Raw genomic sequence first — 122,285 nt, forward strand, 5'->3', positions numbered from 1 at the left:
ATGCATTGCAAATGTCCTTCATCTTCTGTGTTTGTAGAGAGGATGACTCATGCAGGAATGAAGGCTTTTGTATGTGCAGAGAGGAATGATTTCTGAAATCACTTTACGCTTATTCTATTTCTTTTTAAGAGATAACAACATCATAATTGCTGTGATTCTTCTTTCATGGTTATTCAGACGTCCTCTCCGTATGTTGATGAGAACAATCTGCTCAAGAAGTTTCATTACAGCTTGAATGCTGTAATGAAATCAGACAAGCCATGACAAATGTGTAATCAGTATTATGTTTGTCTGCTTAACTTCTGATTGCACGTTGAGAACTGAACATTTTCAATAGGGGTTCATGATGACTGCAAGAAACCAAGCTTTTCTCTTGTAATTCCTTTGTTACCCAGGCAACCAGGAGCTGCAATATTGATGGATTTCAAAATTCCAGAATCTTTTCAAATCCCCACAAATATTGGAAGGCATATCTATAAGGGTAGGACTGTGGAGACAACTTTTGGTGATGTAAATATGCAGATGCACCCATGAGGAGGATGTACAGTTCTGCGATATTTTGCATTAGTTAAAAACAAAAATGCCTCAGTCACTCTAGATGTCTGCCAATGTTTCACAAAAATAATGCCTCAGGAACATTCCAGGAAGAGTGATCTGAGTCTCTTACTGCCATTGGGTTCAACAATAGATACTCTAGCCTAAACCTTGGAACTCTTTATTTTAAATGAGCATCTGTTTAACAGAAGGGGATGGGGCTGTTTAACAGGGAGCGGCACCATTTGGCTGAAACCACGTTTCAGTGAAAAGACGCTTACTTGTAGCTTGGAGAAGCAGAATGTACTGAGCCCATTAAAAATGTTCAGACTCAAGAGGGGCATCACTGAGAATGACGTTAAAAAATGATGCTGTTACATAACTCACAGATGATGAGTTATCATGAAACATTTGTTTAAATTTTAGCTTTCATTCACAACAGCTTCCAGTGGGTTGCTAGTGAATGTATAGCTGCATTCATCCATGAGGACATTTCAGTCTTCATTATTTCAGAAGCACTACACTGGCCAGACACAGTGGAGTCAACTCCTGTGCATGTGGAAGACAGCACAGGTCATTAAAATGCCTTGCACTGAGCTGTCTTACTGTAAAGCTTCAGTCCTCCTTGTTATGAAGTTGATTGAATAGGTTCATCTTGGTATATGTTTGTGCGTGTGTGTGTGTGCGCGTGTGTGCGTGTGTGTGCGTGTGTGTGTGCATCTTTGAATCATACGACTGATGATACCAGTCATGTGCATATAAATGTATTGCTCATTTCCACATTGGTTTGCATTGGTTCCATTTACTGCCACAGATGCTGATGTCTGTTTCACACTGTTTATATGATTCTGTTACCCATCAGTATAGGCCTTATTCACCACTGAGATGCCTTATTACCCTCTGGTTCTGTGCAGCTTGGACAGTGTGTGAGGTCCCCTTGACATCTTCCTTGACATTTCCACTATGTCTTCAGGGATAAACTGCTCTTACTGTGAAATTCTTCCCTTGTCTCTCCTCTCCTTGACTTTAACCCCTAAATGGAAATGGGATTTGCTCTACCCCATGGTCTGAAAGTATGCCAATAGAAAAATAGATGCACCAATACACACGAGCACGTTAATAAACACGTGGGGCTCACAAGGTGGCTGTATACTATAGCATGCAGGTCCATAGGTGACAAAAACCTACTGTGCTTTTACAGGGAAAAAAAATAAATCTATGAATGCCAACACAGGGTAACTCCCTACTATTAAGACTCACAAGCTCACAAGAGAGTTTGTGTGTTCAATGGTAATATTGACTTATCCAGTGGATGCCTATTTTAATATACCCCTGTTCTGGTGCACAAATACATATGAGTTTCATTTCTTTAATTCAGAATACTTCATTTTCAGTGAACAAATTTCTTCTGTTTTCCATCTGATCTTTTTTTTAAATAATGGATTAAACAAGGGTACATCATCATATTAGATACATCCTCCTGATAAAAAGATGTCTTAATGGAAGAAACTACCATATATCCCAGTCACCTGATTGCAATCTGCATAGCAATTAGTTCCAGGATGAAATTTCACGTTTCGCTACTGACCTACAGTTTGAATCGAGCCTCCGTACATCACATGTGTACAGATTATGAAATAAAATCCATGAGAATCTCACAGCAATTTAGATAGCGAGACAGTCTGGAAAACACACTTCCTGGTTGCTTTATCTACCAGTCAGATAGAGCAGGTAAATGGAAAAAACATTTCTGTGGCTGGCAAGCATATCGCAAAGGACATCACAGGCATCCCCAGGCACATATTGAAAGTGACGGATGCCAATATTAATACAACATTCACCGCTGACGTTTTTATATTCTGGCCGTTGGGCAGAAACGTCTATTGGAAATCAGGAGAAACACAACAGAGAGCAAGCGAATCTATTGAAAAGGTGTATATGTATTTTGGTGTTTAGTGAATTGATGATGTCTGTGTAAATATGGCAGCTGGGAGTTAACATAGCATTGCTTGTGACCATGACAGACAGTAGTATCCCTTAAATGAACCACCAGTTCATAATGTTAGGAAGCAGAGCATTTATATGTTTTCAATTTGAAACTTATTAGTAAACATATGTACACAGTGACTTAATACCTAAAAATGACCTTTTCTTCATACTGTAGAATCAGCTAGAAACTATTGTCTGAAAGTACTGTATGTGAAGATTTAATATATGCCTTAATAGTAAGTGTGGTCATAAATATTTTGAAATAGAAATTCCAACATTAACAAAGATAACCTTTGGTCAAGGTCAAAGGTTTGTGTTCATTGTGTTTGTTGACATTAACGTAGTACTGCATTTTGCATTTCTTACAAATCATTATGAATCACACGGCACTAATTACAGTGCTGAAATTAACAGGATTACATTATCAGAACGTGACAGTAACAAATGACGTTCACAAAAATGGTTTAGTAACACAAAATTAACACTTAGTTTGATCATATTATCCAACATTAAATGTACAAATGTTTTTATGTCAGGTTCTGCAGTCTGCTGCTTTATCTGTAAGATTGCAATAGCATGTTAATGGAATGGCATCAAAGATGTCTCTCATCAGTCCCCAGAATCTCCTGGAGTGAAATTTTTTTCAGCGCTCCCACGCTAACATTCATTTATCAATATGATAATAGGTCATACACATTCTAAAGAACTAAGCCAGGTCAAATAAACGTATACTGTTTATGCAGAAAAAATTGCACCATTGTAACTGAGATTTCCAGTTGACTTGCTAGAAGTAGTGTGATCATTCATACCACACACTGCGCAGGTATACAGTCCTAAAGTTAGAGTCAGTCTACAAGGTCTAATTGCAGCCTTTGATAAAGGCAAGAACAAATTACTGACTAACCGCTGGTTAACACAAAGCTTCCACAGGACATGATTCAATTAATCATGGCATACAAATATTAAAATCTTATCTAACTTGGAAAGGCCCTGTAATGAAACTGCTATCCTCAGGAACATCTCATTTTAAGTGTTCAAATGAGCATGTATTCATAGAATGTTCCATTTCCATCATCTTAATGATTTTCTGAAAACACAGTAGTATGTAAGATGTTTTCTATGTTAATTATTGATTTCCTTCTACAGGCATACCATGCATTGAGTATTTATTGTTTACAGTGTTGCTATAGACAGTGTTTTGGCCAATGCCATGTGTGTGTCCACGTATATGATATAGAAATATTGATTTAAAGATTGCAAGAGAGGAAAACCTGGTTTGTGTGAGGAACTTCCAGCATTATTAATGCCACATGAATGGATTAGGGTTGCAGACCTTATGTCCAATAGCAGTGATTGCAGGCTGATCTCACATCTAAGAGATGGATGAGCATCATTTGATATACACAGTACATACGACACCAGTCTATATAAAACCGCTTTAGTTTCTGAGGGCAAATGGGAAGATCAAATGTAATAACTGAAATTTCATAAAGCACAATCATTAAGGTTAGGTACTACAAGATAAACTTCATTTATTTCATGAGGGCACTCAAAGTTCTGACTTTTTATGTTACTATCAATAACAATAACTGCATCACTCCTAAAAAATCCTTTGGAAAAGGCTTACACCATAATATTGTCACAGCTCTGGCAGGGACTCAGGCGCAGACAGGAATGCAGGATGCACAAACGAGTTTAATAAAGCCAAAACGCAGTCCAGGAATCAGGGTCAAAAAACAGGCTAAGTCACAATCCAGAAGAGCACAGCAAACAAAACCAAAAACAGATCCAAAGTCAGAGTCAAGAAAACAGGCTAAAATTCAGCAAAACAGGCAGAACAGGGAAACCGGCTCATACCATAACAACTGAGACAAACTCACAACAAGACAAGAAACAAGCAGGGAATAAATAGGGCAAGGCTAATAAGGAGATGGGATGCAGGTGTGCCGGCAGGCAGGTGGAGCCGGTCAGGTAATCAGGTGAGCAGAGACAGGGCGGAGAGCAGAGCAGGGCTGGAACACAGGGAAAAACAAAAGCACATGGACGGGGAAAACAAAAACAAACCAGGCTAAGAAGCCGCAGTCCTGACAAATATACAGTTGCTACATTTGTTTTAAAACAAGGTCAACTCAAATACAAATGGAGATTTAATTTGTTACTAGTTTTTTGTGTTTGGTGTAGACAACTTTACAAGTGACAAGAAGTTGATCAAACTAATAGTGGAGGCCAACTGAATTCCCAGAGAATTTCAGTCTTTCAGCTCTTTCACTGGGGTCCAGTGCTGCTGAGTCTCCCAGATCAGATGATTCATTTTCTCCTTCACAGAGCAGCCTGAACTCGCCAAATTAATCACAGTACCCAAAATATCCACTGTATATTTCCTGAACTATTTCCAACCAGTCTAAATAAAACACCTTCCTGCTCAATGCCACCTTTTCTGAATGTCTTCAGCACATCGCCATCAGGTACATTGCTGTATCTCTGAAATTAGATAAACTACATGAGTCATTTTAGATCAAAATTACATGGCCTGACATCCTCTCTCATTTAATTTGTATAACATTCACTGAGTTTTTTCATCATATTTGACATGTGGTAGCATGCAGATCATTCCTGTCAAAGTAATACATTACAGATATTTCACTGACTTTTCCTTCTCCTTTCAATCCCCAAAAAGAACATATATGATCAAACACCACAACCCCTGGTCCTAAACTACCACATTTTTCTGGTGTCTGCATGTTTCAAGTTCTTAGTCAGCAGTTGTGCATGGTGTCCAGGTATTGGGTAACCAGTTAAACTCTTGGGGAAGTCACTTTGTAATAAAAATGTTTGCCAACCATTTCCACGATTCATAGGCTTTTATTGAATGACAGAGATACAGCTGAACCAGTCCAAGTCCATATGCTCAGTCTTCAAAGGCTGGGGAGAAAGAAGCCACTGATATACTTGTATGTGGAATGTGATTCATTATTTAGTTAATTAAAACAGTGCATGCTGAGCCAAATTATATTTTAAAGGAATCTATGCTCTGCCTTTCTACCTAATTGCCAAATCTGCACAAGGGGACAGGGTAGGAAGGCTATTTGGGGACACAAGCTAAGTTAAGTGAAACTTTCGCAGCTCCAAGACAAATTCACATTTGACCACAGCCGTCTTAGCTGGATGTAGAGAATGTTAATGAATTTAATGGAAGTGAAGGTCGTACGTTTACCATTTCAGATTTATATTCAACTCATTGCACACCACTTGGAGTGCAAGCAATGATCCTGCTTAGGTATGCCATTGTATTATTCCTTATCAAGGTCCCAGAAGGACAAAGTTCAACACCCTCTCTAAACTTCTTTAAATTGTTCGCATTTACTGACCTAGGAGACATAATTACTGTATACTAGTATAACAGATATTGTAAACAGTGACAATGCTGCATGTGTTGTTGGATGGGTACCCCTATGGAAGACATTTTTTGGGTTGTTTCACACAATATTTCAAAACTGAATTGTATGGTTCTGTGTGCAGCATGCATTTATGAACCCATCTATATATTAAATCCCTTTCCCTGGGATTGTGAGGTTTTAAAGATTTTCTGGCTTTTTCTGAAAAATTTAATTAACTTCATGTTCAGGTGAAATTATATCAAAAATATAACCGTAAGGGAAACTACTGATCTTTTAGAGGAAAGCAAAGCTGCCTCTCTCTAATGAGCAGCTGACCAATGGCTCCACCAGTCACTTGCCTGAGTCTGCTGTTTCTAACAGCTTCTTCGAGAGACACGCTGTCAGGCCTGATGTGCACATAATCACTCAGTGCGGCCGCATGACTCCAGAATAGATTGCCCTGTCATAGCTGATAGCGCAAACTTGACTTCCATCTTGCCTTTGTGTTTTCAAACAACACCAGGTAACAAAAGCGCTCTCAAATAGATTACATATAGGGTAAGGGTGGTACCCTACCCCCTCTCTTCTTCTCTCCCTTCCTCCCTTTCTCTATAACTTGCGCTCTGTCTTACACCTATCAGCCCCTCTGTCTTTATTGACATTTCATATTAAAGTATGCACAGTGAAGCACAGCATTTACCATTGAAAAATCTATTGCATAACCATTGTATAACCAGTCTGCACCAAGCATTCATAGAAATGTAAGGAAAGCTGTTCAATGTAACTGCAAACATAAGCAGTTATTGTTTTAGCTGTGATAACATAGATATATTATAATTATGGTTCTTATTCTCTTAGAACATATTTTATCTGATCATTCCAGCTCAATCCTATGTTCATTTTCACGTAGTCTGTAGGGATTGTAATGCATACTGTATGAATATCCAGGGATGCATTATTTATCACAAGCTGTCCATGATCTGCGTATTCAAAAGAAAGCTATCCCAAGAGACCATCACACGTGTCAAGAATGGTCCATACCACTTTCTGTAGTGTGATTCCTTTTTGGTATAATTGATCTAACTTGCAGAAGCTGGTATAAGGCTATTATAGTTCTAACATTTTTGGTATGAACCATTGATAGATATTCCAATGCACTTTTAGTTACACTATAATTCAATCACATCCATGTTTCCTAAATTTTTACCACATTGTGCATACTGATTTATCATATTTGTTCATGTTTTGATTGGGTAGTGGTAGTGCCTTTCAACATATCCTAAAGAAGTGAAATATATTAAGTCCCACTCCTACATCTGGGAGTTCTGTGCTAAGAGAATGAAACATGAGTGTTAAGAACTGTAAAGTGAGAGAGGGAATCTTAGACATGCTGTATATTGATGAAAGGGGCACTTTCTGTAGTTTTTGCCTAGTGCAACAATTGGCTTATCCAAATGTATGATGTGGTCTCCATTTTGGTTCACAATAACTTCTAACTTGACCCTTGTTTAAGGAATTCTGCATGTTTCCAGACTAACACAGTGATGTGACTCCCAGAATCTCTGGAAATCATAATTGTAATCTAGCTTCACCAGCAATAATATTTGATTTTGCTTCTGATTGCTTTTTCCATGAGCTGTATATTGAACAAATGAGATTAAATGCTGCTATTCGTGGCCATTACCATCCTCCAGGTTAAGTAACATTAGACTATAACACTTAATTTAATTGAATTTATCTGGGGGTGTGGCTTTAGATACCTGACCATCACTATTAAACCCTTATTGTGGCACAAAGCAAAAAATAGCGCTGTCCATGGCTTGATGTCCATATGGATATTTCAACGTAAGAAAGCAACCTGTGGCTGAAAGGTCTCCGAGTCAAGAGTGATTGACATCCTTTGTATTTACGAGATGTCGATGAAAGGTCCATTGTGGGTTCAAAATGATATAGCGAAAATACTTGCTTGCTGCAAGGAGTCTGAAATCCAGTGTTCATTCACAACTAATTATCTGTGGAGGGGCAAGTGACGTTCTGACGTCAAAGCTCTTCGCCTTCGCAGAATGAAAGGCAGAGGTCTCTACGAGTCCCTGAAACGGTTTGCTACACTTCGTTTGGATCGCCACTAAATTGTAAGTTATTAAAAACTATTTGAAAATACGTTCGTTTTGGGCTTTTGGAGCCTAAGTCTGGTACGTTTGGTTTGGTTTGTTCCGCTCCTCCCCTGCTTTCACCGTCAGTAATGGTAGTTTCTACTGTATCATCAGAGGGTCAAATGACCGAGAATGCCTCGTACACAATGATAAGATGCACCTGCAGACGGGATGAACAAGAGCAACTTGGGTTTGCAGCACACTGATGTTGTACGTTAATGACTGAAGTGGAGCATGGCGTAACATTGGTTTAAAGTAAGTAAAGAACACCGCGTGTGTAGTTTTGTGGGGCTTGCTTGTCATGCCATCCTCGTACCGTCTTGTCTGTGAAGCGCTGGCTTGTAACTCAGCGTTCAAGTCCAGTGTTTGAAGGCAAACATGAATGCGCCTTTGGGTCTCTCAGCGCGGCAAAACCCTCAGACACTTGTAGTCGTTAGGACACCGGCGCTTTGCTTCCCGGGGCAGGTGTGAGCGTGAGAAGAGCGTGACAGGACGCGGCTCTATCAGACAGGTTTGCGTGTAGCGTCTGCACACGCTCATATTTTCTTTAACAGATGGCTTGTTTGCCCGACAGTGTCATCTGGAAAAGTAATTTCTTTTTTGCCCCTGTTATTGATAAAGCCTAACACTGGGCGCACTGTAACAAATTTGATATACAAGACCGTTTAACCGATAGTTTACACGTTTTCGTAACAGTAAATGTTTTGCATGTACAGTACAGTAGGCGCGCTATTGAAGGTACCGTTGATCAGCTATCAGATAGCCTCCGAACCAGTCTTAGCTACACATGCCACCTCTCAAGTTATCGAAAATTGTGACATATATTGTGTCAACGATATGCTTGTAAATTTTGTTAGTACTGCATTTCACATAGCTCACGTGTAATTTTACTCTTCAACCGAAATGGAACAACAGAAGAAAAAGGAGCTGCATGATTCTATCTACTCTATGCATTTCTGTATTTACACATAAATCTTGAATAGGAGTGTGTTAGCGATTTAGTAAAAGCCTGGGTGTACAGAGCTGCGTAAACAGGGGATGGCTCCATTGTCAGCCGCACATGTTCAATCTAGGGTTACCTTTCTAATGCGCTATTAATGAGATGATGCGAGACTAAGGGAAGAGATTCAGTCCGATGTCGTGAAGTCGTTCCAGCCTTTTAGATCGCAGCGTTACCTTCAAAGAGCTGAGGATCTCCGTGTGTATTGTCATGTGATAGGCACACGCTCACGCAGTTAACTATGGTAGTGGATAGTTACCACGTATCCGAAATGGAGATGCCAGTCGAGTTTTATCACACGTACTTAAGGTGAAGAACTGAGGACGTTGAGGGGTGTAGTTTGGAATTTGCAATTTGGAAATGCAGATTGATTTGTGAATTGGTATTTTGCCTTTGTTGTACAGCCCTCTGAAGCCTTTTGGTTCAGACAAATAAGAAATTTATTTGTTCTGCCTTAGTTCAATATTCTGATGGTGAATTGTATTTTTCTCCAAGAAATGACAACTTGTGTGGATATTTCATATTATTTCATATTATTCATATTCAACATACAACGAATACAGTATAGTGGGAACTGTGTAGTAGTGTGTCTGAGAATGGGTATGTGTTTTTGTGAGTAGTATTATCTGTATTAACTGTCCATATAAACAAAAGAAATACATTAAAAGTGTGAATATTTTTATACTAGATGTGTTGTCTCCAAATACTGGTAAATAGTTTCAATATACATATGGGAAGCAATACAGATATCACATGTCATATTTAATATGATTTACTGTCCTGACTCTATGACAATCCAGTCATGAACTGCTGAAAGCACATGGTGTCACATCTTGATTCATTGGGGTAAACAAGATTTGCCACTTCTTTCAGTGGAATGACAGTAAACCCTTCTCTTTTGCAAAAATAGACTAGACTGCAGCACAATTTATGTTTTCAAAAAGCACTGTCAGGAGGCTGGAGTCTGTCTTTTAGTGTCATGCATCAAAACATTTGTTAATGGATTTGACTGGTCACATTTTTATAGATGATCTAAGACAGAGGCACCTAACCCTGATCTGTGTGTTCCCCTTTTCAGAGAGTTTGCTTGACTCAATTGCTTACTTGAATTACTGCTTTAATTGAAAAAATTACAACACTTCTCTCAGTTCTGTGATTGGTGGTCATTTACCAGGAGCCATCATGTTAGAGGGTCCCCTTTCAATGCCAGGATTGCGCACCCCTGATATCAGAGACCTGACAGCATATCTGTTACAGTTCAATCAGTTTGAAATCAAAACCAATTTTCAACAGACTTTTTTAGGAAATGAATCTAGTGTTTCCAAGCCTCTGCTATATTTAGCATTCTGCAATGTTCAGCTCCACACAGAAGACAGAATTCTCACCTTAATAGAATTCTCATAACCCCTGGATTCCCCAGGTAGGCCCAATGCTGCTGTATCCCTGTGTAAAGTACATAGCCTGACTTTCCTCAGTTGTATTAATGGATAACATGTAAATTATGATAAAACCATCAAAGTAAGGAAAAAGCAAAGTAAAACATAATGTAATGTTTTCAGTCAATGTTGTTTCAGTTGCTTTGTCATGGGTAGTTTTCACGTGCCTAGCTGGTACATGGGTCTCTACGGTATTGAATATGGGCTTTAATGGTTTTTAATAGGCACTTAAAACAAATCACCTGTAATTGAAGATGTTGTGTAATATGCTTGGAACATTACCATAGCTTGATGACTGAACAATCTCTCCAAAGCAAAATAGAACAAACTGTTATCATGAATCAATGGAAAAGTTACTCTATGGGCAGGTGTCTGTCAGGTGTCTTAACTGCATAAAGGGCTCTGATTGCTTAAAGACACCCTGCAGGCAATAAAGCCTATAGATGTGGGCTTTGTGCATGGTTAATATTTACCTGATAGTTGTCTGAAACATGTCTTTCTGCTGATTTCTTCCTGCCTCTATCTACAGCGACCAACTTTTCCCTGGACTCAGAGTTTAAGTAAAAGTAAGTTTTTATTCTTAACCAGTGGGGCAGCAGTGTGGAGCAGTGGTAAGGAGCAAAGCATGTTGCTGATTGTAATCCCAGGAGGGCCAGTGTTATACTCTACCTTGGCAGAGAGCTACAAAAGGCCCATTCTACAACATCTGTAGTTCCATGCCAAGAACAGTTGTGTACATGAAGCTCATGTATTTTAATGACAACAATTAATACACTTTTATATATTAATAATACATATTATTGATGTATATGGCTGTTATGATTGCAGATTTGGTCTTGCAAGTGCAGGTTTGCAACACAGTGATAATTAGAATGAAATCTAAATTCAGGGTATGTTTTTATTCAGAATTGGCAACAAATATATGTATATAGTTGTGGGCTACAGACTACAGAGGGCTGCAGAGTGTTACCCTGCTTGAAAGCATCCCTATAGGAAAGTTTAATTTAACATTGTACTTTCATGGCAAAGATACAAGTGGCTAACATCATGATGTCAGTTCCTTCAACAAGAGTAACAGTGGCAACCACAAGGTCACTGTTAATAAAGTACATTGTGAGGCAAATGGAAGGCTTCATTGGCTGTATATGTATTCCACTTTAATCTGCTTGTAACCATTCATCATACTTTATGAGAATTCAATGAAAAGCTGGGTACCTCAGAAACAGGGAAAGGGAGAAGAGCAACCAATTCATTACGTTTAATGATGGAGATGTCAACCTGTGATGTATGTCTTTTGTGTAGGTCAAAGAGTAGCCTTCTTTGTGAGGAGATGTGGGTTTTTTGGAGGACAGTAGCACTTTTGATCCCCTGAGCACAGTAAAGGAGAGGTATTTAATTCCCTATTTCCGAAGATGGTACCTTCCCCAGTGGACTTCCACTTAAATCAAAGACCCTGCCTTCAGAAAAGCTTTTGAGAAATTCATTCAGTAATGAGGTTAGCTGTCCTTTAGCTGAAATGAAAAGAGGTCTTAAATCAGAGAGTGCAGCTCTCCCCAGAAGAACAAGCAGGCGATTGAATAATTGAAAGGGCAGAGACAAAACTATGCTTTTGCTCTCATCAGCCTCAATATGCATGCCATCGCTGCAGATGGATGACCTCATTATAACTGCGTAATGAGCTTACTGCTAAATAATTGGTCAATTAAACAGACTTAAATTAGATAGAAGAAAGAATCCAATAAGGCATATTCCAGCAGTGCATTCAGTTTTCATCCTGTTTATTATTTTTTTTCACAGTTTCCATTCCCAACAGGATATATGGGTTTGTATCTTATTTTGACCACTCGCATCATTTGTAGCCAGCTGAATGTTTCCCATCCCTGTGGGTCATTTGTGAATAGCTCTTCCACCAGCATGCTAGTGTTGTTGTTCCTGGGATTCTCCACAGCCCCCACCCCCCCCACCTGCTTTTGCTCAGCTGACTCCATCAGTCGATGTCTTTTCATGAGAAAGAACATCCCTGGGGTGTCAGCAGCCAAAAACAGGCCCAGTAATAGGTGGGCTATAAGCATACGGTAAACAGACTGGCATATGCCGGTCCTGGATTACAAAGGATTTGTCATGTTAAATCCTAGTAGCCCAAGCCATTCACCCCACAGTTACTCCACTTAACTTGACCCGTCGTTCACCATTTCCTCAACCAATGTCTGGTCTCATTGTTGAGTTAGAAGCTGCTCCAGCTGACACAGTAGAAGCTCTTAAAAACTATATTTATGTGTTTATTGTAGGCACAACTTATTGTTTAAGCCTCGGTTCTTCAGCTGTGCCAGGAAAAGGAACTTCAGTCTCTGCCCCTTGAAATTTATTGGACCCAAAAATAAAAACTTTAATCAACAGACTCAAACATGTCTCTGCACATCAGCTAAAAAAAACAGTTACTGATGTTCCACTTTGCCAAACCAAGTGATAGATATAGCAATTAAATGACATATGTCACACAGTATTGGCAAATTCTTCAATGTCATAGTAATTGCTTGATTCTTGGCAATATGATTGTGCATTGTCTTCTTGTGTATTATTATTACACTTTGTTGGAAACAAGTCAGTTATTCGCCTCAGTCAACATGTTATTTTGTGAAATGAGTCACCAGGATAAAATGAGACGAATTGTTGATGGACCTTAGCAGTAGGGTCTGGGTAATGCTTTTCTGTTCAATTTTCCAAAATCGCCCAGAAGTAGAAAATTCTGAAAATAACACCTCTTTTCAACTTCCCATTTTTTGATTGCTCTGTGGAGTTCAGGAATGTAATTACTTTGACCACTCAACAATTTAGCTTGAGAAAAAAGATCTGAAATATAAGTATGCTTATGGCAGGAGACTTTACATCATTCTGATAAAAGATATCACTATCAAATTATAACTATTAAAAAGTGAAGTTAGGAATGTTGGTATACGAAGGTTAAGTGTTATTTTGTATTTTGGTGATGGACACTACCTTGAGCCTGTTTGATGTTGTTTATAATGTTAATATATTATGAACTTGCAGTGTCCTTCATAGGTCTGTGCTACTTAATATGCACAGTTTACTTTTCTTTTCTCACTCCAGACATGTCAGATGGGTCAGATGACAGATGGGTCCAGACATGTCACACTGTTATTTAAGACTAATTAAATTTGATTTGTTGGAGCTGAAAAGCAGCACTTCTGAAATGCATCCTTGAATGAATGCAAAAACCTAAAATGCCTCTAGGTTCAGAACAAAAACAAAAGTTCTTAGAACAAAATAATCATTCAGGGAAACATCTATTGACTTGTAGGCATAATTTGAATATTTCTGTATTTCTTATGTATTGTACTCTGTCATGTATTGTACTCTTTAATACCAGCCCATTGAACGAGGCTATGATATAACCGAGGTTTTCTGCAGAGCAGGCAAAGGGATAAAATACAGAATATCATAGCAGTATTTGACAGGATATGCAGACCATGAGGCAGAGAAGCCCTTCATTTACCAAAATCTACATGGGGTGAGTGGTTGGGAGTTTGAAGGAAGCATGTCATTTCACAGAATAAACATGATCCATTACTGACGGAGCAGGCAGAAAAATCACTGAAGTTCAAATGTCAGTGACATTACAATTTGAATGATGTGAAGAGGCACTTATTTTTCATCCACTCTATGTGTGACAGACTAATTGTCGTACTACTAATATATATTAGTTGCCATGCATCATCAGCTGTGAACTGGGTAAATTGGATCCAGGAGGGACTCTGCAAGAAGTGCTAGATATGTCCAGCTATATGTTTATGGAGATGGGCTGAGTGGAGTAAGGCTATTGTTTAAGTAACAGGTCAGTTAAGGCACCTTACCATTGCAAGAGAAAATTCTGTTCACAATTATGCTTATGTAGAAAGTATGGTACATTTGTACCAAAAACAGAGCGATAAGGGTATCTGGGTTCTAAAGAGGACCACGTAACAGAGTAGTCCTCACAGAAACTCTGGTCTCTGATCTGGAAATAAACACATGCTAGGCAAGCACTTCAACTTACCTAGTGAGAATTGATTGAGACCAGCGTTGCGGAGTAGCAAGTGATTCAGAGTGGCACTCCAGCATTGACATTTAGATTCCGCACTCTGTTGGCTGTGCAGTCTGCAGCCAGCTGATAACTGGTGGATTTCCACAGCTCCATGTACATTGGCAGTTGCTACTCCACTCACCTAACAATCCTGGCCTTGCTGTCTCATTTGTGCTGCGTATTGTTGGAACAGTAGTTTCTCTCTGTACAACAGTGCTAATTTATCAGTACCAATGACAAATTGACAATTTCAGGACTGTTTTTTTTTTTTAATTTGAACTCTCAGGAGTGAAAGGGACCCAAGAGGTGGTGGTGGGGTTGGTGTGTGGCAACTGGTCTTTCGATTCAAATCACATGTAGGGTAGTGTTCTTGTGTCCCTAAGCAAGAACCTTAACCAAACTACCCTACTCTACAGTAAATATAATTAACATTCGGTAGTGAGTGATTGATGTAAGCAATTAACTTTGATTTTATAATCAATGACAATAGGCATAATCACAGTCCAGTACTATTTGTTTTCTAAGGTGGTAGTGGGGCTGGAGGGGTCATTGTTCTCATCAGAAGTCAAGTACTAGTGAAAACATGTTGAAATTGTTGCCAACCAATAAATGCTTTATAACTGTTTTTCAGGGATAGCATGGATTGCAGAATAGTTTTCTGTTGATTCAATTTACCTAATCAGGATAGTACATAATTAAGTATTCATTGGGCATAAATCATGCTGTGACATTACCTTAGGCCAGTCAAAGTGAGTGATTTACGACTTCAGAAAACAAAGCCGGTTCAGAATGATTCAAAGATATCAGGTTCCTCACAACAAAATTAAATGGCAGTCTTCCCAACCAGTGACGGTATGTATGTTTTTGTTTTCAAGTTTCCCAAGCAGATTGAGTTATTGTCGCCAATACCCTACCTGATAGCATTTCAGAGACATAATGGAATTGGCGTTACTTATGCTGCAGAATTCAGAATGTTTTATATGGCCCTGTGTGCAGCTGTTTTACTTCAGTTTTAACCGGAAATGTGTGTTTTTTAGTCCTTACTTCTGCCAGTCTTCCAGTTGATCCAAGGTCCAACTCACAGTTTATCATGAAAGTCATTGTTAATCATGAAAGTGCAATGAAGGCAGCTAACCATGTTGAAGTATTTGAAATATGTGATGAAGTGTCGATCATATAATTTGATTATAGTTGCAGGTTATTAAATCATATATTCCAGGCATAACAGTTTGTGATGTACTGCCCTCTACTGTAAGCCTAACAATGATGTGACTTAAACATGTCATTTTGCAACTTTAAGTTGAATTTTTCATTTGTTTAGATTTGTTGTCTTTCAACAGCACATGATCGATTTCATGTATATGTATATATCCGTACATACATTTTCAGAAGAAAATGAAAACCTCCTTGTTTAAATTATTCTATTTTTTTCTTAAAATAAAGCAAATAAATAAAGTTATGATTCACATGGAGTACCAGCCTGATGCAGTAACACTTGCTACCTGCAGGGGTTCTCAGAACTGCTGCTTAGGGGTTTGCATCAGTTCATTACGTGCCTGGCCGCTAATTTTGTTTGTCAGGGAGACAAAGACTGCAGAGACAATAAAGCTGAAACAGAGGACACTGCTAATAAATCCTGACAGGGAAGAGCAAACTGCGCAAGGGTCCTTCTGCCTCCACTCTCGCGAAAGCCCCGCCAGACTGGAGACAAGCGGTAACTGTCGTTATCGGTGTATGTCCATTAAACGCACCATTTAGTTGCGGACGTGTAATGTACCCTTTAAAAGCTTGCTTTTATTGCGTGCCTCCCTGGCTCTTGTGTTCCGATATTCTGAGGTTGCAGGCCTGTATGTGTTTGTGCTGTTGGTGTAGTATGCGAGAATCTGCTTCTGGATCTGACCGATTATTTATTTATGAAGCAGGAGCATCAAGTGTCATCAACCCTGTGAGAAAAACACACCTGTTTTGAAGTTGATTACTGTGCTGTTCCGGTCAATTGATATATTATGGCAAAACCAAACAGGGTAATTAATGGCTAGTCATTGTGTTTTAAAGGTAGCTTCCCCTCAGGAGAGCTTAACAGAACACCCAGTAATAGTTTAAATGTCACCGGGTGTCTGTAAATTAAAAGGAATAAAAACAGGTGCTAGAAATCCCATTAATATTTTACCATTGGTTTACTATGTTCTCCCAGTGATCCCAGTGTCTATTTAACTTTCCCTTTGAGAAGTGGACGTGTGCCCCGCAGGCCACCACGCGGAGGTCGAGGTGGACTCTGTCCAATGGGAGTGCGGCTAAAAGCCAGCGCAGTCACAGGATCTGCCTCGTTAAATGCAGCGAAGCACTCTAATCTGTGACTTTTGGTGCACAGCGCTACAGAGGACCGCACCGCGGAGTTCACAGGGCTTTTAGAGTCGCCGTTGTTTCTCGGGACGGCGCATGCAAGCCAGCGAGAGAGACTTCACGCATGTATGCTCGGCTGCACTTCTCACCTCTTTATCTGGGGCCCCTCAGACCGGAGGCCGCCGCCATCGAAAGGCCAGCGCCTCCCCTGTCGCTTTTCATCGCGTTTCATTAAAACTAAGAGAAAGGAAAGGGGAGTCTCATTGCCGGAACGTTCCCATGCATGAGTTGTGTAATGTGAATTGAGCAAAGAATTCATTGCAAACAAGTCGAACATTCCCACAGACAAGCATTCATCTGTCCAGAGAATACATGTTTCAGTAAATGCAATGTGTTCCAGTATTTAAGTGATACTGCAATGTAGTCTGTCCTTGTGGGGAAGTGCACCATTGCAGTTGATTTACCTCCTTCTAGGACAGGCAGTGGCAAAATCAGAGATCTGTTCAGTGAAATTTACAACATTTGAGCATTCAACTTGGTTTATTGATGCAAATGAATGGGTTTGAGCTTGGATGTCAAACACTGAGTCATGTCATTTGTTCTTGTTATTCAGAGAGTAAAAGCATGTCCTTTTATTGAGTCCTTAGACTCACATTTCATATATTTCGGAATAGCTTTGAATATTAAAAAATATGATTGGTGGCTGTCAATGGCAGTCTTACCCAGCTCAGATTGGGATAAAGTTTCTGGTGACCTCCATTAGGTTTACGTAAGAACATAAGAAGTTTAATGAGAAGAGGCCATTCACCCCAGCCAAGCAAGTCATTTCAACAAATGACTCTGAGCTTGCAATTGTTGTCAGTCTACAAGAACCCATGACAACAGGCAGTGTAACATTGAATGGTGGAAGAATTTTATTCTAAAGCCCATTGTCTATACCTATTGCAGCAGAACTGCTATATTTCATTGTCTCAGGATTGTTCATCTTTATTTTTCCCCACCAATATATCTTGAAGCTTTTAAGGTTTTTGCTTGGCTTGTAGGACAGCACTGCACCATAAAAACCTAGGTATAGTCCCTGTTCTGGCAATATAGTGATGCCAAAAACATCCTCCTTGTCTGTTGTGGGAGATGCACAGAATAACACAGAAAGTGAATCACAAAATGTATTCAACACAATCACTGTATCATACATCATGAGAACATCCACAAAGCATGCATTAATCATTGTCTTTGGTTGTATAAATGAGCAGTGTACAACTATGGCTATTGGTACAGATTCATACTCATTTGATTTCTCGAGGTTATCACTGACAGGGAAGCATAAGACATCATAACACCACTGTTTCACTGCCATTCATTTTCCCGTCTTGTCTGTGCCAGAAAGGCAAGCAACCAGGACAGCAGGAGCTGCAGCTGCAGATTGAATCTGTATTTACCCCTGGGAGAAAGGGAGAAGGTGAACGGTCAGCCAGTCGAATCACCAGGCCCTCTTCTCCTTCCCTTCATTACGGACGCAGTGTGAGCCAGGCCTGCGTGGACAGCCACATTAATTATTGATTTCCCCTGCTCTACAATGACAACCTTTCCATGAGAGAGGTCTTGCATTCTGAGCAGGTTTACTCACCGCTCAACACAGACATCGTGTACACATTCCTGCTGTGATTCTGTGTGAACAGGCATTGTCTCAGATACATTCTGTAGTTCGGTAACAATTTATTCCGATGGGCAGAGGCTGTCCATTGCCATCCTAAAAACGCACTGCTGACTTTCTCTGGATCTGAGTTGAGATATGGTAAGGTGAAAATATTGACTTTCTATAACCCATGTCTGATGGGTTATGGGTCCATGTTTTGAACATTACTGCCAAATGTCCTCAGTTAGAGGCGCCATTGTTTGGCAGTGAGCACTGCCTGCTGTTTATATCTACCAGTGCACTTGATTTTACATGAATGAGGTCAGTGCAGGTGTTCCTTTTTCCTGGGAGAGGCTATACACTTTACATTTCTCATGTACAGCTGTTATTTCAAAAAGCAGTGCAGATTCAGTGCCTGGGACTCAATCCTACAGTCTTCTGGTTGTAAGCCCCATTCCCTAACCACCACACAGCACTACACTGAACAGCCACCCTGTTTTGTGCTGTATGTGGGTTTGGGTTTGTGGGGGCTCTTCACCACCGGACCAGGCTATCATGGTAGCTTTATAGTAGACTGTAGTCTGTTTCCCAATAAAGCTTTCCAGAAGCTGTGTTACCCTCTCAGCAGTAAGCTTTCATCTTCAATTTTCAGACCCCAGGGGTACATATTGTGCAGTACAAATAAGATGAAAGTGTACATCATCCTTTCTTCAAGACAGTCCTCACTTACAATGCAACATTTATGTTTTTTTGCAGGTAATTTCAGAAAAAGACTGAAGTGGTCAATTCAGTAAACAAAAATTACTTTCATATTCAAACACCATCAAAGAGAATGGGGATGTGGCTCAGCTAAACCCGGATTGGAATTGAGGTGCTGGATTTACCCCATCCCCTAAGCTCCCCCGAATCTTCCTCCTCTCTCTCCTCCACAGCTCCTGCCTCACCAGTATAAATCCGTCCGCTTGAGAGGGGTAGATTGAGGTTGCGGGGGCCACGCGGGGCTGCGCTGGCTGACATCATGCGGCTGACACTGCGACGCTGAAGCGCTCACTGCGCGTTTGCATCTCCCTCTCTCCGCTCTCAGGTCCCAGAAGAGTTGCCCACGCCTGCTGTCCTGTCCCCGAGTCGCCTCTGAGCAGGGAGAAGCGAGACGCTGCCAAGATGTTCAGCACCAAAAGGTCAGTGCGGCATTACATTTTCGTCTATTTTGCGCTCTCCCCTGAAACAAGACGGCCATATCCGTGGGCAGTGTTAATGACGAGGCTGACATGACAGCTTTTGCCTGGTTTTTATGTTAAAAATGGCGGCACGTTGATCTGAGAATAATTGTGATTTTTGACTTTTGTTTGCTATGCAATTTGTATGTTTTCAGCTCTCATTAGTCCAAAGGCTGTTTTTTCCATTTGAGAAGCTTTTTTAAAACTAACTAAAGCTACTCAACTCTCATTTACAATGGAAACAATTAAGCCATCAAACCAGTATTAATTCATGATTTTTTGTAACAATGAACTTGATGGACATTTCACTTTCATTTTTGAATGGCCTAGAGTGCTAAGCGTTGAACAGATTTTCTTGTCATTGATTGTAGTTCATATTATTGTGTGGTGGTATGGTATGCTAGTGTTATTTCATATACAGATGGTGAAAATGGCCATAATGACACAATCAAATGCTGTATTATCCCAGATTCAAACCTTTGTGCTGTTACTGTATGTGTAGTGAACAGCAGTCTCATATGATGACCATTTTTGCTTTGGTGGCTTTTTAAATGCTGTTGTTTTCTCTTTCTTTACTTTTCATAGACACCTCTATTCCATATTTGTATTAAAAAAACAGCTTATGGCATTTTCCATAAGCGATTTTGCATGCTTTTCAGATTATGTTCCATTCTGCTCCCCCACCAAATAACGTGCACAAACACAAAAAACACACACACACACACACACACACAAGCACAAGCAGGTTGGCAGCCTATAGGGATGTTGTATGCTTCCAGGATAGCACCATGTTCATTCATACATATACACCGACTATCCTAAAGTTGTAGAGAAGTTATAAGAAATAACAAGAAATTACATCAGACCTCTGTCTCCCTTAGCTGGAGCTGAGTGATTTTAAGATACAAAGCACAGTGCAAAGTAAGTCCAAGTACGGCTAATACTGGAGGACACTGCTCTTGAAATCCACCAAATACATACTGCACACCACTAAAATATACATGGGACCCCACTGTCACAAACAATTGCAACAAGCTTTTGGGAAAGATATCTCCACAGATGATGTCTGAAATGCGAAGGTGCTTTTAAGACGAGTCTGTCAATTCTCACAGGACACTTCAAAAAGGGTTATTTTTAGTGTGTTTTCTTCAGCCTTGTCAGAAAGCCTATTAACAATGAGTTCCACCAGGACTTGCATTTTTCATTGTGGTTGCCTCAAACTGAAGGTTTACTTTGACTACTGACTATGTAGGTGCATTTTTAATTGGAGCTGCATTTAGGTTAAGAGATATGAAGAATGTAGCCTGCTTACTAAACATTTTATTCAGCGATAAGCATTTTAAAATGATTGCTCCTCAAAACCTTTAAACATTAACTCCAAATGTTGCAATTTTACCTATTGGAGGGGCACTATGTGACACATGGATTTGCTTATTGGACTGTTAATGAAATGGATTATTATTGTTGCTTCCTGTCCAGTATTAAACTGCAAAGGAAGATGGAACATATTTGATACCTTCTTAGCTACCAATTGCATTTTCTGTGGAAATTGCTCTGTTATAACATTTTTTCAGTGCAGTGGATTAGATTGAGCCTATTAAGGCTCTCTTAGTTCACATGAGACAATTACTTTACAATTAAATTAATGAAACAATAAATTACATGAAAGGCAGAGGTATTGGCCTACATAAAACACTTTAATTTCAAAAAATTAGAAATTAGTGGCTGCACTGTGCTGTTGAACTTGGATGAAGGGGTAATGTAACAGTATGGGTAAAAAATGTGGTGGCATTGCAGTGTTAAGTTCAAATGACCTGAACTTCCTCTAGAGAAACTGGGTAAGAAGAATCTCAGCAATAAGATGAGGGATCCTGTGAGGAGCAGGGTAAAGCCTGCCATTGCCTCAGTGAGATTGCTTGCTTATTGAAACCTCAGCTGATCAACACCAATCCTTTAGATCTCTGTTGTGGATCTCTTTAGATCTTGATGAAAGAATCTTTCCCTCGGTTCAGATCCCTGGTGACTTGCCAAGTCACGTCCCCGACTATGGCAGACAGCCAAAACGACAAACAAATGACATTACTTCCTGCAGACATGTGTCATCGTGTCTGTCAGTGGTGACATTTACTATTTTCTAATGCATGCCTGACGTGCTAAGACAAATGTGTGTATTTAATGACAATCATGTCAAACTCAAGAATATCAGTCATCAGAGAGAGGGATATTTCCAACCTCTTTTTACTGACAAGCTCATGCATTTGCCCCTACTTTTCTCTGGTCAGATGTTATGTACTAGACTAGATCATTGCTTTTTACTGGCAATTATTCACATTAATTGAGTCACACTGTAACATTCTATACCCTCTTAGCCTAAGGAAGTCTGCTAGCTAATTCAATTAGCAGCAGACATTGATATTCAAAAAAACTGCCTCTCAGGTTTGATGCAAAGGCCCTCTGCAATAAGAATGTGGTATTTACACATTTTAGCGGGCCAAGAGGGGCTTTTTAAATATGTTTAAGGCCCTGCTGCCTCTGCTTGTTTTTAATATTAGTTTACTTGCATTCCTCTCAGGTTCCCAAAGCTACTGCCTGGATACACAGCAAGATTTTTAATTATGAGTCGTTCATCAAAATTTAATCAATCCAGCAGCAGACATACCACTTTTGCTGTGGTAAAAATGGAAGCAGGTGTCAAACACTTAATAAAGTGATACTTACTAAATCAATACCTCCAGAGTGAGATAGAGAGCTGAACCAAGCCTGTAAGTTGCCTTAGTTACAAGCCTTTACTTTTTCTATCTGTACACAATAAGCACAACTGTACACAATTACTACAGTTTTGTTAGTATTTGATTAAATTCTTGCAGGCTATTGATATTTATTTATAAGTGTTCATGTTTGTATGTTTAGCATGTATTATTGCCATAGACAGTGTTGGGAAGGTTACTTTTGAAATGTAATAGGTTACAGATTACTAGTTACCGTGTTAAAAATGTAATAACTAATGTAACTATTTTAATTACTTCATCAACGTATTATACCTTATTACATTTGGTAACTTTTTGATTACTTTTCTAACAAATGTTTTAAACTGGGCAAAAAAGCTGAAAAGTCCTAAAAACATAGATTTGAACCAAGCACAGCCACTAAAACAAATCACAAAGTAGATCACAAACAAAGTGGCAACAACTATCGTTGTGTGCCCAACAAAAAGCACAGTATGCATAGTTAGGAACATTAATTTAGTTTTTTTTTAATATTTAATGAAAACACCACACTGAATTAAGTTAGTGAGTGTCATTAGATCTCACATAGGCTACCTACTTACAGTGCGCTTCCCTTTTTCTTAAATGCTATTAAAAATGAAAAATGCAACTTCAATAAAAGTTGGTTGAGTAGCAAAATGCTGTGTTACAACTTTGTCCAAGTTAGTATCATAGAATCGGACCGAGACATTGAGAATTCTGTCCATGTTGCGGTTTGTCCACTCATAAACATTCAGTGAAAACATCTGTTTTGACAGCTTGTGCGATAAACATTGCTTCATGTGAGAGGCAATGCCGTGATTGGATAGGTAGCTGCATGTTAGCCTATTGTGTAGTAATCAACTGATACAGCCCCCACAAATACTTCCTGGCACCGCCTCACAGAAAGTTGAAACTAGTTGCCGATTGGATAAGAACACTGCTCTCGTGCCAGTACGTTACCTAAACAGGCTTGGTTAAAGCTCATCTGAAAAAACACTGCGTCAGTGATAGTTTTTAATAGAATTGCGTTCCGGTCTGGTATACGCTAGTAATAATTCATTGCCTGATCTAAAATCTCTGCACGCTGGATTTCCGGCGTGGGGCCAGAGATCTTTAACCCATGTCAGATGTAACCCCTTTGTAATCACCAATATTTTTATTAGTAACTGTAATTTAATTACATATTTTTTTCTTAGTAATAGATTACGATTACATTTATTTTGTAATTTAATTACGTAACGCCGTTACATGTAACTAGTTACTCCCCAACACTGGCCATAGACTATGATGTACATTGACGGAAGTTGTCTCCAATGCACCCTAGTAGAGGTAGTGGTAGCAACAGTAATAGAAAGTGTAGAAGTAGTTGGAGGAGTTGCTCTGTTGTTGATCCTGAATTAAAATTACACAGTCAGGACCACACCTGGAAGAGCACTGCGTTTAATCAGTTATGTTGGACAAATTGCTAATATAATTGTTGATAAAAATGGCCTGTGACAATTCAGGCACAATAAAAATAATAGCCAATATCAGGTTAGTTGGGTTTTATTTCAGCTTTCCTGCCCATAAAGATTACCCTTACTGCCACAGTTACTTAATGTCCCTCTATGCTTCATTATAAGCCTTATTCTTCCCGACCGGTGGCAAACCTGATCCTTTTTGTCACCTGGGTATCTTGAAATCAGAATTAAGGTGATTACCTAAAGCAAATGAAAAACAGTAACAGCTGCAGTGTGTTCTGTTTTCTGATGTCCTGGTGATGTGGAGTCTAGCTATCAAGATTGGAGACATAATTGCTCTCTGCGGGGACTGTAATGACATCACAGCATTATGAGTCATGATTTGTGAAGCAAATGGATCAAACTGCTGTATTGTTAGAATCCATAGAATGGTCCATATGCAGATACTGAGGAGATGAGGATTTAAAAGAGCCACCAAGAGCAGAATATTTCAGGTATACTTTAACGGGGTTTCTCTTTGTATTAAAATGAAGGAAAGATTGTGGTACAGTGAGGTTATTTTTGCAGAAAGACCTTGAGAATTTAGTCTGGATCAAAACTTTGGGCACCTTAAAAAAATGAAAAAAATGATTTTTTTTCCAATTCCAATAAAGAATTTGTTATGAGAGCAATGCTGTGTTGACCTTATATTTGATGTGATTGTCTGCTTATTCTTTGTAGACCTTTCCCTTGTGCTTGTCAATAATATGACTGTTTTTAACTATGACACACACTATGAGCGATACATATTCCTATGTATATGTTATGCCCCATTTTGTATTGGCTTATGCGTTTGTTCTTGCAATGATTTTATGATTTTCTAATGAAGCTCTTGCTTCATACTGCATTTTGGTATACTGTACTGTGTAGTGTGTAGTGTATTTTGTGGGACTTTTGGCCTTAGGTGATTGGTTCCTATTCATAAGCTTCACTATTGATTGTGCACAGATGGACTCTGCCTCTGACAATGGTTGATTAACCAAAAAGCTCAGCTATATAAATGAGATTTGGTAAGACAAAGGTGTGTGTAAGTTTTATTTTCATTACGTACGCGAGTATATATTTTATTGCACTGTTTTCACTTTCCAGATACAGTATATTTCCTCATTGTGATGGGCAATTGCAACATTCGTCATACTGCTGTGAGGTTCGTAAATTGTTGTGAATCAGCTGACTTTTGAACCCTGCCACAGTGGTACCACATTTGGACAAGGAGGGAAAGTGGTAAGAGGAGGCGTTAAATCCCTCTTCCTGCATTTCACAGCTTGTGACCTTGGCCTTGGGAGATCAATGGTTTATTGTCCATATTGCCTCAGCAGGGCTCCTCTGCTGTCATAAAGGCCTCCAATTACCAATAGGGCTGGGAGTGAGGCTCGCACTGCAATGGGCCTCTCATAGAAACCACCTGGCTTGAAAGACATCCAGGAATTGAGCTGAACTGTGAAAAGAATTAATAACGGTTTGCCTCTGTTACCCTGCTGATAGAGTGTCCTTGTTCTTTGTATTTTGCAGAACATCAGGGCTTTGTCTGTCCATTAAGGCTCCTACCGTGCTGTGCGACACTAGAGTCAGAAGCACTGCATTTTGTGCACCTGCTTATTGTCTATGGAGGCATTGTGGGATAATTAGTCCTCCTACTTTACAGTTTAAAGTCAACTTGTGAAACACATTGATAAACACATGTTTTATAGTTATTAAGTTGAGAGTGCCAAATTTATTCTGTTAAACTGTGGGACATAAGTAACAGAAATTCAAGTCAAGTCAAGAAGAGATGGCATAGGAAGACTGATCACTGGATCAAATTAGGAACCATCTGAAAATTAGTTGGCTAAGCAGTATAATGCAATTCACACAGAAATTGTTATGTATGAAAGCTCCACTCTCATGCTCCTTGCAAATTTAATGAATTAAATGAGAGATGTGCAGCATAATTAGGATGTAAATATATCAAAGATAACATTGAACTGTTACTGAGCATTAGGTGCAATTAGCATCCAGATACCTGCTCATTTGCACTGCAAAGCTGGCAACTGACATTAAGGGCCCTGCAATTGATTAGTTGTGTACGCTCTGAGAAGTGATCTGAATGCTCTCTCAGAGTAATGAGAGACCTGCTGAGACTTTTAACCCCCTGCAAAGAGAAGGGAGTCAGATCAGAGGAGAGACGGCAACGCTTTTTTCTGTGGAAACACCTGCTGACCTTGATGTCTACGCAACAAAGTGGAAGAGTCATTTAGGGTTGAGCTTAAATGACTGCACGCTGCCCATCACAATTTGGAGGCTTTGAAATAGTTCTACTTCTTCCCGCCTAGAACTAAATGCACCTGTCTTATTCAATACATTTGAAAGATGACTGGTATGATGAAAAAAAATAAGTAGGATTGCATACTGTTCTTCTAGTACTAAGTCTCCAAGTGACACACAGTGGTACCAGCCTTGGGGTATCTTGTGTTCTGTCTGTTTTTGGCTTGAGGGAGCTGACTCACTGCACAGGATAAGATCCAAGGACATTCTCCGAGCTGCCCCCTATTGCTCTGAAATGTCTCACGTTTATGATTTTACAGAGTAAATAATATACATTGAGTAGATACTTTTTCCTTTTGTGGCTGTGTTTGAATGAAAAAAAAACAAAACTATTTACTATAGTGGGCGACTAGTCAGACGAACTTAAACAGGCAAGCTTACTGTACATGTTGAAATGTTATATCAGATGAGACCAGATGTGTAGGTTGGCCAGATGTCCCATTATGCCAGCCTGTCTGGCTGAGCACAGAGGCGTGATTTGTGGAGACTCAAGAGCCGAATCTTGATAAGATTTTGGGTGCGTGGGCCCAGCAGCACCTTCGCTGTCAGAAGCACAGCGGCACGCCAGACAGAGCGTGGACCACACACACGGCGGCAGCGTCTCGCAGGGAGGCAGTCGAGATGGAAGCAACGGCTTGCTGCTCCCGGATTGCGTGAGAGGTGTGATGTTCCATGTGGGGTGACTCTTTTATGTCTTTTATCCCATAATGGCTGTGTGCTAAAGTGAGAGAGGCCTCGCTTTCCCTTATAAAACAAACCTCACCCCTGATGTGTTCATGCAGCTAACAGGGGACTTTGATAAATGCTTTGCTTATTTCCTTCCTTCTCACCATTTGCTGTTAAGAGTGGGGAATGTTTTTAAGCTAGAAATGGTGGCAGACTGAATATACACTACATAGTATATAGCTATATATACTCTTTAGTCTATGCATTTACTGTAAGTAACGGGCAGTTCTACTGCATGTGTCCGACACTGGCCCTCACCGCACACACAGTGCTACAAGAGGTACAGTTAGCTCATCAGTTTGATAACCAACAGCCCCAGCCAAGGGAACTAAATGTGTTCTTTTTTGGGCTCTAGGGTGTGATATCACCTTCTATAGCAGATATTCAAATGCTTAGTTGTGTTACTGAACTCTGCTGCATACAGCTTGAATTTGCTGATTGGACACAGGTGACATTGCAGTTTTGTTTGTGGGGGGAACACCTTATAGGATAACTTGAGAATGATCCGACATAGATCATTCATTCTGAAGAAGTCATTCCAGGGCTACTGTGGAAGTAGCATCATGTTGGCTCTGTTAAACTTTGTAAATCTCACTGTGGTGTGGGAAAAACATGTGTTGAGTTTAGTTAATGCAAAAAGAACAGAAGTGTAGAAGATGGACTGGACCAAATCAAGGGCATCCTTATTGGTTGGAGTCTGAGTTTGCATCTGTTGTTCTACCAGTCATCTCTACACCTGCCTCAGACACCTGCCTTCTGATCTGGTGTAGAGACGTGCGTCAACAGCGTAAACATGCAGATCTTTGAAACATTGCATAACTGGCATAATACACACAGATGTCTTCAGTACAGACTAATGCCTCTTAACAGATACTCTGAGATTTTCATACAATGCCACAGGCCAGAAGGAAGCTATACTTCGCCAATGGCCAAGTTTAATAACAGCTACTTGATTTTCTCTTTAACTCTCACTTTAACTCTCACATCTATGTAGGGCTGCAATTTAAGGAGAAGTAATTTCTTAATTCAAAACATATTTTGTAATGACTCAAGATATTGTATTCCATTGTAAATAAAATAGAGAACATTTAGTTAAAATCACAAATCCACAAATTGCAATTGTCTCCCGTATTATACTTCATGTCTTTTATGGCCAAGCCATTACATCTCAACCCAGACGTGAATTAGCAGGACAAATCATGTCCTTGAATGTGAGCAGAAACTTCAGACTGTTCATGTGGGTGTGTTTGAGAATGGGTAAATGAAATGTTCACTGTTCCTTTCCATTGTTAAGTGGCCTGTATTCTGTTCTTGGATACTTATCCCTGGGAAGGTGAAGTGCCGCTGGTGTTTGTGTTTGCAACCAGGGTGACTGAAACAGAGCCCGTCATCAACAGCCGATGCAACTTTTATGCAGGAGCATTTAGGTATCACTTTTTCACAGTATTCCTTTTCACACTTAGTCTCTGGCCTCAGAGAGTAGCCTTAGCCAATCTGGAGAAACATCCAAAGTTGCAGTGTATATTAAAAATGGTGTCTATTGGAAGTGAACTGTCTATTATTCTAGAGGACTATTCTATTCTAAATTACATTACATTAAATTACATTCATTTAGCAGAGGCTATTATCCAAAGCGACTTCGAGCACAAAAGAACAGAAGTGTATCCATTCAAGCTGAATGAGCAACCGTGTCAGATCAGGCTAACCAGACTCCCAGACCAGTGAGTGTGAGCATAACACTATTCAAGCTCTTCCACAGGTTAACTTGTGCAACCTGACTAGACAAGGGAAGTCAAGTATACTACCATACATGACAGTCACTAGATTGTAGATGGTCATTCTGTATTATGTGATATGTGATGCCATACAATTTATACTATTGTGAATGCTGCAAATTGGCATGTTAAGTCTTATAATAGCTCTTATCATTCAGTCATATCATATCAAGTTATTTTCCCGGCTATTGTGCTGTGTAGTTTGCTTAAGCCTTGTCCACTGCTTATGTGATATTGATTGCATGCTCATTATTTCCTCTAATTATTCTATAAATAGAGAGTAATGAGACTGTACAGTTCCACGTTCAAATCACAAGGTTCAGCCCTTTTAAGTTCGGTGCAGTGAGGTTGTTATTTCCAGGGCTAATTATTGGTGTAACTGCTTGTATTATCCTGAGGGGATTCAGAATGTTGAATGGAAATGCGGTCTGACAACTACAGGTGGCCATTGGCTACAGCCATATTGACTTTTTGAAAAAATATTAGTAATCCGTTACCCCGAAGAATCGAACGAGACAAGCAGTCAGCCAACAGAGTGTCTTATCACCGTAGTTAAACGTACAGCAGTCTCCATGAAGAGCTGGGTGTGTGTGACGTGGTACTAGAGAAAGCAACTCAGTGGTCATTATGTGTATGTTCCCAGAGAGGTCACTGCATGTATGAGCTAAGCTGTGTGTGTCTCAGGGGCAAGCACGTGCCCTGTGCAGTGATGGGAAGTGACAAGAGACATGGCTCAGATGAAGGGCCCAGTGGCGTGGAATCAGGTGGCATCCTGTGGGCTGCGTGTCACCTCCAGCTGCCCCTGTCCCCCAACTACCCCTCACCTCCTTCCACCTGTCACCTCCCTTCCACCCCGCCACCTCCATGCTCTAGATCGTCTTGCCTGGACGTGCAGCCAGAGCATTGACAGATGTGAATCTGACGTGAAGCTCTGCTGTTGGACCAGCGATCAGATTGCTTCACCTGAATTGTTCCTCTAAATTTCCCTGCAGTATATGTGTGTAGTGTATACAGCGTGTGCTGTATTAGCCACCCTTCACAAGGGCATGCGCAAATAGAAAATGGTCCTGAGATGTGCCAGGAGTCAGAGCAGTGTAGCAGCCGGTCCCTGGGCGACCAGACCTCCCAGGTTCAGCACCTGGGAAGATTGAAATTGCTGCTTGATTTCATTAATCTCCCCCCAGTGCTGGCAAAACTCCAGCAGCTTTCTCAAGTATGTCTGGAGGTGAAAGAGTATCAGTAAAAGAACTTTTTACCATATCGTGGGAGCAAAACAAATGTTAAAAATGACAAGGTTAAGGTGACATCCCTTTTTCAAATGTCTGATTTTTTTCAAAATTAATCGACATGGTGTTTTTGTTGCTGTCATTTTCTTTTTTGTTATGCACATTTCATGTACCAGACTGTAATGTGGGGGAAAATGGTTCTACATACTGATCACCCCTGTGTGTGAAAGTGGATTTTGAACTGGATGTGTGATTGATGAGGCAAAGGATCTAAAGAGATGGGAGATGCAGCTCAAAATGGGACATGCTTTTTCCCTGTCCTGTACTCGGTAGGATCAAATCTATTCCCATTTTATATGAGTTACAGAGATTAGAAACACCTGCTTTATAGCGAAGGTCTTGCACTTTCTGTTGATTTGTGGTCTGCCGTGACATTTTGTAATAAAGGACAATGTAAATGATGGAATCCTGCATATTGCACAGATTTTTCCACTTTGAATAGATTAAGGGGCCCTTTTTTCAATCTGATACTAATCTGAATCTTTTGAGATCTTTATGATCTTTATGATGCTATCCAAAGCAAAAATGCTTTGACATTTACTTTTGGTGACATCAGACCACTGAGGAAGGTAAAGTAATCAAAACATAATAAAATGCTTGGCAGAATGGCAATGTGTGTGTGTGTGTGTGTGTGTGTGTGTGTGTGTGTGTGCAGCTTGACTGAAATACGTATACATTACTACATTCTGGGACCTTCTCTTCAAGATATTTAAAGGTCAGTTTTTATGCCCTTTGACAGCAAAAATGCACATAATTTTCCCCCAGTCAAGAGACGTAACTCCTCACACAAATAAATGCAGATAAACACAAAGCAAAACCTTGATACTTTAACTGACAAAAATATACAAAATACACCATTCAAGAACTTAAATTAAGAAATCTCTCAACTATTGTAATACAGTGCAGATTACATTTGTCTAAATCCCCTTTCCTTGGTATTAAATGTGTATGCTGTTATGCTTTATAGCATTGTTTCACATTATTTAGACGCCCAGACGACATCAAGAAATGTTTTTTTTTTCATTTATTTTTGAAGTAATGATCAGTAATTCAGGCACAGCAGGTTTATAAATATTTACTGCTGTTATTCAGCATTGTGTCAGCCCATTAGCCACATATTACAGACAGTGCCAATGTTTTACTATTAGATACTTGGATGTTTTAAAACATGCGTTGATTTTCTTTTTTTTAATTTTTATAATAATGTTTGTTTTCATTGCCTGTAATCTTCAGTTGAAATGCATCCAATACCTATAAATAGATCCTGACCCGTACTTTGAGAAGTGCTTCAATAACCTCCTCTGCGCTATTATAAAATTGTTTTATTTCACTGTAAATGCATTTTAATGTTTAACAGGTCACAAAAATGAGGTTCACTCAGTGGTCTCTTCTCTGATGAATGTGGCGAAGTTCAGTCAGCCACGGGTTCAAAATGAAACCTAAAGATTAAACTGAACTGCGTTAGGCTGGAAATACGAACATTCAGCCATCTGTGGAGGGCTCCGGTGTTCAGAAAGAGCTGCTGCAGATGAGGCTGGAGATTGGAGCGCGTTGTCAACAGCACAGAGTTGTCTTCTATTTTTACACAGGAACACCCAGAGAGAGAGGACAGTGAGACAAAGTGATTTAATAGGTTTCCAGTTGGATGGTCTTCATTCCTGTTTTAACAATGGGCTCTCATGGGGCAGAAAACTTAGAGTGTAAACGCATGTACAGTGAATTCCTGGCAGGGAGCTTATACTCATTTATGCTGTCCAGGCATTTTTAGCAATTATTTTGTCCAGGCAATTTAGCAGTTATCAGTTTATATTGTGTATACAATTTCTATTTAACATCGCAGTAATTTCAGAGGCCCTTGTAAAATTAGATTAGCATGAGAATGGCTGTGCCTGTCAGGTGTTTATTTAGAGGAAAGCATACAATTTGCAGAATGCCTGTTCCAGACCCATGTTTCTCTGACAAGCAATGAAGAAACTTCCTGTCAGCCAATTGTCTGGTCCCTCTTCTCTCCCCCTCCCCGTTTTAAAGAACACTCTCAAATGCAGTCTACATTTGTTGTTACCCCATTATACAGCTCCCTATCCCCCTATCAGGCTGGGTTGATCTTGTTCATTTCAGACATTTCAGACTCAGCTCATGAGGCTTCTTGAAAGAAGTACGTATTAATTTCTCAGACGGACTTAGTATACGTTGACCTTTTCACCATCCACATTATTCTTAAATTGCAGCTGTGATTGAAATCCCAAAATGCTGTGAAGGAGCTGACTGGGGTCTTGAGAAGTCGTGTTCCCATCACTGTTGCCACTCAGTGCATTGTCGAGGAAAGTGACGTACCTCTTCCCGTCACCGTGGTTACCACCAGGGAAGAATGTGCATGCAGGCTGGGGGAACCTGCTCACAGAGCAGCACAATCAAACCCCAGGTCTGTAGGGAGACAGTCTCAAAAAAAGGGGATAGGCCACTAACCTCCTGTCCTTCCCAGAGCCCTCGCTGCTACACGTCTGTATTTATAACCATGCTTTGTGATTCATTCCATGACTTCTTTACAACCAGCACCCTCAGCAACCCAATGCTCAAATTAATGCTTCTGAAGCATCTTCTGCTGAAGAGGCAGTGGTGCATAAACCAGAGATGAACATGCACAGTATGTGTGCATGTTAAGGAAGAAGACATTAATCATATTCAAATTGCATGCACAGTAATTGAACATGGACTGCAGCGAGGCTAAATGAAGCATTAAACTGGCTATGTTACTTTACAAATCATCCAGAGAGTGCTTATGCACACACAAAATACATAGAAACATTCCCTGCATAAATGAGGTCTGGTTTTCTAACACTGTATCAGTATTTCACCGCTAAAGAGGAAGGGGAAATTGCATTACCAGTGCAGGTATTTGCTATGAGCAAGTACTGTGATCTATGCACTCAGGCAACTATGCATTTTCTTGATGATGGTTACATACAGATATGAATCAGTGTGTTGAATCTAGGTGGGGCTCACCTGACTTCACACTTGATTTGTAGTGGTAAAAGATGGCAAAAGAGCTTGGAGAAAAACTGTTTTATCAATTTAAAATTATTAAATGGTATTAAACTCTTTGCTATTTGGATATGTCACTTTTTGTATCTACTCCAAGAGGCCAAACAGGAGCAAAGGCAGGCACATTTGAGGATTATTGTTTCTTATTTATTGATCTTCATTTCTTATTGCTGTGATAGTTGCTGTGATTCTCTCTCTGCAGACAGTAGGTGACAGTTGCTTTAAACAAGGCCTGATAAATGTCCATGTAGCTCAGTGCAGAGCGTACTGCCAGGAGCAGCACTGTAAAAATCAGTGAACCTGTAACTGTGAAAGATGGTTCAGCCTGCAGTGGCCTGTCTGCAGAAGAACATTCTGTGGCCGTGCATCTCGATTGGAGGTGACATGTGACATCTACAGGCACAGCTGCATCTGTGTGATGTGACGGTGCAGAAATCTGGTCGGAAAACTGAAAAAAAAAAATAAAAAATAAAATATTTTGGCCAATAAACTGCCTTGTCCTGTTAAAATGCTTGCTTTTTTGGAGGTAACTGTTTTTAAGGTGTAGAAACATATGTGTTTACAATAATCACATTGCGGTCTGTCTAAAGATGTGATACAGGGTGGCAGTGTGGTGCATTTGTTCAGGAGTTGAGCCTATCCCCCAAGGGTTTTAGTACTGCTGGTAGATCCTCTTAAGCAAGGTACTTAACTGAATTGTTTCAATAAATATGCTATATAACTCCTTAATATGAATAACATTATGGTTCAACTAGGTCACGTGGCAATGTATGGATTGTAAGAGGCTGCTTTCTCTCAGGAACCTGATGATTTAGCTCAGTAAATGGAGGGTCACATTGAGTGAACTCCAAGGACAGTATGGACAATAAAAAAGAGGAACATGTCTGTTTTGGCATGACTAGAACTGAGCCTTATGGAAGGCTGTATTCATTCTGAGGCAGTCAAATCAGATATGCCAAAACAAAACATTGCATATCTGTATTCACAATCTTGAAAATAATTTAGTGGTCTCCTTTACAGGAAGTCCTCTGCTCATGTCCTCATGCCAGCAGAGGTTAACCAGTCAGAGAGCTAGCACTGCATATTGGACTGTTTTCAGGGGGACAGCACAGCTGACTTTTACTGAAAGACAACCGTTGATTTTCTTGTTGATTGGTCTATAGCTGCATTGGGGGATTGACACATTAATGCACGATACTGCAAAATGTGAGCATAAGTGGTACATTTCAAAAGACCTGGCTCCTCGTTTTGCACTAGAAGCCTTTTTAATGGAGGGGAGCAGCATTCATGAAGACAATGAATTTGAAGCTCAATTATACAATGTGGTGGTCCATTACACCGGATTTGTCAGTTGGCTCGGGAGTTGAGTGAATGCATTACTGCATCAGTGGCAGTTGACTAATTCCCTTTGCCATGCTGACAGCTCTCCAATATGATGAAAAAACAGTTTCCCAATCAATTGTGTTATGAAGAAAATTAATAATACCAACGTTAAGTCAATTTGCGTAATACTGTTTACAGTCAGGGCTTAGCTGAATAAAAGCAATGTTTATCTGCATCTATTATAATCAGATGTGTTCTGATTATGGCATATTCTAGCTAGTGTACGGTGTACTCTACTGTTCTTGGACTCCAAAAGCCTGGGAATCTGAGCTGTAATTATTTTGAAAGGTCATTTTAATGTAGCACAGTATGTCATAATCACTAATGCATATATAAATTGGAAAACAGCTCAGGGATAGAATAAATTTCCTTTGGTCTGGATGGAGCACTGGATTGCTTTGAAAGAAGGTTAGTGTGAAATATGTCATGAGGAATATTGTTGATCTACACTAAATAAATATGTTGTTGAGATATTTATATTTTCTGATTCCAGAAAATGTTGTGGATTATTAAGAAATCGATGCTCCAAAAAATGCACAGGTAAACATTCATCAAAGTTCATAGGTGTTTTTGTTATTTTTCAGTCGTACCTTTGCCACTTATTTTATTATTCAGACACTTAAAGGAAGCAGCCTGCCTGAAAACAAGTTTCTCTCAGAAATGTTTTTCCTTTATATTTTCCACTACAGTTATTTCTGTCACACCTTTCAATGGAATTATTGGATTTCTGCTGCAGCATGTTAATGAGCTGAGAATTATTCAGCCGTTCTTGTTGGAGAGGGAAGGTCTCGGTTTCGTGTCTCTGCCAGTGTCTTAAGCGAGATGCCACTGTGCATCACTACAATGTGGAAGATTGTTATGATGTGAGGATACTGTAGAATTCATTGGACTCACACACTTTTCCTCTCTTGGAGGCTCAGCAAGAGGTTGAGTTAGAGATATTCAGTAGACATATCAACATAATGCATGCATATCTACATGATACTAATTTGCCATTCTCATTGTCATGTCTAAATGTATTAAATGCAGTACTGGATTGGTGCTGAACAAGACTTAGCCCAGCTGTAATGTACAGAGATAATATACCTTGACTTACTGTTACAGTAGCTCAAACCTCTACCCTCCAGCAAAGGCCAGATCAGGGCTCTGCACTCTGTCTGGGTGACACAGTGGTGTTTGTGATGTTTCTAAAAATTAATATGTCAACAAGGCCCATTGTCATCATCGTCAAAGAGTGGGCTTCTACAAGTAATTTTGGTCGTGTGCAAAATTGCAACCACTGTAATTATTGGGATGTATTCCTGCGTTTGGCCTTGCTCTCAACACTGCTGTATATGTACTGCCTTAGTCCAGACGGTATTGCATAAGGTTCTGTATGTCTGTCGCTCTCTCCACATCCAAGGATCATCACATTCTGCTATGTTCAACCACACTGTATCTAGTGGAGTTTTGAAATGAACCACACTGACCATTGGTGTGACCATGGCAGTTAGCCATGTTATTTTGAAGATACTGCATTGGTCACAACCAAAATGGCAGACTCTCTCCATTTTACGCACTTGAATGTTTTTGACCGGAATTCCTTATGGATCGATCAAGAAGGGAGAGTGTGTGGTCTGCATAGTGAGGAATGGTCTTTGTGATGACTGTACAGGTTAAACATTCACTCATTTTAACCAGTTTTACAAACATGGGAGCTTATTGATGTCTGTAAAAAAACACTCTATGAATGCTGTGGGACATGTTTCCCTGCAAGTTAACTATGGCATACACTCATCAGTAAGGTACAGTTTGTAGTATTATTATCACAGTGTAGCTGCAAGCACGGTTTGTGGATGTATCAAGCAGTGGGACAAAATTAGTCAATTTGTTGCCCTTTACCTCTTTAAAGAGGCCTTATCATGGTTAATGGGCTTATAGGTGGCTCACTGTTGCCATACCATAGGTCCCAAATCCCCCTATGACAGGCAGAGCAACCTCTTGGCCATTGGCTTTTCTCAGCAGCTATGCTCTGTATGGCTGTCCCAAAGTAACTTTCTCATGAGGTTTGGCTCGGAGACAAGGCCAGTATTTGTGTGGGGAGATTAGCCTACATGGACGGGGATAACACACTGAAGTCTACATTCCAGAAATGGCTTTGATACTGTAGCAGAGCAGTCCCATCCCGGTCTGATCGCCAGGCTCTAAATTCTTCTGAGGAGCATTCACACTTCCGTGCAGCTGGCTCTGAATCACTTTTGGGGTGAAGGAACACTCAACAGCAGCAGAGAGCAGGCATAGCTCACCCCCCCTCCCCCACACACACACCCACACACACATACACACACACACACACCACAGGGGCATGCCTCAGAACCCACACATGCCCATTCAGACAGGCCTGGGCTGGAGCTCAGTAGACCCATCGTGTCCTCCATCTTTGTGACGTTGCTTGTGACCCGCTCTCACAATGCCGGCCTCCGGTCAGTGCGCTTAGTGTTTCAAATCGGCTTGGCAGGTGCGAGGCCCTGAGATATATCAGGTAAATGAATTAGCACACTGCCCCACTCACTTGGAGTCAGTAACATGGTGTCAGTCACGTCCTTTGCCATATGTTAAGAAGTTAAGAAGAAATCGATGCCCATTAGCTCTCTCTCACCAGACTGGTTCAATGGAACCTCTCCTGCAAACGATTAGGTAAGTACAGTACATGCTGTATACTTTTAACTTGGCTATTGATCTGCTGACTACTTCTGCTTAAATTGATCTTATTCGGTGTCATATTCCTACCTCTTTTAGTATACTTTTATCTAACTATCTATCTATGTATACGTTTATCTATTTTTAATTTGTAGCTAGATCATACATTTTTAATGATAATCTAGTGCAACCTGAATGCCTCAAAGGTTGTTCTCAGTGAAGGGCACATCAGAAATATACCTCATTATCTTCATGTAACTTCTGAATCTAGGTGGAATTGAAAGTATTTAATGAAAATATATATTAACTGTCCTGCAAATGAATCTACTAGAATGCATATAAATGCACAGAGTCTTTGGGTCTTTCTTACTGGTCTGATTTATGAATATTTGGAATCTTCAACCTCATGCCTTTCCTGGGGATTATTGTCTAGCAGAGCAGAAATGCTATTTTGCAGTTCGGGTACTTCTGCTGATTTTCAGGTTTATCAAGGCCCGGCTTTTTTATAAACTTCACTTGGGAACGCTGCAAGCACACTGACTTTGTCAGTTGTATTAGCATTGATGTATTTGGTAAATATAAGTATGCAAGATTCTGCAGAATTTAATAATATTATGCAGACAATGTCAGTAGTTATTGCTCAGAAATTTGAAGAAGGCTGAATTTTTGTGCAATTGCAGATGTGCAAAATGTGCAGAGTTATTCAGAGGAGATTGTAGAGAGTTACTGTGGACCAATCTGTGAGGAAACTAAGCATGCCTATATCAAATCATGCGAGGCTCTGCCAGGACAAACCGCACCAACAATTCAGGTCCGTTTTTTGTGCTGTTCAGCATTGTGTCACTTTTACCTCTTTCTGTTTTGTGTTTTGTTTTGTGTAATCAGCTTTTCCCTATGGGTGACTGGAGTCTGTGGACAGTGTTTGTATTACATAACATTCATAACATCACTGTTTATTGCCACACACAAATACTACCCTGTTATGTTGCGTCGGCAAGTATGGAGAGTGAACTGTCTTGAAAAAGACAGTTTTTTTTGTTCTATTTTCTCCAAAAAAAAGAGAAAAAACTGTTAGGAAAAAAGAGAATGTCAGTGTTTGCAAACATTTACAAGTGGATGTCGTTAACTCACCACAGGAGTCACCAGCTGGTGCATGACATGGCTCCGCCTGATCACTATTTTGGTCTAAGCCTCTCTTAAAAGCCCTGGTAGTTGCGCAAACGCTGTAGGTTTGAGTCGAGACCTTGCTCTGGAAATGAGCACCCCAGGACAAGCTCCTAATCTGCGGCAAAGTTAATCTCGCTTGATTGGAAAAAGTGGATTTGTTGCTGCCGAGTTGGCCCCAGTGTCCCAGTTTACCAGGAGAAGGCTGAGGAGACCTGTTTACATGAAGTGCCCTCTCCAAAAATGTTTGCCTAGGAAGATAAGAGCTTCTAGAAAGAAAGGCACAGTGGAGATTTAGGGATGTGTGTGTGTGTATGCACATGCATGAGTTCTTAGCGGTTACATAACAGCCTCAGTCTTTTTGATCCATTTTTGTTAATGGATACTGTTACGTTTTCTGATGTAATTGGTAAGCTATGTTAGTGTGTGCATGCATACAGTTTTGAACTGTTTTAATAAAATGCACTAAAGATTGCAGGGTTAATTTAATATGATTTACATTGTTTATTTGGTTAGCAGCCATTAATTTGCTGCAGTCAAGTGTAGCTTTATTGCATTCTTGATCAAATCATGCATATTTTGGCTTTCACTTATTTCTGGTATCTTTTACAATCAAGCTACCAACAGTGCAACTTCAAGAACTTGAACTTGAATGATTCATTATAACTGTCTGTGTTCTTTGAAATTAATAGTATCTCTTTGAAAATTTCGACTTTCATTTAAGGAACAGAAAGAAAGCTGACGTAAGTGAAAACAAGCCATTTAATGGTTTGAATTCTAATCTTGGCGTTCATTTTATAGCCGGCGCTGCTTTCTGAGAGGAAGATTAGCATTGTTCTTTTTCCTTGCGCCACATCATTCATTAAAATTGTCTGTGCAGAAGACTTATTGAATTGAGATGTGTCTGAGGCAGCACATGGCAATTAAATTGAAGTTTTATGTGAAGTTTAATTAAAGATGTGCGTCGACAGTTGAGAGAAATAGATGGTAATATCTTGTCTACACAGTGTGAGAGGAGCTGCAGCTATGAGATTGTGCTCCCCAGGGTGTCCGTCTCGAGTAATTGAAACTAAAAATATCTTGGAGAAACGATCTAAAACCAGTGGCTGTGCTCCTAGAGCATCTGTTATGTCTGAGGCATCCCTTCCCTGCCAGAGAGGAGTCCTCACACTTTCCATGCAGTATTTTTTCTGTAAATTTGTAAATTGTTTATACCAGGTATGAAGCTGGTTTGTGTTTCTAAATAGCAGCATGTAATTTAGGCTGACTGTGTACAGTAAGTGGGCTAAATTATGGGTAGCCTGCAGCAAGGCTCCAACTTTAGTATGTGAGCTATCTTTCTTATTCCACCCTATTACATCTCCCCTTTTAGTCTAAATATGATTATAATTTTGTATTTTTAATCAAAAGATGATGACTGTGGATGGTACTCCATCAAACAATGTTATTATGTAAGAATCATTCTTTTCAGCCACTATCCAAAGCATATGGTGCCTTCTTACTCATTCTATGAGTTAAAAAGTCTGAAATATTTCTGAATAAATGTCTTCTGTTGCACTGTTGTAGGGCAATCGAGAGGACCGAGCTCCTGCTCCCTTAAGAACATGTTACAGGATGACCTGATCTGACTTTACCAGGTTATTTTTTAAGCTGCCCTTCCCCTGTTTCTGTCAGCCAAAAGGCCATGCAGGAGTTCTGCCGCCCTGCCTTCCCAGTTTTGCCTGGTCTTTAGTCATGGGCTTCAGATGGAGAGAGTGGGGATTTCAGGGGACGTTGTTGTTGTGAACAGTTGTTGTGTTTGCAGCAGCCATTTTCTGATGGATTGATTATGGCAGGGCACTGGTGCAGAACCTCCTCAGGGGGCAACCGAAGAACAGGGGGAGGTGAGAGATGACTCATCCCTCTCCCAGGTGCAGATGGCGTGCGCTGAAGGTGGTGCAGCGGTTTCGTGGTGGTGCGGCGGGGCAGAAGATGCGGGCAGCCCTCAAAACGGTTGAGCTGCCCAACCAAAGGTCAAGCACTCGGATGCGTTGATGCACACACCCCCGAGCCTCAGCTGCCTTGTTGTTCTGACACCTCGGTGTCTCAAAAACACAGGGCATTCAGCGGGACACAGGCCTGTGCAGAGGTTGTTTATTCAGGGCGTGTGTGTGTGTGTGTGTGAGGGGGGGGGTGTCTGTTTGTTTAGGGTTAGAGTTTCATAATGTTTAACAAGGGCCTTGCTCTTAAATCTGGTAATTTAATTGAACATGTTGAGCTTGGCTTGCCCTCCATGTGTGCCTGTCTCAAGGGCGCTGGCAGTTTCTCCAAGGGCGGATAAACTAGCAGCCAATTAGCTTGATTAGGCACAAAAAGGAACCCACCACCTGCAAGGTCAGGCCCTAAAGACAGCGCTCCCAGTCGGGCCTCTGCAGCCCTCAGTCAGGGCAGAGGACCAGTTTAAAAGCACGTCCGCCTCTCGTGCACCCCTGCACAGGTGAGAGGACACATGAGGCAGGGTGGGAACACTGGACCCTCCCCCTGTTGCTGGCCAACGCGTCTCCGTCTCCCTCAGTGGCTTAAAGAGCATGAGAGTATCTCCGCCAGAGTCTTCTGAGCTCCATACCTAATCACTTGGGAACCGGTCCCTCCTGCCTGGCGCATGGATCCCGGCCGGCGTGGCATGGGGGTGTAATGAGGTCGACCAGCTCTCCAGCACCCCAGTCAAGGTCCAGGAGTGTGGCTCTGGCCGGTTTATTGTAAAACCATGTCTCTCTGTCTCAGACAGTCCGACACCATCTGGCAGGAGCAGATGGAGAAGATATGAGCCCAGTGCACACAGAGGGTAAAAGATCATTGAGAGTACGGCGCGTGAGGTAGAGGAAAGGGCCCATTGTGGAAAGACTGTTTAATATTTGCTTGATGAATATGCACAGGGCAAAGAGGACACGCTCAGAAGAACTGAATGACCTTCAGTGTCTTTCAGTGCAACTTTGTCATCCGATCTCAAGCAATTTCAAAAATTCAGAAATTAATTCAGTGGGCAGAATGTGAACAGGAGCAAAATAAAGGCAGAGAGAAGGAGAGCTGTATTTACTTTGCCTCAAAGCATTCAATTCTAAGCTTTCCAATTAAATCAATAAATCTTTCTCTGCTAATTTCCTGCAATCTTATCTGTATTTATGGAGAACTTGTCTGTTTAATTTTAGCGGTGAAAGGGTCTAATTGTTCATGGTAATTTAGTAAAATGACTGTGTCAGAATTCTTGGGGTCAGTCGAGCTAAAATTCTTTCATTATAATTAATTCAGACAGAACACATGAAAAATGATGATATATATATATATATAATATATGATATGCTTATCATACTAGGTAATAAAACAATACAAAATAAGTAAACAATTACTATTCTAATAACACAAATAGAAAATTTTAAAAAGGTTAGCTAGATATTTATTACCATTAATTATTAAGGAACAGGTTCTCTCATTTAAGCTGGTTAGTCAAGATAATGAATTCTAGTCGTTAGTAAAATTTGTGAAAACGCGACGTCAGTCTTATGGAAGAATAGGCTCTGATTTGAGGAGATGGGATCACTAGTGTGCTGTGGAAGTCAAAAGCCTGCTCTATTTACATGATAATAAGCAATGCCATGAGGTTTCCATAGCGATGGAAGGTGACAGAAAGCATAGCAGCAGCGTGACTGTAGTAGGGGATGAGGGTGATGGTGCCATTCTGCCCTCTTAATTTTTTCACCTCAGTAGCAACTGGGAATTAGCCTAGCCTCACACCATGTACTCCTTGGTCACATGGACAGAGGACGTGTTCTCACAGGCTTCACACCTATATGGATATCATATGAGCAAGGCTTTATCCTTGGCCTAATGCTCACCTGCAGAGGGGAGGCACCATGAAAAACAGTCTGAGCCATACAGAGTTACCAGAGGAAACGTCAACACAGGTTGATGCTGCATTATTTATGTGCTTAGTGAATGCCTTTAAGTAGTGTCATGTGCGCACCTTACAGCTGCACATAGGCTCTCTATGATGTATTGACACAGCTGGATTTTTATTTGAGGGGCTGAGATGCAGCATAATTCTTTCAAGCACAGCAGTGGTGCCTTCCAGGAGATGTAAACTCACAGCTAACAGGTCCCAGGTTTAGACTCCTAACCCAACACTGCTGCCATGTAATACAGCTGAAGTTAATTAATTTTATTTCTTCACCCAATTCATTAAATTACATTACATTATGGCACTTACCAGACGCTCTTATCCAGAGGCACTTGCACAGTTTACAGTATTTATCCATTTATACAGCTGGGTGTTTACTGAGGCAATTCTGGGTTAAGTGTCTTGCCCAAGCGTACAGCAGCAGTGCCCCAGCGGGGAATCGGACCAGCAACCTTTCGGTTACAAGCCCTGCTCCTTACCACTATGCTACATTGCTTCAACTTTCAGTCATATTTTAAACTTTGCTCGTAACTAATTGTGGTGGGGAGCAGACCCCGGCATGCGGGCCCTCGTCTCCTGGTGAGGCCTTATGGTGCAGATGGATTGGCTGAGGCTCAGTTTCAGAAGCCAGCAGATGTCCCGTCTGAGTGGGGATGAATCACAGTAAACATCAACCAGGGCCCCGGCACTCCGCAGCCCCAGTAACTCTTCAGACATGCTCTGCATATCAACCACTGCTCTCCGAGCTCGCCTCCTCCACCCCGCATCTGAGACAGCGCTGGATCCAACGCGGTGGCTCTCAGCTAATTAGCGAGATTCGGCAGCACCTGTTCATACAGTACTGCGCTGGGGAAGTCGCCAACACCTGTTTTTGCAAATATTAGCATGTTCTGTTTGAAAAATGGTTTCTACGGTCAAATCTGTCTGTTGGAAAAAAAATGCTCTTAATGAGTAATGAAGCCTGGGGACTGAAACAGAGACAAGCTGACAGAGGGGACTCTGGGGACACTTTCAGTCCTTTCCACAGGATCCCCTGTCTGCTTGTTAGTCAGTGTTAAGATGGTGAATAGAGACGAACTCTGTATTTCACTCTGCCTCTTGATGACACATGCCCGGTCCTATGGGGTGGGAGGAACTGCTTGATGTGCCAAGCGAAGGGAGAGAGAGCAGGGGTCGGAAGGGGTGATCCCCATGCCAAAATAGAGGGTCATATCCACCAAAGCCTGACGCTTGAGCAGCGCTGCACTTTTGGGGCTGGATTTCAGTTAAGATCACCAGTTCCCAGCATTTACTGCTGTACTGCTATGTGTCGCCTTGGCGAATGTCGTCTTGGCGATTGTACTGTGCTGAATATGAGGGCACGTGATTACCAGAAGTAGCTTAATTGGAATGGATTGAGGACAGGAGAGATGCCAGAAATTATTTGTTCAAATCAAGGACAGTCACTTTGACTTGTGGGCTAGCTGACCAGATATCAGAGATCGGCCTTCAGGTTTAGGGTCTCTTACTCTAAATCTGAATGTCTGTCATAGCTTAGATGCAGACAGAACCACAAACCCCTGTTTCTAACTAGAACCTCCTGGAGGGAAGGCAGGTTGAACGCTGGAGCTGAAATATCCAGTCATAATAAGACATCTATGGATTAACAGCATTCCAAGCCTTATGATCTGATCAACCAGTGCCCGCAAACTGAACTGTGGCAGATGTTCCATCAGGCCTCTTTAAGCTTGAAGGAACCAATACCGCGGGTGCAGGAATCAATTGTGCATTTGACCCTGACAGGCCGTGAAATATTTAGCATGCGCGGAGAGTGGGAGGGGAAGGTTACACTCGTCGGAAGCCCTCCGCATTAACATTTAAAAGGCATCGGTTTGGTCTGAAACTCCTTGGTGGGGGGAAGGGGGTGTGATGTGCTTGTCAGAGTAGGCCAAGAGGCCAAAGGCTGCACATTAACAAATGAGCCTGATGGTGACAAGCTGGCACCATGCTGAACACAAGGTCACCACGTTGCCTCCACTGGCTGGATCGTGCTGCCGTGCTGCTGAGAGAGGAGGCAGAAATGTTTATTCAGGCCTTACACAAACAGCTGGACTGTTTTTTACCGATAGCAAAGGACACAATGGATGTCTCTCTAGCATGAGTATAAGACTTTAAATCTCTTGAACAGAATAATCATGAATTTAAAACATGCAGATTCTACAAACATGAACATGCAAGCCACTTCTTGTGGTAACACAGTAATCGGCTGCAGTGCCACCTCTCCATCAGACCCTGTGACAGGAAAGACCCTAGAACAGGAAGTCTGCGTTCCTTTTTTATACTCTCATCCCCAGGCACCTCAAGTCTGGTGACACACTGACTATCACACAATAACTCATTAACACCTCATATGTATACATATAACGTACCTTTTTTAAACCGATTCCATTGGACTATTTATGCAATAATCCTTCCATTCTTCCAGGCAGTCTGTTTTTTATTTCTTTCTGAAAATAGTGCTTCATGACAACTAATGTGAAGTGTGCTTTACCAAATAAAAGTTGAAAAATTGATGTGATCCATTGATTGACATATAGGATTTACCATCAAAGGGCACAAATCTTAAGACATTGTCTCAGCAGCACAGTTGTAAATACAGCAGACAGCATCAGCCAATGTAACCTTCTTCATTCCTAAACAGTGCTTCCTACAGGGTTTAAGAAATTGTGGCTAGGCGTTAGTGTAATTGTTAGCCATGTCCCCCTTTTACTGCACATGGTTTGAGAATTAAGTGGTCTGCCTCCCCTATTCCTCCTTTAGATGATTGGCCTATCCTTTTGCTTGCAATGCTTTGCAAAATGATTCAGAGCCATTTGAAACCAATCAGTGATTTGGCAGTGACACAGTAACAGATGGAAGCCACAGCTCTCAGTTCTTTGCATAATCGAAAAGCATTTATCAGTGGAGATTCATCATAAATTACTATTATATTGAAGTCGATTCATAGTTTGAGGTGATAGAAGAGGTTATCCTTTAGCAGGGGGTTATTATTATTTTCTGTTTGGTTAGGCCTGTTGATATGTTTGGCACAACTGTAGTGTACCCAGTTCTTTGAAATTGATGTTTCAGAACAGTTTTTGCTGCCCACCAATTAGTTTAATGGTCTTGAAGAGACTGTACACAAACTGCGGCGCTGTTCTACAGCACTGTTATACTTTGTGTTCCCAGGTTTCAGACTGAGGGAGGTGTACAGCATCTTTCTACTGCCAATTCATTAAAATTCAGTCAAGCCTTATTGGTGTTTATAACAGACACAAAAACTCCACTGCTACAGTACAGGGCATCGTTTTCGCGTTGTAATCCATCTTACTGAGAATGATAAGCGTGTCAAGACTTAACCCAAGTTGCATCGTGTGACGGGACAAATTAATCCCTGCTGGGTTGGTTAATTACCGCGTGGCTTCCTTGTGGGCAGGGGGTAGAAAAGAATAGAAATCCCACTTTTCCATTTATAGATCTATTTTCTTAGGAATCAAATCCATATCTGTCAAAACTGTCATCTTCGGCGACAAGAGGTTTTCCCCCTGCGGTCCCCTCCTTACCAAATCATGCCTCAGAAATGCTGCCTATTCTGACAGCATTCAGTTCACTTTGAAGAACGGCTATAAACAATGCCAGCAGAGTCGCCTCCAACGTGCTGATGTGATCTGAATACAAAGGGTCTTAATGTAGCTGTAATTTCTCGCACAAGGCTCCATGTTCTTGGTTCCCGGGAAGAGGAACCTTTGCTGTCTGCTGTGCAGAAAGTGTACAGGGCTGTTAATCTTCCAGTTCTGCCAGTCAGCTGTTTATAGATGTACCATCAAAATTTACAGAATTATTATTATTACCCACAATAAGGTAATAGAGTAATACAGGAAGTCTCTGCGCTTTTCTGAACAAATATCAATTTGAGCACTAACTATGGTTAGTGGTTGTTTGCAAAGTACAATTGTAAATGAAGTGCAGGAAGCTGAGATGCAAAAGCTTTTCTTTATTTTGAATCCCTGTGACCTACATTTTAGGTCAAAATGCAACACATTACACCGTCCTAAGTCCATACTAAGTCATGGGGCACCCCATATGATGGCAGGAAAATAGGTCTGTCTACTTCACATGGTTTGAAGAGAATAACTTTGGAACATTGGAGTGACCAACACAGAGCCCTGACCCCAACCTAGTAGAACATCCTTGGGATGAATTGTAACACAGAATTACAGCAAGGCCAAGAGGGTCCTCTTCAGTAGAGGAGCTTGCTAATGCTTTCAAAGAGAAGTGGGTTGCAGTGCCCCCAAATTTCTACCAAACGTGAGTATACAGTATTGCATGATGCTTTTAAGCAGTCATTAAGGCCACAGGCAGGCCGACACACTATTGGTTTCTTGGAATGAAGACATTCATATTCATGAGCACCAGTGACTTTACCAAATGACCTTTGGTAGAATAGTGTAATATCTGAAGGATTTTAGTTCATTTTAAGCACTGTACCAGCCTCAAGGGCGCTAAGCTGGTGTTTGACTCTAAGGTTCTAAGTCTGTGATGCTCTGTAGCTGTTGTAATTCAGTGCCCTTACACACTACTACACACTACTGAGCCAGAAATTTACCGATTTAGCCAAGGGATCCATCCCCTCAGTAAATGTTGATGTGGCCTAGTTTAACACGTGTGTGACATTCCCTGACTGCAGTAATTTCCACACTTGTTTCAGACTAATGGAAGATGCTCTTGATGTGTCTTCATTCAAGTCACACAAGAACTGATCACTGCACTGTCTGGGCCCAAGGAAAGAGATGGGAGAAGAGGTGCTAAGGGCAAATGGGAAGAAAGCCTGCAGTTTTCCGTCAGAAAACAAACCCATTGCTGATAATTGCAATACACTGTTCATATGCGTAGAACAAAAGTCAGCTTTGATTTCTGACAGTGGTTATATTTCTAATTGCACATTATCTTAACAACAGCTTGTCCTGGTTTGGCAACAAATCATAAAAATAGGATAAAGCTTACAAGGTATGGTCCTACTGGCCAGTGAGCGTCCCAAACAGCACATCCTCACAGTGTTTCTGTGATCTTGTTGTAATCAAGAACTGTGAGTGACCTCTCAGCTGTTTTTTGCAGTTGTCTCATTGTGTCAGCCCCAGCCTGTGCACCCCTGTGAAGTGTGGCCAAACACGCCTGTGTTTTGGAAGAGCGCCTTTATCACGCCATACCTGGGGATGAATGCTGTCCGAGCATGAAGAGATTCTGTCTCCACCCGACTGCACCCGCCTAATGAGGGCCTCACCAGCCTGGCAGTGTTTATGTAAACAGATATCCAGCCGTGCACAAATTTGGACTTGATTTTGTTGTGACAAACTTACAGCAAGGCAGGCTTAATTAAACACCCACGCTTAACGGGCTTAAAAGGCCAATCAAAATGTGTGATTTCCGCCCCCCGGTTTAATTAAAAGGAAATATTATCATACGGGCAAGGATGGAGTGAACCGCCAAGTCACCCCTAAATGGCTAAAGGATGTTTCTTCCTGTAATTGGCTTAAATACCTTGTGAATCAGATAATAAATTGTAAATAACTCTTGCCTGGATTTGAATTATACATGATTTGCGTTATGCATGGAAACCTGCCTTTGGGTCTATCCAGGCATATCTGTGTGCAAATTGTAGTATAGTCATTACAGAAATAAGTTGCTATAACAGTACTTTACCATTGCCATAATGTTGTGTCTTGGCCTGGTTATTGTTTTCTCTGTTAATTCTATACAGACAGTCATGTTCTGAAGTCTTTGTCACTGATTAAGTATGTCCCTGTGACAGGGACTCAGGCTAACAAACTAACATTGTTTTATGTGTCTATTTTGAGATTAATGTTTTACTTGCTGTAAAATTTATGTCATGCTCTCTTTATGCCACATGAAACAGTCTTTACCTGGATTTTTTTTTCCCCATGTTGTCTGTTTTGAAAATTCATTCCAGCTGTCTTGAGATAGACGAGCATTATCCACACTCTGTGTGCTGCTGTGTGCCTTTAAAATTAAGTGAATGTCTCTCTAAGCTCCTATTCAGGAAGAATTGCACCACACTAACAGTAATGTAATATGGAATACAGTTTCTTTTTCATTGCCAGGGCTTCCTCCAAGTTTATTCATGCTCATCCATTTCCAAAGATGCACAAGGGAGTGAATAAATCTATTCACATGATGTGCAGAGATAGCAGCTGATAATTTGCAGCATTTTTTAAACTGGCAGTTCATTTGAGGATGTAGTTCCTTTTCCCTAGCCCCATATCTCAGATTCCATGGTATACAAATTGCATTTGCATAACTTTCATCAAACATATTCCATCCAGTACATATTCTGGGGGTAAATCTATTTTCATTTTTTTTTCTGAACACACCGAAGGATCTGAGGAATTTCACCAGAATGGTGATATGACATACAGTATGTCCTACTTTAAGTCTGTTGAAATAGGCCATTGTGTAAACCCAAATGTACCTGCTTCTGCACTTTAACACTTTTAATCTTGATTCACATCAACTTCATCTTAAATCTACTATAAATACAGTATGAATAAACAGGGTTATATCATAATTATATCATAATAACATTATATCATAATGTTTGTTTAATTTTGTTTAACTCCATATCATGCTTGTATGCAGAAATGTTGGACAGAAGTTAGGAATACAGCCAAACATACAGTATGTTTGATATTATTTCCAAAATGTAACATTTTAGAATGATGCAAAAAAGACAAGACGTTGCCTCCAGAACATATAGTTTTTGTTTGGCAAAGTAAACATGGGTAGGTTGAAAGTGTGGGACAGATTCCCCCAGTTAACTGCATGGACTTAATATACAAGTCTTTACACTGTGGCATTGTACAGTGGTCAAGGTAAAAGTATGGACCAACCAGAGGGAAATAAATCAAGACATTCCTTCAACTGTGCAGCAATGTGGTGTACTGTTAAAGACCAGGGCTTGTAACACATAGGTCAGGATAGAGTACTCAACCTGAATTGCTCCAGGAAATATCCAGCGATATAAATACATGATATGTATTCTATGCAGGATATGAGTGAATGCCTAGCAAGCAATGTAATGATGGAGTGTAATCATTCAAAACAAATCAGATCTCTATATCCACATAATGAAATTGTAGTAGGCAGTACTGATTCATTGTACACAATCAAAAGAGTTATTACAAACAAATATCCCATGCATTTTGAATGCAGATCTATTTGTTTAAAACATAAGTAACTATCCCAAATTGAGTTCATATTATGTGGATATGTGTAACTCCTGAAGGCTTTGCATTGTTATGAGAGCTCAGCTGTGCTAAAAAGGTATCAGTGTTGCTCAGGTACATTTTTTGTCTGTGCAAATAGAACATATTTACTGTAGGTCAGCCCGTGTATTTTCCATCACAACGGTAGAAATGTATAATACAAACTTCATCTGTACTGTATCATCCAACTGTGATTACAAAATTAAGTTTTTATGCCAAGAGCATGGCAGGATTTTTTTTATTCAGATGAATTTCAGCATCATTGATTTTTCAGAAGAGCACAATCACTGTGATCAATCCTCGGCAGTCCACACTTCTCATCAATTCAACCTCTTCAGTCTGTTGCGAGTTATCCTGCAGCTGAATCCATGTGACGTTCCCTACAGACTGTATCCAGCTAAAGATTTCAGGACATGGAGCATGTAAATCAGTAATCTGTCCCTGAGCATTTTGACCTACAATGTTTAAAAGCATCCTGGAAGTCATGTTGTGTTTCCATAGGGGAAGCTGTAGTTCCATGATGGTGTTTTTCTCTCTCTCTAAACCATTATTTTTTTAATGTGACACTGTCCTGTCTACCTTTTGCACAGGTTGAAGAAGAAATCCCAGTCAGTGGATATTACTGCCCAGGGATATACTGGTCCCCTGGTGAAGGATTCGCAAGCATCGCAGATAAACAAGACCACAGCACCGGTTGCCAAGACGACCGTATCTGCCGAGCAGGAAAACAATGCGACCAACTCCCAGAAGGTCCGCAGCCCACGGCGCAGTGACCTGAAGCGATACTACACCATAGGTAAATGTGACACTACCGAAACCTGGATGTTCAGGCATGACTGTGTCTTTGTGGGTCCAGCTACCTGTGATTATGAACCACATCTAAGTAAGCAGGCCTTGGAAATTGTGTGGCATTGTCTGTGCAATATTCATACCTTGCTTCTTTATTACACACTGAATACCAGTGTGCAATTAAAATCCTGTGTTTGCAGTTATTCATGGTTATATAATGTTGAATAGACAAGGGTTAAAATACAAGAGCTCTAAGCAGATAGTTCAAAGTTTAATATATGTACAGATAGGAAACTGACATTGTATATTGTAGCTGTTTGGCTACATAGTCTGGTGGAGCTGTGTTTATAGATGTACTGTATGTTAAGTCACACCCTCTTCCAGGACACCTGTCTTGGGTCAGTCAATACACCCCATTAGGGGTAGGCCAAAGGCACAGGAATTCCGCTTTCCTTCCCGTAAGAGGTGATCGATTTTCCCCGTTTGACGTGAAAGAAGTGAGAATCGGCTCAGCATCTATCTTGATTCTGATAGCTCCTACATACTTTGGCCTCTCTCTCCCTCTCTCTCTCCCTCCCTCTCCCTCTCCCCCCTTCTCTCTCTCTGTCTCTCCCTCCCCCCTTCTCTCTCTCTCTTTCCCTCTCTCTTGCCGCTCTCTCTCTGTCTCTCTCTCTCTTCCCATTCTCTCTCTCTTTCTCTCTCTCTCTCTCTCTCTCTCTGCCTCTGTCTGCCTCTGTCTGTCTCTCTTTCTCTTTCTCCCTCTCTCTCTCTCCCTCTCTGTACGATTTACATGATGCATATGGAAATGAAAACGAAAGGCTTAGTAGATGACTGGCTGCAGAGGATACTGAGAACCTCACTAACTGTTCAGGTGAAGGCAGATTATGTACAGTGGGGAGTGTAAGTCTCCAGAGGCATGCTAATTGTACTGAAAGCAGTCTCTGGGAGCAGCAGAGGTACCATGTTACTCCACCAGTGGAGGAAAGAAGTGTATCCCACTGTGCAGGAAGTTTACCCCAAAGAGAATATCTGCAGCTACCCTGCTGTGCATCCAGCCTTTATCGCTCCGCTTTCCTGTGCAATTACTGCGCTTAATGACTTTCATCCTGCCTGTAAGCTGGCAGCGCAGTTCAAGGTGAGGCGCAAAACATGCGCCGCACGGTCCGCCCCATTTCAGGCGCGGAATATCAATCACCCGCTTTTCCTTATCCATCCATCTTCTGTTGATGGAGAGGTGAGGAGGTGGAAACCAGAAGGCAGAGTACAGATGTGCGCACAGCCAGGGTGACGATTGCTGGCGACCATGACGGAATCTGCGGCCGCAGCCCCCCCCCCCCCCCCCCAAAGGTGCGGATGCACAGGCAGCAAGCCTCGTTCTTTATTTTTGAGGGAAAGAGCAGAGTATAGCCCTAGAAGGAAACTGTTAGGCTGATAGCATGACATAACTAGATAAGAAGGGATGCTTCTGACAAAACAGCAGTCTGGCTTTGACTCCAGACTGGATTTGGTTTGTGTGTCTCAGAGCATATGCTAGTAATTATGTCGATGGATATTACTGAAGGTAACAGACGGCGGCTTGACCTTGCAGAAAAGGTCCTGTTGGTGAACTTCACATATATTAGAGATCGATTATAACCTAATAGGTTTTCCTGTTTCTTTAGTAAGTTGACATTTTCTGAACTGTAGCTCTGGCAAAGAGAGTGAAATGCCATCACAGCTGGCCAAAGATTATCTCGTTATTTCCAAAATGGAGTAAGAGCAGAGCTTCAGACAAGCTCTGTTAGGCATAAAGGCCAGTTTTTCATATTGAAAGGCATGGTCTACAGAACAGCCATTTTGCATGAGGTACAATAGAACAGATTTGAGAGCTATTTGCTCACTCTGTAAAAGACCTGGAGGGTTGCTTGATAGATCAATATTGGTTTTCAGTAACAGTCAATGAGGAGGTTCCATGGCTGAAAATGTAGTCTATATTGAGATGACTTGACATGTGATACCTCCATTCTCCTGCTGTTTCTTTCATCGGCTGACCTAAAAAACTAATGAATTGTGGCCTATAACAACAAAGAGCTGTTTCAAACCTAATCAACCTCATTGTACTCTTGAATAAAAGTATGAGATTGAAATTAAGCCAATCAAACTGAGTGGTTTTTAATCATAAGGATACCCTCTATCCCACTTCAGACTGACCTTGAATTGATTTCAGCTGGTTAAAATATAGGTTACATCATTTTCTGAACATACATATAATTGGACAGTTGGAAATTCTTATATTAAATTCTATTAATATAAGTCAATGCTGTGTGTCTGTAGGCACGCAACAGTAAAGGCTAACAAACTCGTACCTAAAGCCGGTGTGCCATTTAATAGTAATTTATTGTGAATTGGAAAATGAGAATATTGTCTGCAGTGAGCTGTGCTGTCTCTGTGCCTTCTGACTGAGCTGTCGTTAAACCATGAAATGTGTTTGTCGGAGGAGTTTTTGTAATCAGCTAAGCCGGTTGCCGCTGACTGTGCTCGTTGGCTCAAAATTGGCTCAAAATTGTCACTGTTAATTTCCATCAAAAGAGCTTATGTTCCATATTGAATGCGATTGTGTTGTTGAATATAAGGTAACCCCAAAACACTTTTCCATGCACAGAACAGCCTATTTCTTTTTGCGGTGCCTAGAGTTGGTGAAAGACAATTTTTCTCGGCAGGGGTTTGTCACCTGTATTGTCACTTGCCTTAATAAAAATGCCAGCATTGACGATTGTCCAAGGAGTACATTCAGGCTGAAGTGACATTTACTTGTAATAAGGTGCTGTGTGCATTGTCAAGCAGACATCATGTCCTCTCACTCAGGGAATGACATGAGGCGAGAGAGACCTCCCACTTTATGGAGTTATGGGTCACTCTGTGTGTCTCTGGAGGTTCTCACTGAAAGCACTCTGTTAGCATCTCAAATCCCAAAGATATTCTGGGCAAATACAGAGCTTCTGTATAGACAGAGAGGTGGCATCACAAAAAGCAATATTTGTGTTGCTGTAGTTGATCTGTGTGGGCATGGTAGCACATCTGTGGATAACTAGTTATCATTATTCGGCATTAATTCTAAGTGAGTGTTTTATACTGAAATGCATCACCTACATGTTTCAATCATTCAAAGTGACATTTTGTCTGAATGGTGTTATTAATTACATGTTCACTTTTAAGGGTCAATTAATCGGACACCTCTTAATGAGTTGCACTTTTGAATAATACAATTATGACTGTTCTCTTATGCTGTGGATGAAATTTTGACTCTTAACAGCATGCCCCTCAACTGTACATTTATTGTGCTAGCTATATCAGTTTGTACCTACACACTAGAGGTATAAGGCCAGAACATTTGGGCCTGTAAGTTCCCCATGCTTGCTGTTAAAATGAGTAATTATTGGAAATGTGTTTTGTAATCACTGAGTTGAAAAGATTCTGTTTGAAAACCTTTTTATTCTGGTATTTGTAAAGAACATTGCTATTCCATTCAAGTAGTAGACACTAATGTTAATATTCTAAAAGCATATCCCAGTGCCTCATCTTGAAAGGCATGAACATGACAATGGTATTAAACTATGAACCTGTCTTAGATATGCATGACATACAGTTTATTCTTAGGTAAAAAGGGTCAAGCTCACTCATTAGTTAACTCATGAAAGGTCTTATGAGATGCATCCGTGGGGGAAGTTTGATGGCAGAAGCATTTGTTCATGAATTGTCTTGTACACAAGAATTGTCTACTGTTTGCCCCATGACCTCAAGAAATGTGCCAGGGTTACACATGATGAAGGTGAGTGTGTAGCTCAAATCAACACAGCTAAAGGCACAGCTGAAACTAGAATATAGTGACAGTGAAATGAGATTCTGTATACAACTCTGAGGTTTCCGAGTGGATGCAGCAAAAACCTCCACATTAATCAGACGCTCGAATGGAGCTACTCACAAAGAACACACAAAGCAGAAAGAGTGAAATCTAAATTCAGAAATTTTCTTGAGCAGCAGCATAGCAAACCTAATGATTGTTGCAGAACATGACCATACCAGATTGAAATTTGGGTTCAGAAGGTAGCTACAAAGTAGAACTAACTAACTAAAACTAATTAAAACCTGTCAGGCAAGTAAGGAGGAAGCAAAATAGAGGAAAAGGAAGAATTTGAACATGTGTACAGTTGCATATGTTTCTCAGAGAGAGTTTCAAATTGCTGGAATTCAACATCAGTTTATTTGTGGCAGTGGGTCAACACCTCAGGAAAAAAAGAAAGGCAGATTTAAATGTAATGTAAGAATGTAATGCAGAATCGATTAATTCATATAATATATAATTCATTTGGTCACAATGATTTTGAACGGTAATAATTCTAAATGAGCAATACATGGTGCATGCATAGCTACTTTACATTTTTTCTGCTCTCCCTCAAAAAGACCCCACTGGCTGAGGAGAAATCTCGAAAAATTTAATTTATGTTCTGCCATGAATGGCAGACCTGCTATGATAAAGACCCAAACATCCTTCTTAATTAAGACATGCTGAACTGTAAGTCATATTTGGGTTTTCTGTGGATGTTCTATTCCCTGTGTGTTTGTCTTGGGCATATATACCTGAGAGTATTTTTACATGGACAGGACATTCTGATAAGGTCAGTGTCTATGCAGCAGAATGCAAGTGGCAATGAGTGAGCCTGAGTAATAGGAAGTATCCATCTCCATTTACTCAAAGCCCGATGGGACCCGCGGACATTCGTACCTCTGGATGGAATTGTTTATGTAGGATGGGAACACGGGCGATTGCTGTCTGAACAGAAACAATGCATATTCTCCTGGGGCATACATCTCTCTCTCTCTCTCTGTCTCCCAAGTGACAGAATGGGACAGCAAAGATCATTAGCAGTGGGAGGATAAGAGATGGGATACACTTGCAGAATTGCACTCTGAAATACCATAGTGCTATCATAGAACATTACATTATTTAGGGAACAGAGTCTTTTTCTGTGAAGAGAGCTTATGCAAACCGAAAGTTGGTTCTAGTTTTTCCAGTGAGCGGTTTTATGATGCTGTAGCTCAGGTGCTAGACTACCCTGATATAGTACATATATAATATATATGTATTTAAGATTATAAATTAATGTGTTGCAGTTCTGTAAGCCTTGCTCATTCATATGGATCAGTTTTACCTAAACAACTAAGGTTTGTGCCTGTATCATTGTTGGATTTTTAAAATGTTATATTTAAATTTGTGTAGATAGATTTATATGGCAAAGTAACGCCTTCTGAAATTTCTTTCCTAAAATTGCAAATTTAAGAAGACTGAGATTTCACCTGAAGGCAGATTGACATGCTGTACATTGCAGACACAGAGTTAACATAAGACCTACCCAGAATTATTATGAGTCCTTCTCCGGATTGTGTCTGCATGATGTGTCTGTGTGGTTCAGTGGTCTGCAGTGGTCATTAAAGGGAACTAAGGGTGCCACTTTACTTTAAAACATTATGCAACATTCTTATTTTTTATTTTCTGAGTAATTTTTTTGTCTGTGGTGGTGATGTAGTTTAAATTTTTACACATCCTGCAGTTATACAGCCGGATGTTTGCTGAAACAAATCGTGTCGAGTACTTTGCTGAAGGGTAACACTGCAGTTATACCACCTGGGAAACAAGCCTGCAACCCACAGGTTTTAAGGCCAGCTCCTTATCCTCCACACCACACTACTGCCCCCAAGCCATTTAGGCTTGGTACAGTGTAGGTGGTCCAAGCCCAGGGTTGGTTGGGTTTGTGCAGTATTCCTTCTGCTTAAAGTAAGTGATGTTTTTTGTTTCACCGTGGCTGGTGGTTTTTAACTTGTACTTTTAAACAAGAACAAAAGCAGTTCAATAAATGAATAATATGAATTGACATATATGATCATCTCTTTGTGAACCGTAGCACACAAGCTAAAAAGCAAAGTAGCACAAACACGTGTGTGTGTGTGTGTGTGTGTGTGTGTGTGTGTGTGTGTGTGTGTGTGTGTCAGTAACAGAGTGGCTGTCTTTATTAAAATGCAGTGCCCATCTTGCTAATATTACAGTATTTTCAGAAGGCCAGGGGGAGGGGAGGGAGGGAGGAGGCAACAGTGACAGAAGTCTGTGTGAGTGTCTCACAGATGGGATTTTGAAATTGACATTCTAAGAGGGAGACTTTCTGGGTGAATTTAAATGATCTGCAGGCAGTTCAATGAATCGAGCAGGTGGGAGCCTGAGCTTTAGCAGTTGTTGTTCCTTTGCAGGGCATTTGTATACAGCACTGGACCAAAGCCAGCAGACTGCATTCTTCTTCAGAGCAACATCTACTAATCTTGCTCAACCAGGAGCAAACCATAACAATCGATGAGAGTTATTGTTGCCACATCAGGCAGAACTTGAAGGTTGCTTCCTTTTAAAATGGCATTTTTCACATAGGGGTTGAAGGACCTTTATACAATGTGATTCACAGAGTTTACATTTTTACTTATTACCCATTTACTGAAGTAATCTGGGTTGAGTGCCTTGACCAAGAGTAGAACAGCAGTTCTCCACTTGTGGACACACACATGCAATGTTCCAGTTACAAGGCCACGTCTGTGACCACTGATCCTCAGCGCATTTGTATTCACGTTGCTGCTGTTGTAACAATGACAGAGCGTGAAAGAATGTGTCCGTCATAACCAATTGTTTTAGTGCTCTCTGTCTGACGCGTGCTGTCAGCTGGTGGACACAGTGAAGAATATTCAAATACACGTTTTGTCTGGTATGTGCATGAGGATGGTGTGTCACTTGTTGTCTGTGTCTGTCTCTGTATAAAAGAAGAGACAGGTTCACATTAATGCATGAGAATGCATACTACGTTTTTATTCCTTTTTACAGGAGTATTTGCACAATGGCACACCTATGGACACTACCATAAGGTTGATCCCAACTGGTGCATCAGACATTTAAATCTTAAATTAGGTTGTGCATGGCGGAGAGACTCTTTAGCTGTTGAGAGCCCCATCCAATTACATGACAGGAACAGCCCCACCGATGAGTGTAGAGTGAAACATCTGTAAGACATCAGATGAAGCACAGAATTTGGAAAACAGCACGGTGTTATTCTGTATGAAAACCCCACACTCAGATATAACGAACCTGAGGCGGAGGTTCACAGCCGTACCGGCAGCAGCAGCGGTGGATTTGCAGTAGCCTCATACCCCGCAGATGAACGGCAGGCCAGAGCGGATCAGCGGTGAGTGTGTGGCCTGGCTCTGCCGCGCCGCGGTTGCCAGGAGGCGTGTGTGTGCGCCGAGATAAGGGGGCCGGGGCGGAGGGGATGAAGACCTGTGAGGAATCGCAAGGTTTCTGAAGCGTGCTTTACATGACGGTTCCCTGCAGGGCCGTTTACACACACACCTGCACCCGTGCCCTCTACAGGGGAGGCAGCCCGAGTCTGATCCACAAGGTAGCCGGCCAGATCGGTCAATCTGAAACACCTGTAATAATATTATATGATTCGTCAGAAGGGCCACTCTTCCTATACTGTTTACATGAGGTGTTCTGCTGCAGGTTAATTGCAAATGGGAAATTACAATTACAGATGCTGATTACAGTTTGAATTAATAATTGATCAATTAATTTAGTGAGAAGTGGTGGTGGGGTGTACAACCAAACTGGTGCTGAGTGCTATAAAATTTCTGATGATATTAACTAAGCATAGTATTAGCACACATTAATTATGGTATTAGTGCAGGCTTTGCTTAATCTTGTCTACATGAGATTTGTCTTGTGGAGTGACAGACAGGAAACAAAAAACAGGAACTATGAATCTGGATAAGAAACAAGGAAGGAACAAGATAGTGGCATATGATACTCCTATGTCAGTCAGGATTAAATTAGACTTTCTTCTCAGACTTTTAGTTTGACTGGGATTTAACGTTAAACTGCATAGTGATTAAATAAAATTTTCAATTATCACATTAACACATTGTCTGCTTCATCTTGAAATGTAAGCAAGGTGTTGTTATGGTTAAAAAGCAAACAAACACTCCCTTACCTTTGTCATTGAGTGTAATGGCTGACTGCAAAGCACGCTGATTGCATTCCATCCTTATTTGACATATTACTGAATGCCCCTTTAGCTTTTAATGAATGTGTTCTTGGATCATTGGTGGACCATTTGTTACGTTTCACAATTAAATTTGCTTGTTTTAACTCACTCATTTTTCAGAGGAAATTAAGTCTAATGAGAGTGTTAACTTGATTTGTGAGTCATAATGCTTTGTATTAATTGGAACACCTGAAAATTAGCCTCCTCCTGTGCTCTGCTCATATGTGGTTTTTATATTTCTGTCTTTTTATGTTCGGTTCTTTTCTTGGTGGTCTTTTCACCAACGGCCATGAGTAACTGTAATTTACTTTGAAGAGCTGGAGCCATAACAAAAAAAGCAATGTCCCCTTAAAAATTGTCTCTTTCACTGCATTTGATTAATGCTCCTTCAGTGGCCAATGTGCCAGTGATTCAATTATTAGGAATGGAGTTTTGAAAACGTGCTTTAAAATGATGCTCCATTACAGACTAAATGGTTTCTTCTGTCACAGCAGACTGAGAGACTGCTTAATTGCGTAATGGGTAGGCCTGTCTGGAACGCTTAATTAATGTTTAGCAAATCCTGAGAATTTTTCCATATTTGCAATCCCCTATACTTCTATTATTTAAGGTCACTTAGCAAACACCCTTACAGAGGGTAGCATACTGCATAAGATGATAAAAATATAGCAAAATGGATATTTCAATATAACAACCTTAACAATTAGTTTAATAATAAAACAGTTCCTTCATTCGTCACTTGGTTTTTCACACATTGGTTCGATTGAAATTGCACAGTGTCTGAAGAACGCTTTGAAGTCATATTTAGAGAGATTTTGTTTGTAGTTTTCCTTGCCTCCTTCCTTTCGTCTTTGCTTTGTGTTGCTTTAAATAATAAAACTAATTTGCCTCCTCAGTTATCCCATTTCTGCTGTTACCTGCACACAATAGTATGTCTGCGGTACAGTCCGTCATCATTCTGAAATTTAACCCCCATCCCAGAATGAAATCAATTCAGCTTACATCCCCACACTCAATATGTCAATGACATATTAAGTGTGACTTCAGTAAAATACCCCCTTGAATATGGTCCTTAGTTTAATAACAAGCACTCTCATGTTGATATAATGTCTTTTCTATGGATTAATGTGTCAAACCAACATGTGCTGCACTCATAGTGGCTGGCTGTTAGGGTGTGGTGCATGAAGCAGAGGGTGTACTGTCTTTGAGAGGTGTTCCTTTTATAAATGCATGGCTGGAGTTATCCCACAGCTCCTCTACTTAGTCTGGAAAGTGTTCAAGCTGTTCTATTGGAGCAATTGATTACATGTATCTTAAATAAGGAGCAAGCCACTCTCTGGCATCAACAAGCTCAAGTATTGATTTTCTTAACTGCAGAGGAAAATAAGATCTGCTTCCCTGGTATAACTGTGCAAGTGTCTACATCTCTGCTATGCAATATGTTCATATGCAAATATGTTGATATGTGTCAATATGATAAGAGAAAATCCAAGATATACACATGACAAATGAATTATTGTGATGAACAATGTGCCCTGCTGAATATTGACTTTGGGGCCTCTTGAAATAAATTATTGTTGATCATACTATTCACATTTTAAGTAATAACTCATGACTTTGGACTTAGATTTCCATTACAAGTGGTAGAATGAATCCGTCTACAAGAAACAACAGAGCAATTTCAATGTAATAATCTCTTGCTTATTGGTGACAGCAGATGCCACGGATCTAAGATGAGTTGAACCAGGAAAGCAATGCTAAAAAACCACCCATCTCTTGGAACCAAGCCATAAAGAGGCAGTAGACTTTTGTGCTTGTCGACCCTAGATCTTTGAGAGACAAGGTTATTTTGAACATTGTCTGTGAGTATTGTGAGCACACAATACTTTATTATGCTTAAAGCAGGTGTTTCGGATGGTCTCGTTCCAAGGTCTATTTTTGGCACTATCCTGTTACACAAGTAACAGCCTTCTCCTGTTTTTAAGTCTACCATGACCAACACTTCCTGTCTGTTCCTCTAGCAATGTGGTCAATAGCAGAACCAGCCTGAGACACTTTAAGGGCGTTAATGTGTGGCTCTCTGAGCATGAAGCCATCAGCCTTTTTTTTTCTGAGAGAGTGATACGCAGAGATCGCACATTTTTCACAGCTGTAGAAGATCTGTTGTTTTTCTCGCTGTCATCACCTTGATCCCTGTCCTCCTCTTTTCCTTTGACCCTCCCCTCCTGTGCAATACCTGCTCATTACAATGAGCGGGTAGGACTGCCCAGCGGCAGCTGTCGCCCAATCCCTGATTGCGCTCCACCGTGCGTCACGGCAACCTCCGGGAGACAGCTTGTTACTGCGGTACCCGGGAGAGCGATGAGGGAGAAATGGTGTTACCACAGGAAGGCAAGAGATATATTATCGTGGGCAGAGAATTCTGGGTATACTTCAACAGCTGTTCCGCAGTCCCTGGAGAAGAGACTGGAAGTGGAACAAAAATAGCAAACAAACAACAAAAAAAGATGTAACAGCTCTGGTTATTTACCATCCGGTGCTTCCGAGCGAACCACAGACTAAACACCTGTCCTGTTTTACCATTAGTGTCACTCTGTAAAGCACCTCAGTATGGTGTATTACTTACTGGTGACTCTTTATGTAAGCCTCCACTGATGGGAACAGAGAGTTTCCCCCCTATTTCCAGGCTTGTGTCCAAAGACTTTTACATGCAACTCTAAACTTTTAGCTTTTAGATTTGTCTACCCCAGCCCCTGGATGTATCTGAATGTGGGTGTGAGAGAATCTGGGAGAGAATCAATAAAATTTCTCCACAAAAATGAAAGGCAGCCGTACAGGGCTGTATGTACAGTAGTTTAGCTTATCTGCTCTGTTTTATCTGATGTTTTCCTCCTTGTGCATATCTGAAAGCTGGCCTGTCAGTCCACCAAATGGCGCACGGCACATGGAATAAGGTGTCCTCTTTGATTTGTTCCCCGTCGCTAATGACTTCCTCCCCCTCAAAGTGATGCTCTATCAAGAAGAGGTACATATAAGAGTCGCAAAAAGCCCACGGCCATTAGCACCGCGGAGCCATTAGAGCAGCTCTGCGCCACCTCCCAGGTTAACCTGAAGACGCCCGTGGAGAATGAAAGAGGTGATTTTGTGGGCGGTCTGAGAGAAAAATGGCCAGCGCTCCCGGCTTCGAGCCTCGGGGCATGACAGAATAATCACTCAAAAGGGCTGCTCCTGCAAGAGGGAGGCCAGGCTGTGAGCGGAATTAGCACACAGGGTGTTCCATTGGACATCGACTTCATGTCAGCGCTCTCTCCCGCTGACTTCACCCAATCCACCCCATTCTCCTGGAGGAACAAGAACAGCCGCTAGGGTGGGTACAGCTTGCCTCTCATCACACGCAGCAAAGTTAATTGCTGTAGTGCTGGGGAATATTGTGCTGTCACTCTTGTCAGGACTCCTGTTTGTGTCTTGCTAGCAAGCTGTCATCTCTGTACCAGCTCAACATAGACTGGAGAAACATTAGACCGATTTTAACATTTCTTCCAGGGACAAATAAATGATTGTATTTCACTGTAGATTATATTCTGCTCAGTCTAAGAAGAGAAAAGTGATATGGATACAGCTGGAGCATGCAGGTGTTGAGACTGAAAGAGGCTTCACGTTTCTGGAAAAAAAAAAAAAGAGGAGACTCAGTGACAGTGACATGCCTGTTCAGGTGGGGCCTAACCGAGTTTCCCCGTAATTGCATATGTCCCAGCTCAATCGTTTAACTGCTGAGGTCAATAGGAGAGAGGAGGAAGTGGCATATCATTACACAGGATCTCCTACTCCCCTGCACTTTCAGCACAACAGCTCATTAGCCTTAGCAGCCTAGTCTTTGCCCTTTCTGCTTAACTCTGACTATCAAACCTAATCTATCTAACCTTTCATTATTCACACATTTTTTTGTTCATCATGCAATACTTAAGTCTGTAAATACTGTAAAAATGTCATTCTCATGACAGTGACATCAGACCAGGGGGGCTGAATTTTCCCCTCAGCTTAGTGGAGTTAGTTAGTCAGTCAGTCGGAGTTAGGAACAGTCCACATGCAACAAAGAGGCTCTTCATGTGGCTCTGACTTTATGCATCAGAAACCAGTGACCGGTGGAATCATTTATATTTGTCTGGAGGGGAACCAAATTCCTCCAGACGATGCTATGATTCAGCCTGGCATCATCGCCCTTTGGCAGCAGTATGCCAGCAATTCTGATGGCATTTCGTTTTTGCATAATAAATATTAATGCATACTGCTGTTGATTGTTTTCAGTAGTGGAAGAATTCCCAATCCGCTCATGGAAATGAGCTGAGAGCAAAGCAGAACACGACATACCTTGAAATTATTAGGGATGCCTTGCTTGATGGTGTTTGCCTTAAGGGGAGACAGTGTGCCTGAGCAAACTTCATTGGCTGTGTTTATACCCAACTAATTTGCAGTGTAAACTGGCAAAATGGATTGTGCAGATTTATAATTTGCATGTGTGTTTGTTTGTGCGTTCGCGTCAGACTTTGTGTACGTGCATGTGTGTATGTTTGTTTGTGTGCGAGTGACAGCAAGTTTCCTCAGTTATGTGTTATGTATAGTAATGTGCATGTGTTGTGGAGGATGCATATGTTATGTTGTGTCTGTCTGGTGTGTTGTTTTTTTATATATAAAATATATTTGGATTTATGGGTGATCGTTGATTTTGAGCAAAATGAGGTTATACCCACATATGTATAATTATATGTATAAAAATGTAAAAAATAAAAAATCACTTGGATGGCTGGCTATCAGACTGGCTATCATTTATTATGAGACCAGACTGGTTTTGACTCTTCCAGATTCACAGTCCTGTTTTTCCCAAGAGACTGAGCCACCTAAAGCATGCGGTAAGCAGGCATTTGTGCTTGTGAAAGAAGCAACAGTTCTGAAGAGATCTCCTCGAAGCCTGAGCTCACATTAAGCACTGCTAGCTTCCTTTTTGGAGTAACATGAAAGAGGTATCTCAGTATATTTTATACTTTTTTATAAGCATTGTCCTTGGTCCATGCAATTGATTTGTGTCTCCCTCATGATATAGAGGACACTTTCACAATTTTATTGATTATGAAGGAATATTTTGCAACAAGAAATAAAGTGACAAAGAAAATGACCAGATTTCTCTACCTTTTATGGGTACATTTATCATTAAGGGTATTGAACATTGAAATGTATTGTGTACCATTTTTATAATTGAAAAAACAGCTCAACATTGACTTTATAGCCTGCATGTATTGCTATTCATAGAAATGACCTATTTCTCTTTTAAATGTCAAATGTAAGCTTGCAAATCAATTTCATGTAATTTTGCTCTGCAGTGAATTGGCGAGGTGGAGAAAATAAAGGAAACATATGGAAACATCTATTCATTTCGGTTAATCCGGCAGAGGTGACACAACATGGATGTTTCATCCAGTGGAGATAGTGTTGCTGAGAGTCACCAAATTGCTTGCCAAATATCTTCATTTATTTATGTGTTAGTAGCAGAAGATCTGGGGGTTGATCTTATCCTATGTAGATCGTATGTTCTGTGTGTATTATTTCAAGTCATTCTGGTATATTACATGAACATTTTACTTGTATACCATGCTTTCAAAGCAAGTATTAATTAACATCTAGTGGTGTGTATGTAATTCTCACTTGGTTGATATAATTGTCTATCAATCTGGTGATTAAATTCCTAGATTGACAACACTAGCAGGAGTCATAGTTTTGTCCTGATTTTATCTTCACACAAACCATTACATTACATTATTGGCATTTAGCAGTCACTCTTATCCAGGGTGACTTACATAACTTAGAATGTTTACTTGTTATCCGTTTATACAGCTGGATATTTACTGACACATTTCTGGGTTAAGTACCTTGCCCAAGGATATGGAAGCAGTGGAATCGAACCAGCAACCTTCCAGTTGCAGGCTCTGTTCCTTACCCTTTTGCTACACTGCTGCCCTAAACAAACCAGGCACATGGAAATGAAACACGCTGCCAAGAATTTGATTAATGATCTGACGATAGTGACAGGTTGCAATCTAGAGGACACAGTATATTGCTGCGTGATGAGGCTCAGGTGGTGGCTTTGCGCCCATCTGAAACCTGTTACTGCCCCCTTTGGCAAGCTGCTGTAAGAGGCCAATACTCAAGGTCACAGGGAGGCTTCCCTTGTTATGGGAGCGTGCCGTAAACGTCTCTCAGCGTGTACCATTCTGCAGCTGCATTTGCATTGTGTATTGCATACAGACGGACTGTTACTTTGATAGTGTCTCTTGCTAATGTTTATGTGATGCTGTGATGTGGATAATAAGGCTGATGCTAACAGTAATAATGATCATATTCGTAGTGGTAACTATCTATTAAGTGCCTTTTTTGGAAATGGACATGCAAATACCATACAATTTTCTCTTTTTTCAAGCATATTTAGATTTCTCAAGTATGTTAACAGGTAGGTAGAGGGGGGAAAGATAAAATCCGTTGTTCTGATTAGTTGACCCAGGGTGGCAAGCAGGAGAATTAGCGGATATATGGAGGTGCAATATTAAAAACCACCAGCAGATGGGGAACAATGTGTGTTCTGCATACGTAACTGCTGGGAAATATATTTCATTCGTTTGAACGGCTGATGAGAAAAATTTGACAGAAAGAAAAATCATGAACCATAACATAAAATTTGTTCAAAATATGTAGGACTGAGTGACAGATTGTGTCATGTTGAGTTCACATATTTTCGTTCTGTTCTTAACTGATGATTAAGTGAAAGTATGCCATTTATTTGCCTTGCTCCAGACTGGTTTCTTGCAGAAGAGTAGTAAACAGTGGTTTATTGCTGTACATATGCAGGAAGTATATAAATCATTAATAATGTATGTATTTGTGAACCACAATATGAATAACGTGGAATAGGAATTGTCACCGGGGTGTCTACGGTCATTACAAACGTCTTTAGAGAAAACATTTTTTTAATCATTTGTACTACATCGGTGTATTTCAGTTAGTTTATGAAATAATTGTTCTGGGTCATAAATTTTTTCTTCATATCTTCGTCTTGTTGTAATAACAGTTAATGCTCTCTCTCTCTCTCTCTCTCTCTCTCTCTCTCTCTCTCTCTCTAATCTTAAATCATTAGTACCTTTTTCAGTCTTGAATTGTTTGTCTGGTGTTAACAGCAAATTGACCGAATGCAGATAATGCTTCCGTCGTGATCAAATTAATGCTGGGCTCTGCTCTGTTCTGTGTTTATAGTTATCCATATGGAAGACGAGGGTGATTGGTACCTTGACAGGCGCAGAGATACGCATCCATTAACCAGGGGAATGACAACACAGTCGCCTGTAGGCTTCTTTATTTATGTTTTAATTGAAACCACTAGAATGTGTCAAACCAGACTCCATTAAAGATCAGTGACCTATTATTTTTCAAAAAGAAAAAATTATAAATTGCTTATAAGTGCATTAGCTCATTAAATAGACTAGTCAAACTTGAAATCAAAATAAGATTCATTGCACGTAAATGTCATCCTATTAATCGTCGAAAAGGTAATTACGAACCTCTCCAAGGGTGTATGCTCTAGAATTGCAAGGGTCAAGTTTAAAGCAGGTTAAAACAATTTAATAATATGGCACTTTCGTCATAGCTCAAGGAGCAGCGTCAGTAAGCAATATCTGATCAATGTAATGTGCAAATCAAGGTGCATCACATGTATTGCATGTTTGTGTTACATTCGCCTGTATGCCAAGACTGTGGGAATACTTCATAGTCATGCTTGTCCAAGCTTGCAACCCTCACTGCTTTCACGCCACCAGAGGGAAAAAAGTTTTTTTTCATCGCACAGTTGTCTTATTTAGTTCCTGTTTAAATGCGTTGTGTGTGATGACACTCCTCTGCTCTCAGTTTAACCTGGCAACAGTCGTGTAGCGGACGGCAAGACATGTTCCTGTGATTTTCCATACCAAACACAAGCTCAGGTTATTAAGTTAGTCTATTAAAAGAAGAAAGTAGGCATGGATTTCATTCTGTCATTCTCAAGGAAGAACTCCCGGGCTGACGAAGTTTCCAGTCCAACTGTAACAACACCCACGCGAGAAGTTGTCTTCAAAGATTCCTACGGAGATGATGAAACTGGATCCTCACAGAACAGCACAACTGTGCAAGAGTCAGGTCTGAGTGAAAGAGGATGATAATAACAACTGTTACCTGGTCTATTGCTTTTGGTACCTTGCATTATTAAGATGCCGTACGTAGGTGTATCGTGCATTTGGTGTGATTTAAACAGGGTTCGCGTTCCACAACTTAGCTTCATATTTTAATTTTATCAATCTGTTTTTGAAGGAGCAGATCTCTGCATTTGAATTTTTCGTGGAACTTGTCAGTACAGTCACTTTAAGCCTGTATTGTTACTCTTAGCGAACCCACCGCGCTGACTTCCCTTCGTGGGTGTTAATGCCTTGCTCGACGGTAATAACTTTGTTACGGGGTGGAGCGAAACTCCGCGGCCAAGCACTTGCTGTATTCGGGTAGGTTCGTTGCATACGGCTGCGCGCATTCCTGAGCCGCAGCACTCCGGAGGAGTTTCCTTTAAAACGTAACACATGTAGTTGGACTGGTTTTCAACGAACGAAAATAACAAAATGAAGCATGTACGCAGATGTTTATGCAAGGCTACGTAAAAAGATACCAAAGTATTCAGATCTATAGATCTATAAACCTCCTTGCACCATGTCTGAGTGTAAGATCTAAGCATGTTGCTAAATGCTAGAACACATGGCTTAAGACATTCAGTAGTTACATTTTTGGGCATTGTTGTGGAATAACGGTTTAGACCGGTGAAAGTCCTTGACAGTGTTGTGTGTGATTGTCCACGTCTTCCAGGGGTTGGTTTGGAGTCCGCTGGGAAGAAATGCGCATAACACGGTTTACTGCCAATGTGGTCCCGTGTCATTGTTAATAATCAACAAGAAAACGTTCATTTAAATAATCAACATCGTTTATTAAGAGTTTGTCTTTGTACTGTGTAAAGAAACCGCTGAATCAAGTATTTTTGTTGACGTTTTATGGGTTTTTGTTGTTATTGTTGTTTTGTGGTTTTTCTTAAGCTAGCAAGGTACAATATTCTAGCATTACCATAGCATTATTGCCACCCTTTCCTGCGCATATTTGCATGGATGCAGTTATGGAATCTGTACAGGATTTGAACCGGACTGCCGTGTTGACTTTAGATTGAAGTGAAGTGAGCCGAAAGAGCTGATCTGGAATGTTTATGCCAAAAAGGCAAATGAAGGATTTTAGTAATAAACAGGCCTCAGGCAGGTAGGGCATCACATGCCTGAGGGGTGGAGTGGTGTTCAAAACGGTTCTTTTTAGTGATTCGATTCCTTTCGTTCAGTACAATAAAATGACTCGTATCTTTGACTCACTGATTCGTTCATTTCCATATCCGGTCGGGCGGCATACATGAATAAATAAATAGTTTTATTGCATTTTTAAAATTACTCTACATTGTTCCCAAACGTCATGTCTATTAGTAGCCTGCTCTGCGGAAAAAACAGCACGTGCGAAACCAAATGTCAATGAAATTAATAACAATTCAATCGTAATATTCATTACGTGAAACTTCACCATGCAATTCAAACAATCATGCAGCCACAAAGTATACTTCATCTTTAGGAAGGTAATAGAACGTTCAAAAAGATTCGTTCGTTCACGAACTGCACATCACTAGTGGGAACCATGCAGGTTTTTGAATTCCATCCAGTTCGCAAACGAAATACCTAGTGATAGCAGAAGAGCACGAGTATGGCTAAACATTTGCAAAAATTCAGTATTTTATTAACAGCATACTGAAATATGAGTGCAAACCATAGTGCAGAACGAAAGTATAGCTACGCTTGTGGCAGTGGAAATTCAATGAGTGATTGAGAAGCCAGTTGGATTTTCTATACGTTACGTTCAATAAGATCATGGTTTCTGTTTTATAGCATACTGCAAGTACAAACTGAAATGCAACCCTTTAAAAGAGTACAGAAACACTTGCAGCCACAGCCTCTATAATCATACAGGCAACCACCATTGATTTCTGCTTGGCTATAGTGACAGCTATTAATGCTCAACTGGTGGACGAGAGCAGTGTGGGAGGCCAGCAAGTTACCACTGTTCAATAACTGTGAATCCAGCCTGAATAAACATCAATACTACACATTTTTAACCTTGAAAAATTGAGAGAGGGCCATTTACTAGACTGTATAAATAAAGGAAAGTAATGAATTGTCACAGAGTGAGGACAATTTATTTTGGCTTTGCACATAAGATTTTTTTTTTCATAGTTTGCTCTGTTAAATCAAATATACAGACTTAGACCTTGTACATAGCCTGTCACCCAACGAGATGTACACTGGGCGTTTCTGCAAACAGAATCCTCATCAGATTGTCAAGTTTCATTCCCATGTGCTGCTTAGTCATGTGGGCAAATTTAAATGTCTGTCCATTGTTCCCTGTTTCCACCGCTCCTCTTCAGGGAAGACAGGGAGGTATGTTAAACGTCAGGTCTGGAGCTGCATGGCTAAGTGGAAGAAGCAGAAAATGTGCAAGATTCCGTGTGTGTGTGTGTGTGTGTGTGTGTGTGTGTGTGTGTGTGTGTGTGTGTTTCCCGGGGGGGGGGGGCTGTCAAGGCACTGATGCCCTGCTTTATCCTGACGGGGGGAGGGGAAGAGATTGCCGAGTTTGGGTTTCTTTGAGCTGCTCTCATCAGTTCCTGTGTATCGATTCCTACAGCAAGAAAGGCGGTATTAGTGCGGATGCTGGGTGATGCCCTTCAGCCCTGAGTCTTTCCACTTAGCCAGACCAAAGCCAGGGTGTGGCCCCTCACTGTAGACATTAGAAGAAGCACAGGTTTAATGTCATAGACGCGAGGCAGAAGGAAGCAAGGTGACTCCTTACATACAATGTTTCTCTCCCTCGTATTTGGTTCAGTCTGTATTTTAAAGTAGAGCTATTTGAAGAGTTCTTAAAAAGATATTCTCTATGATAACATACAGAGGGACTCCAGATGGGTCACCACAGGAAGCTCTGAGCCAGGGGTCATTAGCTGACTTCTACTGAGTGTTAATGAGGAGGTTCAGTGGAACTGTTTTTTATTTGCTTTTTTTCTGTATAGGAAAATTCAAGTTAAATATTATGATAAATGACTATATTCAGCTTTTAATGAGGAACCACTGCTCGTAATAATGTGTACAGAAAACCCTCACAGGTTCTCAGGTTAGTTACACTCAGTATCAGAACACTCAGTATACATAACATTTCCAAAACAGCATGACATTTTGTGTGCCACTTTTTTGTTCTGTTGCAACTTCAGAAATATTCACTGCAGAGTACTGTGTCAACTAGGGACACAAAACAAAACAATCACACTGCTGACAGTTACATATTTCCCGCAGACAAAGAAATAGCACTCACTCTGACTGATGTGGAAAGATTAAACCCAAATAAAGGCACACTCTGAAATGGAAATAGGGATATCTTTGTTGTAATTAAAACATTAGAACAAACCTTTGAAAGTTTCTCTTTGTGCTTTTGGGGCATGCCACATTTAATAATTATTTTTTGCAAGCAGGTCACAAAAGTAATTGTGTCTGCACAGTGATCAGATAGTATAGCATAAAAGCTAATATTTTCACCAAACTGATTTTTCTTTGCCATTAAGATATTGGTCCATTGATCTGAACTATACATTGAAAAATATGGAAATATTAAAATACAGCTGAACCCCAGTTGCTGAGGAGGTGCCGTGGAGTCAGTAGCACTCACAGAGCAGGTGTCTGGATCTGGGGGTGAATAGTTGACCTAGAGAGAGTGTTAATGAGGGAGAGTACAGGAGACAGCAGGAGACGTCTGTGAGGACGAATTTGCTCTTCATCAAGAGCTTTCATCACTAAACAAGTCAGTCCTTTTTATTAATGATAGCAAATTTACACATTTCTATATCCATAAGAGTGCTTTTTCACTGATACATGCAAAAAAGATTTGCGTTTCATTCAGTCGAAGAAACCATTTTAAAGGCAAATTTGAATCTGGGCTGAGACAAATACATTAGTCCATCAGTGGACCCCCGACTCTTGATTAAATGAACAGCTTAAAATCAGTCTATACGTTTAAGAATGTCATATGAGTCTTGTTCATATTACATTATATACAGCTTTCTTTTGTATCCCTTGAAAAGAGTCTGAATTAAACCTCTGGAATATTCCGTTCCACAAATGAAATGCTGTGATTTGAAATATGTATATTAATCTTATTGACTGCAACAAAATGTTTTGAATAGGCAGCTATGGCCTTGTAGTGAAGGGCAAGAGCAGTCACCCCACCCGACCTCGAACTCAGGTCTACAGGGTACCAAACCTGCAGCTTTGACCACGACGCCAAAGAGTCAGGCTCGTTGGTATGGCAGTCGGAGCGCATACTCAGCTGTAGTGACGGCACTCTGTCACGCTGCCCGCCCCTTCGGGAGGCATGCCCATGCACTGAAGTACGGTGGGGGGAATATGACTCTGTGTGTGAGCACTGCCATACCAACGAGCCTGGCTCTATGCTGTTGCGGTCAAAGCTGCAGGTTGGGTACCCTATGGACCTGGGTTCGAGGCCAGATGGGGTGACTGCTCTCGCCTTTTGCTGCCACCCTATATGCACTTGCTGGGTCAAGTACTTTGGAGCAGGAACCGCTAAGATTAACATATTAACTATGACACTACTAAATGTGTTAAGATCAGAAGAGTTATAGACGGAATAGAGAATATCATATGCATGTAGCTGGTCTTGTATATATCTGCAGTTGCCTTTGCTCACTTGGCTGTGTAGATTGATGCCATTATTTACATCTGTAGGGCAAGTTACAGTTATAATGGTCTCGATTACCGAGACAACTGGAAAGGAAGGACAGGATATGGCATTAGAATGTAAGTCTTCAAATAGCACCATTGATGTCATTCATGAAATTGTCCTAGAAAAACAGACACAGAAACAAAGGCAACTTAGACTTGTAGATGTGTTTTAAATGTCCTGGGGTCATTTTTTTGTTCATTCGTGTAGCTGGAAGCCTCATGGACTGCATGCATATGATCCCTTTGCAACCAAAGCACAGGACTTTAGTTTGTACACCTATCAAAGAAGTGATTCAGCTAAAGAGACTTTTCTGAGAAGGCTGCATCATATGCGAAATAGCGTGAAACTGTTGCAGATTCACGGTAACTACCGTTGAAACATATGATATCCATCTGTGGTCTGAAGTAAATATAGCGTCCTCAGATCTTACTGATCTCCATTGTCTTCAAGTCATTTTGGAAAGTAAAGATTTGATCCTGTTTACGTCATGTGATGGCATATTACACAGAGAAATGAAAAAGAACAGGATGTGTGTCTCAGAATGTCTGGCGCATGATCTGTCCCCACTCATGTTCTGTAGCTCCTCACTAAACAGAGTCTGCTGTAGCCAGTCAGTCTGTCTGTAATTGTGGGCAACAGCAATTTTGTCACAGCACTAAGCTAACACCCCTAATCAAACCATTTTGTTCAATACAGCAACACCTACCAAAATTCTCCAGAGTTGGGGAATGTCAAATTTCATTCAGTGAAATATTGTATTATACTGACATGGTGGACCATTTGACTGAGAAGCATGAATTGAAGGATTCCCCTTTTTGTAGTTGTTGTTGAGGAAATGTATCACATTGAGAACCCCTTCACTCATGTTCCCACTCCCATTCATGGTAAGGAAATGCCTCCTTTGCTCTTTGAAGTAGTGATCGAGGGGGGTCTAAAAATAACTTCCGGGGGTCTTACCTCTGCCAAGGAAAACATGTTTCTGAAAAAGGACTTGTCTTTCTCTGTTTTCCCTCAGATGAGAGTGTCTTTCAACTCTCTCTCTTCCCCCCTGCTCCCCCCACAGTGTTGTGACATATTTGTCAGCAAGTGTGTCTGAGGAAAACCCTGCTGAGGCAGTTTTGAAGGGAATGTTTTCCCTTTTATCAAATCTATTTTAAAGTCATTGCTTTTTATAGCATTGTTTGATTCTGCTGTTATCGGAGCTCTGGAAAGTCTGCTTGAGTTGGTGTGCCATCTGTTCTCTCTCTGTAGTGTATGTTTTATTTATTTATTTATTTAATTGTGCATCATACAAGGGATCTGAATGTTACAGTAAATATAGCAATGGTGCAGACTTCGTGTGTCTTTGCTACCCCCCCTCATCACATAGTCTGTCGGCGTTTGAACAGGCCTATCACAGCGCGCGGTAAGGAGCATTGGTCACAGCTTTGCACCAATCGGGCCACCTGCGTCATCTTTACGCAATCACCGTATCACACAATTTATTTTGTGTTTCTTACCAGTCAGTGAAGTGAAGCTACAGGGTCCTTTAACAAGGTGTCTTACTCAACGCTCCCAATTATCTGAGAGCAGGGCTCATAACCCAAAGGCTGCCGGTTCGTGTCCCAGGGAAGGCATTACTGTTCGACCCTTGAGAAATGCACTTAGCTTGAACTTCTCCAGTAAACATCCAGTTGTACACATAGATGATATGTGGGTAGTTCTAAATAAAGGCATTGGCTAAGAAAATCATGCATAGGGTTCATGAGCATCACAGAGCACAGTTTTGGGTCTCTTTTTTGGCTCTATCTACTGCTTTTTAATTCTCATTCACTAAGTTATTGGCTTTGAGGAATGTGGTGTTGATAAAATGTAGCTGCCAAAAGTACTGTAGAAACAAAATAGAGAAATGCCTCTTTCCAGATCCACTGACTGCCCGCTGATTATGTGGTGAAGAAATATGTTTCAGGAAGAGCTAATACACATCAGGGTCATAGTGACACACTCATATGGCCCCTGTCACAAAACCATCAGAAGGAAAAACCTTGCAACTGTTCACTTTGAAACAAAGCATTTTCTATTACATTATATTTTTCTCTTCTTGATGTGTGAAGTAACTTTGACAGTTATATCTGCATATACAAAGCAGAGGTCATTGTGATGTATCATTCAGTGGAATTCCGAAACCTTGTTTTCTTTTAAAGTGTTCTTTCTAAAGAGTGAATATTTTGTTACCACAGTACTTCAGTGATAGAAGTCCACAGGAAAAACAAGGTCTGTTGAATGTAGCATTACATTAAATGCACTCTGGTTCTAGATGTAATTCTCAATTCTGACGAAAAATCTGATAAATCAAGTGAGTAATGTCCTTGGACTACATTCGCTGTGAAATCTTGAGTTACACAACCGTGCCCGTTATTAGGTAACAAGATTTGTGTTGCCCAACAGTGAAGATTTTTGTTCCCATGGGAACAAAAATGCTCGCTGTTGACCAGTGAAAATCCTGACAGGGGCTCCTTGTGTTTGGTCGTTTTCTTTCTGACAAAGTTGTTTTCTTGTATAGTCTTTGCAGGTAGTAGACGTGGAATTTGACCTGACCTCGGCGCAAAGCTGCAGCTGCACAGTTGCTTCAATTTCCCCACGTAGACAAGGAAAAAAAAACAACAAAATGCCATTCAGCGTGATTTGGCATTTAACTGTCGGGAGAGACTCTTAACAGTCACACACTCCAGATGTTCCACTGAATAGGCTTGAAACCAGGGTTGCTGTCGGATGACGGTCCAGAAAAGTGGGAGCCAGAGGGTAACGACATCCCTCCCTTAGTAAGGAGTCCTTTGTGAAGAGGGAGATCTGTGTTCGGAGCACTGTGGGGACAAATGCCTGCTGTCACCATGCAAACAGAGCAAGCCTACTGTTAGCCCAAACAGCCTCAGCCTCTCACTCTTGTGCTTGGTTATGCCACTGAGCTGACAGTGCTTTGGAAATGCTGGATTGATTGTATTGCAGTGTTTGAACTGGATAAAATTGGCTAAGGTTTGCAGGTTGAATGAACTAAGTTGTAGTCAGCATGTTGAAGAAGCTATCAGCATGTTGAAGAAGCTATCAGCATGTTCAAGAGTGTATTTACTTCATCAATCAATTCCTACCAACAGAGTCTCTCTGTGTTATAGGTGAAGAGGGTCAGTAGGTTAAGTTCTTATTCTGTCAGTTCAATCTTGTATGCCAGAATATTTCTCATATACTGCAATGCAGTTTTAGCCAAGTATATCCATCAGCTGACAATGCTGGAACAATTGCATCTTTGACTCATTCTGCATAGCAACATTTTGGGGAAAGACTTGACGACATCATTCAGCATGCTGTCTTACAAACCTCTACAACACTGAAATCTGTCTTAAAAATCCGCTTTAGTGTATCTGTGCATTTGAAAATGTTGGAATTGATTAAGACGGACTTTTCTGCTTTTCGGCTTGAAGATTTACCCTTATCGTTGAGCCTATCAAACGGCCGTGTATTTTTGCAGAACATTTTGCAATACATTTTGGAAGAAGTTAAAGTTCTGTTTGTAAGAGTTTAACCACCAAGTCATGAGTCTGGCTTGGAGGCCTGGGGCCAAGGATCATTGGCAGTTCAACACAGAAGTCCTTGTTAGTTTTTCCTTTTCATTAGGTGTGGCTGCACATGCTGCTGTAGAGTTGCTAGCCACTTGTCATACAGGTCAGTTGCTAAACATTTTATGGCTTCAAACAAACACTTGTTGTAAGTGTTTGTGCAGAAGTGTGAAAATTTGTGTGTGTGTATGTGTGTGTTTGTGTGTGTGTGTGTGTGTGTGTCTGTGTCTGTGCGAGGGCACAATAAATTAAATTTTGTACTTTTTTGCTTGTTTTCTGTGAAATTGCTTTTCTGTGCCTTTTTTATGCTTTCCTACCATGTCACAGCCTTGATGTGTGGGTAATCAGGCATGCTACGGCTTTGTAAAACTGTATACTTGTTTATTATAGTATCCTGTGCAAGCAAATCAATCTAAAAAAAAAAGTATTTTATTCACCAGAAATACAGAAGTCTCACACATGTAGAAATAGCATGCTCTGTCTCGGATAAAGGACAGATTAAATGTACTTTCTTCTGTCAGTATTCCCTGAGGGTCTTGTGTATGAATATGTATTAATTCATTTCAGTGATATTGATAAAGTCAGCCTGTTACTGACACCTAACTTTTACACAATGTTCTTTTCTTTCTGCCGTTCTTTTTCCCATTATTCTTTCCTTCTCTTCATTTCTAATTCAGTCTGAAGTCTGACATTCTTTGGCCTTATATGACTTATTGTGTACATGCTCTGCACTGTGACAGCACAAATAAAGAGAGGCGTTGATGGTGGGCAGAAAAAGGACCCCCGCTATAACCCCCCTCCACCCTCCATGCTGCTCCCTTGGCGTAGGGCTCCCCTCTGTTGGGGCGGAGGTCAGGGTGGTGTGCGTTCGCTGCCGGGAGAGCGGGCCCAGGGAGGGAAGAGAGAGGAGAGACGTGTGTCAGGCTGACAGCGCTGTCAGACGCTTCACACCGCGCTCCCTCCCTCCCTCCCTTCCTCCCTCGCTCGCTTCCTCCCCTCCTCCCTCCCTCCCTCTCTCTACCCCCCCCCACCCCCCCCCCCCACTCCCTCCCTTGCTTCCTCCCCCCCTCTCGCTCGCGCGCGCTCACCGGTGTCGGAGAGTAACCATCTACTCACCGGGGCTGGGAGACGGCTGCCGGTGACAGGCTGAGGGGAGAGAGAGAGAGAGAAGCATGAACATAACGCGCACCTTGCCTCGCTTGCTTTCAGACACCGGCCAGAAGAAGACTCCGGAGAAGAAGGATGGGCGGCGAATGTCGTTCCAGAGACCCAAAGGGACCATGGAATATTCCGTGAGTAACAGCTTGTTCCGCGGAGGGCACTTTTTAACCTTTGTTTTTGTGACTACAGGTGCTGAGTGCGACTAGTTTATCAACGTGGAAAGTCAGTGTGGCCGTGCGTGTCTCTAGGAAACTGTTTGGATGTGATTCTTTTCCTATAATGCTATTTTTCCTTTGCTTTTGTCATTTTGATATAACATGACTTTGAGTTGTTGCGTCTGTTAGCATGGGTATTTGCACTGATATCTAAATAACAAAAGTGATCCCTTTCATCTTGTGATGTTGTCCATCCGGCGTAAAAGCACAGTTGAAGTGCTTTGCTGTCTGTTTCTTTTTTGTAAATGGAGAAGAGAAACCTTGCTTTCTGTCAAATCTTTTTTTAGAGTGTGTTTCTCGCTCTCTTTGTGTGGCAGTTTCAGCTTTGAGCTGTAGCGCTGTTCACAAATGACCTTCCAGCAGCCTTATCATTTCTGTTGATGTTGCCGTTTGGCTGTTGAGAGCAAGGAGAGGAGCTCCTACCACCTAGCGTCACGGTGACTGAAAGCAGAGCTCTGCCGCGGTGTGTTCTTGAAATGACCCTCAAATGAGGCTCCCCTCTTCCCTAGTAACAGCGGTAAAGGGTGTGATGCTGGGGCTGGAGACAGGCGTGAGAGACAGGCAGAGGCTGGCAGCGGGGAGGGAGAGAGAGCGAGAGCAGCCGGCCAACTGATTTCAGCTCCGCTCAATTACAGCGCGGCAAGCGGCACCAGCATCTGGGTGGTGTTGTTCTTTTTTTGTTTTTGTTTTGGCATTGCATTCGGCCGCACTTTGCACGCGTGGCATGTGTTGTTATCTGCGTGTACCATTAAGCCATCGCGCGCCGCTCCATGCTTGAAAGCTCCGAGCGCTCGGACGTAGGAGTCCCAAATGCGTCTGTTATAAACCTGTCCCCTGTCAGCCATGAGTGATTGACAAGATGGATGTCTCCGCCGTCAGAGCCCGAAGAGCGGCGCAACAGGATATAGGTATAGGAAGCAGGCGCACGGGCAAGGGGGACAGATATTAGATTCGGCGTGAAGATGCTCCCATCTCACTCCCGCTGTCTCCTGACGCTCCCAGACCCCTTCTGCCAGATGTCAGGCCATCTGAGGCGTCGTGACGGAGTTGAGGGCTGCTGTCAGAGGGTCAGAGATGGATTGGAGGAGCCGTCACGGCGACTGTGCGGGGTTACTTGACCTATGGCCATGGCCTCTGCCCCCCTCGGGTGCTTCATGCAGTTTCAGTGTCACTGTCACTTCAGCTCCGCAGATAAAAATGTGCCTCACCTTCTGAAGGCCTGCTGTTACTGCCAGGTGACAGTGGGGGCTGATGCCTCTATGTTCTGTGCTCAGTCAGTGTCCAATAGTGCACCAATCTTTAGTTTTGGTAGTGAATTTCACCATAACTTCTTTTTTTTCTTGCACCAAATTATTACTCTTCTCAATATTTTACTACATGGAAACAATATTAGAAAGTTGTCCAACTGTCAATCATTGTGTACATTCACATGAAACAGAAAAACACATGCCGTTTTGGTGTTATAAAATAACACATTGGGCAGTTGTAGAATTCATGAAAAGTCAGTAAGGACTGATAAAAAATCTTATGTTAAAAAAAAAACATCTTATTAAAAATAAAAATAGATCTTTGTTTTGTTTTTGACCGTTCATATGCTTTACTCCTTCTACCAGTATTAAAACCCTTCTCTGTTGAAGGGATCTGACTCCGCTCCACCACTGATGAACCTGGCTGTTTCAGTGTGGATCACCTATTGCTTTACCCTGAGCCAATTAAAATGTGTTGGAACTCCAGAGGAGAAAGAAAGCTGAAAAATAGTGCTGGCAGACTACTAGTGGGCTGTAGGTTCCAGCTACACAGCTATCTTGTTATTTGCTCAAAATATTTCTGGGAAGTGTTTGCTAGGGAACAGCTGAGGTGAGCTCAAGGAGAAAGACCTGAGAAAACCTCGAACCTGTGTTTTTTTCAAAGGTGTTATTTTGTAACACTTATGGGCCATGTTTTTCTCTGTTTCTTGTGCGGTATACACAGGAATTAACAGTCTGCCTGGCCTTAAATATTTGATGAACAAGTTGATATATGGGGATGGACAACTTTCCAATGTTTTTTCTGAGAAGTACAATATTGACACTGGATTTAAACTACCTAGTGTTTACCTCTTATTTGAAACCATCATCTTTTATTCTCGTTATATATTCACCTGTGTTGAACAATAAAACAAAAGGGATGAATCAATGAATATTTCGTAGTATAAAAGTCCTAATTGCACATCTGTACATTGAGTATTGATTTTATATTCCTAGAACCAGATTTTGGCTGTGTTTTGTATATGTTACAGATATTATCATGCAGTTGCATCACAGATATTTTTTTATATGCATATTCAGCATTTTACCAGGTTGAAGAGACAAGGAAAGATGTTTCATACTGCCAGTCTTAGTGCAGGTGACACAGTGGTTCAAAGTTCACAGCTGCTCAATAGGCCTTTAACATTTCAACTTGTTAACCTTTCCATTTGACAGTTGATCAATGAATCTATAGCTCTGTCCCTCTTGCAACTTGAGCATTAAAGTATTTTTTTACAGTCTTGCGGCATGCTATAGCTGCTACCATATGCGGAGCAGAAGCACTACCTTACCTTTAGCAACCTACTCCAGTAAGGGAAAGAAATCTGTTCAGGACCAGAGCCAACACACTCTGACTCAGTGTAATTTGACACCAGAGTGGATTTTAATTTGACTTTGAGGAAGTGTCTTCATGAAACCGCAGCACTATGTTAACGTGACCTCGAAGAGGAGATGGTGATGTGACACCACAACAAACCTTAAGATGACCGGTCTGAAAGGAACCTGCTGCTTGCATGAAATCAGTGTGAGTCTTAGCTTGACATGGAATAAGTGCTTGGAATTTTACTGACGCACGCTGCTACCAGGAAAAGTACTTGTCAAAGTACTTTTCACTCCACTTGATGTTGCTATCAGAAACAATGTGTCTAACGTTTTGCAGCTGAGCGGCTCTGCACTTAGAGCATGCCATGAGGGGCGGTGTTTACCAGTGATTGTGATGATGTCATTCTGGCAGCAGCCGGTGAAGTCGCTATGGAAACTGTCACGTTAAAGCCTCCAGTTATATGTTGTGTTCTGAGGCGTTGCTGCGTTGTGTCTTTCAAATCTGACATTCAGGGCAATTAAGCCATTTACTGTAATGCAGTTCCTAGTTTGATGGCAATTACAACGCAGTGTGGTGGGTTGTAATTTGTCACAATTTGAAAAATAAATGGGGTTTAATATTCATTAGCTGGCTCTGTTTTAGACATTGATGGCATACAAACTAGAGTGTGAGAGAGGTATAGAGAAAGATTGCTCATGGTGCAGTAGATATGTTTGTAGTCTGAAGCATTGTTTCCGACTGGTATAATTTAATGTGGCCAAATGTGCAAAGTTTTGAATCAAATTTACGTTATGTTACAGCTATTGTTTGGCTACTCGATGTTTACTCCTGGGCTGGAAGTGTTTATGTAAACACAGTGCGTAGCAATAGCATGGATTAAAGAGGATTTGTGAGTAGGGCGCAGAACGGACATTATCGATCGGGCTGGTAAGGGAGAAGGTGTTGTCGAGATCTTTGATCTGAGCCTCGCTGAAGATTGTCCAACAAGACAGAAATCCATAAGGTGATTATTGATGTAAAATGCGACTTTCTGGGAATCTAATATGCACCCAAGATTTTTTAAATGATGCTAAAACATTGAACTATTTCTACATACTTTATTCATCAGTTAAATGCTTTTACTCTCATGACAATGTTTTTGTATCTAATTCTGAAATGGAGTGCAGGTTAATTCCAAAGGAATAGTAAATTAGTGCCTCAATAAGGCTGTTAATGGCTTCTGACCTCATGGCATCAAGAAAGAATTATATGTTTCAAGGGGGTCCTGCTTTTTACATCAGCCTGTATGTATTAGGTTGCTAAACAGAAATATATGTGTACAGAAATATACCTTTATGTATGTACAGTAATTGTAGAAATTCTGTAATACATACAATTCACTTTCAATCCATCAGCTGCTTTAAGAGCACAACGTACTTGATTAAAAGTTTGTGGTTGAAACAAAATAAGTGGAAGGGTCTGTTTTTGTCTGTTCCTTTAACCAACTGCCACTAGGGGGCATATGCCATTCCCCCCATCAAGCCATTAGTTACAGCTTTCTGTACAGTCAGCATTTCTCTGTACTTTAAACACAAACACACGCCCCCCAAGTCCTTGGCTGATGACTGGGGGTGTCTTCAGCAAGCCTCAGTCTCTTCATGTAAGTTTAAATGTGAAATGAGTGAACTGACTCAGTTCCAAGGCAGCTGAGATCCTGCCTCAGGCAGGAGCAGTGGCTCTAATCCAGATTCTAGGCCTGTTCTTGTTGCAATGGGATTCAGTGAAATACGGGGGGCAGGATGGGGGGTTGAGATTGCCTCCTAGGTGGCACCAGGTGCTGACCGTTCTAGTCCAGCAGTGGGCCGGAGAGGAAAGGGAGCAGGGTGGGGATTCAATGGCCAATGAAAATCCCCCCTCCCCTTTCTCCCTCCCATCTCCCCTGGAAACGGGACCTTTTCTTCAATCAGCATGTGCAACATTTCCGTCCCACTTGCACCAGGAAAATCCCTCCGCCCCTCCCTGCCTTTAAAGTAAACTGAATCAACACAGCTCTGTTATGTCTATCTTGGTGTATAAGATTTGTATCTTGTTTGTATCTCATAGTTACACTTGTTTCCCATCTCTGTCTATCCAGTTTAAAGAGGATGCATTTTCCCATGGAGCATTCCAGGAGGATGCAAACCAGTCCACCATGATCTGGAAAAGAAAAAGCTGGGCAGATCTATGCGTACCTGCTGAGACAGCATTTTAGGAGACTGAATGATAACTTTATGTTGCCTGTTGAAAGAGCTGTCATTTGCAGCCACATTTAAGTACGGCGGTTATTCCAAACAAAGCATATTCACATATGAAAAGCCTCACGTTGTGATGCAGAGTCCCTCAAAATGCATTGTTCAGCTTATTCTCGGCAGGTCGCAGAGGACTTTGCCTCGCTGTCGTCAGCGTATTGATCCAGACAGAAGCGAAATATTGGACGCTGACTCTGATCCAATAGAGGTGTCACTGATACCCCCGAGTGAGAACGTGAGGGCTTTTTCGTATCAGATTTTAAGCTTATACTCAAGCTTCCAATCAATTAAAACCAGTGCATTCCCCTTGTGGTTGAAGCCTTCATTCTGGCACAGAAACCCTGCCCGGTGATGTGTTGAGTGCCGATCCATACTCACATGTGCAAGGTTTTGAAAGCGGCGTCCGCCATCTTTTTGCTTGGCGTTACCATGATGGGCTGTGGGCATGGACTGGCATCCTGAAATTAAACTAATGATGTTCCAGTAGGGTAAACTCCAGCCCTTAAGAGCAGTCTAGGCCACAGCGCAGCCTCATGTAGTAAGAACGGTATTGTGCAGCACACCACATCCTAAGCCATGCTAAAGTGATGGACAATCCACAACAGCAAATAGAGTATCAGTCAATGATAAATGTTTGTCTTCTTAACAGTCTAATGGCTGGAAAACTTCAGGCGCTATGTTAATCCACCAGGTCCGTGTGACACAAATGCCACGTACCGACTCTTCAGGTGGAGACCGAGATTCATTGCATGGAAGGAAAGTGAGGGAATTGGTGCGAAACTGATTTGTCGGGGGCTTCTGCTGGGCGACTGTTCTGTTCCATGCTCAATATAATTGAATCCCTTTGAAGCGATGGAAGCAATTTATTCTGCTGGGCTGTTTCCCATTTCATAATCCATTTTTCACTAACATAAACACGGCGTAATGGTTATTTGCATTGCGATGTTTTGCGCACAGCATTTTTGTGTTTAACATGACTGCGTTTATGGTGTTGTGTTTTTTTTATCTCTCTCTCCAGTTTGATTTGCTCACCACTGAACCCTTTGAAATGAAAGTACAAGCACAATTTCTGCACTCTTTGACTTTGCCTTAGATTCATTTGCTCATGAGATCTCTCAACTTAAGGCTTAACTTTTGAATTGGTTGATTGGTTGACTTGAAAATGACTATTGATTCATGTGCCCTTCTTGTCAAAATATTTTGCTTATGTATAGAGCCTTCCAGTTATGTATTCATGTTAATTTGGTTAAATGCCCACCTTCCCCTTCATTTATGTAGACACTGCCCTCTGTTGGAGTAATTATACACGTACACCACTTCAGATGAGAATGAAAACGTTTCTTGTAAAACTGAAACTGAAAGTGTGGGACCGTTCCTCTCCACACCTGTTCCCTCTCCCAGCTGTGTGCCCCATGAGGACTGTCCCAGCAGGACTCACCCTGCACCCAAATATGACCTCCACACAGGCAAGACACATGTGGTGCACCCACTTGATTTCCAGGGGAATAGCCCCCATGTTCAGTCTTGAACATTGCATCAGAATATAGTGCAGTATGTACTGCATACTACAGCATAAACGGTGCTGTTTTATGTTCCTGACTATTTTTTGAAAAAAACGAAAACTCAAAGTCTCAGCCTGTGTTTCTATTTTGAAAGAGCAGAACTGAAACACTGTGTGCTTTCAACACTCTGTTGTCTCAAGGCTGTAGCCGATCACATTACAGTACAAGCCTCTGTGTTCACCAGAGTCGTCTCAGCCACCGGTCAGCAGTCGCTACTATGGTGACTCTGGAATATCAGGATTGGTTTGTGTGCTTTAAGGCCCCCAATCACACAGAGGTGAAGCTTTTAGTAAAAGTTGCCCATTATATGTGTTTTTCCACTACGGCCTGGCATGTCAAGAGCTCCTGTGAGGTGCATGTCATTATTTGCTAAGCAAACACGCTCTCCCAGCCAATGGCTGGCATCATGCAGCTTACGCAAATTCACACCGAACGCATTTACACAGCTGAGCCTTCACTAGAGCGATCCAGGGAATGTGCACCACACAAGGCTACGGCAGCGGGACTGTGTCCAGCATGCAAAGCCCTGGGCTTTCATGCCATGTGAGGAGCCCTAAGCAGACCTTCTTCCCTGTCTGTTCTCAGGCTCCAAGCGTTTCTGAAATTGTATGATCTGGATGTGCCCCAAGTCTGGTAGTTGAGCTGGAACTGCTCCTGAAGAACCCCCTTTGGCTATGTTCTGTGGGCTGCTATGGTAGACGTTTTAGCTTACAGATGGTCAATAGCTCAGAAGAGCTATGCATGTTGGATTTGTTATGCTTGGGGAATTGTGTTTAAAATTGTAGCAGCAACTCGATTGCTTTGCTTGTCGTTGGAAAGGATGCAGTAGGTTGCACTGCTTATAGATTATGGTACTGTGTCACTTGCCTATTTGTTATGTATATTCCACACTTGTGTTATGTAACTAATCTGGAAACTAACCTGGTTAAATGCAGCTTTTGGAAAAAAGAAATCAACTGATTAATTCATTCATTTATTCATTCAGTGATGATGATGATGGGAAAATGGACATGCTGGAAGTAGTAGAAGAAATAGAGTCAGCAGACCTTCACAAGTCAAAGTTACTGTCATTAGTCTATTCAAACAAGGGCTTCCAGCTGAACAGCCTCTAGCGCCAGTTGAATTCTGTGAAATAACATAGTGGAAAACAGGCCTGGTCGACGCAGATAAAGAATAGAGATAATGATACTGAAAATTAATCCTGGAAACGAGGCCTCTCCACTAATATAATGGGAATATTATTTTCTTATTTTCTCCCTCTTTGTTTCTTTGGTGCAGGTGGAATCAAGGGACACTCTCAACAGCATCGCACTCAAGTTTGACAGCACGCCCAATGAGCTCGTCCAGCTTAACAAGCTGTTCTCCAGAGCGGTCGTTCCCGGTCAGGTGCGGTCATAACACTCACCTCCTGTGTGGCACCTATCAAATTCACTTTTCCTTCCCACGCCCATCTCTCTCACACAGACAAGCACTCTCCCTCTCCTCTACTGTCACGTGTAGCCTATTAGTTACGAGAACTAGCACACCTGGAGACAAAGGTAGATAAATAAAGTTAAACTGCACTCTTTGTTTGCTTAGCAAACACCCCAATCCAGGATAACTAACATTTTACACATTATCTATTTCTACAGCTTGGTATTCATTAACTAAAGCAGGTCAGGTTTGTTCAAAAATACAACAGCACCAAAACTTTACAAAAAAAAAAAAAACCTTCACGCAGCCTTGCAGCCTTATAGTTACTTGCCCACCTCCCCAACTGCTGCCCTGTTCCCTTCCTCTGCCTCTGTTCTGTGTACCACCCCACAGCAGCTCACAGCGGTCCCTCCAGCACATCCCATTCTCTCACTCAGAAGGGAAAGCTATGCTAATGTGAGCTTTAAAGGCCGCAGGGGAAGAGGCCTGAGAGGCGAAAATGAGTGTTTTGCAGGTGGTGAAGAGGTGACCTCAGTGCTCTTGAACTCCCGGCCCGATTTGGCACGCCCACGGCCGGCTCTCAAGTGCTCTCGGGCGGCTCTCTGAGAGGCCACTTTGATTACACAGCACCACACTTCAGGAGGGGCTCTCTGCGCGTCTGCGCAGCTCGCTCCGCAGTCAGCCAGGGTCCCCTCGTGCGGGAAGGGAGGAGCCCCTTAATGCACACTCATCCTTCATTAGATCTGCTCTCGGGCCCATGCCTCGCCTCCCACAGTGACTCCTGACACAGAGCACACACGGCACCTGGCCGTGTACCTCTACAAAGCAGGGCGCCAATTTCAGCTCCGGAGCGACGTCTCCTTGACCCAAGTCACAGATTTCAACGATTCATAGTGCTGGATGCCCTGAATGTTTTGCCTGTGAAGGAATTTGACACATTGAACCACTTGAACACACACAAGATGAGTTCTTTTCCTTTAATGCAGTCGTATGGTCCTTTATGAGCTGTATTTTATAAAGCACTTATACTGTGAGTTGTGTTTTTTCACTGACATTTTGTCTGCAGAGATGTGTGACATTGCAGTTTTATGTAACTAAAAGCTTTCTCTTTTCACTAATATAAAGGACTGCAGCTGCTGATAGTTTTCACTTATTCATCCTTTGACAGTAGCACAGTCTAATACATTCAAATAAGCTGAAAGCAGCATTTGAAAGTCACATTTGCCAAGCAAATTATTTTCCAACAGCAGCGTTAGTATTCTGCCAGGCTTTTGCATCTACGTTGTCATTTTATCCTTAAAAGAGGAGGTTATTTTGCCCTGCTGATAATACTGTCACTTTACCCTTAGGTACCAGTAGTTCTGCTTTCTGTGCCTCTGCTCTTTCTATGCCTGTGTGCATGTGGGTGTTTGTGTGTATGTGAGTGTGTGTGTCTGTGTGTGTTTGTGTTTATATGTGTGTGTGTGTGTGTGTGTGTGTGTGTGTGGGTGTGCATGTAAGTGTGGGTGTTTGTGTGTGCGTGGGGGGGGGGTGTTTGTGTTTGTCTGTGTGTGTGTGTGTTTGAGCGAGGACATGTCAATGTGTGTTTTTGTGTCTGAGTGTGGGGGTCTGTGTGTGTATATGTGTGTTTGTGTAGGACAGTGTGTGAGAGGACACGCTGTGCTGGCAGACGATGACAGACGATGCCTGTTTTTGCATCTGCAGGTCCTTTACGTTCCTGACCCTGAGTACATCTCCAGCGTGGAGAGCTCACCCACCCTGAGTCCCATCAGCCCTCTCTCTCCCACGTCCTCCGAGGCCGACATAGAGAAGGTCACCACGGTATGACTATACCCTCACATTACCCACAATCCCAGGGGTTCACTCTCTCTGACCCAACTGATCTTTCTTTTCAGCACTGGAGAGTTTTCTCACTATGCTGATTTGCATGCCAGGCAACTTTCTGGCCAGTGAAAAAGCTGTTATTCTAAGCATTAATCACGTTGGCGTTATCTGAAGATATAGTCTAAGCATAATAGTAGTAGATGTAAAAATAGTCATTTTAAAAGTAAGAGTAGGTGTAGTGTGAGTTCCCATCGTCACAAATCTGCTTTTATAACTTGCAAAAGTAGAATTTTCTCTGCCTGCTCACTATACATTATATCAGCCAAAGGTTTCCCTTGAAAATTATATTTTCATTAAATAATTGCCAAACAAGGCATCAGCTTCCACATGAGGCATCTGCGCTTTTGTTATTCATTGACATTCAATTCATTGCTTTCTTAGCAAATCTCTTTTCCAGGGCAGAATGCATTTCAACATTTATCCATTTACAGATATTAAATGAATCAGATTAAGTGAATCATGCCCAGAGCCAATAACAGTGAGTGACTGTCCAGGATTCAAACCACAACCTTCTGGCCACAAGTCACGTCCTCACAAGGCAGCTTCACAGAGCCAGCCTTGGTGTTGATAACAGCTTGTGTCCATCTTACAGTGTGAGCAAACCAGATGCCGCTGTTTGCATAAATTCAGTGCCCGGGAGCAGGATTTCTCCTGTCAGTAGAAATGCATGTTCTTTGAGCACTTATCTATTTAGGTCATGTCTTTAGCAGCAGGAGTGCGTTTCTTGGTTCTTCACAGAAGGGGATCAGAGCGAGAGCGACTGCAGTGATATAAAGCCTTTAAAAGGGACGTCCCCTCTGATATTTAGAGAAACTAATGAAGAGAGCTCATGCGCCCAGACACCCCAAAGAGAGAGCAATTATTCAGGGGCAAGAATGTTCTCCCAGCAAAGGGAGAAATCACTTCACTCAATGCCACTAAAAGCACAAATACAGCCGGGTCATTTGATATAGAAGCATGAGGAAGGGTGTTAATAAACTACAGGACTGTGCCTAGTCTTAATTAGCTTTTAATTTGAAAGCTTGTTTTATGCGTTTTGGTGAAAAGCCTGCAAATATGAAAAGAACTTGATGAAAGACTGATATGTTTGTAAATTAGCATTCATTACAGTCTAATGTTACGTTAGGTGGGAAGAGTCTGCTGTTTAAAATACTATGATTTCCAATATCTTTCTTGTTTTGCTGTATCTCGATTTGAAATGTGTTGCAAGTGGTCTTTTAAAGTACTGTCTACTGTTGCCATCCATGTATATCAAAGTTACCTTTAGTAATAATCCATTAGACTGGGTATTTTTCATGCAATTCCCTGAACCTCTTTCATAGGATCACAAGGAGCCCACAAAAATTAAGCCATAATAAGAAATAAAGAAAACACGTCTTACTAGAAATCAAAGCTCTCCCCTTTTAAACCTCCAAATATATTAAACTACTGATGTGCTGCTAGGAGAGTGGATATATTTTCCAGTGGTGGATGCACACACTGTTATTAGAATATCCAGCAATAGCAATAGTGTGGGTTCAGTAGCAAAAGTTGTCCTTTTCCAGACGAGTGCCCTCTGATTTACCCTTGGACATCTGTTGCCAGTTTTTTCCTCCCCTGACCACTTCCTGTGCCAGTACACACTCTTCCTGCTGTGGTGTTATGAACATTGAGAGGACAGGAAAGCCGACAGACAGCTTTTCTCACCTCAGTGGCCTGCACTGCCAAAGAAGTAGATGAACGCTAACATTTGCTTTCTCCTTTAAGTCACCTTCATCTCCCTTCCTCATGTTTCATAATTCAAGATCAAAAGGACAGCATGGTGTTGCACAGAATGTACTAGTATCCAGAGTCTCGAGTTTATTGTTGTTTTTATTCAGAGTTTGTGTCCGTGCATAAAAGTAGTTCTATATGTGTCAAAAGCCCTGCAGTACTTACAAATGTCCAGAAGAGGGATATGAGTTGTCTTGTCACTCAGTAACACAGGAATTATAATCATTTGTCCTCGAAGCTATGGGTGACACCTCTTGGTTTGGTTTCTTTGGTGGCAAGGAATTTTTTCTGTTCTCACATGCTGTGATTCTTGGTTATAACTTCAGTCAATATCACATTGTTTGTCATTGTTTATGATGCACTTATATAACTTTGTAAATCACGTAACAATATGATTATAATTAATTATAATTCCTCCAGCCTGTAAATCCCTGATATCCCTGAATACTCCACAAAGCTGCTGCAGGTATCTCTTCACTACTTTCTTTTGCACTCAAAGGTGAGGGTGCTGTGCATGCAGAGGGTCGCCGGCGTGCAGAAGCATTAAGTGTTGTCCCCTTCTCATTTGGAATGTGCCGTTTTGCATGGCGGCGCTCCCTCGTCAGAAACCCACGGGTCTCTTATCTGCTCTCCCGCCAGCCGCGCAGCGTGGCTCTATCCTCTCCTCACCCTGCTAACCCTCCTTGGGCTGGGAGTAAGATTGCGGCAGAGCTGTGAATCTGGGCCTTTTGTCACCGCCGGGCCGGATTATGGTAATGCTCCTTTTGAGCCGGACTTCCAAAAAACCCACCATCCAGTGTGTAAGCTCCAGATGGTCCTGGATCGGGCTGGCCTGGCCCCAGCAGCACAGACAGAGCTCAATTATGACTCATCCGAAACACAAACACCCCCCCTCACGAACACCCCCCAGCCCCCAGCGCCCCAATCCTGCTTCTTCCTCAGTACGGTACACCGTAATGGACTTACACCTTCAAGCCTTCCACGGCTGATGTTAAACCCCCACGATATGAAAACAGCTAGCAGTGTTACAGCCTACGTGGAGCTCGGTGGCTCTCTGTTATGACACTGTCCATATCTCTTTAGTCATTCCGGTAAAAGTGGTTCGCACCTTCCACTCAAATGACTCTGCTTTGCAGCAATGGCCAAACAAGCACCACTTCAGATTGAAAATCCTAACAGATGACAAATCATCGCTTCAGTGTTTCAGCTCTTTTTTTATTCACCAAGCAGATTTTGAGTACTAGGAGAGGGGTGAGAGGAAGAATCGCTCAAAGGGGAATCATGCAGATTTCTCTTTGATGCTGTGTGAGCATTACCGCAACCTGCTCTGTCAAAAAGAACCATTTGCTGTGTCTTGTTTTCCTCTCCACCTCTTTAGGTGATTTGGATACCTTTCTCAGAGACTGAATGTTTCGATGCTTTGTGGTTTCAAAGAGCTATTTTGGGCTCGTATAGGAGCGTACCTGAATATCCGCCAGCACAGGAAGGAGACTTTTATCTTCTTCAGAGGATCCACCAACAAGTCTGGAGTTGTGTCTGCTCACACGCTGTGTGAATGTACAATGAGGAGACACACTGGCGTGATGTTGCCGTGACAGAGATGACACAGCGTGTTAGAGACACACTGGGATCATAACGAATCAGATTTTTCCACATGTTCATCTGACCAACGGGGTCACGGCCAGACCAGATGCAGGCCCCGCGGCAAGGGTCAGCAGGGCGTCATGTCCCGCCCGGCTTGTTCGCCATTTCACGGGGGCGAAACGCGCCGTTCCTCAGGAGCGTTTCCTCAAGCGCCGCTTTTCCTTGGCTTGCTCTCTCCGGAGCCCGAATGTGTATAATTGGTCGTAATGAGCATCACGCTGCCTGCCATTCAGAGGTAGACGCACTGCGCCGTGGCACTAATTACCGGCTCTTTCAGATGTCTAATGCGGTGGAGAGGCCTATCAGCGTGGGAGGCTTTCACTCTGGGTCCTGTGTTTTGGAAGCAAAGCGCTCCACGCTGCGGCCGTCTGTCTCCTGTAACATCAGGGGAGATGGGATAGTGTCCAGTCATTGTCAAGGACACCTGCTGTTTATTTAAAAAAAGGGCTGTGCTGTATTTTGGGGGAAAATATTGCATGAAAAAGACAAGAAAAAATATGGCATAAAAACAAGTTTCAGATTATATAGTTGGGATGGCCTGTAGAGAAGATTACAGAAAGTCCTTAGGGAATGTTGTGGAATGTAGGGGTGCAAAATACATTATATCTATCCTGCGGTTGAGAAATAAGCCACTTAATGCATTTATTTCTACTTAACAGCAGTGCACTAAGGTATTCTTAAGACTATTATACAATACATGAGAGTAGGAATCTAAATAGATCAGATCATACAAAAAGATGTTTATCATTTTGAATTTTTCACAGAATTTTTAGAGAAGTGATAAAAATGGTATTCAGCGTTATAACGAGAAGATTAAAGAAGATAGCAAAGCGATTTTAATTACATTTAATACATAAACTCTGCCCCATTGCAGTTAATGGCTCCTCCAAGATCAGTCATATAGCAGTAACAGTGAGCTGATTTAAAGCAAGCCTTGGACCGTGAGTCCTACTGGGTCATTAGGGAGCACTTCTCCCCGGGCCTCACAGCCCGAGATGTGCAATTACTAAGGAGGGGGACGGTGCCGGAGCTGCTGCCTCAGTGCTTAAGCAGCCTCTGCCGCTCCATCACTACCGATGTGGTGTATTACTGAACGGCGCTTCCCGCTTTACTCCCTAAGTCTAAAAAAAGCTCAGTTTTCCTATTATTCATTGGCTCAGCAAGTCAGATTACTGTCTGCAGCAGTGTGTTTTTCCAACTGTTTTCCACACAAAGCTATGCATTGTCATTAGCACCTTCCATTAGCACCTTGTGTCATGTGAAATGTGGAAGGCAAATGCCAGCACCACTGTTAGCTGTGAATGGTCCAGCTTCTGGCCTGTGCTGCTGTGTGGGTGATGAAGAGCATGTTTCAGATTTACCCAGTCCACTATAGTCCATTAAGGGGCTGATTAAATCCAAGTTTAAATGAAAAGGTTTAGTTCTGACATCATCTGTTGCAGTTCGGACAGATGGGATAGTCAGTGATGGCAATAGAAGTTGGATGTCCTGGGACCTTGCTGTGATGATGACGATGATGATGATGATACTTTATTGTCAGACACGTCTGAAATTTTTCTTGCATCCCAGCAGCTCCATTTGCAACATCACAGAGAAGACAAGAATTAGGGCAGTGAAACAAAGATACATACATTTAACATAACCATCACAAAGGACAACATTCAACATACAGTACATTTGATCTGATGCATCACTTTCTTTGTATGTCACTTTCCCCCCATCCCAGGACTCTGAAGGCGTACCCCGGAAGGAAGCCACGCCCTCTCCCGCTCCTCTCCTTCCGCGCCCCGTCCGAGTGGTGTCGTCCACCTCCGAAGAGGAAGAGGCTCTAACTGAGAAATTCCTCAAAATCAACTGCAAATACATCACAGATGGCAAGGTGAGGCCATGCTCCCCCTGCTGGCTGAAACACACACTACAGGGACTCTTTATCAACCCAAGGCTTCTAATCCTCAGAGAGCCTGGTTTTGAATGGGGAGGGCTTTTTGGTTGTCTGGTTGTCTGCAGGCAAAGCATTTTAGCTATGAATGGTGTCAGTGTGATCTTCATACACAATTTCTGGATATACAATAAGCTCTCTGAGGCCACTTCTTCATATGCTCTCTGGATCTTTTTGTGGTAAACACTGTGCTTAGGAGAAGAGAGGCAGTACAACAGGAAAAAGCTTTGTTTCCTACCGAGGACATTTAAGGACATTCATAATGTGTTGATCAACAGAAAATTTGCGATGATTTTGTTTTGCAGAGGGTTCCTTTTGAAGTACAAAGTCTTTGAGAACACAGCTTTAAATGACTCAGTGAAAGCCAGTCAATGCTGAAAACTGAATTAAGTGTGTTGCTCACACATACAGGAAAAGAGAGAGGCAGGTGCTCCTCTGTATCAACGTTATAGAAAACTTCTAAACTATTATGGATTTGCTTGTTTTGTTTCAAAGCTTCTTGTCATTTTAGACCAAAGTGAAGCTTAGCAAGGAACAACACAGAGCAGTAATCCTACATAAAAACTAATCTGCAGTCTCATGATCCCTGCTTTTACATTTATTCATTTAGCAGATGCTTTTATCCAAAGCAACTTACATAGGTTACAATTCTTTACAATGTTATCCATTTATACAGCTGGATATTTACTGAGGCAAGTGTGGGTTAAGTACCTTGCCCAAGGGTACAGCAGCGTCCCAGCGGGAATCGAACCGGCAACCTTTCGGTTATGAGTCCTGCTCCTTAACCACTATGCTACACTGCCGCCCAGACTTGCTTTTCTTGCTTTTCTTGCTTTAAGACTTGCTTTTCTTTGTCAATATGCAGCTGTGGGCTTTCCCCTCTGTGTGGCATGTTGTGAATTACATCTTCGAGTGTAGTTTCAAAGCGCCCCCCCATTCATCTTAAAGAGCCGCATCTATAGCGTTGATTTTGTATAACCTTTTATTCCAGCTACCGCACTTCATACCTGATTTACCCTTTTTGTGTTCGTAGGCGCACGATCATTACATGCGCCTTGTTTGCGCTGTCAGTGCCTCAGCGTTCTTGAAATGCTAGGCGATGCTTGCATTCGTAGAGCACTGGGACTGTGGCTTTCATGTTGCTCTGGCTGTGATGATAATCATCACAAGTATGTTGTGCGGCTTCGAAATGGTGCTGTCTTCTAGGTCCAAAGACTTTGTACACATTTCTTCACGCATTGAAATCCACACATGTAGGTATGTTCACTGTCTTAGCAGACTGTCTAGGCTGACTTAAATGCTTGGCATATTATACAGCGCACTACCAGTGCTTAAGTTTGTCACATGTAATCTTAGGGGTTATCCCCCCTAACCATTATCCCACACTGCGGATGGGTTCACTCTAGTAAAGCCACTTGCTTAGAAGTGCAATGCTGTTGTAACAGTAGGAGTTTGAGGTCTTTGGTGGTGAATGATGAACAATGAATGTAAAGATTGCCCCCCACATACACACACACACGTATGCAATTACATTACATTTACATTTATTCGTTTGGCAGACAGTTTTATCCAAAGCGACTTACAAGTTATTGAACAAGTGTGCACACACAGACCACACTCACACACACACACACACACACACACTTACTGACTGTGCAGCCTTGCCTCTCCAGGGTGCAGTCAGCGGGGTCCTGCTGGTGACGCCCAACAACATCATGTTCGACCCGCACAAGGCCGACCCGCTGGTGCAGGCGCGCGGGTGCGAGGAGTACGGCATCATGTGCCCCCTGGAGGAGGTCACATCCGCCGCCATGTTCAAGGAGGTCACCGACAGCAAGATCCGAGAGTCTGTCCCCCCGTAAGAGACGCCGCTCCCGTCTGCCCCCCCACAGTGCCCCTCAGGGGCGCCCGGGGGTACCTGCTTCATTATGTGTGTTACTCCTGAGTGCTCCTCATTGTGGATTCCGGTCTCAGATCCCCTTCATTAAGACTTGCGCTCGAGTCTTAATCATTTTAGAGATGAATCATTTTCGCTGCTAAACAGGAAAATGCAGAATGTTCCACAGGGAGCGACCCACCCACTCAGGGTTTTTAAGACTTGAGCAATAATCATTATTTTTGTCTGGGTCGGTGCCACCTCTAGACGATTTATTTTAATTCTTCTTTTCGAGTGGGTATTGACAAGGGAGGAAATGTGACGTTACGCTAAAATCTGCTTAAGCATTTCCAGGGTCTTCTTTCCAACAGCCCCAGATTTTGAATGCAAAGCAGATCTGCAGCTCGCTGCTGCAATCTCTGTCTGTTTTATCGGTCCATTTGTTGGGCATCGATATTGTGCAAATCCCCAAAGCAGTTAACAGGCCTGGTCCTGCTTGTTGTCTCCTTTGTAGAGAGAGAGATTTGTCCACATTTCATATAACTTAAAAGCACCAGGCAGTTACAAGGGACCACGGAACAGCCCGCAAATATAAAATAAGCCTTCCTCCCTCCCTTGCGTCCCCTGTCCCCACTCTCCTCCCACAGTGCCACTATGTGTCATTGATTTTGTGTGATTCAGTGTGCAGGTCTGGCACAGGGCAGGGTTGTGAGCGGTGATAAAGTAGCGAGCAGCATCTTTTCTGAGTGTGTCTGCTGTATCTCTGTGTAGGGATCTGGAGCCTCTGTCGTCAGGTCGCGACCCCTGCCAACTGAAGAGAATACCACGCAGCAACACGGACGAGGCGGAGCTCCGGCAGCGGGACACGGGCAACGACAGCGCCAGCACCGCCCCGCGCAGCACCGAGGAGTCCCTCTCCGAGGACGTCTTCACCGAGTCAGAGCTGTCCCCCATCCGCGAGGAGCTGGTGTCCTCCGATGAGCTCCGGCAGGACAAGTCCTCCAACGCCTCGTCCGAGTCCGTGCAGACCGTCAACCAGGCCCAGGAGGCCGCTGCCGAGTGCGGGGGGCCCGTCGGTCAGCCGGAGGGTGAGGGGGACGACCCGGAGCCCAGCCAAAGCGGTGCAGAGTCTCCCACGGCAGTCAGACGCCACAGCGCGGAGCATGCACCTGACGCCACCGCCAGCAGCGACCCCGCCTCCACCGGCAAGATGGGGGGGGCCAAGTCGCGCACCACCTCCGAGTCGCAGGGCTCCGACACGGTAGCAGCCAACCCCAACACCCAAGAGGGAACCAAGAAGGGCGAGCTGGCGGGCAAGGGGGCCAGAGACTCGAAGACGGGTGAAGAGGGGGACGTGAGGGAAAGGTGTAAGAGTGATTCTATGCAACAAGCCAAAGACCAAGTGGAGAATGCACAGCCAACCAACAATAAGGCCACACCAGCCAAGCAGGAGGGTGACCCGGAGCAGCAGAATCCTGTAGGAGGTAAGGAGGCTGTCTGTGTGTGGATACAGCGGCCTTTGCAACACTCTTTTTTAAAGAGTCCTGTGTCAAACAATAGTTAACATCAGTGTGTTAAAATATGGGAGTAATGGAAGTGTCACCGTGCTCACTAAATAATCATTGTGCTTCAATTTTTACTTTTGAAACAAGATCACAGAAGAACATTACGGTCAATTGCATTTGTACGATAAATGTAATGTAATGTAAATGTAAACCCACACATTTACATTACATTTATCGTGATGACCTACACTAATCAGATCAATACAATCCTTAATATATGATTGTGTTAGATTTGCCATCTAAATTGTTAAATGTGCTTGCAAGTTTTAAAATTACAGAGTATTCTGTGAGAACATGATCCTTATTTCAATTTATTTTGACATCATCTGACAGCCATCTTGACTGCACTTCAGTTGCTGAAACCGGGAAAACAGAACTAACAATGTGATCATTTTCTCCATTCACTAGATGTACTTACTCTTTCACAAACAGCACATATTGTGTATTCATGCTTTTTCCCCAGTAATTCCACATTCAGTGTTCATAATGACTGATTAGGGGATTGACAGGTTTTCAATTCAAATGTTATTGAGCTTGATCAAAGGGTCTGCCTGGAGCTCTCAAATGAGATCTCATTTCCTGCTATAATGTCTCTACAGGAGATGTACAGATCAAATACAATGCGCCATCATACACTGCAAAGGGGCATTACAGGGCTCCTTAAGCCCTCTGTAAGTCCTGGCTTTCCCCTAGAAGTGAAATCACAGAGGGGGTCTGCCTGGCTCAGCTGATTAAAAGTGAGATCCGCAATACAGAGACCCTCCCTAAGGCAGGTTTTTCACTGATCAATCTCTTGCATTAGAAATGACAGGGTCCAGCTGTGAGTTATCTCATAAGCGCTATGTCTGTAGTGGAATCCTTTATGCTACTGCCCTTGATTTATTTGTTTTTTATGTGTCCTCACTCAGTTAACTTGTAATGTTTGGCTTCATGTGCAAGACCATGTGCAATATGCAAAATGTTGCCCTTTTCATTAATTGTGGACATTTCATTTTGTACCTCTGTCACGTTATAGAAGAAATATATGGTCAGTTTGAATTTGGCATAGTTGATGAAGAAGTAACACATTTGCAATGAAAATATCAGTTGCCTTTTTTTAGAGGCAGGAGTTCTCATGACTGCAGGGTTAGCATTTTCATACCCCTTCATGTGATTATCTGCGAAGTTCCCCTGTAGCAAAGAGCAAGGTTGAGAAAAAAAAAAAAAAGATTTCCTAAAGAGGGCCTGTGCTCTTGCGTGTCTCTGATAATGTTTACGGTGCGTCAGCTCCGAAGGAAGCACAAACGTGAGGCAAAAGGGAGCTTCTTTATCACACAGAGGAGTGAGTGAGGCTCCTGGGCTGATGGGAGATAAGAGGGCTTTGATCTGGAACGGCTGAAGCGCCCAACCTGCCCCGGACCCTCCCGGTGTCATAATGAGTGCAGCCCTGTCAGACATCACAGCCTTACAGCTCCAGGCCTCAGTGGCCCTGCTGGTTTTCTTTCATTAACTGAAGTCCCTGTTTGAAGTAGCCTGATATCCCCATTATAAATCAGTTGCTAATTGGATGGTACCTATGAAATCTGGAGGCCTGAGCTAGGCCACTCCTGGTGGGAGACCAGATTGGGATTAGACTAAATTTCACGCAGAATTTCAAAGTCCACCAAAATTGAAGCAAAATGTCTCCTATGTGTTTTAGATTTAATGGCTGACAGTAAAACATGTAGTTGAGCTTTTCATATTTTGTACATTTTATAGCTGTTGTAAAGCACTGATTTATTAGTCTTTTTTCAGTGCCTCAACACACAGATACTTCTGGTCAGAGATTTAAGCCTTGGTTAGTCTTACAAAAGTAACACTGAGCACTGAGGGAGAGGAGGGCCTGGGTATGTGATGATTTTCCATGCGGAGAAAACAAACAGCAAGATTTAGGCTTTATTCACAGCTTTAATTAATGAGGAGGGTAGCTGCAGTAAGAGACAGGACTTCGGAAAGTCAAACCCAGCCACTCTGGACATGGCTGTGTTTGGAATGCAAATCTCTTATACAAACTTGAGGCGTATTTTCTGTCCCCATCAGGAGTAAATGATATTCAGGGTAACATCACTCAGAATATCCTTGTAAGACTCTCCAATCTAAGAGTTAATAGCCGTCTCCATTTTTGTCATTTCACAGCTGAGAGGGAGGATACATAATGTCATAATGCGCTGTGTTCATATATTTCCTCTTACGTAGTTGTAGCTTGATGAAAAAGGACTTAAGGCATGCTGGAGTCAGTCTGAAGCTTAGATGGTGGGATACTGACTCAGCAGGGACGTTTACTCAACTGCAAAGAGACTCTTTACTCTTACCTGACAAAAAGCATATTGACAATAGAGGTGTTGCATTTACAAAAGAAGGCCTATATTCAGCAGGCTGCTAAATGGCTGTCAGAGATTTTGCAAGAATACACCTTTCAATGTGTGAGGCCGGGACCTGATTAACAGGTTTACAAACAATGAGAAAGCGAAGTGTGCCATGTGAACAGGAGTCCCTCCCCAAAATGGGAAGGAAATTTCGTCTTACTTGTCTATGTTTGTATTCATGTGGGTCATCAATTCAGTTTTTGAATCAGTCATTACAGACCTATATTTGGTCTGCAAATGGGGGGTGAGTCCACACAGCAAAATAATAAATGGGAATTCCACTGTAAACCAGCTGAAACCCTTGTGCCTTGGTGCATGTTCCCTGGGAGCCATAGTGTAGCATGGATTAAACCTGTCCTCAGGGCAGCGGAGCGTTTTTAACTTCCGTGATGACACCTGCTCTGTGGTGGCCTGCTGCAGGACTGCTGGTTCCCAAGGAGAAGCGGAGGCACCGGTCACACAAGTTCCTGTGTCTGCGCGTGGGAAAGCCCATGCGGAAGACGTTCGTGTCCCATGCCAGCGCTTCCATGCAGCAGTATGCCCAGCGGGACAGGAAGCACGAGTACTGGTTTGCCATCCCGCAGGAGAGGTGAGGCTTTTTCGGCAAAGCTCCTGAGATCTAGCGTTACTCATGTGTCTCAAGCATCCTTACCCATGACCACTTTTAACCAATGACAACGTAAAAAAAATGAATGAAAGCAAGCTTGTTACATGGTCTGCAATTCAGATTCCAGATGGAGTGCTGCGGTTGTACCCTTTAGTACAATATTTTATCTATAAATTGCTTCAGCAAATACCTTGCTAAGTGAGTAAGTCATCCTGGATAATAGTGCCTTTCTAGGAAAATGAAAAAATTCAATGTTATGTAATAAGTGCCAATCTTTCCATCAGTTCGAGTGCACAGTTCAGCACCAGGTTCCCATGTGGGACTAGAGCCTATAATCGGTGCGTCTCAGAACTGTAACATTTAAGCCTTACTACTGTCCACACCTCTCAATGGTCATGCAAATTGCACAACGGAATGTGTTTTCAAACCAGCATTAAGAGTGTTTGTGTCTGAGACAGAATTTTAGTGGCAGGAGATTGAACCAATATATACCAAATTCCTGAGATGAATATGAATATGCAAAATTTGTCCTTTTTAAAATAGCTGTAGATCAAACAGAAAGCCTACCCTTTTTAAAGAGTCTTTTCCCATTTTGATATTTATGCAGTTACAGTGACGTGGCTCTATGGATAAGAAAACTGATGGCCTCAGCATTACTTCTGAGTCATTTTTACAGTACAGCTTTTTGCAGTGAATCTAACTCAGGGAAGCATTAGATATGCACTGAACTCATGCAGTATGCTGTTTTTTTTTATCTGGCATAGTAAATTAATATAAATTGTCTGAACATCTTAATGAAATTAGAGGTCAGTTTGTAAACTTGCTCCTTGTTCAAACAGAATGAAAATAAATTGGTCATGTCACCATTATCAGCACAGCAGTAAGAGCACAATGCTGCCTTTGTCCTGTTTTAATGGAGTGAAAGAATTACAACTCAGAAATCACTTAATGAGTGGAAATTGTTTTTGTGTATGAAGCTCTTGAGCATTTTAAACCACATACTGCATTAAACATGTGTGTGTGTGTGTGTGCGAGCGTGCGTGAGTGTGTAAACTAGTGTCTGAATCACTGAAGGGCCATGCTACATACAGTATCCCTCTCCTTATTTTCTATGGAGAGACCCTATTTTTCTGCTGCCTGACCCAATTGAGTGCCGATGCGGAAGATGCCCGTAAAGTATCATGACAACAAAAAAAAAAATCATATTTCAGGGCTCCAGCTTTACGAGACAGGCTGCAGGGCCCAGTTATAACATTGTGTCTGACTCAGCCTCATTTGTCCCACGCTTTGTTGTTGTATGGGGTATATTGTCATGTTTTTTTCTTTTTCACATTCTTCCATTTGAACTGTGGAAACACAGCTTCCTTATCTGTGACATTACAGCTGTTACAGTTGCATTGCAAAAAACATGGAGCTGTACCCTTCACAGGTGGAAGTACACACTGTTATTTAGGGGAATGAAGAAAGGGAATTATGCATCATGCTATTTATTAAGCCTACAACAATAACATTTTAGGCAAATTCATATGTAAAGCTTAGGGTGTTTTTTCCACAACATCTTCCATTAAAGTATCCAAAACACAAGACCAGTCTGGAGCCGTCAAATGTTAAGTTCTAAAGTAAGAAAGAAAGAAAGAAAGAAAGAAAGGAAAATCTTTCATTAAGAGTGTCTCTGGAAGTGGACTTCCTGGGATCTGATTCCTGGGAAATGGTAAATTTCATGTACCGAGTGGACTGAATTCTCACCTTTGGGTACTCATGTTGTGCTTCTGGACCATCAGATCGGACCACCTGTACGTGTTCTTCATCCAGTGGAGTCCTGACATGTTTGGGGAAGGAATCGGAGGCCTGGGCCGGGAGCCCGGATTCACGGTGGTCAAGAAGAACGAGGAGTCAGAAAGAGGGGAGGATGATCAGCCCATCACAGACATCACGGCCAAGGAGTGGGAGGTAAGGCTTGGGGAATCTTGTGCTGCTTTTTTTCCCAGTTCAGCATCCTGTCTCAGCCAGCTTAATGCAGCGTGTTTATCACCAAATGTGTTTGATTCGTGTCTCGCTTACGTAACATGAAGCGTTTTACTGTTGACGTGATTTCTGTATACGTAAAGAAAGCATTTGTCTTGCTTGTTATCTATGCCGGTGAAATTTCTCCTTGTTTCCTGTGTTCCTCTTTTTATTTTACTAGACTGTTACAAAGTTATTTCTTTTTGCATCACATGTAACTTTGATTTATTTAACTGCAAAGTCTGGATTGACCTACTGCCACTTTTTTTCTTCGATTTGCAGTTATGTGGCATCTACTTCTTGTGTAGCAGCAGTTGCAGAAGAGCAATGTGTTTGTGCATATACATGCAATTTGTCGTACAAATGCCTAAACGATTTTGTTCTTTCTCAGTGTCAATTAAATCTCTTGTTTTAGTGTGTTTTTATTTTTTGGACTCTATAGAGGCATTATATCCCTTCAGAGGATGCGCTTGAATGGTATGTAATAATGCCTTGCCATGTGCAAGTCTTATTGGAAAATCAAGGCATGCATTGTTAAAATGTATGCTGACTGCACAAGGCACATTCCTATTTACACAGTTGTAAAGGATGGCAAATCCTAAGTCAATATTACCCTTACTGAACCTGGCTATTACATTTGGTCAGAATGTTGAGCATGTTGAGTTTGTCTTACAGAAGTTGTTTTTTACATTTTTGGTTCTGCTCAAAATACTGTTTGCAATCATTATTGCAAAGAACGAAGGCACAGAGTTGCTTTCAGTAGTTCTCAGTATTCTTATCATCCTCTACTACTTTATACAGTTGAATTTCAGGATCACACTTATCCTTCATTTTTGGGACACTTTGCTGTGTGACAGGGGTTTATGGTCATCAACTACCTGCCTCTGGGTTTGTGAATCATAGTAGTTATATGAATCATTGTAGTTATATGAACCAGTGTAAACATATCATCCTAAAACTGCAAAAATAAATAAATGAGAAATAAAAATTTGGTCAGTTACACCACACTACTGTGAAGCTTGGTCAAATGGTTCACCTCATTCACTGTGACAGTTTAAGTGTGAAGGATTGCCTTAGACAGCAGTTGAGTGGGATGTTGTAAGAAATTTTGTCAAATTGACTGAAGGACTTGTCCTGTCAACTCAGTTTTTATTTCATTGTTGCATTTCCAGTTAGGTGATATATTGCACCATAATAAAATATGACCAAAGTTCTAGCGCCATATAACTTAACTATGGTTAAACTGCATGTAAATAGGACTAACAGCTGGCCTTCCCACCTTGTCATCCAATGATTTTATGCTGTATCCCCTGCTGATTTACAGCTTTCTCGCTGCCTCTCTGTCTGCCACCGTGTGACAGTGGTACCCAGAGCTACCTATGGAGCGTACTTTATGCAGCCTCATGCTACAGACATCGGGATTAGATCCGACCCCATTAGCCATCTAAGATTGCACACACGGCTTCTATTCCAACCTGACAGGCAGCCAAAAGCTGGACATACGAGACCAGCGCAGAACCAGCAGTATGAAATTGATACACAATATGAAGAAATCGATACGCAAGCCCCGTGGTTTGGATTTAAATATTAATGTATGCAGATGATATAGGAAACATTGTTCAGATTTGTTTGGACCGGAAGGAGCCACATGATCTTGTCATTTAAACAATTTAAGCCACCTCTCAATCAACTTTCATGTATTCGACAGTGAAATACCTCGATGATTATGCAGTTATTTATTTAGACCAAGGACCTTTTCTCGCAAGTTAAAGAAAAACAACCCGAAGAACATTAGCGAAACATTTTTGTTGTTATTTGGGTGCGTTTGCAATGCAAGAAGCTTGTGTAACACGTGGTCAGAACGTATCACTACCACACGTAGGTAGTTATTATTGCTTTAAAGCCCTCTTTTCTTGAGCACATGCGATTTTTAGAGGAAGTTCCGTCTTCAAGGATCCAGACGACGAATTGGAGTTGAATTCACCCATGCCTCGCCTTCCAATTGGTTTCCCAAAGAGTCACACATTTCGTTGCGAGGAGCAGAAAAAGCAGCTGCCACTGTTTTTGTTGCTAGCCATCTAGCTATTTACGTTGGGAACTTGCCCCCGGTGGTATTCGTGTCATCCTCGGTCAAACGGGAGTAATTTCAGAAAGTGGAATGTAGTGTTTTCACGTCGAGCCAGATATGTTTTTGTCCAGAAGGGTGAAGGAAGAAAAACAACTGACACCTAAATATTCCTATGCGTTGGTAAGTGTGTGTTGTGGTGGTGATCGACCGATATGTAGTTTGATATAACGTGGTTTGTGCCGCTCGACAAAAACCACCTGGCATGGGTTGAGTTCAGTAGTTTGCGCCGGTGTATTCCTGCTAGTTGCAGTTTTGTTTGGAGCTATTCGGTATCTAGCAAACCCAGCAAAATTTCCAGCATGGTTATTTGAAGTTGTTTGGCAGATTTGTTCCACAGAAAGTTAGCAACTACTGGCTTACGTTACTGTGTGAAAGTTGGCAGCGCCATCAGCCCAGTCAACAACCACTATAAACAAGCGGGGCGCCGAACAAGTGCATCTCTGCGTTGGGCTGATATGGAAATGCAAAGTCATGTCGGGCATATTTCATCATAAAATAATTTAGTAATCAAGCCAACTCGCGCTGTGCGGTAGGGCTGCGTAGTTCTGTAGTGAGGACGAGCAAACTCTACTGTTCTGGGCGCTTTTGATTAGGAATGTTGCTGTGGCGTGGTTTGCGTGTATATCGTGCAGTTTATGCCTGTGGTCAGACATCTAGTGACAGTAGGAACTCGAGCATATATGATCATTATGCTTGTAATATTTTGCGGGATTGCGTTCCGGCGTGTTGCTCGCTTCTTATCAATGGAGGGCATTGCATATACCTACGGGCAGTTGTTGACCGGTCTGGGTGGTTTGTGCGTTTTTCCCCTCAGGGAGACCAAGGAGACTCAAAGTACATGGCTAGTTAGCAAGTAGTTACAGAACGTTTTTTCTGTATCCTTTGGCAAAAGTAGCTCTTTTTCGCTCCTTGTTCCTAGCTTTAGTGTTGTCTTTAGAATAATTAACATGTAACAGTTAACTACTGTACCGAGTGCATACTCTGAACAACATGATGCACTCAAATCGCATGAACACAGAAGTTGAGTACCAAACAAACGAGGCTGAAAGTGTCGAGTGGGGTCAGTTCAGTTAACCAAGGTTCGCACGTTGGAATGAAGTACAGTGTAAAAAGAAGTGGTATTCTTCTAGTTTGACGGACATCTGAAGTCTCTCTCTACTAACAAAGAAGCTGGAATACTAAGCTTCTACTAAACTTGGACATCAGTTGGTGTAGAAGTTCAAAATTCCACTGCAATTCTTTAATAATTTTTGAGCTGCGGTTCATTTATTGTAGTAAATTTTCTTGACATCTAGATACTTAGTCTTTGATTTACACGTGATGCAATTTATGTCTTACTGAAGGTCTTTGTGTGCCTTTGTCTCCAGTGCAGCTGGAATAAGCATGAACATGTATGATATTTAGAGCAAGAGTTCTTGCACTGTATGTTTTTTTCTTTCAGTAACTCTACTCAAGGTAGCTCATTAATGAGTTTCACAAGATGAACAACATGGTATCCATGTTGGTATCCATTAGGTCTTTGTTTTCACCCTTGGGTGGAGTGTACACCAGTGATTGTGCAGTGCTGTAGATCACATGGTAGTGTATGAAGGTGTGTGTATTTCTTTTAAACTGCACTTATTTGTCTTCAAGGGAGGTTTTGTAATACTATTTGTGAAACTAAGAAAGTCCTGTTAAATTCAGCAGCTTTGTTTCCATCAGCATATTGTGGTGACTGACAGGTTGTCCTACTGTTTTAAAGTTGGGCATCACAACCTGATAGGTGTGAGGTGATGCTGGATCATTTAAACAAGGGCCCAGAGTGGTTTCCATTGGCAGTCTGCTCTGTATGTTTCAGAAGGTCACAGTGAAAGAGTGCTTTTATGATTTTTGCCACAGGTATAGGCCTCTGGTTTTTGTATTTAAAATCATTTAGTATTATTGTTAGATAAATGCTAAGTACTAAATTTTTGAGTGCTGAGGAGAGCTCCTGTTCTTATGCACGGTGCTAAGGACAGCTCCTGTTCTTCCCCATTTAAAAAATGCTTAAGGGTGCTGCTCACAGTATAGATCATGCAGCTCAAAAAATCTTGAAATATATTGCTTCATTAGAAGATTATTAACCAAAATACATTTTAGTTAGTCACATGTAAGTTGTGTGCACATCTGTACAGGTTAACATGGTTTTAAAACAGAGGGAATGTTTGGACTTATAGCAAGGCTATACTGTGTAGTATTTTGATGTGTTTAATTTTAATAAGCTTGTTTTGTCAGAAACACAAAGTGGTGTGATCTAAGTCATAGCCTACCACTGGTTTACTGTTACATTGTATTTATCATCTGTTTTGGATACATTTGTAAACATTCTCAATATTATCAAGGCCTTTGTTTTCTACTGAGCAGGTCCATGCATTCCTCTCCTGAACTCTCAGGAGCAGAAAACAGAATTTCAACTTACTGAAACATTGAGGGAAAAGTCAATTGTGAAATCTCGTCAAGGAACAAATCCAATTTAACCAGAGGTTGCACACGGTGTTGCCAACTTGGCAGCTTTGTCACTAAATCTGGTGACATTTTGAAGCCCATCAGCACCTTTTTTAAGAAAGCACATTGCAATAAATCACAATATCACCCTAGGCAACTTCTCAGTGTGCCTGTTCTAGGAGGCAAATTTAGAGGCATAAAGCTGTTTGGGACATATTGGACATGATCAGGCCCCATAAAAATTATTTTACAATTGATTTAGAACTTGCCAGATGACAGTTTGACAGTTTATCGAAGTTTTGAACATTTAAATGGAATGAAAAACCAGAAGAACTTTTCTTGAATCTTTTTGAGATTTAGAGTCTTCTAAATTACCAACATCAGTAACCAGGTGAGAGAGCTGGTTTTGGGTTGATTTCTCTGCTGAACTCATACTTGCAATAAAATACCATATGCTATAGACACAACAGGCTAGTCAAAAAGGAAGAAATATTAGGAGGCATTATTGACCCCTTTAGTGCCTATTGCAGTACAACTTTAGAAGGTGTCTATCAGGCAGGTTTATCTGTGAAACATTGTATCAGTCAGGACTTATGATCCACTGGAGTACGGGATTTGCTGTCTGCTGAGGAAAGGTGATGAGGAGTGAGAAGCCAGAAGCCTTTTTATGGCATTCACCTCATCCCTTGTGCCCCTCCCATCACCTCCCTGTGTTCTGTGTCATTGCTGCTGGGCTCGGTCAGTCGCAGAATTCCTCTCCTTCCTGTCTCCGAACCAGGTAGTGTCAGTGGCTGAGTATCGGCGGCGGGTCAATGCGCTAAACAGCGAGGACCTGCGCTCTCTCTGCAGACGTCTCCAGGTGCCCAGCCCCAGATACCAGACCCTGCCACCCAAAGGCTGCCGTTAGTCCCCTCCCCCTTCCCTTTCAGTAGTGCTCTAGTGCCCCCTTCCTAAGGTAGTGCCTCGCCAACATGGCTGCTGCTGTGTCATTGCTGCTGATGTGTCCCGCATCAGTAACGTTCAGAAGGAATGACCTCACCCTCGAAAAAATTAAAGTTACTGCGGAAAATTCCATTGTTTCCTTAAGGGCCCGTGGAGGTGCAGTGTTCGGGAACAGCTCTAATGCGTTAGCAGTGTTGTGGTAGCACCTCTAGCACTGGTCCCTAATCCCTATTTATGATTAGTTTCCATTTTGGTCCAGGGCTGATGAGACCGGATGATATTTAAAATGTGCAACATAAGTCCGCCCCACCCCCCCCAAGCAATCTTAATTTGCTTTGTTCTGAGCAAATGTGGAATTTTCTGTCCATCCCCCTTCATGATGCCTTTTAGCCTGTGCTCCTGTCGCTGCGCCCCCTGGTGGTAGGGATGAGTGCTGCTCTCTCATGGGCATCATTGTGGAGGGAGAGCTGTAAGGGGCGGATTGTTTGCCTTTGCCGTAGGATCGTTAACTGAAGACAATGCAGGTAATTCAACAAGGACAGCGTAACTGGAGAGTCCATTCATCGCGCACAGAGCACCGCTGTGCGGCCCTGGCTTTTTGACTGGAGAAAATGAACTCTTCAGAATCCTGCTCAGAGCAACACATAGATTAAATCAGACAGTTAAATTGATGTTTTTGATCTGTCCTGTCTTCAGTCAACACTCGCTGCTTGCCGTGCTCAAAACCAGAAACCCCCCAAAGGGCCTTGGTAGCTTCAAAGTAATACAGTACAATACTCAACAGCATGGAAATGATGCAAACATCCAAGTGTAAGAGCTGAAATGTCGGCCTGGTAAAATTATGCCAAAATTTATAATAAGTGTGCTCAATCTTGCCTATTGATGGACAGATGTAAGTGTAGTTTCCAAATGCCTCATTTGTGGCTGGACTGCTTCTAGGTTTGGGCATATGTATTTACATAAGGTACATCTTGGATATTTGCCTTTGTTTGCAGTGCCATCTGTCCCCCCCCGATTTCTCTCTAAAGTAACTCCTCCTGTACTAATGTGTAGCTCTGTGATCTCTCTCCTGCTCTCACCAGCTGATGGAAAGAGCCAAAATCAGTACTGTATCACAGATACCCTTGTTGGATCGGCCAAAAATGGCACACTCGCCTTTGTGTGGGTCAGGAGGTGGTGTCACAGATCCCTTACACTTACATCAACGGCAATTCTTAAATGATGTAGTCATCGGCACATTTACAAGAACTGGCAAGCCAGTACTGCATTTTGAGCTCTAATCCCATTGCGCAGAGAGCAATGTGTGAACCCACCCCACCTCCACCTCCTCATTATCTCCCAAATCCTCCTCCTTATGGATGTCATCCTCTTGATAGATCACCACAAAGGAAGACCTCAACTCCAACCATGGCCCCTCCATCCAGACAGAGCTGGAACCGGAGACGTTCCGACCGAACCTCAGCGAACCCAGCGACCTCCTGCAGGCGGATCAGATAGAGAAGGTAAGCGGCCGGGGTGTGCACCCGTTGGGGCCGCTTGCCTTTGTCAGCGCTCGTACGAGGGGAGGCCGCTGGGAATTCTCCCAGCAGGCTTCACAGAGCAGGCATTGACGCAAGAGAGCCGGCAGGGACCCGCGGAAGCCTTTCGATTCCTCTTGAATACCGTGGCTTTTAGAAGCGTTTTGTGAAGAGGATCTGTGTATACGTGCTGGTAATGAAAACGCACCGTATCTCTGACCGGGCTCCTGTTTCACTGCAAAATGCCATCAGTCATCTTCTGGTGTTTGCAGAGATGTTCAAAGCACACTAACTGTTCTGTTTCACTTTTAGACTGTCTCGCTTTGTTCCTCCCGTTACTCATTTTTCAATCATTTAAGTGTACCTCATGATGAAACGGGAGTTTATTTTTTCAACCTGTGTCAGTCGTACTATCTAGGTCATCCTCAGGGATATTGAGCAGCGCTGTAAAAATGTGGTAGCGCATATAAAATGAGTCACTGGTTATTATGAAACGTGCTGCTTCTGCATACATTTTTTCTGCGCTCAACATGGAAATCAGTGCTAGCTATTCTGCAGTATACTGCACATTATCTAGCGCATTGAAGTGTAAGTATGGAGACTGGGGGCTCAGAATGCCTCGTGTCAGTCCATTGGAAGATCAGTGTTTGAACAGTTATAACACATGATGGCACAATGCACTTTTCTTTCAGCTGTGTGGCATTTCTTAATATATCGTGTTCACATGTTCCGTAAAAGGATTTGTGAGAAATCCAGTGCTCCTGTAATTAGGCCCCTGTTTGATTGCCTACAGTACCACTCAAAAGTTTGGACACACCTGATTAAGATAATGGGAAACATGCATTCAAAGACATTTTGAAGAAGACGAAGAAAAACCATTCTATGAGTGGGTATGTCCAAACTTTTGACTGGGACTGCATATATCACTCATGTTTTTCTCCATCTTATTCATTTCCAGCTGGCAAAGAACCTCCCACCCAGAACCATTGGATATCCTTGGAATCTGGCCTTCAGCACGTCCAAGCACGGCATGAGCCTAAAGACGCTGTACCGAACGATGCAGGGCCAGGACACGCCCGTGCTCCTGGTTATCAAAGACAGCGACGGGCAGGTGAGTTTCCGTCACTCGGCCCTTTTATGAACAGCTGCTTTGGCTTTATGTCTCCAGGTTGACTTTGGTTGCGTTTCCACAGGTGTTTGGGGCACTGGCGTCGGAACCCTTCAAAGTCAGCGACGGGTTTTACGGGACCGGAGAGACTTTCCTCTTCACCTTCTGCCCAGACTTTGAGGTACGAAGGCGGGGTATGAGTCAGTAGTGGGCAGTGACAGATGTAATGTGACAGATGTAACTTAACAGATGTAACGGGGAACCTTCCCAGTAATGCTGAGGGGAACAATGGCAGGAGCTGATAGGGTGATAGTGGTATTACAGTGCAGAGTTTACTGACTGTGTGACAAAGATGCACAACTACATATGCATTCACAGACAGTAGCTGCTGGTTAGTGTAGCTGGCTGTGTAAAGAGGAGCACCTTAATGAGGGATTTACATATTTTATGTGTAGTATCACAATGTGTGTTGGATTCTGTGATCTAGTGACTGATGTATGGTGGACTGATGTATGGCTTCCCTTTTCTAGTAAGGTTGCGGACGGTAACTTGTGGTAGGGCTTGAACAGTATTGTGCTCACACTGGTCTGTGAGTGTTGTTAGCCTGGTCTGACACTGTTTCTTATTCAGCTTGAATGGATACATTTCTGTTCTCTTGTGCTGGAAGTCACTCTGGATAAGAGTGTCTGCTAAGTGAATGTAATGTAATGTAAATGTAATGGATGAGTTCTGTGGACACATCAGTTCCGTTTACACTTCCTGAGCCTGAGATGTAGAGCTTCTACACACAGCTGTTTTTTTTGTGGTCTTCCATTAATTAACTAAGCATTTGATAATCTAGCAATTAATCAAGAACACCACTCTCATCTTTCTTAACAAAGAAAGTTAAGCTATGAGTGCATTTAACAAATGTGTCTTGTGGGTGCATGGAGAGCCTTATCGTGAAAAGATTTGTTTTATTAGTGCTTTTTTATTAGTTTTACTGACGCATTGAAAGATTTCAGTGACTCATGCTTTCAACAAGCTGCCTGGTTAAGTTTATTGGAGCTGGTTTCTAATGTATAAGCCCTCATCTAATAGCGTCTGTAACATACCCTATCATTTCAGGTATTCAAGTGGACAGGCGACAATATGTTTTTCATTAAAGGAGACATGGACTCTTTGGCTTTTGGTGGTGGGGGGTGAGTATCTCAGTTTGAGTCAGAAATTCTTATAGAAATGGTGATCGAGTGACTGTTGACCTAAAGTTGGCATACTGGCAAGCTAATGGGTTATAAAACCCAAAAGAGTCAAAAAAAATGAAAAGCAACTTAAAGGTTAGAAATTGCAAGAAAATTTGAAACAGCATATAGAGACTGACTACTTAAGCCACTGCTCTGAAATGGCGGGAAACGTGGTCTTGGAGACTTCAAATGTACTAATCACTTTTTTCTATTTAAGTATCACAAGGGCCAATAGCTTCACAAGCGTAATGCAAGTTTACTGGAATACAAGTTGCTAACTTTTAAGTTTTAAAATTCAATTTAAGTTTAGTGATTTGAATTTTACTGCAATAATTTACTGCATGAAGCAGTAGATATTTTCTGTTCTTATTTTCATTAGTACATGTCCTATTTAAACAGCCTGGAGCCGTTTTACATATTTAAATAGCAAGAGCTGTTTAAAAATATATTAAAGATTATACGGATACCATGATGCAAATCCAGTTTTTCTCGCTACTGTGGCTGGCCTTAAGGGTTTATTTAATGAAATAGTCAAACTGAGCACTGTTATTTCAGATTCAAAAGGATAAACAGTGCTGTATGTAGTCTTCATTGTATTACAGTATAACCTGTCAAGGTCTAGCTCTAACCATGACTTGTTTCATGGCTTTATGAATCTATCATCAGGTAGTGTTGGTACATTCTCTTTTTTAGGGGCGAGTTTGGTCTCTGGCTGGATGGAGATCTTTATCATGGCCGGAGTCACTCATGCAAAACATTCGGCAATCCCATGCTGTCCAAAAAGGAGGACTTCTTTGTGCAGGACATAGAGATCTGGTCATTCGAATAACGCCCTGCGACGGTCGCAAAGACTTCAACTTGGCTCCCAGGAAGCCTGCTATGAAAGCATACTATGACTATGCTGACTGTCTGTTACCACTGCGTCCAATACAGAGCTTCTGTTTGCAAAATGACTGTTTGTCTATTTTATTAACGCTGTGTGTGGCTTGAGTGAGACAGTGTGGAGAGAAGAGACAGTGGGGAATGGTGGAGTTGAAAGGATTTGGACGCCTGGAGTTAAGGACCACGGGAGCATTTACCCTTTACATGTAGCTGGTAACGGTCAGGTTGGGGACGGTTGTACCCCAAAGATCTAAGTTTCAGTAGACGCAGTACATGCCCTCCTGATAACACACTACATACGACTCCAACAGGGTTATGCTAAGGTTGAGCCCTTAACGGTGATCCATAGCACCACACTGTCATTCTGACAGAGGACAAATTTGAAAAAAGGACAAATATTGTAAATGGATGCTAAGAGGTTGTATAATACATTAGATCACATCAGTACACTGATAAGGAAGACTTTTTGACATTTCTCTCTGAGGCTAAGTACAAATTGTTGTATTATAGACCTGTTGTTCACCATCAGCACACCATTGTCTCTTAAGCACAATAGCTATAAGCAGAATACCCCTAACCATGCTGTCATGTTCTCTTCACTGGGTGTATGTGTGAGTTGAGCTAACACCGGCTAATGCTAAGGTCGGAAGCTCTGTGTAGTCTTTGTGGACAGTAACGTGTTGCAATAGATTTGTTAAGTAATATGCAAAATGCTGTCATGTGATCTCACATAATACCAATGGGTGCTTTGTCCACCTGTTGCCCTGACAACAAGCTTTTCTCCAGGTATATTCGAAAAGCCTGAAATGTGAGTTAATGTTTTACATTAATACATGACAATTATATATTTATATATACTATATATTACTATATATAATTATATATGGCTGTTATATGTGTGACAGTGATCTTTTTGTGCTGATATTTCAGCTATTACAAATATGTAATGTATATTATCCTGTAAATTGTTAAAATAGATTTGTTCCTATGTATAAATACAGATACATTATGAGCTATGAAGTGTGTATTGGTGGGTTGCTGCTAATAGCACTTTAATCTAGCAAGTATACAATTAGGATGCCAGGGTTCATTTCCATCAGCTATACTCAGGTTGATTGTTGCCAAGTCATAGCATTAGGCATGTAACATGCACTGGGCTATAACTAGGTTCTGAATGGCAGACAGTATATAGCTGGTGCAACTGAACTTGGCCTGTCCGGCTCATTTAGTGGTAGCTGTACAGTAGTCTTTCTTTAGATCATATTAAAGATGTTAATTGTTTATAGAAACATTTGCTGCTATAAGATCTTAAAAGGGCAGATGTCATGCTCTGTGTTACAGAAGGAGAAATCAAACCAATGCTAAAACGTAGGGGAAAAAAGGCTACACAGAACATGCTGTTTCTCCATGTTGTCCTGTCCGGCAGTGTGGCTTTGTTAGACCGGTGGAGGATGTGAAGTTGTAAATAGGATTCTCAGCAGCTCCCTGCCCCTCTCTGCTCTTCCGCAGCAGGGCTTTTGTCCTCATTGAGTCGCAAAGAACAGGAACACCAATCCCCCCCACCCGAGTAACGTCACCAGATTACAGTGTAATAGTGATGTGTAAATAACAATAAAAATGAATGTTATTATAAACTGGGATGTGTCGTTTGAGTTTGTTGTACATTGTTTTTTTTTTTAGAACCTGTAATTGAAATTATTTGAAAGTTTTCTGTTTTCATCATCTTCAAGTTGTCCATTATTGGGAAGAATGTGAAATTTTTAAAAGATGTGCCAATCCACCAAGGAAGAATGTCCTTGGGTAATTTATAACTTTATGTGGCATTCATTCAGTCTAAAAACACTGATTGCTTATTGAACATATTGATTGAACTGGGCATTGTCATCATGTAAGGCTTGGAGGCGTTGACTTGGCCCTTTGGAGGTTATGCCTGTAAAAGGTCTGTGCTGACATGTATGCATGTGTGAGCAATGTAATTAACTCAGAAATGAGAGAAGCTCTCTATGTAATTTTCTGTCACCCCTGACCAGTAATTACACAAACTGCTGTCTCTTAACAACTATGAAGGATTTCTCTGATGCTATCATGGTGTGTACTTTCAGTTTTGAAGCTCTTATGTAAAAAAAAAAAGCCATAGCACTATATTAGCATTAGCTCAGTGGTTTCAAGTTCAGCTCTTCAAATGTGACTTTTTTAACTGTAAAAATTATTTTGGCAAGAAACAGAAGATACAAGTGAATAAATGCACTGATCATATTGGTATATGGTATTTCCAAGCGGTTTTAGAGATACCCAAAGACTGCACTTCTCTTACTCTGACCACAGTAAGCAGTGGTGAAACCTTGACCACAAGTCATGTCACAGTTTAGTTTTAGCTCTTCTTGCTTATCAACATTTTGAGGTCTTTCATGTTCATATTAAGAAACAATGACATTTAATCTATTTCCTGGTTTAAATTAAATTCAGAAAATATCAACATAAAAACTTGACACCAACAGCTCATGCATGGGAAAAACCTGCCAGAATAACCGATGGAGAGCTGGCTCCCCCTAGTGGTGGATTCCTCCAGTGGTTTTGGTGTTTGTTTTGTTTTTGTTTTTTTTGCATGTGATGTCACAGTGGCCAAGTACCCATAGCTGAAGGTCTTCCAAAGTTCATAACCCAAATACAAAATGGCAGGTCAATATGGAGCTCAAAAGCTTTATGCTGCTACAAAATGTGTCAGCAACTCCTCCTTAACATAGATCAAGCATTAGTATTATTGTTGCTGATTTTATGGTTAGGAACTAAATAGTGTTCTTGTAGGACCAGGATGTTGAAAGGTAAGGAGAAGGTTGATGTAGAGCAGGCCTTCTTTCATATTTTATTCATTTTTATTTGTATTATTGCATTAACAATTCCCGAGACAGTTTACAGCTTACAAAATACATCAAATAACTTAACACATCAAAGGTATAGCAATTTAAATATATATTACAATGTCAAATAAGTTAGAGTTAAGTAATAAACACATAAGCTTCCAAAGGCAACATAAGTCACATTTCCACTCATCCCGCTGTTGGTTATTTATCTGTTGTATGAGGCATTTCCAAGTGAAATCAACCTGACCCCAAAGTATGTTAGCCAGCCCCTGATATTACAGTGGACTGGCCCAGAGTCCAGTCATGTTAAGTACCGTGGATATTTTGGGAAAAATACCAAAGACAGAAAGCACTTGTAGCCAGATAGGAGTCTTACGTCCCTCTCGAGCTGCATGGATTTGGATTTGCATATTAACGAGTGCCATACACCAAGATCCTTCCTGGAGATCTCTCCAAAACAAGAGAAAGAAAAGCACAAACACCCATATGCCTTCCTCCATTATAAAGTAAAGTGCAAACACACAAAAGTATTATTAATTAAAGTCCATATCACCACACTGTGTTGCACGTGGAAGGCACACATGCAGAGAAGGTGGGTCAGTGGAAACGCTGCTCTAGGTAAAACGAATGTTGTTGCAATGTGAGTGTCTACTTCCCAGCTTCCCATTAACTGCCAAATAATACATGTTTATGACACAGTCTGGCCTAACAAGGCTCAGAGATTTTAAGGCATAGATATGACATCCCGGGCACGTTTTTTTATATTTCGGTATAAAAGAGCACAGATGAACGAGTCTCATGTTTTCTGTGGTGAACTTACCATTGTCTGCCACGCAAACCAGTCTCGTCAAATGTATGACACCACCCTGTGTTATCCTCTTAGTGGGCTTGTAACATCATAATTATGACTTCTTGACTGGACAACACTGAGCATGAATCACAAAAGCTTTCACTCATGCTTGTTGATTGACCCTTTGTGCTTGTTGACCGTGCAGTTGTTCTAGCCTGAAGAAATAGAAAAAAAAACATTTTTTACTTGCATGAAAATTTCACATTTCATGTCACTCAGCAAAACTGGCTTTAAAATTTGTTTTAGAAATAATAAGATAGTTGTATGCAGGCTTGGTGCCCAGAGAAAATATAGGGGTGCACTTGCAATCCACGGGTGCGCGGGGGGAAACATAATAAATACTACATCCCTAAGCACCCCCATAGTGCCAGCCCAATGAAGCTGCAATAACATGAGGGAGAAAACTGAATTGGTTTCCGATTGTTCTCCCCCAAAATGTGTCACTGTGCTGCCCCCTAATGGAGAATTTTAAAAGCACACATAACTCGATTATTTTTAAATGCTCTAAAACTATTTTCAGGCAGCCCTGCTCCTGAAGTGCTGAGTGAGTTTTAAAGGTCTTTCACAGTAATGAAGGACCTTGAGGACTAATTTGTCTTCCAAATGATTCAATGATACAGTTAAGCACTTGGATCAAATAAAAACCAGAAGCCTTTTTAGTGCTCCAGAGTTCTGCCACATTATAAGTGGCGATTAAACTATACAGAAGAATATAGTTATACTCCATATATCAAGTAACCACGTATATAATGAGTTCAAATAAATGTAATGGAAGGACTGGTGAAATAAACTCACCTCGTCTCCGTTTCAGGCAGATGACGACACATATTGTAAGCAGAACGACTGCCACAAAACTAAGCACACCCAGTATGCCAATGTGCTTTGAAGACAGTCCCACGTTATAGGGGTCTGAAAAGCAAGGTATGGGGCATTAAACATGACATCACAGTCAAAATCTTACTGAGTCAGGGACCAGATCTTTGTGTGGGCAGTCTGAACTCACACAATCAATTCTTTCATTCAACTAACTATTGCTTGATGTTTACCTATGCACTGATTTCCATCTTTCAGACAGTGAAATTGAACACTGGCTCATCTTGGCATCTTGACCCTTATGCTGTAAACCACTGTCTCTGAAGCTCTTTACTGTTATATTCAGTGATTATTGCCTGTGTGAGTGTTGCAGGTCCCACCGCTGCTAAGCTAACACAATAAGTGGCCTGTGCCTGGTTGCTTCCTCTCACCCCAGTGGACTCGCAGGGGCTCATCGAGGCTGCTGTGCTCCACACGGCACAAGTACTTGTGCTTGTCATCGCTGAGGATGTCCAGGGATTTTTGCACTTGGTAGGTCAGGTCATGGTTGGGTAGGAGGTCTGTGGACAACACGTTTTCAGAGATGAGACTCCCGTCCCGCTCCCAGGCCACCAAGATCTCCTTGGGGTAGAACCCGGTCACCACGCACACGAGGACCACTACTGCTCCGGCCTCTCTGGCTGTGAGGGCGACCTCGGGGCGAACTGTGGGAACATGCGTTCAGTAAGACCACAGGAGGTCCTCAGCTCCAAACAGGTCTCTTTCTGTAACAAAACTCTCACATTCTGACAGACTGTGCTTCTGAGAAAATATAAAATGCCAATAACACAGGTGAAACTGTTTGTCATATTTAGAATACTTCAGCCATACTTCTGTCAATGAAACTGGAATGTTTACTGTCGTCTTTGAAATAAACACCCTCATGAGATGTACTCATAAATAGAATTTGATGTTCAGGTGACACTAGCCTTGCCTAACTAGTTTGCCTACATTAAAGGTTCACTTTTTGCTTTATTTGTTAAGTCTGAAGATGGAGGCAAGGGGATGGCAGATGATAGTGGAAGAGAAGTTTGTCAGAACTGGCCTTGGGGAATGAGAGCAGAACAGGATGTTCCTTTCATTCAGTAACCAGAAGAGTAAGGGAGGGGCATGGAGGAGGAGCTGTTTGCGTCTATAAATATCCAACATACTCTGCAGCAGAAGGAGGAAGAGGGAGGGCAATGTGTGCAGTAGAGGCCACTTCTTGTCTCTCTCCAACATGTAAAAAGGTATTTTATGTGGTATTTACATTCCCAGCCTAAATGCAGAGTTTTGGAGGGGATCTGTTTGGGTGCCGTGTCTTTTCAGCACTGTTTCAAGCATGGTAGGAGGAGGGCACAAAAAAGACCTGATGTCTATTTTCAATGTGTCAAAGCAAAGCACGGTCCAGCTTTAAGATGGTGGAAGCTTTGCATTTGAATACAGGGCTCTTTTTGTGGAAGTGTGTAAGCCAGCATGAAGTCATCTTGATGGTGAACTTTCAGATTTATAGGATCTTATTTCACTGCTATGAAAGAGCCACGCCAGGTATTTCCCCTTGTACAGACATGACGAGAAGGCCAATTATACTAACTGTCTAGTATAAAATATCACAGTCTGTCTAATCTACCGATTATTACCCAGCCCTTTTCCCAAATCAGGTAGGACAGCAAGAAAACCCTAATGGCTAGTATGCATCCTCTGTATTATTTTCTTGGTCATATGATCACCCACCTAATGTAAAAAGTGTTTCCCAAAAGCAGAAATGAAATCAGTATAACCCCAGCTTGCCTTTTCGGCTGATTGTTGCCTCTCCATGCTCATAAAATTTCTTCAGTCTCGGGACGCAGTCTTGTTTTATGTACATCATATTATTGCGGTTCCATATTTTGAAGCCATCCAGAATGTCCTTAAACCCCAGTGCATGTGGATGGTAAGTGGTCCAGCTCATACTCTCCTGGTCCAGCGTGAGACTGTGCTCCCCATTGACAGAGAAATGGTACAGTCCCTGCTGGTTTCCTTCCTCGTCCAGGTGGCAACCGTAGATTAACTGCAGAATTGGTCCTGAAAGAGAACTGACTTTAACACACTAAAAAAATACTGAAAATGAGAATACCTTTTTTTATCCATGAAAACTTCCTCTTGTAGTGCATTTTCACTTTCAACCGTGCTTCTAATGTTCTCTTATATATCCCACCCATTGACTCAGACATATGGAACTTCAAATGACATTATACTTGGAACTGAAGCACATTTAATTGTAATGTATGTTATCATATTCCTTATTAAAATATAATGGTTAATAGACACATAAAAACTTACAATGGAGTGTACAATAATATGTCCCCCTAAACATGCCTCTGTATTGTAAAACTATTGTTTAGGTCTCTATTTCTTGCTACACCAGTTCCAGGAAAAGTATTTACACCAAATTCTTATCAGCTTTAACGTGTGACACAATGTAAATCAATAGTGAATATTCTGTGTGTGTCGTAGTGGTACGGAGCGCTGCAGCTGTACCCTTGAGCAAAATATGTAACCACAATTATTTCATTAAATATTCAGTTGTAAGAATGGGTGTCATGTAAGTTGATCTGGATAAGGGTGTCTTCTAAGGAAGTAATGTCACGTTATCATAAGCATCTCACCTTTCAGCCCCAGTGTTTCATTTGCATCTCTTATGAAACGTCTGAAGAAGCCGGACTTGAAAGTCGTGCAGGTTTCGAGGTCCCTCCAAACAGAGGAGAGAGATGAGTGATGCTTCAGAGGACTGGAAAAGGTCATTGAGTTGCTCTCATAGTGGAATACTCTCAGGTCATCAAGCATGCCATAGGAAGTGTACTCAGGCAGGGAGCTGTGTCCAGGAGCGAAGGTCACGAAAATGATCAAACTGTGGTTTCCTACGGGCAACAAGAGGGTGTCAGGAATGGGCGTTCACTTGATTAATGAATCCTTCTGTTGACTGAGTAGCACCAGATTTGTGGTATATATACACAGTTAGCTGTTGTTCATGTTCTATTTTGACAGTCTGGCGGTACCGGTTGCTATGATACTTTGGTGTCTCAGCAATGTTGCAAAGGTGAGGACTTGTGAGGCAAGTTTTAACTGGCCTCAGCAACATGCATTTGCTGGATTTCTGGAATCAAGATGTTTTTATTACACTATACCTTTAAATTACACTGACTGTACACTGCAAATAAGTAGCTAATGGAATTATTTTAAAGTATCTTGACACTTTTTTGCAAAAAGTACATTGGGAAATCTAAGAATATAGACCACCATAGACTACTACATCACATGAGATAGGAGCCAGCGTTGTGCTGTGGTTATGGTAACTTGGTTTTCATCTCATTCAATTCCCTTGTGGGGCACTGAAGTTGTACCCTGGAGAAAAATGCTCTGTTCTGACCTGCTTTTGTAAATATACAGCAGCAGAAATGGATCGTACTGTAAAAACGTGTACCCTATGAAAACAAATTAACTTGAATATTAATTAAAACAATAATTATTAAAATGATTAACGTTGATATAAACATTAATACTAAATTAATTATTGAAATTAAAAATTTAACTTTAATTCAAGAGCTACCATTCATTTATACTATTTTCACCACCTCAAACAAAAATACATGTTTTCCCCCCACCTGTATAGTCGTTGGCCACAATGACACCTAGGATCCAGCTCAACAGGGCACAAACCTGCTGGTTTAGAGGACAGCAGGTTAAAACACAAAAACGCACAAATAATGCCTTGAAGTATTAAATTATGATCAAGCAAAGTAGCTCGGTAATGTCTTAAAGTTACAGTAACAGTCATCGTACTATGATGAAATACGTTTAGCTTCTGCTTTCGTTAGCACGTTCGTGGCGTAGTCGGTACCTCGTGACACGATATATTACAGGCAGCCTTATAATCTAATATATTCCATTATGATTGTTTCCGGCAAAAAGCGAGGTACTTACAGCGTGAGGTAAATTATTTCGTATTTAAATTGCTGCTTGAATGAATCTAAGGTGTGATTTGACTTCCTCGGAGAACGTTTTATTGCGCGTTATTGACCACAAATACACGTTAGTTGTTGGATTTAACCTGCCACATACAAACCATCCTGTCACTGGTGCTCACTGTTCCGATAATTGATATAAACGATATTTGATATTTACTTAGTCTTGTCAATACAGACACTTACATATAGTTATCGTACAGCTACGTGTTTCATTCCTTGTAACACACTGTAACTGAATCCCCCGATCAGATGCTCAGTTCACGATATTAGAAAAATAAATACAAATTAAATTAGACACGCTGCACTTATTTGCTTGTAATAGATGAACAAATGTATGCAATTATTTATCACCAAAGACCTAGAAAACGCCACCGTACAAGCATCCACGCAGTAATATGATAGCCCATATTCAGGCCACAATAGCTGTTAAATACTGTAAATGTATAACTATTGACAGAGTATTATAATTTACTGTAGATAACATCATCATTACTTGCCTTCTGGGCTTCCATGATTACCATTTCCACGTCTGCTGTGGAAGTTTAGGTTCTCCTAATGCTGTACGGCGGGCAGAAACATTTCCACTCGGAGCGTAGTTTCACTTCTGTCGCGCTTCCTGTATGTCTCACGCAATCCACCGACTGACTCAGAGGTGGTTCGGGAACACAGTAATAGCATTTGCCTTATAAACGATTATCATTGTCAAAAAAAGGATGCTGCTGAAATGAAACATGCTCTTCTGCAACTGATCATATCGCATCCTCTTATTTAAGCATGATAGTGCATATTAAATCTTACAGCGGTGTGTTCAAAATGTATTACGAGTAATAACTGATTTAAAATGAAATTACCGTCGAAAATGGTCAATTTTTTCTGGAATTGGGATTGTTGAATCGTGGAAGTTCCGAAATTCATTTGTTCATGTGTTCTCTCTTCTTGCTGCACTCGCTAAAGACGTAACCTGATTCTACGTATGCGAATTAATGATTATACCTTTCTGGGACAGATGCATGTTGCTCGCAGCGCAACTTCGATTTTAAAGTAAGTAAATTAGAATTAAACGGCCCACATCAATTACAGACTTGCTACTGGAACGCAGCTCAAGCGGTGGTAGTCAAGCACAGTGACGTTTATCGACCCTAACGACTCCGAAATTAGTAAATGTAAACGTAAACAAAAGTGTGTGTGTGAGAGAGAGAGAGAGAGAGAGAGAGAGAGAGAGAGAGAGAGAGAGAGAGAGAGAGAGAGAGAGAGAGAGAGAGAGAGAGAGAGAGAGAGAGATTGATTTTCTCATCGTCATTAACTAACCTACCAACAGCAGATCTCAGTTCCACTAAGTTGATTTCAAACTGGATGATTCTTAGTGTCTGAGAGTATGAGGAACGTGAACGCGTAGGAGAGGAAGTCAAACTCTGACCAACAAATGAAATCAATTAACCAATGTAATTGGCAGTGCTTAAAATACAGGTGTGTGGTAGTTACCTTTTTTGGTTGTTTTTTTGAGCGAGTGGGAGTGGGCTTTTTTGGCTTTGTTTTGTTGAAGCTTTTTTTCTGCTTTTTATACGGAAGTTCATATCTACTGAAACACAATTAATAACTATCTTACCTTCATCATGCAGAGAAACATTTTCTCATAGGCTAGTTTCTTTCTTCTTGGAAATTTGTCTGTAACTCAGGTAGGGGAGCGCTGCCTGTAAAAGAATTCCTCAGAAAAGAAAAAAACTGGAATTTCAATTGTATATGGATCTGATTCCTGGATGGTTTGCTCAAAATGAGCAGTACTAGTGATTTGTTAACAACACATGCATGTGTTGGATGAATCATCAAATATGATTCTTTGTTCTTCCACGAGGTGGCGACATTGGACAAAAGTGGAATCAGCTTGATCTATTTGTTGCACTAAGTAGATGTGATATGGAGCAGCTTACACTGTATATCTCCTTTAAATTGTACACTCCAATTGTACTTGTCCTATGTGCTGGTCCCCTTGCACGGGCCAAGTCACCAGTGCTTGTATTTCATATCTCATGTTACAGTGTCATGTTGTATTGCATCATTTTTGCATGCTAAAGGGCCTTTCATTCAGTGTGTACACAATGAAGGAAGTGAGTCCTGTGAAAGAGCAGTCAGCAAACATCAGATCCTGACTTTATTATCGCCTTAGTACACTCAGCTGAAGAGGGCATTAGGGAACAAAACTGTTTTGAAATAGTTGCAGGATGAATACAGAGCTCCAGTGAACAATGATTCATGGTATTGATGGAAGGTAAATTCCAGAAATATGAAATCCATTCAAAGGTTTGCATTCAAATAATGAAATGGATTCAAGTAATGAAACTCATAACATATAAATGACAATATAATGTGAGTAGAGGCTGCAATGAAACATTTTTTTTTACCTCAAGCATCCAATAAGAACAGCCACCGTACACATTTTCACATCTGTGAGAGCATTAACTTGTTCATCACAATCTCATGAGGCCTATACGTGTTTACTGATAATGGATCAACTCGCTGGACATCCCCAGCCATATGTGATGCTGTCTTGTAGACCTACAGAACATTCTTTTCCTAACAGATTATGGGGTTCCTTTTTGCAGCATTCATTAATTCAAATAATATTTGAAAAACAGAGTAATGCTCATAACAGTGTAATGTTCAAAACAGTGTAATGATATAGCTTTGTGGCTTTCCTAAACAAAAACTTACTCTAAATTGGGACTAAGAATAATTTTCCTTAAAAATATATGATTGGATTCTGTGATTTTTATATGTCCCCCATTAAATATGAAATCAACTGATTCTGTGCAAGTGATTCAGTTACAGGCGGCCAATTGCACTTTTTCTGGACCTGGAAGGGCGCATAAGTGATCTCATCCAGCTGGTAGACACTTCGAGGATTGGTGCCCTCTGATGGCCACAGTACAGCACTGCATGCTTGGGGTGTAGTTTAAGGGTAAAAGCAGCTGTTCTGTCTGCGCTTTAGACAGTTCCTCTCCCAGCCAGAGAGACTTGTCTTTTGCTGAAACTTAACTTCAAACAAGTAATTATCTGAACATAGTCATTTGTGTGAACTTGAGAGTGCAATGTTTTTTTCTGCAGGACACAGGTCTGCCACAGGTTGTCATTTTATGCCTCTTAATTAAATGAAGCATTTTTGTGAGTAATTTCTCAGGAATCTCTGCCAAGGATATTTGACAAAATTACAACTAATGGGTTGCTGCAGATAATATGTTTGTTGTTGTCAACCATGGGAAATTAATATAGGCCGTGTCAGTGTGGGGCATCACAATCAATCTTCATAATGTTCTTTCACAGTTTCCTTCTTCCAAATTTCACTGCCTTCATAACTTTATATTTACATTTATTGTAATTCATGCTGATCCATAAGTGACATTGCAGGTAAAATATGACAAATAAATAATTCAAATTTTGATGTAAAATGAGCAAATGAATGTGGTCAGAGGGCCACTGCCATTCTGTGTGATACCCATGTTGAAAAAATTGTGTTTGTACAAGTGTGAGTGAACCCACCAGCTTTACTTCTATACATGTCTTTGTAAAAATGGGCAG

The 122,285-nt window shown here is 41.6% G+C and overlaps 2 protein-coding genes across 6 annotated transcripts; one reads left to right on the plus strand and one right to left on the minus strand.

Annotated features, from left to right (window-relative positions):
* Nucleotides 1–7,955: 7,955 nt before the first annotated feature.
* Nucleotides 7,956–110,939, plus strand: LOC118796525 (oxidation resistance protein 1-like). 5 transcript variants are annotated; one of them, XM_036555464.1, is made up of 18 exons: nt 7,956–8,032; nt 8,168–8,308; nt 19,634–19,727; nt 50,194–50,399; nt 76,227–76,309; nt 84,111–84,218; nt 85,950–86,066; nt 91,252–91,404; nt 93,138–93,322; nt 94,112–94,824; nt 97,710–97,878; nt 99,678–99,846; nt 105,270–105,350; nt 106,810–106,935; nt 107,909–108,061; nt 108,144–108,239; nt 109,166–109,239; nt 109,975–110,939. In XM_036555464.1, exons 3-18 carry the CDS (start codon nt 19,711–19,713, stop codon nt 110,108–110,110), a joined length of 2,586 nt encoding a protein of 861 aa, XP_036411357.1. In that variant the 5' UTR covers nt 7,956–8,032; nt 8,168–8,308; nt 19,634–19,710; the 3' UTR covers nt 110,111–110,939. The 5 variants fall into 5 exon arrangements, with proteins under 5 accessions (XP_036411357.1, XP_036411353.1, XP_036411354.1 ...); XM_036555460.1 differs by lacking the exon at nt 105,270–105,350 and having other exon boundaries at nt 7,963–8,032; XM_036555461.1 differs by lacking the exons at nt 8,168–8,308; nt 105,270–105,350 and having other exon boundaries at nt 7,970–8,032.
* A 2,129-nt stretch (nt 110,940–113,068) lies between these two features.
* Nucleotides 113,069–119,735, minus strand: LOC118768831 (hereditary hemochromatosis protein homolog). The gene is made up of 8 exons (XM_036515773.1): nt 119,706–119,735; nt 119,210–119,353; nt 118,350–118,404; nt 117,354–117,605; nt 116,497–116,769; nt 115,119–115,391; nt 114,670–114,783; nt 113,069–114,029 (listed from the first exon to the last, which is right to left on the minus strand). The coding sequence occupies exons 2-8, from the start codon at nt 119,231–119,233 to the stop codon at nt 114,025–114,027; spliced, it is 996 nt and encodes a 331-aa protein (XP_036371666.1). The 5' UTR covers nt 119,234–119,353; nt 119,706–119,735; the 3' UTR covers nt 113,069–114,024.
* Between the last annotated feature and the right edge of the window lie 2,550 nt (nt 119,736–122,285).

The sequence above is a fragment of the Megalops cyprinoides genome, chromosome 21 (assembly GCF_013368585.1).
Source record: "Megalops cyprinoides isolate fMegCyp1 chromosome 21, fMegCyp1.pri, whole genome shotgun sequence".
Classification (NCBI taxonomy): Eukaryota; Metazoa; Chordata; class Actinopteri; order Elopiformes; family Megalopidae; genus Megalops; species Megalops cyprinoides.

Excerpts from the sequence above, each read along its gene's own strand:
- LOC118796525 (XM_036555464.1), top strand. Across the intron at positions 50,400-76,226 it reads GAAGCGATACTACACCATAG|ACACCGGCCAGAAGAAGACT; the intron begins GTAAATGTGACA and ends GCTTGCTTTCAG. Across the intron at positions 84,219-85,949 it reads GAGCGGTCGTTCCCGGTCAG|GTCCTTTACGTTCCTGACCC; the intron begins GTGCGGTCATAA and ends TTGCATCTGCAG.
- LOC118768831 (XM_036515773.1), bottom strand. The coding sequence starts at position 119,233 with ATGGTAATCATGGAAGCCCAGAAG. Across the intron at positions 118,405-119,209 it reads TAATCATGGAAGCCCAGAAG|GTTTGTGCCCTGTTGAGCTG; the intron begins GCAAGTAATGAT and ends CTAAACCAGCAG. Across the intron at positions 116,770-117,353 it reads TGAAACACTGGGGCTGAAAG|GACCAATTCTGCAGTTAATC; the intron begins GTGAGATGCTTA and ends GTTCTCTTTCAG.